The sequence below is a fragment of the Tubulanus polymorphus genome, chromosome 4, assembly GCF_964204645.1.
Source record: "Tubulanus polymorphus chromosome 4, tnTubPoly1.2, whole genome shotgun sequence".
Taxonomy (NCBI): Eukaryota; Metazoa; Nemertea; class Palaeonemertea; order Tubulaniformes; family Tubulanidae; genus Tubulanus; species Tubulanus polymorphus.
Genome location: NC_134028.1, coordinates 20,208,678 through 20,352,856, shown reverse-complemented (window position 1 = coordinate 20,352,856; position 144,179 = coordinate 20,208,678). Strand labels below are relative to the sequence as shown.

The 144,179-nt window shown below is 38.6% G+C and overlaps 5 protein-coding genes across 5 annotated transcripts; 3 read left to right on the top strand and 2 right to left on the bottom strand.

Annotated features, from left to right (window-relative positions):
• The first annotated feature begins 29,597 nt into the window (after positions 1–29,597).
• LOC141904401 (aminopeptidase N-like) lies at positions 29,598–42,733 on the top strand. The gene is made up of 12 exons (XM_074792986.1): positions 29,598–30,088; positions 30,684–30,848; positions 31,786–31,909; positions 32,711–32,834; positions 33,297–33,448; positions 33,527–33,643; positions 33,993–34,058; positions 38,954–39,108; positions 39,569–39,660; positions 39,803–39,942; positions 40,789–40,992; positions 42,671–42,733. Exons 1-12 carry the CDS (start codon positions 29,598–29,600, stop codon positions 42,731–42,733), a joined length of 1,893 nt encoding a protein of 630 aa, XP_074649087.1.
• Positions 42,734–43,733: 1,000 nt separating this feature from the next.
• LOC141904400 (thyrotropin-releasing hormone-degrading ectoenzyme-like) lies at positions 43,734–45,126 on the top strand. The gene is made up of 4 exons (XM_074792984.1): positions 43,734–43,816; positions 44,334–44,477; positions 44,662–44,740; positions 44,974–45,126. The coding sequence occupies exons 1-4, from the start codon at positions 43,734–43,736 to the stop codon at positions 45,124–45,126; spliced, it is 459 nt and encodes a 152-aa protein (XP_074649085.1).
• Positions 45,127–52,274: 7,148 nt separating this feature from the next.
• LOC141904399 (cyclin-F-like) lies at positions 52,275–63,507 on the bottom strand. The gene is made up of 13 exons (XM_074792983.1): positions 63,501–63,507; positions 61,289–61,494; positions 61,013–61,187; positions 60,400–60,590; positions 59,580–59,738; positions 58,298–58,527; positions 57,360–57,524; positions 56,817–56,940; positions 56,550–56,736; positions 54,209–54,296; positions 53,669–53,818; positions 52,943–53,118; positions 52,275–52,857 (listed from the first exon to the last, which is right to left on the bottom strand). Exons 1-13 carry the CDS (start codon positions 63,505–63,507, stop codon positions 52,316–52,318), a joined length of 2,400 nt encoding a protein of 799 aa, XP_074649084.1. The 3' UTR covers positions 52,275–52,315.
• Positions 63,508–63,925: 418 nt separating this feature from the next.
• Positions 63,926–71,055, top strand: LOC141903831 (protoheme IX farnesyltransferase, mitochondrial-like). The gene is made up of 6 exons (XM_074792165.1): positions 63,926–64,110; positions 65,253–65,640; positions 66,154–66,278; positions 66,663–66,733; positions 67,717–67,949; positions 69,505–71,055. Exons 1-6 carry the CDS (start codon positions 63,976–63,978, stop codon positions 69,933–69,935), a joined length of 1,383 nt encoding a protein of 460 aa, XP_074648266.1. The 5' UTR covers positions 63,926–63,975; the 3' UTR covers positions 69,936–71,055.
• A 2,177-nt stretch (positions 71,056–73,232) lies between these two features.
• LOC141904398 (cadherin-23-like) lies at positions 73,233–128,223 on the bottom strand. Its single transcript, XM_074792982.1, has 66 exons — positions 128,041–128,223; positions 126,920–127,009; positions 126,106–126,195; positions 125,644–125,763; positions 125,434–125,556; positions 122,093–122,195; positions 121,822–121,940; positions 120,746–120,922; positions 118,956–119,090; positions 117,923–118,087; positions 116,929–117,134; positions 116,143–116,272; positions 115,748–115,830; positions 115,574–115,658; positions 114,827–115,014; positions 114,495–114,747; positions 113,524–113,763; positions 113,345–113,433; positions 112,841–113,009; positions 112,041–112,152; positions 111,841–111,965; positions 111,454–111,581; positions 110,638–110,816; positions 110,183–110,409; positions 109,452–109,632; positions 108,901–109,040; positions 107,135–108,466; positions 106,367–106,474; positions 105,469–105,609; positions 104,392–104,532; positions 103,902–104,018; positions 103,720–103,810; positions 103,347–103,480; positions 103,131–103,221; positions 102,649–102,785; positions 101,891–102,022; positions 101,339–101,522; positions 100,815–100,933; positions 99,947–100,261; positions 98,782–98,901; positions 98,516–98,692; positions 97,896–98,154; positions 96,911–97,195; positions 95,418–96,011; positions 94,725–94,828; positions 94,272–94,385; positions 92,894–93,071; positions 92,344–92,438; positions 92,110–92,250; positions 91,558–91,657; positions 90,999–91,265; positions 90,004–90,149; positions 89,725–89,896; positions 89,393–89,533; positions 88,995–89,125; positions 88,054–88,260; positions 87,368–87,456; positions 87,124–87,282; positions 86,706–86,894; positions 85,860–86,027; positions 82,721–82,843; positions 80,784–81,103; positions 79,626–79,668; positions 78,764–78,965; positions 78,028–78,041; positions 73,233–73,782 (listed from the first exon to the last, which is right to left on the bottom strand). The coding sequence occupies exons 1-66, from the start codon at positions 128,221–128,223 to the stop codon at positions 73,233–73,235; spliced, it is 11,970 nt and encodes a 3,989-aa protein (XP_074649083.1).
• Between the last annotated feature and the right edge of the window lie 15,956 nt (positions 128,224–144,179).

The window sequence follows — 144,179 nt, the reverse complement described above, 5'->3', positions numbered from 1 at the left end:
GTGAAAAGAAGTTTAGCGTTATCTCCGTATCCTGCCTTGATGGTATTGTAATGAAATTCGTACATTTCAATTACTTTAAAGCCAAGATACACGGGCTTATCAAACTTGATCGAAATCTGTCATTTTTTACCCCCACAACATTTTCCGAAATTATAATGTTCCACGAAATAGCAGATGCTTCGCTATAACTTTTCTCAATTTCCCGGGTTCGTTTATTATTTTGTAGTCGATTCGATTCCTAATGTTCTCCATTGTTTTGCCAAAAACTTGCATTATTCAGTAATTTGTACATATCCATTTCAAAACTAGATTTCGCATTTTTTCGGAATTCGGTATTTTAAGCAATGTACGGTGACATCCAGGCTGATTGTCGAAAACGGAGAACACGATTAATCTTCGTTAATTTCAGGTAGATTATAATGATGACAAGGATCTAATCCTTAGCTCTTGTGAACGAACTTGCGGAATTCCTCGAAAATATCTGAAAGTAGCAAAACGTCGGTTCTAAGATAGAGATCGTGATACTCGCCCATGTTTGCCATGTTAAACTGCGACCAAACATGGGACCAAGTGTAAATCCGATAAACTTTTCAGTGTTCGTCGGGATCACTGAAATTTTATACCCCCTAAATTCAACCAAGCCCAATGATATAATAATTTCATGACTGTCATATAACTTTTCAAGTTATGAAATCACAGGTATGAAATTAGGAACCCTATAACTTAGATTACATGAATTACAAGCTGGGCCTCTGTATTTGCCGGTTATATGATCGTGATCCCGACATTTCTTACCATTTATGGTTTCCTTACATATATGACAAATATCAGTTGATTTGAAGTGTGTTTCATCGACGTCGTTGATAACCAAAGGTTGAGGATTTTTGTATTCCTTTAATATTTCCTCTGCTTTTTCGAGGAGGGATGTCAATTTACACCCTTCAATCGATTCTAAAACATTTCGAAGTCAGCATATATCACATATGGCAGTTTGTGCTGTTTTGTGACATTAACAAATTTCAAGACATTCTCATCTGTCGGTGGCATGATTATCTTTTGTATTCCTTGAATACAGTACCGAGTATGAACGTCAAGATTCTCTTGCGAGACAAAAGAATGCATAACATTTATAACACCAAAAACATTTTGGTCTTCTCTTGTTTAAATGAAATAGAAATTTACTGAGATCGTTGATTAAGCAATAATGCATGTTATCATCATAAACTAATACCAATAGATTTACATGAATTGCTCTTGGATTATCACACACACGACGAACAAACATATTCCCATCTTCATAGGCAAATACGTTAACTGATATATCGTTTTGCCGTGCGAATATGGGTATTTGTTCTACGGTTACTGGATAATTGATATGGTTCATATTCAATTCGTTCCTGTGCCGAAAATACTTGGATACTCGTTGGGGGTTCGTGTCCATTCGGTGGAGGTGGGCAAGAACAGACCAAAGGAAGCACATATTTTATCCTCAAAATTTTGGATATTTATAACCCTTCCTCGTGAAACGATTACACGAGGAGAGGGTATATACGAACCTCCACCTAATGGTTCATATATGCCGACATGTAGATCGAAGACTTCGACATAATCAAACATCCAACCAGTACCCTCAGTATTGTATTGTTCCAATAATTGGATCATTTTATCCTTAGCCTGATCCAAGAGCTCGTCAAATTGTTCACCATTGAAAGCAGTATGGCTAGTAAAATATACAGTCCTTTGTTGATGGACATCATCGATATCTTTTTCTAAAATTATATGAATGCTGATAAACCATTTTATCCGACCCAATCTACCTAAATCATCTTTAAGCAGTCGGATGAGATGCGGTTTGATATCGTTATAGAATTAAACCAGATCAAACTTGTTGTTCTCAGTGCATGGGAACTCGTATTTTCGCATATACCCCTCTAAGGCGCCACCTTGCCGGATCCCGATGAGGGCAAGAGTTTCCTCATCAAGGTCCGGCAATTCTTCCCATTCCCATTCCGCTGCTGGTTTTGGAGGCAGCGGTGTCCCTACTGCTGCTGGTGGTGGTGGTGGTGGCGGTGGTGCTCCTACTGCTGCTGGTGGTGGCGGCTGTGCTCCTACTGCTGCTGGCGGTGTTGGTGGTGGTCTAGTTACTGTTGGTTCAAGGACCGGTCGCTGGGATTGGGAGAGTTCTCGCACAACGTGATTGATGCCTATCCCGGTAGGCCGTCGTGCTAAACCCCTCTCCGCATTTGACACAAAGCGGATTACTTTTTCTGTGCACACGATTAATGTGCCGGGATCTCGAGCTGACGTGTGCGAACACCAGCACGCACATTGTGCACCCATACCGCTTGGGTAGGGCGACTGGTCATAAGCACAGTCTTTCAGTAACTTGTTTCTGCGATAAATACATCTCATTTGCCAACTCATAAAATCCTTCATCCAAATTACCATTTCAACTTGCAGAATAATTGTATCAAACCCCTTTACAATCAGTCATAGCCATTTCACCTTGCAGACTGATAATATCAACCACCTTTACAACGAGTCATCCATTTCACCTTACAGACTGATTGTATCAAACCCCTTTACAATCAGTCATAACCATCTAACCTTGTAGACTGATTGTATCGACCCCTTTTACAGTCAGTCATGGCCACTTCCCCTTGTGGACTGATTGTATCAAGCCCCTTACCAATCAGTCATCAATTTCACCTTGCAGACTGATTTTATCAAACCCCTTTACAATCAGTCATCCATTTCACCTTGCAGACTGATTGTATCAAACCCCTTTACAATCAGTCATATCCATTTCTCCTTGCACACTGACTGTATCAAGCCCCTTTTTAATCGGTTATATCCATTTCACCTTGCAGACTGATTGTATCAAACCCCTTTACAATCAGTCATAACCATTTAAACTTGCAGACTGATTGTATCAAACCCCTTTACAATCAGTCATAAGCATTTCACCTTGCAGACAGATTGTATCAAACCCCTTTACAATCAGTCATAACCATTTCACCTTGCAGACTGATTGCATCACACTCCACAAACCACAGAACACTTTGATGGGGAAAGAATTGGTTTCATCCTTAAATTTGCCTTAAACCCTTTTTTTGTTGTTCGAAAACGAGAAATGACCAATGGGAAAGAATTGGTTTCATACTTGAATTCGGCTAAAACCTTTTTGTCGTTGTTCACATTCCACGAAATCGTAGATGGCCTCGCTAAAGCTTTGCTCAATTTATTGGGGTCGTTTATAGTTTGATAATTTAGCCAATGGCGAATATTTTCCATAGTCTTACCGAAACTGGCATTATTCAAAAGTTTATATAGATCCCTCTCAAAATTGGTTTTCGCCAGTTCGATAATTGGTTTTCTAACGAATGTATAGAGCCATCCATGCAGACTGAGTAAAATACAAAACCCGGTTAATTTTTGTCAATTTCATAAAAGTTTCAGATAAAGTTTAAGATTCCTATAATGAATGATGTAGTTTTTCTTATTGCCAAGATTGGGGATAAGATTGTTTATCTTGGTTTCGCTTAAATTTAGAGATGGAAATAAATCTTTTTGACACAGTGAGGAGAGCATATCCTTACTCACCGGCATGGGTTCCGGGGCAAAGGGAAAGTCATTATGTAAGTAATGTAGCTCAGCACCGTATTCAAGGTCAAACTTGAGGATCATACCAAATTGGACGTCATCGGGTAAATCAATAATACTAGGGATAGTGCGCCAAAGAGGGGCGACTTGTGGTTCCAACCACCTACATTCGCTCACAGAACCTGTGACATTGCCTAACCGTAAAAATTGTTTGCATCCAAATACATGATATAGGAGGATTCTATTGAAGGGTCATTATCGGCGAAATTCTTGTTGTTAGCCTCGAAATACCGATGGATTACGACGGATATCCCGCCTAAGTAGTATAGTCAGAGGGGGGTTCTGGCACAGCTAACTTTTGGGCTAACTGTGCTAATGTGAGCTAACTTTGAGCTAATGTAAGCTAACTTTTGAGCTAATCTGAGCTAACTTTTGAGCTAATCTGAGCTAATGTCGGTTAACATCTGAGCAAACTTTTGAGCTAATCTGAGCTAATGTTGGTTAACATCTGAGCTAATCTGAGCAAACTGTTGAGCTAATCTGAGCTAATATCGGTTAACATCTGAGCTAATTTGAGCTAATGTCGGTTAACATCTGAGCTAATCTGAGCTAACATTGAGCTAATGTGAGTGAATGAATGTTAATACCGAGCTAATGTGAACTAGTTATCGGGCTAATGTCTATGTGTTATATGGAGCTAATGTGGGTTAACTATTGAGTTAGGTATTTAGTTACCGGTTTTTATGGTAATCTATTGAGCTGGTGTGTGTTAAATTTAAAAACGAGATCATTTGAATATGGTTAGATCTGAATGAATATAAACATATGCAAATTATCAATTGTTTCGATGATTACGATCCTCGTTCTGAAAAATATCTGACGTCATGAGGGGTATATAACGTGTGTTCTCCAAAGGTGATTTCATTCGTTGAGTTGATCATGGATACGCACACAACTCCCGTGTTGAAACGAAACATGTCTGAACCTGATGCTCCAAAAAAGAGACCTCGAAGACTGAATTTCAAGAATTTAAAGCTAGATATTAACGCTGCTAAGCCTGGTATGTATGTGTAATTAATTTGTTTGTTTGTAAAACATCCTCTCCTCCTTTGAGTTATTTATTGTTTCACTTGTAATGTAACCATATTATCTTTTCTTTTGTCATAGATACGGTTGTTAAAGAGAATGCTTGTGTACAAACGGATATAAAACTGAGTGAGTCTAAAGAAGAATACGTCTATGCGAAAGCGGATGTGAAACGTCATTATCTGGGCAATTTAGTGTTTGCGTGTGTCAGCGAGTGGCAGGATGTTAAACGTGTTGACATACGAACTTATGAACTCAGTGATGACCTTCGATTATTTCCAACGAAACGCGGCATTAGCCTACACCTGCAAGAATGGGCTAATCTCGACTGGCATAGAGATTCCATAAATTCCGCCATCAATTCGTTTAATGAAAGCAACAATAACAATAATATCATAGAGGATTTTCGATTACACGTCGGTAGGAACCGATACGTGACCGTGTTCAAACGTTTCAATAAGGTTATAATCGACATTAGATATTTTTGTTATATAGCTGCAACGGAACAACGAGTTCATACGAAAACCTGGATAGAACTATCTGAAAAACAGTGGGAGAAACTGATGAATATTTCTTTCGTTGATTTGGAACCTGAACTCGTTGGGATGAAAGCGTGTATGTTCAATGATGATCATCAGAATCAGATGGGTGCTCTCCAGTGTGTTTACTGTAATCCTCATCCTGTATTCCAAATCGATGATTAATGAATATATGTATCTCCTGTATCCTCAATCCGTATATAGATAAATATCAAAAACTAAAGTCATGAATTATGTTAATAATCAAATGCTGGTTTTTTCTTTATTTATTTTAAAAAAGAATTATAGGGAAATTGGCATAAAAAAGTAGAAAAGGAAGAAAAAAAAAACGGGAAAAGGTGCGCTTAGAGGGGGGTACGAGTTAGATCCCATCCCTGAAATAAAAAGAAATATAGAAAACACTTATAACGATATTAAACCAATGGTTTACCAACTTTCATATAATCTTAAATAAATAGATAAATAAATAAATATATATATTAGTTAAATAGTTTAAAGTAAAACTGAAAACATAAACGCATGTATAAGTGAGTGTAAATAAATCAATGTTTATAACTATGAATAAATAAAGATATGCAAATATATATTAAGTATAACGACTTGTTCTTTTAATGATGATTTATCTCCGGAATTTTATGATGACCATAAGCATATGTGCTTACACCATCATCTAGTATATAACGTTTGTCGTCGTATGGTGATAATCCGACTTTGTTTAAATTAACTGAATGTAACTTATGATTGAAGCTCCGGATAGACCGCATGTTAGCCATCATACGTGATTGATTACGCAAGCAATCAACGTAGTTATTATGGGATACGGACTGCTTAACGACGTACTTCGCAACACCTTTTGCAGTTTTCTTTTCCACAAGTGTTCCGTTGTTATCCGGAGAAAGATATGTCATTGAATACATCTTACTCCGTAAACCGCAGAACACTTTAACGGGAAAAGAATTGGTCTCATCCTTAAATTTGCCTAGTACTTTCTTATTTTTGTCCGAGAATAAAGGATGGCCGGTGGGATAGGCTGAAAAGTCGAACTGGTGGGAAATCCCCGCCATATCCGTGTACAAATCGTTGCTGCGAATAGCGTACGTTAAACTATCCGTATCTGTAAAAAGAAGTTTAGCGTTATCCCCGTATCCTGTCTTGATGGTGTTATAATGAAAATCATACATTAACGTTTTGCTTATGTCTAAAATTGAAAAGCCAAGATACACAGGCTTATCCAACTTGATCGAAATCTGCTGTTTTTTTACCCCCACAACATTCTCCGAAATAATGTTCCATGAAATCGTAGATGGCTTCGCTAGAGCTTTTCTCAATTTCCCCGGTTCGTTAATAATTTGGTAGTTGATTCGATTCCTAATGTTCTCCATTGTCTTGCCAAAACTTGCATTATTCAGTAATTTGTACATATCTTTCTCAAAATTGGATTTCGCATTTTTTCGGAATTCGGTATTCAAAGCAATGTACGGTGACATCCAGGCTGATTGTCGAAAATGGAGAACACGATGAATCTTTGTTAATTTCATACCAAGTTTCATGTAAAGCCTCAAATTCCTATAATGAACAATATACCGAGTTTTATTGTAAAGATTAGGGATAAGCTTGTGTATCTTGCTGGACGATAGTTTCAAAGTCTGAAATAGAAGCTTTTGATACGGAGATAACATTAAATCTTCGTTGACTAACATGCGCTCCGGAGCTAACGGTAAATCGTTATGTAGATCGTGTAACTCGGCACCGTATTCAAGGTCCACTTCGAGTATCATGCCGAAATGGGCGTCGTCCGTCATCGTTAAAATATCCTGAGCGTCGGGCCAAAGGGGATCGTTTTCTGTTTCTAACCACCTAAATTCACCAACAGGCAATGCCTGAGACATTGCCCACCCATACAGATTATTAGCATCTAAATACATGATATAAGATGACTCCTTGGCCTCGTCGTAATCGGCGAAATACTTGTTATTAGCCTCGAAATATCGATGGGTAATAACAGATATTCCGCCGCGTATCCCCTGTTCTATGAACAAATACATATCGACTTCAGTGAACAATTGAAGTTCGACTTTTGTCAGTTTCAAGCAGGCATCCCATGAGTAGCCGGGTAGAGTGTAGTAATGACAAGGATCTAATCCGTAGCTCTTATGAGCGAACTTGCGGAATTCCTCGAAAATATCTGAAAGTAGCAATACGTCGGTTCTAAGATAGAGATCGTGATACTCGCCCATGTTTGCCATGTTAAACTGCGACCAAATATTCTGTGCATGTTTGTAGTCATCTACCGAAATTTCAGTGTTCGTCAGGGTGTTGGTAAATGCCTCCTTAGGAGGGAGACTTGTCTCATTAAATTTCTCCGAACCTGTCATGTAGTCGTATGGGTAAACACCTTTACGTAATAAAAGATCAAGTTTATTGGCGGGGAACTCCGAGTTTAAATGAATGAATTTCTCTCTACCCGAATTGACCAAATTTTCCGTAAGAGTACTGACAGAGGTATTGAGAAATGCCAACGAGTCGATGAAGCGTAGGGGACCAAGTGTAAATCCGATAAACTTTTCAGTGTTCGTCGGGATCACTGAAATTCTATACCCCCTAAATTCAACCAAGCCCAATGATCTAATAATTTCATGACTGTCATAACTTTTCAAGTTATGAAATATCACAGGTATGAAATTAGGAACCCTATAACTCAGATTACATGAATTACAAGCTGGGCCTCTGTATTTGCCGGTTATATGATCGTGATCCCGACATTTCTTACCATTTATGGTTTCCTTACATATATGACAAATATCAGTTGATTTGAAGTGTGTTTCATCGACGTCGTTCATAACCAAAGGTTGAGGATTTTTGTATTCCTGTAATATTTCCTCTGCTTTTTCGAGGAGGGATGTTAAGAATTTCTTCATAACATCGTCTCCTCTATAAAGGACTGTCGGATGGGAATGTCTGGTGTCAGGGCCAACGACTTTAAAACAAAATCCACACGGTTCATGAACCTGATAACGATATGTCCAAGATTGATTCTGGTTCAATTTACACCCCTCAATCGGTTCTAAAAACATTTCGAAGTCAGCATATATCACATATGGCAGTTTGTGCTGTTTTGTGACATTAACAAATTTCAAGACATTCTCATCTGTCGGTGGCATGATTGTCTTTTGTATTCCTTGAATACAGTACCGAGTATGAACATCAATATTTTCTTGCGATAAAAAAGAGTGCATGCACTTAAAACACCAAAAACATTTGGCTTTCTTTTTGTTTAAATGGAAAAGGAATTTACTAAGGTCATTTATCAAACAATAATGGGCGTTATCGTTATCAACTAGTAATAATAAATTAACATGATTTGCGCGTGGATTATCACTCAAACGACGAACAAAAATATTTCCATCCTCATAGGCAAATACGTTAACTGATATATCGTTTTGCTGTTCGAAAATGGGTATTTGTTCTACGGTTACTGGATAATTGATATTGTTCATATTCAATTCGTCTCTGTACCGTAAATACTTAGATACTCGTTGGGGGTTCGTGTCCATTCGGTGGAGGTGGGCGAGTATAGACCAAAGAAAGCACATATTGTCGAAATTTTGGATATTTATAACCCCTCCTCGTGAAACGATTACACGAGGAGAGGGTATATACGAACCTCCACCTAATGGTTCATATATGCCGACATGTAGATCGAAAACTTCGACATAATCAAACATCCAACCAGTACCCTCAGTATTGTATTGTTCCAATAATTGGATCATTTTATTCTTAGCCTGATCCAAGAGCTCGTCAAATTGTTCACCATTGAAAGCACTTCGAGTATGGCTAGTAAAATATACAGTCCTTTGTTGATGGACATCATCGATATCATTTTCTAAAATTATATGAATGCTGATAAACCATTTTATCCGACCCAATCTACCTAAATCATCTTTAAGCAGTCGGATGAGATGCGGTTTGATATCGTTATAGAATTAAATTAGATCAAACTTGTTGTTCTCAGTGCATGGGAACTCGTATTTTCGTATATACCCCTCTAAGGCGCCACCTTACCGGATCCCGATGAGGGCAAGAGTTTCCTCATCAAGGTCCGGCAATTCTTCCCATTCCCATTCCGCTGCTGGTTGTGGAGGCAGCGGTGTCCCTACTGCTGCTGGTGGTGGTGGCGGTGGTGCCCCTACTGCTGTGGTGGTGGTCCAGTTACAACGTGATTGATGCCTATCCCGGTAGGTCGTCGTGCTAAACCCCTCTCCGCATTTGACACAAAGCAGATTACTTTTTCTGTGCACACGATTAATGTGCCGGGATCTCGAGCTGGCGTCTGCGAACACCAGCTCGCACATTGTGCACCCATACCGCTTGGGTAGGGCGACTGTGCCTAAGCACAGTCTTTCAGTTACTTGTTTCTGCGATAAATACATCTCATTTGCCAACTCATAAGATCCTTCATCCAAATTACCATTTCAACTTACACAATAATTGTATCAAACCCCTTTACAATCAGTCATAGCCATTTCACCTTGCAGAGATTCTATCAAACCCCTTTACAATCAGTTATAACCATTTCACCTTGCAGACTGATTGTATCAAACCCCTTTACAACGAGTCATCCATTCCACCTTACAGACTGATTGTATCAAACCCCTTTACAATCAGTCATAACCATCTAACCTTGCAGACTGATTGTATCAACCCCCTTTACAATCAGGCATAGCCATTTCCCCTTGTGGACTGATTGTATCAAGCCCCTTTACAATCAGTCATCCATTTCACCTTGCAGACTGATTGTATCAAATCCCTTTACAATCAGTCATAACCATTTAAACTTGCAGACTGATTTTATCAAGCCCCTTTACAATCAGTCATATCCATTTCTCCTTGCAGACTGATTGTATCAAACCCCTTTACAATCAGTCATAACCATTTCACCTTGCAGACTGATTGTATCAAACCCCTTTACAATCAGTCATAAGCATTTCACCTTTGCAGACTGATTGTATCAAACCCCTTTACAATCAGTCATAAGCATTTCACCTTGCAGACTGATTGTATCAAACCCCTTTACAATCAGTCATAACTATTTCTCCTTTCAGACTGATTGTATTAAATCCTGATCAAAATCCGCAAACCACAGAACACTTTGATGGGGAAAGAACTGATTTCATCCTTGAATTTGCCTAAAACCTTTTTGTTGTTGTTCAAAAACGAAGGATGACATATCAAAAATGATGAAATATCAAAAACTAAAGTCGATTATGTTCACAATCAAATACAGGTTTTTTATTAAGTTTTGAAAAATTATAAGGTAATTGACAAAAGGTAGAAAAGGAAAAACCAGAAAAGGTGCGCTTAGAGGGGGTTACGAGTTAAATGGTATAAATAAATGTAAATAAACTAATGTTTATAAATATGAATAAATAAAAATATGCAAATATATATTAAGTATATATAACAAGTTGTTCTCTTAATCATCATTTAATTATCATTTTATGATGACCATAAGCATATGTGCTTACAACATCATCGAGTATATAACGTTTCTCGTCGTATGGTGATAAACCGACTTTATTCAAATTCACCGAATGCAACTTATGATTGTAGCTCCGGATAGACCGCATGTTAGCCATTATTCGTGATTGGTTACGTAAGCAATCAACGTAGTTATCGTGGGATACGGACTGCTTAACGACGTACTTCGCAACGCAACAACTTTTGCAGTTTTCTTTTCCACAAGTGTTCCGTTGTTATACGGAGAAAGATATGTCATCGAATACATCTTACTCCGTAAACCGCAGAACACTTTGACGGGGAACGAATTGGTGTGATCCTTAAATTTGCCTTGTACTTTCTTATTTTTGTCCGAGAATAAAGGATGACCAATGGGATAGGCTGAAAAGTCGAACTGGTCGGAAATCCCCGCCATATCCGCGTACAAATCGTCGCTACGAATAGCGTACGTTAAACTATCCGTATCTGTGAAAAGAAGTTTAGCGTTATCTCCGTATCCTGCCTTGATGGTATTGTAATGAAATTCGTACATTTCAATTACTTTAAAGCCAAGATACACGGGCTTATCAAACTTGATCGAAATCTGTCATTTTTTACCCCCACAACATTTTCCGAAATTATAATGTTCCACGAAATAGCAGATGCTTCGCTATAACTTTTCTCAATTTCCCGGGTTCGTTTAGTATTTTGTAGTCGATTCGATTCCTAATGTTCTCCATTGTTTTGCCAAAAACTTGCATTATTCAGTAATTTGTACATATCCATTTCAAAACTAGATTTCGCATTTTTTCGGAATTCGGTATTTTAAGCAATGTACGGTGACATCCAGGCTGATTGTCGAAAACGGAGAACACGATTAATCTTCGTTAATTTCGGGTAGATTATAATGATGACAAGGATCTAATCCTTAGCTCTTGTGAACGAACTTGCGGAATTCCTCGAAAATATCTGAAAGTAGCAAAACGTCGGTTCTAAGATAGAGATCGTGATACTCGCCCATGTTTGCCATGTTAAACTGCGACCAAACATGGGACCAAGTGTAAATCCGATAAACTTTTCAGTGTTCGTCGGGATCACTGAAATTTTATACCCCCTAAATTCAACCAAGCCCAATGATATAATAATTTCATGACTGTCATATAACTTTTCAAGTTATGAAATCACAGGTATGAAATTAGGAACCCTATAACTTAGATTACATGAATTACAAGCTGGGCCTCTGTATTTGCCGGTTATATGATCGTGATCCCGACATTTCTTACCATTTATGGTTTCCTTACATATATGACAAATATCAGTTGATTTGAAGTGTGTTTCATCGACGTCGTTGATAACCAAAGGTTGAGGATTTTTGTATTCCTTTAATATTTCCTCTGCTTTTTCGAGGAGGGATGTCAATTTACACCCTTCAATCGATTCTAAAACATTTCGAAGTCAGCATATATCACATATGGCAGTTTGTGCTGTTTTGTGACATTAACAAATTTCAAGACATTCTCATCTGTCGGTGGCATGATTATCTTTTGTATTCCTTGAATACAGTACCGAGTATGAACGTCAAGATTCTCTTGCGAGACAAAAGAATGCATAACATTTATAACACCAAAAACATTTTGGTCTTCTCTTGTTTAAATGAAATAGAAATTTACTGAGATCGTTGATTAAGCAATAATGCATGTTATCATCATAAACTAATACCAATAGATTTACATGAATTGCTCTTGGATTATCACACACACGACGAACAAACATATTCCCATCTTCATAGGCAAATACGTTAACTGATATATCGTTTTGCCGTGCGAATATGGGTATTTGTTCTACGGTTACTGGATAATTGATATGGTTCATATTCAATTCGTTCCTGTGCCGAAAATACTTGGATACTCGTTGGGGGTTCGTGTCCATTCGGTGGAGGTGGGCAAGAACAGACCAAAGGAAGCACATATTTTATCCTCAAAATTTTGGATATTTATAACCCTTCCTCGTGAAACGATTACACGAGGAGAGGGTATATACGAACCTCCACCTAATGGTTCATATATGGCGACATGTAGATCGAAGACTTCGACATAATCAAACATCCAACCAGTACCCTCAGTATTGTATTGTTCCAATAATTGGATCATTTTATCCTTAGCCTGATCCAAGAGCTCGTCAAATTGTTCACCATTGAAAGCAGTATGGCTAGTAAAATATACAGTCCTTTGTTGATGGACATCATCGATATCTTTTTCTAAAATTATATGAATGCTGATAAACCATTTTATCCGACCCAATCTACCTAAATCATCTTTAAGCAGTCGGATGAGATGCGGTTTGATATCGTTATAGAATTAAATCAGATCAAACTTGTTGTTCTCAGTGCATGGGAACTCGTATTTTCGCATATACCCCTCTAAGGCGCCACCTTGCCGGATCCCGATGAGGGCAAGAGTTTCCTCATCAAGGTCCGGCAATTCTTCCCATTCCCATTCCGCTGCTGGTTTTGGAGGCAGCGGTGTCCCTACTGCTGCTGGTGGTGGTGGTGGTGGCGGTGGTGCTCCTACTGCTGCTGGTGGTGGCGGCTGTGCTCCTACTGCTGCTGGCGGTGTTGGTGGTGGTCTAGTTACTGTTGGTTCAAGGACCGGTCGCTGGGATTGGGAGAGTTCTCGCACAACGTGATTGATGCCTATCCCGGTAGGCCGTCGTGCTAAACCCCTCTCCGCATTTGACACAAAGCGGATTACTTTTTCTGTGCACACGATTAATGTGCCGGGATCTCGAGCTGACGTGTGCGAACACCAGCACGCACATTGTGCACCCATACCGCTTGGGTAGGGCGACTGGTCATAAGCACAGTCTTTCAGTAACTTGTTTCTGCGATAAATACATCTCATTTGCCAACTCATAAAATCCTTCATCCAAATTACCATTTCAACTTGCAGAATAATTGTATCAAACCCCTTTACAATCAGTCATAGCCATTTCACCTTGCAGACTGATAATATCAACCACCTTTACAACGAGTCATCCATTTCACCTTACAGACTGATTGTATCAAACCCCTTTACAATCAGTCATAACCATCTAACCTTGTAGACTGATTGCATCGACCCCTTTTACAGTCAGTCATGGCCACTTCCCCTTGTGGACTGATTGTATCAAGCCCCTTACCAATCAGTCATCAATTTCACCTTGCAGACTGATTTTATCAAACCCCTTTACAATCAGTCATCCATTTCACCTTGCAGACTGATTGTATCAAACCCCTTCACAATCAGTCATATCCATTTCTCCTTGCACACTGACTGTATCAAGCCCCTTTTTAATCGGTTATATCCATTTCACCTTGCAGACTGATTGTATCAAACCCCTTTACAATCAGTCATAACCATTTAAACTTGCAGACTGATTGTATCAAACCCCTTTACAATCAGTCATAAGCATTTCACCTTGCAGACAGATTGTATCAAACCCCTTTACAATCAGTCATAACCATTTCACCTTGCAGACTGATTGCATCACACTCCACAAACCACAGAACACTTTGATGGGGAAAGAATTGGTTTCATCCTTAAATTTGCCTTAAACCCGTTTTTTGTTGTTCGAAAACGAGAAATGACCAATGGGAAAGAATTGGTTTCATACTTGAATTCGGCTAAAACCTTTTTGTCGTTGTTCACATTCCACGAAATCGTAGATGGCCTCGCTAAAGCTTTGCTCAATTTATTGGGGTCGTTTATAGTTTGATAATTTAGCCTATGGCGAATATTTTCCATAGTCTTACCGAAACTGGCATTATTCAAAAGTTTATATAGATCCCTCTCAAAATTGGTTTTCGCCAGTTCGATAATTGGTTTTCTAACGAATGTATAGAGCCATCCATGCAGACTGAGTAAAATACAAAACCCGGTTAATTTTTGTCAATTTCATAAAAGTTTCAGATAAAGTTTAAGATTCCTATAATGAATGATGTAGTTTTTCTTATTGCCAAGATTGGGGATAAGATTGTTTATCTTGGTTTCGCTTAAATTTAGAGATGGAAATAAATCTTTTTGACACAGTGAGGAGAGCATATCCTTACTCACCGGCATGGGTTCCGGGGCAAAGGGAAAGTCATTATGTAAGTAATGAAGCTCAGCACCGTATTCAAGGTCAAACTTGAGGATCATACCAAATTGGACGTCATCGGGTAAATCAATAATACTAGGGATAGTGCGCCAAAGAGGGGCGACTTGTGGTTCCAACCACCTACATTCGCTCACAGAACCTGTGACATTGCCTAACCGTAAAAATTGTTTGCATCCAAATACATGATATAGGAGGATTCTATTGAAGGGTCATTATCGGCGAAATTCTTGTTGTTAGCCTCGAAATACCGATGGATTACGACGGATATCCCGCCTATTATGCCCAGCTCGATAAATAGATACATGTTAATATCTGTGAACAATTTGAGTTCGACCTTGGTCAATTTTTGACACGCGTCCCACGAATAGCCGGGGAGAGTATAGTAGTGGACGGGGTCTCGTTTATAACTTACGTGGGCGAAGGTTCTTAAGTGTTCAAAAATATTGCCTAATAAAATCGCATCCGTACGCAAATAGATATCACGGTATTCGCCCATGCTGGAAATACCGAATTGCTCCCGGATATTATGCGCATGCTGATGTCGCTATCAGAAATTTTGTCTAAAATGCGTTTTATCTTCATCGCTCATGATCAAAGGTTGGGGATTTTTGTACACATTCAAAATGTCTTCAGCCGTTTCGAAGAGGCTTTGAATGAATGTCTTCATAACATTTCCCCTTGACATCTCGGGAAATGTTCTTTTCTCAGTCATATACGCCTTGGAGGCGAGCTCCCACCCGCACTTCGGGCACCGGCTCCCCATGGTTGTCGCACGCGCGCCCCGGCACGAGGAACATGAATGTCGAAATACTTTCTCGCACTTGAGGGATGGCTGAATCCGGATTGAGGCGGATGTTCTCATTTTGAACCCGCTGTTGTGGTGGCGAGCTCCCGAGCCCCCGCCCGCACACTATTTGACAGTTACTTCTTTACTCAATAATAACCCCGTGCCTGCTCTATAGATGCGAAACCACAAGTCAACAAGTACATATTTCAACATTCAACCACCTACACTCAATTTCAAAGTAATCAGAATTCATATTTACCTCCCCTCCTTGCTCTCTATAACCATAGAGAAGCATCCTTTGCTGCCAGCGAACCTTGCTCGAGGCTTCGGTTCGTTCGTGGTGATGAATGTCATGCAAGCGGGATTTTCCTCTTGGTTGAATGAATTTTTGCTTCCCGCTCGCTTTGATACACTGCTAACACCCCACGCTGCCTCCGTTTGTGACCTTAGGATAGCAAGCTCAGTCTATCTACGCGCAATGGTGACTGGAAAGTTGCCTCTTGACATCAGTCTCATTAAAAACTACCAAAAACATAATCGTGACAATGTAAATAAAACCCGCTCAAGACTGTATATATGTAAGTGTACAAACATGTATTAAATATCCTCGTGTTTGTGCCGCTTTCTTACTGACGGTCTATCAATGCGCATAGCACTCTCAGTTTGATTGCGATACATTCACGGACCTAACTATGCACTGTATATTAGAAACACATAACTGTTCCCAGTGTAAAACTTTTACTTTTAGGCAAATTCAGCACCAGATGTGGAGTACCAACTGCGCACCCCTTGACGGAGAACCCATCCTCATCGGAGCTGCATCGTCGATGTCACACAACTACACTTCGGATAATCCAGGGCCATACTCTCATCTGGAAAATTTGCGTTTCGAAATGTGCTTTCTTCCTATCTAGTCAACACGCGGGATCATCAACTTAGAGGACTTCTACATCAAACCCGAGAAAAAAACACAATAAACTATCGGACTATTTACACGTAGAAAACGAGCAAAAAAATAAAAAAATGGACAAAATGATCTTCAACCTTAGCTATTTCCAGAATCTCATTGTATTAAATTAGGCAGCCAGAAAAAGTCATCCCAATCAGTCGCTTGCCGGTTCAGACTGAATGGAAGATTGTTTGGATGAACCGGAACCGAATTTCCAATTATGTACTTCGATTTAAAAATATTCTGTTAACTCGACCGCCGATCACACATCTATATCTGTACTTCGATTTCCGATTTCAAAATCAAACCCCCTGTTTCGCTCCCGGCAGGAGTGGTGGGTCTGTAAGGGACACTCAATCGAAAAATCAAACAAAATTTACCAGCCAAATAAATAAATAATGGGGACAATCCCTATTTTAAGATCAAACACCATCGATAATATACCGTCTCCTCCACTCCCTCGTGCTCCCCTTCCAATCTTGGCCCATTCTCTTCCATCCCCCTTCTCCCCCTCCTTTATCTGTGCCCTCGGGCTCCTCTTCCAATCCGGGCCCATTCTCTCCCTGACCCCCTCTCCTTTCTCTGTGCCCTCGGGCTCCTCCGACTCTTTCTGCTCTCTCGTTTTGCCCCTGAAATCTGAAATAGTTATACATATTAGTATATTCGAATATACATAATGTTAATACGCAATGACAACAAAAAATTAAAACTAGAATTAGAATCATATTGATAAAAGTAATAAGCCCGGCATTTCCACATCCTCATGTTTGTTCCAAGCAAGCAGCGAAACGAATCCTTGAAAAAATCTACACGAACGACCACATAGCTACATCCAAACTGGGCGTCTTTATTCAAGGCAACAAACAATATCGAAGCTTATGACGTATAACGCCGTATAATGTCGTATAATGCCGGTTTGCTATAAATATGGAAAAATAGAAATTATAAATAATTAATTGAATTCAAGCAGAGAAAAATTAAGCTATAGTATATCTAGAAATTCGTAACTTACAATTACTGTAGCTCCTCCAAGAGCGAGTTTCTATGAAAAATGACCAAAGCTCAACTGCGAGACATTCTATTGTATTGTTCGAATCATTGGATCATGTTGTTCCTAGCCTGATCTAATAGCTCGTCAAATTGATCACTATTGTAAACACTTCGACTGTGGCGAGTAGAATATACAGTTTTATGTTGACGGACGCCTTCAACATTTCCTCGTATTTTCTTGCTTACCCCTCTAAGGCACCGCCTTGCCGGAATCCAAGAGTTTCCGCATCGAGGTCCGACAATTCTTCCCACTCCCTCTCTCATGCAGCTACTGTTGTTACTGATCTTAAGATCAAGGATTCTTCTCTAGGCTGTTGAATAACATCGAAGAAGCAGAGGAAAGTAGGAAGTGGTAGAAGCGGCGGTGGGATCGCGTGAGATCGGAGAGCGAGGGGGGAACTGGGGGGACTGGGGAAGATTGGGACGATCACGTTTCGAGTTGTAAAGATCGGTAAACATCTTTATAACGCCAGAATGAGTGGCATCTCGTCCCTTGTCACGTGAGTTGAATCAGGGCAGTGTAATGATAACTCATTTCACTACCCTGATTAAATGTAGATGATTATGACTATTATTATCATGTAGATAAAATATAATCTCTGTGTACGTTAAAATATATATTAATGTAGTTTAATTGTAATTAAGTTGATTACATAATTAAATGAGTATAATTGGATTCACGTTATGTAATAATAACAATAATGATATTAATAATAATGATAATGATAATGTAATATATTGTAGTTTTCACTCATTGTTGTTTGAGTTTTCTGAAGATAAAGGAACGATAGAGAGATATCGAAACAATAATTGAAAAAATCGAGGATTTTTAGAATCGCTTCGGATCAATTGAGATTTTCGGACAAAAATTCCAAAATTCTCGAGGTTACTTCGTTTCAAATATGAAGAAAATTCCGGAAACATTTTTCTGGTCCCGGGCGATCCGAATTAGGTGGTTCCGCTGTATATCGTGGATGCTTATCACATATAAGAGATAGTAAGATACGAAATATGAATAGAGATGACGTGGATCATGACTGCGCATACACGAGGAGGAAGAGCACCGCCTGATTGCAAAAATGTAAGAGTAAGTTTTAGAAGGTAAAACAATTAGTCTAGAAACGAGGATTTCTTGTTTAAAAAATACAACATAACTGGCTTAGACTTCGAACCGGTTGTATCTAGATTTTTACTTAATACCCACTGAAATTTCCATTCCATTTAGGTTAATACAATCTGCTACCGCAACCGATCCCAGAACAAAATCCGCGAAATCATCGAAAATATGGCTCGACGAAAAATAATTCTGCTAAAAACTGCCGAATATCTCCTGCATCCGGATAACCCGAAATAGAGGCAATGAGGATTGTTCAACTGTGGCAATAATAATACAAATCTTTATTTACATTGAAATTATAACATAATATAACACTCAGTTTTAAAGATACATGATAAAATAGAAATATAAATATGTTACAGAAGCTATAATATCAATGAAGGTGCTCGAGAATCAAGATGCTTGTAAATAGGGTTACCTCAACACACTGCTGCAATTACACAATCACATACACGTTCACATTCATCCAGAGGAAAAATCAGGAGGCAATCGAGGATTCCACTTGCGGCAAGCGAGGATTCACCAGGTACGCTAATGTGCATTCCATCAACAACTCCCGGATTTCTTCTCAGATTCAAATTAAAATCTATGCATTATTTCTAAAATTCTTCGAATGATGATTAATAAGATCCACCCTGTATACGAACCTAACGGTCACCTGAGTTTATCAAGAGGAGTGATTTGCCTTGAGTTGTCGCACTGATACGCACGCCATCTAGCGGGATAGCCGGTGGCACGTAGGCCTGGCTTTCACAAAATTCACAAAGAACGCGAGAAGTGGGCTGTACCCGACAGCATACCACCGGGGAGACCGATCGTCTCCGACTGCGGTTCCGAAACCTCCGAAATTTCGGAATGGATCTACTTGCAACCGACGGACGAGACATTTCACCTACAGTGTGGAACTCCCTTCCGCAACTTCTCCGTGATATTGACTCTCTGCCAGCATTCAAAGCACAGCTCAAGACATTTCTGTTCAAGTCATCATCTTCGTCTGGAGAGCGCCTTTGATAATAGTCCTGCTATTTACAAGGCGCTATAGAAATTTACAATCCTATCCCATCCTAACCGATCGCCCGGAGTCACCCGTCGCACATCTAAGACACCAACCACTTTTTCAGATATTTTGGCCGGTCAACAATTTAGCGCCGATGCGTTATTCGTCACGCTACTAAAACAGTTTCAGCGTTGGACTCGGAAGCCCCGAAATAATGGCAGTTTGTTTACAGTATCTGATGAAACGTTGCGGTCGACAGCTCAATGATTTAGGCAATGGGTAATGTTACACGGTAATAACGCATTCAGAAAATGAAGAAAAGCTGTTGAAAATGAATTGTCACATTTCACCATTTCCCATGTGGGAAATACTCAAATAATGAGAAAATGATCCGTATTTTGTCTGTTCCCTTCCAAATGGAAATCATTCTAAAAACGTCCAATCGACGTAACATTTCACTTCTGAAAAAGTCCCTACCTGAATAAGATAAAAGAATTGTCACGCACCCGAGTCATGTGTAGGAGTGATTACCCCTAGACCTTTTTTTACCATCACCCAGAACATCGATATACGTGGTTATCGATATACGTTTTATTCGAAGGTTTTCTGCAAATTTCATTCAAGTTTCTCTGCGAATACAGTTCACAAACACGGCAGAGACAGTCACAATATGAACTGAAGCTCACTGCGAAACATCGACAACGACAGACTAAACAATGACACGTTCAAATCGTCTACGATTTCTCCTGATTTTCACCTGTCCATGTAAGTAAATCGTTATTTACCATGATAATGAATAGTTTCGAAGAGATTTTTGAAAAACTTGCGAACAAATGCAAACAGATGTCTTTAAGTTAAAAAGATACTTCCAATATTCGATTGGCGCGTAATCTCAAACTCAAGCGAGAAGTATCGTCAACATCGATGTTTGTAGACTTTCCGATTCGATAAAATCTGAAATCGACCGTATTTGCGAATAGAAGCTTTACTTGGCTTTTTTAGAACCATGGTTAAACTAACTAGTAACTAAAGCAATAAATCAAATAATGTGTTTAAGTGACTTTTTTGTGGTTTGCTGACTACAATGGTGGCCCAGGTTGAATTTGCACTACGATTTGGTGACTTAACAATTACCACGTGACTTAATAATTTCCGTGAGTAGACGAGAATTTTAATTAACCAATGAAGTAAAAATGAATAATAAGAGCTGAAGAAAATGGTCGAATGAGATAAATTAGAGTTTAACTTCGTTACAACGAACTTCGTGAGACTAGAAGTATATATTCGTTATAACCGACAGTTCGTTTATATATCTAGTATGAAATTAATTAAATCGTCTTAAGGTTGGAACCAAACTCTATATTTGTTATATCCGATGAATCGGTGTAACCGAGTGCGTTATGAAGAGGTTCCACTGTAATCCTAAGTTACAGGATTGAATTAGCAAATTTAATAATTGAACATGAATTGTAACTTGTAAAAACATTTCTCGAGATTATTTCAAATTTTCAATACTTGATTCTTCAATCAATAGCAATGAGACTCCGTTAACCAAACTTAGATGATGATTTGGCCCGCCGGATTTTACTGGCCCGGGTGGTTCAGTGAGACCGGAGTCGAGTTTGGCCTGCATCTAGTCAGAGCCGCCCGTTCACGCGTAAACCACTCACTCGATACTAAAATGCTATCAAGATGCTGTGGCAAGCGATGTGAGTCACCTACAGAACCAAGCAGCATTTACAGGGGAAATTCAGCCCGTGTCGTACGGGCCAATTTGGTACGGGTCAAACTTGGAACGGGTCAAACAGGCTCGTGTGATCGCGACAGTCCATACATAAACTAGATAGATACCGATGAAGAATATATTGAAAATTTTAGGAAACCAGCGAAAAACATTTGCACATTTCAATCTGCCACGTTACTCTGCAGCCAATCGCTCAGTTCATCGAGGTTTCTACCCACCCACATTTCGTTACTAGTCGCTTTGTTTAACGCTTTCTCGAAGAGGAGCGCGTCATCACCGATATCCTGCTTGCTATCGTCGTAAAACTTTTGCAGCTACAAAGATATCAATGAATGACAAATGATTGCAGCGTTAAGTACCCTGGACCCAGTTCCAATGTTGAGACAAATTATAAATCCCTCTTAATTTGAATGACAGGTTGACTTGTTTTTGTTAAATCGTACCGGGGTAATATGAGAGTTTGGCTGAATACATAAATGTACATAGAACATACTTTATCAACTTCATCCTGTGATCGCAAGTTTTCTGTTATTGTATCTACAGTTATTGACATTAAAAAGCAACTGGCGTATCTAAAAATTAAACCATTCCAATCTTCTTGTGTTTTCAAGACGATACATCTCATTTAATCGGGTCTGAGGATTTAATAAATCAAAAGCTTGTTTTAGAAATCATTCATAGAGATAGCGTGGACTGTCTATACTATTGGTCAGGTGTCTCGGAGATATCTATGTCCTTGCAATTGTTTTGTCTTACCTTTATTTGATTGTGTCAAAATTGTCAACAAAAACGTCCACGCCAGTTCACGTCCTAACTTGCTTCTCCAAACGACGTGTCTGATGACGTCATACGCATTTTGGGAATCGATTATACTTTTATTTAAGGAATACGCCAAATATCTAAAAACTATGTAGATATTGGTTAGAAATATAATAAATAGATACAGTTAATTACAGTGTCTCGGTGACCAGTAAGATTGTTTGAACCTTTTTAGAGATAGGTCGACTTATAATTGTAAGGTCAATACAGCAAAAGCTGACGCATTATTTGGCAAAACAAGACGCAACAAAATGATACTCAGAGTTTAATGGAGGCTCCGTAGATAGTGGAGACCGACATAAGATTAATACAATTAAAACAAAACAAGAGTTGATATTACGTAATCGATTTGAAGTCTTCCAAACTCGCGCAGCAAGTTGGATTTGAATCAAAGGTGATAACTTGCTCATAAAGGTGAAGCCTGCCCGCGCGTGTTCCAATTCCCTACCTGGCTACATCCCTGCCATTCCAAATGACCAGTGTTTCAAGTTAGATAATTAGGACCGAGGTACCAATTTCAATCAAATAATTGAAAGATATTAAAAACATTTGACTAAATTTTACCGAATTTTACCTGGTTAGAATACCCCGATCCTGGCTATGGCACGCCCAAACGTTTCTTTTTCCTCTCCATTGTCCGAAGCTACCATTCGTTCATAAACAAAATTCCAATCGGCTTCCGAGCCGAACCTGATGGCATTGCAGTAAGCTACATCCCTTAAGTCGATGTCAATGCTACAGGTAGAAGAAATGGTGCACCTTTATCCAGTACCGGGTACTGATTATATGAAGAAGGTAACTGAAACTGACTAGACCGTAGGCCTACATACGTGTTAGAGTTTGGATCCTTTTTCCATGTTTCAAACTTTTGCCTCAACACGGACAAACACTTCTGGTGACTATTTGTACAAGTCATTGAAATCATCGACCTCCTCAATTTTCTAAAAGATGAAAGCTTAGATTAAAGAAGCTTTCAAAATTAACTCCCCGGTTTCGGTCACGGCATGTAAAAGAATAAAAGAGGTAGAATAAAATAGAATAAAATAGAATAAAATCAATCAAATCGACAGAGGGAAAGTAAGTCATCCGTGCTTCAAAATAAATAAAAGACCAATAGATAAGGCTGGAGCGGGTATTTAATGGGGTGGGTTGATAAACTAGTTTCAATTTAAATGACTCTAATCAGTCTAAGGAGACTCCTACGCGACGAAAGAGATGTTATATTATTATGATTGAGAGCTATATATATATTATTGGTGTCAAAGAATTCATTCTTATTGCAATTGTCAATGTTGGGACATTGCTTGATATTATCTCACTTGGTAGAAGATGAATCATTTTGCTGCACCTCCCAGCCTAGTAAATTGTAGTTACGCTCTGTTTGCTATTTTTACATTTTCTGTAAGTAGATATCATCTTAAGCCTAAACTCTTTTTAAGGGCATATGCCCCAATGAATTCTACTTTTCGTGATTTACAAACCATATGCTACTTTTGTTTATAAATAAAAACCTGAGATCTGACCTTTCGAAAAAAAGATTATAACAATGAGCAATTCATCTATTCTTCACTTTGTTTAAGCGTCTTCAAAATTATCCTTGAAAGCTTCAAAAATGTGTAAAAAGTGCTGATTTTGGCAAACAACAATGGCTGCCAGTCGGCCGTCTTGAATCGGACCGGGCCAATTTTTAGGTTGAAGGTATGTCTAGGGTATATACACATATAAACCAAATATCAAGACATTACATTGAAGCGTCTTTAAACTTCCCAACATAACTGGATTCCGTCTACGGACGGACGGACGGACGACGGATGAAAAGTGAACGCAATAGCCCTCTCGGGACTAAAGTCCCATGTGGGCTAAAAACTTACTTGCATCCTTCTAGCAGCAACTGACTGAGATATTGAAACAACCTTTCAGTTTCTCAACAGACGTGTTTGAAAAGAATCTGCAAACTGAATCTGATCTATGTGTCCATGCCCGTGGAGGCCTTGTGAGCTTTGATGACCTGTACCCGTGGAGACCAGAAACCGCCGAAGGTTAACAAAATATGTATGCAGCTACACGGGACTCGAACCCCTGACCAATTAGGAGCAATTAGTCTTGTGCTCTGGGTCTGAACTGGGCCAATTCAATTCAATCTTTATGATGCAGTGAGAGTCTATAATTAGAATTCCTGCTTACTGATTGGCTGAAATTTTGTCTGCCTCCATTTGGCCCCTTGTGAATATTTTCACACCCGTTTATACCCGTTGCATTTGTTTATACAATGATTGACTACCACACAACATTTCAAGGCCCGATTCTTCTCCTCGGCGACACTAAGCGAGTTCGGGAGTGATACCCCTGGCAAGCGAGGATGATTAAGTTACGCAGTACACCATTAGTGCGTTTTTATCTAGATGCTGATTTGTCAAATCAATTTACCAAAGTAAATTCTGCGCATTTATCTACTTGATTTATCAAATCGATTCAGCTAATCAATGCATTTATTTAAATGATTACTCAAATCGATTTGACTAATCAAGCAAATTGCTAGTGGTGCGATTTGCTTGATTTGTCAAACTGATTTAGTAGATTTATATGGAGAGTAAAGATGGCGGAAAAGAATCAGCAAGTCTCCCAGCACTGGTTACTAATCCGCGCGTTTATCTAACTGCAAATCGATTTATCAAATCAGCGAGACAGGTGGATTTGCAAATCCAAAGCGATTTGCTTGGATAAAAACGCTTTACTATGAGTCATGTAGTCTAAATAGCGTAATCGGCTAATGCAGAAAATCGAATAAGCCGCATAAATCCTGGGGAAATCCAGCTTATGGCACATAGGCTATACAGTCTAGCTACGCATTGAAGTGGTTTTCGCCCCACAACCTAACTTTTTAAAGAATGAAACTTTTATATATTAGGGGTAACCCAATGCCTATGTTGGATGGCTAAAATTATTCCAAATACAGCTTCATGGACTTACTCGAGAAATGAGCTTCAACGTGATGTTAACCTGCGTTCCTAAAATTGACGTTAGTTCCCCTGTCCTCTCTGGTCGAGGCTGACGGTGGCCATTCCAAATTTGGACACACTTTTTCCATGAAAATGACGCTCGACACAATATGAACTGTGTGATCATTGGAAGGCGCTGTGGCGGTCCACACTTGAAAACGGTATTCAACAGAAAAAATAGAAACGACGAACGACTGAACTCTGTGGTTGATAAATAATAACTGATTATATGTATCACGCGTTAACTTCGTGAGCCTGCTGCTGTTAGTAGATAGGTCGGGGCATGCATGTTTGTAACTATATCATTGGCCAATCTTGAATATGTGGTTTACCAAAGCTGCTTTGGTCCCTCGATAACAACAAATTGACTAAATGTCAGGCCTGTCTAATTTAGACATGCAGGTGCCAGAGATCGATTAGCAAATCGAGGAATACTTTCGCACGTACAGTTCATTTCAGTTCTCAACTAGCATTAGATGAAACGAGTTTCACTTGATTCCATTGCGAAAAACTATAATTCATCTCCTTTCCATCAGTTTGGGAAACCAAAGTAAGTGAATATGTATTTTCTAAACTTGTCAAAGTCGTGTTTCATAAGTTCCAGAATTATGCGGGTTCCACAGTTGTTTGAGGCGTTTAATCTGACTTTTATTTCTTTCCCGAATACGTAATGACATTCTATCCTTTGTTTTATTGCAGTGAGGATTTTATAAATTTCTTTTGTTTTTTTTTCTTCAAAACATTCCATCATTCAGTATCGTACTGTAAAACATTTCTTTTGTCTATGCTGCAGGTTATCTATATCCTGAGATGATTGAGTCTAAACCATTTCTGTTGTTACTATGTGCGGTTTCCACCTTATTGTCGGCAAGTTTTTGTGCAGGCGCAGGTATGTATAAAAATACAAGCAAGTCTCCGAAACTGTTAAAAATGATTATTGTCTGTGGTCGTTAGTGAAATGTTACTGAATCCCTCTAGCAAAAGCATGCTTCTTACTTCTATCCGATGCATACAATAGTAACCGTTGAACTTCATGTTTTAAATCTCGAGTTAAATCGTCTTGATAATATACTCATAGACGGGATTTTCCCAGGTTAAAATTTTGAACATGTTTGGACTAATCGGGACGAAGAATTCCAGCTCTTAGATAGATTCCGAAAAGTTGATTGAATTCCTCTCCAAAAGCACTTTTCTCGTTTAATGCACTTATTTATAAAGGCCCCCGCACACGAGCCGAAAACTGCGTACGCAAGTGGCGCAGCGCTGTTATCGGTTCGTGTGCGGGGGCCTTTTCGAGCGCATTTTGTCGTTTCACGATTCGTAGAACACTATATCCGTGTTGACGCGATGAGGAGAGAATCCCACAATGATAATAAAAAGTCCGAAAATGAAACTTCGAGATAGTAGTTTATTTCAACGTTTCGACTATATCCTAATAGTCATCTTCAGGAATAATGAGATACTACAGAAATTATGAGATATATATACAATCCAGAGACAAAGAGACTAATTCAAGTAATCAGAGATGATACAAACTAAAGGAAAATTAACGTAGAAACAGTTACACGCTAAAATAGATTAAAGGGAAGCAAACTAAGGGGTAATTATAAACAACAATAGTGAGTATAAATATAAATGAAACTTAAAGTCAGTAGTAAAAAGAAAGACAAACTAGGGGGCACTTAAATTAAAACAAAGGTGAATGCAAGTTAAGTCAGAGACGAAATTGATGAGAGAACACATAACAAATAATCAAAGGGGAAATCAAGTGTTGAGTTTAACCAGTTTACAGAGGAATTTTGATATAAGTTTATTATGGGGTGAAAAACCATTGTTAAGGTTTACAACGTTGTTCGAATTTTCAATAATTAATGCAGATTCCAAAATATGTCTTCTAGTTTTATCGCTGCAAGGGTAAATTAATTCAGCATTAGCAAAATCAAAATTGTGTGAAGTCTGAAAAACATGACTAGCAACTCCGCTTTCAGGTTTAAAGTTTTTTACATCTAATTTATGCTCTTTTATGCGTTGATTAAGATTCCGACCTGTTTCTCCTATATATACTTTGTCGCAAACTTTACAAGGTATTTTATAAATTCCACAGTTTAGGGATTCGGTTTTCGGTTTGTTATTAATCAATATGTTACTAAGTTTATTATTGTATTTAAAGATAAGTTGTTTATTTAGTGACCGAAGAGAAACTTTAGAATTCTCGAGGAAAGGTACATACGGTACAATGATAGGCTGTTTATCGGTAGCCAACGTAGGAGTTCTAAGGTTGTTATTTCTAAAATGCGTAGTACGAGCTTTAAGTAGAGCTTTTTTCAATAGGAAATCGGGGTAGGCAAGTTTTTTGAGAGATTGGTTAATATGGTGAATTTCATCGGGTAGAAATGAGGGGTCGCAAATTCTCAAAGCGCGAAGAAATAATCCTTGAGCTAAACCGAGTTTAGCATTTGTCATTTGCCAAATATCTATCATGTTTGATATTTTTTGACGCAGCGCCAACTGCGCTCTCGTGTGCAGGCAACTTAGCGCTATTTACGTTTCATTCGTCGTCAATGTGCATGCGTCATTACTCAAAAACTGATGATAGCGTCTAGTGTATTGATTTCAGATTAGAAAACACTGATTTATGACATGAATATCACTTTCTTTGTGATATGGGATTACTTAAATTATCAAAATCACAAGTTTCCCCTTGCAAAACTTTTAATGCCGATGTAGATGCAATAAGAACAGAAAAATCTCTTTATATTCAAATAGATTTGACAAGGGCAATAAAAAGTCGCGAGTAAATGGTGCAGATATGCAGTAAATATGGTGTATAACGCATACATGCTTGCCACAGCTCCCTTTGCTGAGCGTAATTTTCGGCTAGTGTGCGGGCGCCGTATTTCTGCGCTAAATGCGTACGCAAAATGCGCTCGTGTGCGGGCGCCTTTAGGGTGATAACGAATAACGAATGTAGGAAAAAAATGGCCAAGGTATTTGCCTAGGAAAAAAATGGCCACAGAAAAAAAGGCCAAGGAAAATTCATGTGAACTACTGCCAATGTTAATCAAAACATAAAGCTTTCAATTTAATGATATCATATATTTTTCATGGGGCTTAAAACAATTAGAATCGGTATTAATGAGTTCAGAAATGTGATGAACTTACATGTCATTTCATTACATATAATGAATATATCAAGAACTATCAATGGTCAATGGATAAACTTACTAGTGATGAACTTAAACTTGATAAGATAACTGAATTGATAATTTAAAACATCTAAGTATTGGCACAGACTGTCTTATATCATCAAAGGTAAATGCATCGAAATTGTGTGGTAATTTATATAGTAAACTGGTGCAGTGTCTGATAACATCAAAGTGAGATATGATCGTCGTAAATTTACCTAAACTAATTCAGGAATTGGTCTAATAATCTCAAAAAGTGATATGCCAAATCATCAGAAAACATCAATGCAATGGATTTCGTGTTAAAATGACGGTCAGTTTTCCATTTAATCTTCCTTGGCCTTTTTTCCGTGGCTATTTTTTCCTTGGCCATTGCTTCCCAAATACCTTGGCCATTCTTTCCTTGGCCATTTTTTTCCTTGACCATTTTATCCGTTCACCCATAATAACTGTGTTTTAGGGGCTCACTGTAAAATATAAGTTTCTCTCATGTAAAACATTAGGTTGAGAACGCGCTGGTGGTGCTGCATGCCGACAGGTGTTTCAGTATCAACTCGCGTTTGACGATTTAAAAAAAAGCGACATCTGCTTCGAGATTTTATCCTCCAGGGCCCGGTTTAATAGACTGGTGCTATCTTTTAACCTGGGACGAACGCAATTAGAAATCAATTGAGATAACTTCAGGTGATACCAATTTATACAACCAGCAACTGGTGATGAGAGTTCTGACTAAATCTGTTTGCAGATTTTATACTAGAACGAATTAATATTGAATGATCTACTGGTTGATCGGCGTTGAGCTTCAATGTATATTCAATCCCTTTTAACACTAAATTATTATTATCATCATTTTTAGGACCAAGGACCAAATCTATTTCATCTTGGAATATCCCTATTATTTATTAGAATGATTAGATTTGATTCGATTTGAATTTGATGTCCCTTACAAACCCACGAATCCAGCTGCGAATGAAACTGGGGGTTTGATTTTGAAATCAAAAATCGAAGAACAGAAACTGTACAACACACAACTACATCTGATGTAGTTGTGTGATCGGGAAAACTTAGATTTCGTTTTTTCAAACCAACAACATGATTGGAAATTTGGGTTTCGGTTCATGTAAACCGTCTTCCAACCAATTTAATCCGGCATCGACTGGTAATGGAAGTTTTGCAATTTCAGGTGCTGTACCGCGTCTGCCTAGTCACGTGACACCGCGTATGTATGAGTTGACGATACGACCGATATTTGACGATGGCATGCCGGAGTCTTCGTACAGTTTCAGCGGCGCAGTTAGAATTACCATCGAATGTAATACGGCTACTGACCGCATCACATTGCACAAACACGCCAATCTGACCATGGACGAGAACAGCGCTCTAATCACAACCGAAACTGGAGATTCAGTTCTGAAGATTACTGGTTGGTCATTCGATCCTGAATCGGAATTCTATACGGCCCAATTAAACCGCAGCTTGACACAAAATCATAGATATGTGTTGGATATGAACTTCACTAGTCGAATGCTAAACAAGAGCAACGGGGTTTACTATTCGGTCGATAAACATGACGATATTTCCAAGTGAGTAAAATCGACGGAAGCGTCCGGGGGACATATCGATTAAAAACATTTTTCGAGGTTAATTCCAAGTTTGTAACTCGGAATAAACTAGCGACTTTTGAGGTTAATTCCGAGTTTGTAACTCGGAATAAATAGTTTTTTTTCAGTTAAATATGATTTTTGAGGTTAATTCCGAGTTTGTAACTCGGAATAAATAGTTTTTTTCAGTTAAATATGATTTTTGAGGTTAATTCCGAGTTTGTAACTCGGAATAAACTAGTTTTTTCAGGAATTAACCTCGAAAAATTATTTTTAATAGATATGTCCCCAGGACGCTTCCGTTCGATTAGATTCGTTATAGGCCACTGTTGATTTCAATCTGACTCTGGGCCCAGTTTCAAGTCATGAATTTAATTAACTTTGGACCCAGTTCCTCATTTCAGTGTTTGATTGAACTTTGGGCCACTCCCATGGGGGTACTTTTAAACTCGGTATATACTTAAATACTTGAAGACTCATGATCAGTTCTATAGTAGTTGTGGGTGTAATTTAACTCCCGTGTAATTCAACAGTGAATCCGGTTGAAATTTATGATTTCATTCTTCAATTTCTTCAGTGTCGTCGTGTCGACTCAAATGCAGCCGCTTTACGCCAGGAAAGTATTTCCGTGTTTTGACGAACCAGCATTAAAGGCTGAATTTGCTATTACTGTTGTTCGCAGACCCCAAATGATGAGTCTGAGTAATGGAGGTTTAAAAACCACCAGGGCAACTAGCATCAAGTAAGTAGATAACTGAGATGAAGAGAACATTTTGGGTGATTAAAAAACGCGAACCAAAACTATTCCTAACTAGTCCCAATTTGACATACTTTTCCTTAAATAGCATCCGTAGAATTGGTATCAATTTGATATTCGTTTCACTCTTACTCAGTATCTGACACCAATTCGGGGTAGTATTTTACCGGTCTCAACTTTCCCTCAGTAAGACACAAGGGCCCGGTTGCACAGTCGTGACTTATGTCATAGTCATGTCTTATTTAGGAAATTAGTCTTAAATTTTAAGACTTAGTTTTAAAATTCAAGACAACTATCTATATGGCTTAAATTCGTTAAGACTGGTCTAGGACCAACTTAGTTACCACGCAAAATAACAAATGGCTGAATTATTTCTTGGAATCTATTTACCGGCTCCAAAACAATGGGTCACCCAAAGCTAATTTTTACGGATGAGGAGCTACGAGAATGATTCAGATTTGAATCACAAGGAATCCAATTCGATCATCGTCGAGCATTTGGGAGATCGTTTGAGGAATGATGTCGAAAACCAGAGAGGTTTACCAATTACACCAGTTTGGCAGGTTTTAATTGCATTGAGTTTTTGCGCGACTGGAGCTTTTTACAAACGATTGGCCTTAACTGAGACTAGTGCAAAGACCTGTCTCTCCAACAGGCTGAATAGACCAACTTATAGTTAAGACCAAAAATAAATGGCTAAGACCAACTATTGATTTAAGTTGGTTTTAACTTTAAGTCACGACTGTGCAACCGGGCCCTGAGTCTTCTGTATTGTACAGACTCTTACTCAGTATTTGACACCAACTCGGGGTAGAATCTCACCATTAAGAATAGAGTTTACACTGGTATCAATTCAGAATGTATTCCATTGTGAGCTGTTTTCTGTCCATCTGAGTTGTAATTTTGACATATACGTATACAGGTATGGTGATGGTTGGGTTGATGATGTCTTCGAAACTACGCCAGTCATGTCGTCATATCTCGTGGCTTTCGTGGTTTTTAAAGATTACGCGAAACACAAATCAGCTGAGAATCAACCCGTACCAGTAAGCTACGATTGGTTATATCAGGGAAGTGTGATGACAACCGTTGCCATTTTAATACAGCGGATATCACGATTGATAAAACACTATATCCGTCTGAAGCGATGTAGAGAGAATCCCACAATGATAACGAAAAAGTCCAAAAATGTCAGTAGTTTATTCAACGTTTCGTCTATGTCCTAATAGTCATCTTCAGAAATAATGAATACAACAGAAATTATGAGAGATATACAATCCAGAGACAAAGAGACTAATTCAAGTAATCAGAGATGATACTAACGAAAGGAAAATTAACGTAGAAACAGTTACACGCTAAAACAGATTAAAGAGAAGCAGTTAAGAGACAAACTAGGGGGCATACTTAAATTTAAGACAATTGTGAATACAAGTTGATCGACTAAAATTGATGAGGGGAAATCAGGTGTTGAGTTTAACCAGTTTACAGAGGAATTTTTATATAAGTTTATTATGGGATGAAAAACCGATATTCGGAAACAACTGAATTATTACGGAGATTCCCGATCTCGCTGGTTATCGCTTATCGGTGCGTTACGTAACAAAGCGCTCGGCGACGAACCGTTATCGGCTTTAGGGCAATTACAACGCACATTCGACAAGAGCTGCACAATATTGTCCGTATTCCATCTCATCACACTTCCCTGGTTATATACACGAATGATAATTTCGATTCTCGATGACTTCATCGATTCAGTAGAATTCTTTGATTCTTCCTCATAATTAACAAAAGTTGAATAATGATGACCCGCCCTTTTATTCTCGATAGCTCTTGTTTGCGCTTTGCAGGTGTCAATCTGGGGACCGCAGCGTAAGATTCAATTACAAGGAGAATATGCACAGAAGATCGCAAATAGTGCTTTTCAGTATTTTGGAGACTACTTCAATATTCCATGCGATATGTCTAAATTGGGTAAAACTGTGTCTTGTATCTTTAAACCTTGATTCTTTGATAGCATTAGCGATAGCAATAGCAACAATAATGAATCAATAACTAATCAATTATGATAACGATTGTTAACGCTTGATAATGATAATGCTTAATAATGATAATTGATTATAATGATAAGTGTCGCTTCATCCAACGAAACCGCGCTTTACATTTTTGGTATCATTTACTCCAGCCATTTATACTCTAGCATGTATCGGTCATCTCTCCCCGGGGAGAAGTAACATCCGAGCAGCTAAAAGCGCTCAGGAATCATCTATCAGGCCCGGTACCGATTAACTCCTGGGTGGAGAGAGGCAATGAGGATGCGTGACTTGCGGGGACACTACGCTAATGTACGGGGTTAGGACCGACGACCAGAGCCGAACGCTCTAACCACGCGCCCACACAGCTCGCTCAATTTCAATATGCGACGATATCTTTTAGATTTAGTGGCAGTGCCTAATTCAGATACGGGAGCTATGGAAAACTGGGGTTTGAATCTATACGATGAAACATGGCTGCTACACGCTCCTGATTCCACAACCTATCAGAAAACATGGGTTGCACACAGCATCGCTTGTGTTATCGCCCGCCAGGTAATAAAAGTCCAACAACCGTAAATTATGATGGCAGCCCCTTTACTAATAAATATTTTCGTTGGTTTATATTAAAAGTGGTTTGGTAATCTAGTGACTATGGCCTGGTGGGATGATTTATGGCTGAACGACGGTTTCGCTTGTTTCGTGGCTTATCTCGGTGCAAGTTACGCCGCACCGGAATTGTATGCAGAGGTAAAAGATTTTGAAATTATTCTTCTTATCTCGTCGATTGAAGTTGTCATCTAAATCTGATGCGTCCATGCGTCTTCTTTTATTTATCAATTCTTAGCGTGAGCGAATCATCTTAATATCAACTCTACATATCATGAAACAGGACAGTTACACATCGTCTAAACCTGTCTATAACGCTGATATTAACCCTAGCGATTTAACTGAACTCTTCGGCCAAATTCCCTATTACAAGGTCAGTGACTGGTCAAACATTTGTGAGTTCAGGCCAAAGTTACAGGAAAACCGATAGAAAGAAACAATATATTCAGTCGATCTAAAAGGAATAACCAATTTTTTTCTTTCTTTTCAGTCGATACTTCTGTTAAGAATGTTACATTTCTTCGTCGGAGGTGAAAACTTCAAGAAAGGAGTAAATGTAAGTTTACAGTATTTCCGAATCGCTATTAGATTACAACCTCGTGCAGAAATGACATGTCCCGAATCAGCCACCGCCCTATGACCGCCCAAGTCCGATATACGACATTAAAGTGCAACATGTAGAGTTACTTTTGGAGTAAATCGGGGAATAAATGCGCAAGCTGATATATAAAAGCGTAGTAATGTGGAACTAAAAGAAGTTCCACGAAAATAGATCCTCAATTGGGGATCCATATACACAGCGGATGACACGCGACATCTTTACATATTAGGATGATCTCTACAGGTCGGTTGACAGATGACAGCCTAAACACCAGTTAGGGATGACTCCACGGGATTCTTGTCTTCTGTTTCGATGACATCTCCTACCTAATCAATTATTTCCAACAATCCATTGATACTAATATCTTATAACCATCATATTATTAAATATATACATGTACTAGCAGGAAACTCGTCTTCGACATGTTGGTTGATGTGGAGACATAAACACATCAGCGTCAAATGTCTATAATACTAATGATAGTTCAGAGAGACAATCTCCCAACTACCAATGGCCATAGTCCACTTATTCCCACATACATCCATCTTCAAAAGAATTTGGTACATTTAGTCTTCCGACATTTAGTCTTTGTACATTTAGTTTCCATCCAATTAGTCTTCTGACAATTAGTCTTCCAAATTGGGACATTTAGTCTTCCTTCTAGGGAGGTACAGTTAGTGGAAGCCTGGAACCTGGGGTTTATTACCTTAAAATACTGATAATATGGCTGAATTCCCTTCAAAATTTTCTTGTTACCAAAAATATATCTGAGGACAACAATAGATTAGTTGCTCTTTAGGAACTGCATAATTTGATAAGCTAGCGGGAACTAATGATTTAAGTTCACAATCATGTAGGGTTATTGTTAAATGATGCTAGATTAAAGGGAACTGTTTAATCAATTGATTAGTTATTCTTTAATCTAAGGAAACAATACATATAGCCTAAACAGGCCAATGAGTACTAATGATTTCAGTTCACATGTAGGGTTATTGTTAAAAGAGGCTAGATTGAAGGGAACTAATTAATTAATTAATTAGTTGTTCTTTAATCTAATGAAACAATACATATAGCCTAAGCAGGCCAATGAGTACTAATGATTTCAGTTCACGTGTAGGGTTATTGTTAAAAGAGGCTAGATTAAAGGGAACTAATTAATTAATTAATTAATTAGTTATTCTTTAATCTAAGGAAACAATACATATAGCCTAAACAGGCCAATGAGTACTAATGATTTCAGTTCACATGTAGGGTTATTGTTAAAAGAGGCTAGATTAAAGGGAACTAATTAATTAATTGATTAGTTATTCTTTAATCTAATGAAACAATACATATGAATATCACATTTTTATCAATGTGGAAATTACTGAGAAAAACTTATTTAGATAACTCGAGTATGGATAACTAATCTCAAAAGTCTTTCTCTAGAAAACTATTAGAACTTACCATATATAGATAACTTTATTATTTTAACTAAAATCTAAACCTGAAATGATAGATTATTGATATCAATATTTCAAACTAGTCATGTAATGTAATATGTTTACTTGGCAACCATTCTAACCATTCTTAAGAACATTTAACGCCCATCTTTATGATGGGTAGGTACAAATCAAACTATGGCTACATGAGAAACATTTTTAACCCTGTCACCTAAACTAATATTAATCACCAAACGAGCCAGACACCAATAGGCCTCAACAGGCCTCCATTCGTCCGTGATATTGATGGTGATGATGATGATGATTTAATCTTAAGGAAACATTAATAAATTTATTGATAAATAGATCTTTAATCTAAAGGAAAAGTTAAATAGCTAGCAAATGGAAATCATGTTTAGTAAACATCCCCTTTAGAATATCCATATCCAAAATAACAAAAGCTTGTCTTAAAACTCTATTTTGAAGACTTTGGGATGATACGTACGTGGAGGAACTACAGCAAGGATTTACAAATAAGATTTTAATTCTGGAACCCCCAAAAAATAAACTTAGGAAAACTCAATTAAATTTCTTATGTTTTCCCTTTTGCTCTTTAAAAATTTACTTTACATGTTATTGCTTCGCGGATAATAGCCCAATATGCAAGCGCAAAGACTGTTCATGCATTATAATCAATTGATCGATTAATTAACTATTGGATAGGCTTAAATCAATTAATGTGATAAGATGTTCACGTAACTATTGATAACTAATGAAGTGACGATATAGTCATAACTCAGACAATTTTCTTGCTTTTGATCATCATTCAATCAGTAATTTATCAGCAATTAGGCCCTACTGAATCATATATAAGGGGCTATTTTCAAATTTCATTTAGTCCAATATTAAACCCCATGCTTAAAGGACAGCTCTCAGAAGATGGAAATAATTGAAAGTACCCGAGGTGGCCAGAAGTTGTGTTACAGTGGTTACATGTATACAAAGCAATACACCAAAAAAGAAAGTATTCGCTGGGTGTGTGTAAAAAGAAATGATGGCTGTAAAGGAAGCTTAATGACGAGTAAAGAAATAACTGGACCTAGAGAAACCGCAGAACATAGTCATTGTAGAGATATGACAGAAATTGAAGTAACTAAAGCACGATTTTAAATGAAGAAACGAGCTGAAAATACGAGAGAAATTCCAATTCAAATACATTCAGAAATAATTTCAAGATTTAACAACCTAGATGTACAAAGCCGATTACCTCACGCTGATACATGAAAGAAAGTAATGCAAAGAGTTCGACGCAAGAAATAATATCAAAAAGATCCTGCAACCCATGATGAGCTGTTCATTACAGATACATGGTTTCTAACCCGAGAGGATGGAGAAGAGTTCCTGATGTACGATAACGCGAGCACAACATCAAGAATCATGATTTTTGCAACAGACATATGTAAATGAATATATGTATATGAAAAAACTCTGTGAACCTGATACGTGGTTCATGGACGGAAATTTCCAGATGGCACCAACTTTGTTCGAACAGTTGTATGTAATCCATGTCCCTCTGGCTGATTCTGCTATTTCAACCGTTTATGCATTCCTTCAAAGGAAAACTCAGGAAACTTATGAAGAATTTCTCACCGTATCATGTGAAAAGTGCGACGAGAAGGGACTATTTCTCTCGCCGACTGTTGTGATAGATTTTGAGTTGGCAGTTCTCAATGCAACAAAATCTGTGTTTGGTGATATTGAAATAAGAGGATGCTTCTATCATTTATCCCAGTGTATATATCGTAAGATTCAAAACCTTGGACTTGCTACTATGTACAGGGACGATAACGACTTTCAGTTATTCTGTGGAAAGTTAAATGGACTGGCCTTCTTGCCTGTGGATGATGTTGAATCCGGATACAATCATATACGCGAGACTGCTCCAGAAGAGGCAGTAACTTTGTGTCAACGTACCGTAAAATCCGTGCTCCAGGTGGACTGTTCCGTTTAAAGCGTGTTCCCCCACAGTATCCTCCAAAGACCTGGAACATGCATACTGTTACCATAAATTCTGAGGACAGAACAAACAATTTGTCAGAGGCTTGGAACAATAAACTCCGTATATTGGTCGGAACAAAACATCCATCTATCTGGCGTGCTATCGAATGCTTGCAACAGGAAAATTGCGTTGTTGAAACTGTTCTGGCACAAATGGAAGCTGGGAATCCACCGAAAAAACGTGTCAAACGAAATTACGTTCAGCTACAAAATCGGCTGAAAAACCTCTGTGAGCAACATCGCGATGGTAAATGAAGTATAGTTGACTTTTTGCGTCGTGTTGGACGCTACCTGCGAAATTAATGGACAAATGAATAATGATAACTGTGCTGAAGATTGTGCTTTCTTGTATTATTGTGAATATGTTGCTGCAATATTGTAAATATCTTGTAAATATTGGTTCTTGTAGATATGCAACTAAATAAAAACATTTAAAAGTGAAGTGAATTTAATTTATTGCTTTTCAATCAAAGTTAGTACTATACCATACAACCATATCAACACTTAGTACAATACCATACATTAAACATTCTTAACCCATAGACTGAGTCCTATGAGCAGGTAATTAGTTATATCAGGAAGACTAATTGTCTTGGGTTGGTGATATCAAAGAGGACTAATTGTCAGAAGACCAAGTGGAAAAGACTAAATGTCCTGGAGACTAAATGTCAGAAGACTAAATGGGTGGATTCCTCTTCAAAATGGTAGCAACATGGACGATGGTGTTTTTATTTCATTTTGTTTTGACGTTCTTTAATTAAATAGACGCCTCCTTGTAATCATTTAAAACTATGCTAAAAGTATTATTGTGTCAACTGTCAATGGTCAACTGCTATGAACACTGACCCAATAATGCAGTGTAACTCTACACACGCACTCTAATGCCGTTTACTGGATTAGCGCCAAATTTACATATATGCATAACACAAAAGGCAATTCGACAATGGATGGAATATAAGGTGACGGTAGATTTTACCAGGGAAGTGTGATGAGACATCACACTTCCCTGATTTTACCAAGAATTCTGGTTCGACCTTGATGTTTAGGGGATCTTGGAGGAGCAGCAATCGTGGGCCCTGTATTTCATTGGCGTATTTTCTTTTTTTATTTGATTTTTAGAATTACCTAAATGCTTACTCTTACCGCGCAGCCACACATCAAGATCTATTCAGACGCTTAAGCCAAGTAAGTAGCACGTCAAAGGTTAGCCAGTTGTTTTTGAAATAACTATTCATTCAATCGGGATAAAAATTGATCCCGTCTCTGCATTAGGATTTAACGAATGTGGATTGATTTGAAAATGCTGCATTATAATCTATGTCATTGCCCGTGGCTGACTGTTGATGAAATGTATTTGGTACTCATTTCAAGGAAGCCAATGGATTGAATGTTGGCGAAAAGTTCGAGGCCTGGATAAAACAAAAGGGGTACCCTATAGTGAACATCATTCGAAATTCAACAACTACGGCTCGAGTCACTCAGGAACACTTTCTCATCCAGTCTGGAGATGAATCTAACGAGTCCGAGTAAGTTAATTGATATACTTTCAATGCATGTTATGTGGACTTGACAAATGCATTCAAGTGATTCTCAAAAGGGATAAGGCAAGTTTGAAAGAATATCTAAAAAAAACTTCGATATACTGCTGTATGTCTGGCCCTGACATTTTGTAGTTAAATACTTACTTAAAGACTGTCGACTGTTCTATCAGTGTAAATTGAGAAATACCGATTCTGTATCTTCTTACACGGTGAACTTGGCACTGATGAGCCAAACTTAAAAGCCTTGGAGTAAAAGTTAAAGAATACTGCAACCCGTCAAATTGTAACCGTTGAAAAATCCTACGTTGTTTATTAGATGGTGGATTTTTATCAGATAAACAGTTGTCCCTGATTCGCGTTGAATTACTTAAAGAAATGTCTGAATGTTCCAAAGTTTTAATTATTGTCACGAAATATAGTCGTAGAACATAACATTTTTTTCTAGTCTGAGTTGGCATATACCTTTAACATTCACATCTGAAGTTAATCCTCAATGGGATGTCACCAATAATGACGTCATATGGGTCGATAGTGACAGTACGTACTTTAACACATCAAACACATTTTATCAACCGATATTTGTTATCGATATATTGCTTTATATTTTGATCAATCTTAATCGTCAAAAGTATTTTTGGTAGTAACTTCCGTCGCGTATGATCTCGCTTTATCATTACAGTTACTCTGCGCGAAAATAATAGTTACCCGCCTAATGGTAAATGGGTCGTGGCAAACGTTAAACAAATAGCTTACATCAGAGTTAATTATGACCAAGAGAATTGGAAGTTATTATCGGCGCAGTTATTATCGGATCACCGGGTATTTCAATATCTGTTGTCTGTCGGTCCCATCAAAACAAATCTATATCGAAATCAGATCGAGAAATTTGAGCCATTTGGAGCTGAGTCAAAGCTGCGGAATTGGCCTAACACATTTCATTCTGAAATGGCTAATTTTAGTTGCCTTTCGGTTGCCGAAACATACAACACAATTTCATCGAATCTTAGAAGTCATCGAGAATTTGTTCACCAATTGTATTTCACTGATTCGCTGACGTTAGACATTCAACTAAAACAATTATACAATGTATATACTGAATCCAGGGGCGGATCTAGGATTGAATGAAGGCGACTCCGAACAGGAATCAAGGGACTGTGATAGTGACTTCTACCTCAAACAGCAATTCCGAGCAGGGGAGCTCGAGGTTTCCCCCTCGACTATAGAAATTTTTTGGAAAATCGGGCAAAAAATGGCGCAATCAACAGCATCTAGAACAGGAATGTTAATTCAAATGCTACAAACTGATAAAGATATATTCTGATTGATAATAAAACATTTTGATATGAACTTTACACGACTTTATTATGAAGATTATCCCAAGATTAATTATGTATGAAGCAAACAATTTTCGAATAAACAGACCCGTGATTTTTTACAGCGTTTAAGGGAAATACTATATACTAGTCGAGACCGGACTAAGTCTCTTCTACGTAGCTTGTGAGACAAGCTACGTAGAGAAGGCATATTATCATTCATTATTCAAAGAAACTAGGTAAAAAAAAAAAATTCAACCCCCCCCCCCCCCAGATTCACCCCTGGAATCGTTGAAGGAATTGAGGTCTTCAATAACCAAGATGACTCTAATATGTATTTTTGACTGTTTAGGTAATCCACGTGATCAACAGAGGATCACTGATCGACGATGCGTTTAACTTGAATCGTGCTCATAAACTATCAATATCTGTGGCGTTTGATCTGGTGAAATACATCGGAGAGGACAACGAATATTACCCGTGGACATTTTACGGGCAAAACCTAGGGTACATTACTGCGATGTTAGACGGGGATGATGATTACCACTTATATTCGGTAAGTTGATCAAAGTGTACCATCTCAGTACAGTCAACTATTAAATGCCAGTTTACAGGGCTGATTCGTCACCCAGCAGGGATTCGAGCCTGATAGCATTTTACCTTGCCTCGCTGTGGCAGTTAAAAAGGGTGCTGTCCATCGGACGTTTACAGATTTTAAGCCCACTTGGGACTTTAGTCCCAGCTGGCTATTGCGTACCCTTTTCGTCCGTCGTTCGTCCGTACGACCGTCCGTAGACGGAATCCAATTGTGTTCGGAAGCTTTGAAGACTCTTCAATGTAAGGTCTTTATATTTGGTTTATACATGTATCTACTCTAGACGTATCTACAGCCCAAAAACTGGCCCTGTCAGATTCAAGATGGCCGGCTGGCAGCCATTGTTGTTCGCCAAAATAAGCACTTTTTACACATTTTTGAAGTTTTCGAGGGCCGTTTGGAAGACGCTTTGATCAATCTTCTTGATCTATCGTATATAAATGTATCCCCCAAGGGTTCATCAGCATAAGAAAGATCTGGTCGATCGGACTCAAGGTGGCCGTCCTGATGTGACCTTTTTTGTGCCCAAAAATGTCAATGTTGGCCCAAATTCTCAGTACTGTAGCTTCCTGCTGGTTTGCCATTTTCATTTATATTTGTGGTGGCTATGGAAAGGGATCTTTAGTACCCGAGACAGGTATGTTTGATCAGCCAATTACCACGCGATTATTGGTGTCATCAGTACTCATTCGTATGTGGAAAAATGTTTTACCACATCAAGTTGATACCCAAGCATATTTTGTTACCACAATCGATTGGAAAGTTGAAGCTGATATCATTTCCTATGGTTGTGGTGAGTTTTATGGTCAATGGTTTTTATGTCTGGCCACCAGGGGCGTTGAATAATACAATAACTTTGTATTTCGATATTATGTCCGTACCTATGCATATTTTGTCACCATAATCAATTGCAAAGTTGTAGCTTATGACATTGTCTATGATTGTGATGAGTTTTAAGGTCATTAGTTATTCTATATGGTCACCAAGGGGCGTTGTTAGTATATCGTTATTATAGTGGTACCGAGGCATAAATGTCATCACACGCATAAATGTCATCTTCTGACATGTCCTATGATTGTGGTAGGTTTCAAGGCCAAGTTTCATGGTTTTTGTATATGGTCAGCAGAGGGCGTTGAATATTGAAATTGTTAGTTTGTTGAGCATTTGAAACCAATTTCCGAGTGGGCATGGTGTTCCTGTGCCCCTAGTTTTTAAGCACATTCGATGGGTCATTCAACCATGGTTGACACCGTCTTATGAGTAACTGAAAGGTTGTTTCAACATCTGAAAGAATGAAAATGAAAGGATGCAAATCAGGTTATATTTCAAAGGGCACGCCAAATGAATATTTATTTTATAACTCAGCACTCATCATTGACAGTGGATGCATTAGCAACCCACTTATCACTTAGCGCTGATAGTGGATGCAATAGCATCACGCCTTATCTCACTGAGCTACTGACGCGGCCTCATTTCACTAAATTTCGTAAGGGGTTTCGTTTTTGGAAGATTGTTTGAATTATGAATTATAATCTATTATATACTTTTGCTGCCATGACACGATAAACATATATGATTCGGTAGTGTATAGCCGTGATTTAAGTGAACAAATGATGTTGATTTTATAGATTGTCAATAGGCTAACGCGTCCTCGGTGAACACGCGTCCTTGTGTTTATTCACAGAGATACCGTCATGAATAGCACCGACTGCGGGTTGTAGGTGAACTACGAAGCCTACGAACAATCAAGTTGAGATATTTGCTCGTATCGTAAACAAAGCGAAGAATAGATAACTTGTTAATTCAGGGCTTATCGTTAATCTTTTTATTTCGAAGTCAGATCTCAGTTTTTTATTTATATACAAAAGTAGCGTTTGGTTTGTTAATCACGGAAAGAAGAATTCATTTTGGTATATGCCCTTAAAAATAGTTTAAAGACAATATCTATTTACAGAAAATGTTACGAGAGCAAGCAGAGAGTAACTACGATGTACTAGGCTGGGAGGCGCAGCCAAATGATTCATCTTCTACCAAGTGAGTTAATATCTAGCAATGTCCCAACATTGACAATTGACATAAGAATCAATTCTTCGACACCAATAATATATAAAGCTCTCAAGCATAATTCGTCGCCTAGGAGTCTCATTTTAGAATGATTAGAATCATTTTAATTGAAACTAGTTTATCAACCCACCCCATTAAGTAAGTATCCTCCAGCCTAAGCTATTGTTCCTTTATTTATTTGAAGCACAGATGGCTTACTTTCCCTCTGTCGATGTGATTGATTTTATTTTATTTATTAACCTAGGTATTTGATTTTCCCCTAACAGATACCCACCACACATGCCGTGACCGAAACCGGGGAGTTGATTTTGAAAGCTTCTCCTAATCTAAGCTTTCATCTTTCAGAAAATTGAGGAGGTCGATGATTTCGATGACTTGTGGAAATGGTCACTGGAAATGTTTGTCGGTGTTGAGTCAAAAGTTTGGAACGTGGAAAAAGGATCCAAACTCTAACACGTATGTAGACCTATACAGCCTAGTCAGTTTCAGTTGCCTTCTTCATATTATCAGTACCCGGTACTGGATAAAGGTGCTCCATTTCTTCTACCTGTAGCATTGACACCGACTTAAGGGATATAGCTTACTGCAATGCCATCAGGTTCGGCTCGAAAGCGGATTGGGATTTCGTTTATGAACAAATGGTAGCTTCGGACAATGGAGAGGAAAAAGAAACATACAGACGTGCCTTAACATGTAGCCAGGATCAAGATACTCTAACCAGGTACAATTTGGTCAAATTCAGTCAAATGTTTCAAATATCATTCAATTATTTGATTAAAATTGAAACTACCACGGCCCTAATCATTTAACTTGAAACACTGGAATGGTAGGGAAGTAGCCAGGGCAGGGAACACTGTATGCCTTCACCTTTATAGCCAAGTTATCACCTTTGATTCGAATCCACAAACTTGCTGTGCGAGTTAGAAATCAATTACGTAATATTAACTCCTGTTTTTTAGTTGTCTTAATCTATATCGTTTATATCGGTCTCCATTATCTACGTAGCCTCTATGAAATCCTGAGAATCATTTTGTTGCGTCTAGTCTTGCCAAATAATGCATCTGTTTATTGACCTTACATGAACTCACCTCTCTTTAAACAAAAGTTCATACTATCTTGAAGGTCACTTAGACATTGAAATTAACTGGAATTATATAATCATACTCGGATATTGTGTCTTATCGACTCACTGGATCTATGTTGATGGTATCTCTAACTATTATCTTCATCGTTTTTAGATATTTGAAGTACTCGTTAGATACAAATATAATCGATTCTCAATATGCGTATGACGTCATCAGACACGTCGCTTGGAGAAGCAGGTTAGGACGTGAACTGGCGTGGACGTTTTTTGTTGACAATTTTGACACTATCAAAGAAAGGTAAGGCAAAAAATGGCTTGACAGAAAGACACCTGTCGTGACCAATGGTATAGGCAGTCCATATCTCTATGAATCATTTTTAGACCACGAGAACCTTTTGAAATAGTATATCCTCAGACCCGGATATATGAGATGTATCGTCTTGCAAACACAAGAATCAATGATTGATATCGTTTATTTTTAGAGATGCCGATGGTTTTTTAATGTTAATAATCGTAGATTCAATAACAGAGAATATGCGATCACAAGATGAAGTTGATAAGGTATGTTCTATGTACATTAATGTATTGAGCCCACTAAACTCTCATATATCTTTATACCTAAACAAAGATTCAATCTCAAATTTGGATTTTCGTGTCACTTCTGGACCCGATTTCACAAAAACGAATCAACTAGTCATTCAAATTAAGAGGGAATTAGAATATGTCTCAAAGTCGGAACTGGGTTCAGGATAATTGACGCCGCGATTAATTCTCGTTTATTGATATCTTTGTAGCTGCAAAAGTTTTTCGATGATAACAAGCAGGATATCGGTGATGACGCGCACCTCTTCGACACAGCTTTCAACAAAGCGTATAGTAACAAAATTTGGGTAGATAAAAACCTCGGTGAACTGCGCGATTGGCTGCAGAATAACAGTGCAGATTAAAATGTGGCAAATGATTTTCGCTGGTTTCCTCAAAATTTCAATATACACTTCATCGGTTAATGGTAGGTTCAAGTTTATGAATGGACTGTCGCGATCACACGAGCTTGTTTGACCCGCGCCAAGTTTGACCCGTACCAGATTAGCCCGGGCCAACCGTTCGCACATCCCAAATCGGCCCGTACAGGTTTATAACACGGCCGAATTTCAGCACGGGTCTGATTATCCCTCTGTTAATGCTACTTGGTTCTGGAAATTACTCACCTCGCTTGCCACAGCATCTTGATAGCATTTAAGTATTGAGTGAGTGGTTAACGCGTGAACACGCTAATTAGACACGGGCCAAACTCGACTCTGGTCTCACTGAGAACCGGACCAGTAAATCCCGGGCCAATTCATCTTGGATCGTGGCTTCCAGTTCCCGCATAATGGATACCGCATGCGGATGCCACGAATCGCTTCTCTTTGTACGTTCGATATCGGACAAATCATTCTCGTAACGTTTATCGGAGTCAAGAATTGAAAATTTGAAATAATCTCGAAATATGTTTTAGCAAGTTACGATTCATATTCAATTGTTTACTTTTCTAATTCAATCTTGTAACTTAGGATTACAGTGAAACCTCGTTACAACGAACTCGGATACAACGATTCTTCGGATATAACAATTTTGTCCCAAGACGGACAATTAAACTAGTTTAATACTGGATATAACGAACTATCGGTTACAACGAACAGATTTTCAGGTCCCGTGAAGTTCGATGTAACGAAGTTCTAATGCAATTTCATTCAATCATTTGTTCAGTTCTTACTATTCTTTTTTCATTGGTTAATTCTCTCTTTTACTCATCATAAGGTATTAAGTAACTTAGATTTTATGTTATTTGATTTATTGCTTTAGTTACTAGCTGGTTTATCTCAACACCTTCTTTTTACAAATACGGTAGATTTAAGATTTATCAAACCGGATAGTCAACACATGTAAGCGATAAGTTTGAGATTACGCGCCAATCGAATATTCGACGTATGTTTTCAACTTCAAATTTTTTTTCTGGATATCTAAACTAAAAAAATTTCTTTTATCTCTACTTAACGAAACTAAATATTTACCATCGTAAATAACGATTTACTTATATGTGAAAATCAGGAGAAATGGTAGACGATTTGAACGTGTCATTGTTAGTTATCTGTAGTTGTCGATGTTTCTCGGTGAGCTTCAGTTCATACTGTGACTGTTTTGTTTGTGTTAACTGGATTCTCAGAGAAACTTGAATAAACTTTACAGAGAAACTTTTAAAACTTGAATAAAACATATCTCGATAACCACATGTTTGATGTGATTTTTCTGTTTTGGGTGACGGTAAAAACACAGGTAATCGCTCGCGCGCGTGGCAATCCTTTAATTCTATTGAGTAGTAGGGATTTTTCAGAAGTGAAATGTTTCGTTGAATGGACATCTTTTTAAGTGATTTCCATTTTGGAGGGACCAGAATGAAATACGGATCATTTTTCATGGCCTACCGCCGATTAGAAACGACCGATAAGTCCTTGATTCGTCACCCAGCGAAGGCAGAAGCATACAAACAGACATTCGCGGCTTACCAGTTAATGTTGGAAGGGTTCTCGGTCCTTCACCTGGGGTTTCGGGCTCACTCCACTGACAGTCGATGGGGAGCGAAGGAAACGATTGAGCGAGGAGGACTGTATGAGTTCTCGGACAGAAGCAAAGCAAAGTCGGGCTGAAGCAGAAGCTAGTCGGGTCACCAGGTAAGCAGAAGCCAGGCGGGTCACCAGGCAGAGGCAATTTAGCGAGTCGGACAGAGTCAACCCGGAGAGTTCCCCGGTTGAAGCAGCAAAAGCGAGGCAGAGTCGTCGTCCTGTCCCTTGAAGCTGCAAAGCAAGGCAGAGTCGTCGTCCTGTCACTTGGTCATGAAATTACTACGTAACTGCAAGACTTTCTTCGGAGTATAGACGAGAGCTATTTATTTGGCAGAGACGCGCACCATCGGGCTTACAAAGATGAACTGATTTTACAGAGAAATTGCTACGGCTTTTATACAAAATTGGCTAGAAACTAATTAAGATTGCAATCTGTTAAAAATGTTACAGAACTTTACAGAACTGTCAAAATGTTACTAAATAAAGCACACAAAAAAAAAAACGATCGCGAGAACAGACACAGTCTTAAACTCGTTAAGAAGCAATATTATACATGTGTAAACTATGGTAGCCGATTCGGGCCAAGTTAAAAAAATATTCCGTGCAATATGCCGCGCATGAAATATATTGCTTCGTTTCTGCGTCCGTTTCTGCGCGCCGCAGAAACGAAATTTACCGTGCAGAAACGGGCGCAGAAACGAACCTGCACTTGTGCGCCCGTTTCTGCGCTCACAGAAACGAACCTCGCCCGTTTCGTTTCTGCGCGGTAATATTTCTGTTTTACCACGTGGTGCATGAGTCCCGATGGCACGTGTATTCTCGATAAGTAGATCACAACGTCACGTGACGTTGTAAGGTCATTTCCAAATTTCAATAATTCATTCTAATCGCAGCCTGCTAAAGTGCCCTTTACTTTACCAAGCTGGGCGTATCTGTTCCCGAAATCGAATATTATTGCCGAATGTCTTTAACAATAAATTGAAAGACTAGTAAAGTAAAATTATCTTTAATTTTTCGTAGTTTTTAACTCGAATATTTTGATCTTAAAATAGGGATCATCCCTGTTTTCAATTTTGGATGGTTAATTTCGTTTGATTTTTGGATTGAGCGTCCCTTACAAACCAACTCGAATATTTTAACGTACTAGTAACCAACCGCCTTTTCGTCAATTAGTGAGAATAAAATGAATTTGAATTAAATCATTTGCAAAGGATACATTTAGCTGACTTTAGCGGAGAATAAATAAACCATCGATTAAAGGAAGTTTTATTGAAAAAAAAACCTAAACTCAATCAATGGGATACCGGCATCGCTACAGTTGCGATGATCCACTAGGATCGCCAGTGGCACTGGGTTACCTTGCTTCAATTTCCCGCTTCATTTCAATCAAATTCGAATCAGCTTTTCTCATTAGTTAATCAATTGTTAGTGAGAAAGCTGATCTTAGAAGTATTCGATGATTTTTTGATGATTTTCGTATTTGGCCCCGGAACTGTGTCACGTGGTAAAACAGCAATGTTTCTGCGCAGAAACGAAACGGGCGAAGAAACGAAGTTCGTTTCTGCGGGTCGCCGAAACGAGAAATGACCGCGCAGAAACGGGTGCAAAAACGAAAGTTCGTTTCTGCGCTCGTTTTGGCGCGTTTATGCGCGGTAAAATTCGTCTCTTCGCGGCGAAGAAACGGGCGAAGAAACGAAGTTCGTTTCGGTGGGGCGCCAAAAACGAGAAATCGCCCGTTTCGGCGCGTTTCTGCGGCGCGCAGAAGCGGACGCAGAAACGACGCAATACATTTTTTTGCGCGGCATATTGCACGGAATTTTTTTCTTACTTGGCCCGAATCGAATCAGCCACCGTAGTAAACGATTATATTACGCGGGTTCACATTACGCACGGCATAGATTGCATAGTTGACAAGCAATCTCGGTGGCAACCAGGTCCACGCTAACACGCAATCTCGGTGGCAACCAGGTCCACGTGGACTGTGGCCATCTGGTTTTGAGAACACTGTTGTAACGGTTACCACATCCTCCCGCGCCAAAGTCGGGTATAGTCTAAATGCGGAAAATCAAGAAAATACACGAACACGCGTTATTGTTCGAAAATATTGACAATCGGCGGTTTATCGATGATCGGTCCAATATCGAGAGTTCGCGATAAGTTATCGGAGTGACGAGGCAAGCAGTTCAGGCGTCGAGTCGGTTAACTTTCGTCACTGGTCGCCTGTCGACTCCGCTTGTCGTATTGAGTTCCACACTGACCGGACATGTCCATCGGTTCCAGGGTGGACATTGATGATGCGTCCGAGCGGCCACTGGCCACGTGGCAGGTTGTCATCGGCGAGTAGTACCACATCGTCGATTTGTAGGTCTCGGCTTGCAGTCTTTCATTTTTGGTTCGCTGGACAAGTGTCGGTATATACTCCCGTGTCCGGCGGGCCCAGTACTGATTAGTAAGTGCCTGGGCTTGTCGCCATCGCTTTCTGGCGTTCAAATCATCATTGTCAAACACTTCGGGCGGAAGGTTCAGATTCGTCTTGCCGAGTAGAAAATGGCTCGGTGTTATCGCAGTTAGCCTAATCCTGGGCGGATTAAAAAGGTGGTGACTTAGGGGGGGAAGCACGAATGAACTCGGGCAGATTATCTCTGGTCAGAAAGGGGGTTCTGGGGGACCTTCGCCAGGGGATCTTTTAAGATGAAGCCCACTGGATGCATTTTATAGGCATCTTGATGTCATTATCCTTTAAATACACAACCATCCACTAACGGGCAAAAAACAACAAGATCATAGTATCAATCTTTTTTAGAACAACATATTTACATTTGCACCTAGGTTGGTCCAGATTTTTTAACTGACACTTTTAGGGGAGGAGCACGTGCCCCGGTGCTCCCCTAAATCCGTCCCTGTACCGGTATCTGTCATAATCTTGACTACATTTCTGTCCAGGATTCTGCGACTAAACCATAACGGCTCCTCACCTTCGATACTGTATTATTCAACATTATCGATCTTCTATTTGTGTTAGTGATTCATATCAGGCCCTGTCACTCATTGGACGTAATTTGGTCATAATTTTCATTACGAAAGTGCATCACAAGTGAACCGAAACGGAGGATAGTGTCGTGAAATTTATGAGAACGTAAAACGTCAAGTCTATAAAAGGACTCGTTCGGATGTTGCGCTTTTTCAAACCGTTTATTCGGTAGAATGAAGTCCCAACACTGTACCGGTTTAGGCGGAGTCAACTGAACTAAACTAAACCAAATGCACATTGCGTTGAAACTAAAGCGTAGTACATGTATTATGTACAGAGACAATCACATCTGGTCTGTTTTTAAAACGAAAGCTTAGAAAACATTCATGAGGGAAATCGGGTGCGAACATAGCCCCCTTGGCTTTACTGACGTGGTTTAGGTCCATGTAGTTTATATCTATCTCGCGTACTTTGTTGGTTGTTAATTCATGTAATCACGCTCCACTAAAGCGTGCGTTACCGTTGAACACTATGAATGCGAAGTTTGACACTGATTATTCTCATTTTACTTGTGAAAAGTAGGATACAAAACCTATGTGTATCCTAACCTGGTAAAAATATATGGTTTTTGAAGAAGGCCGATGTCCGAAATTAAGTGATGCCACTTGACCCCCTCGTTAGGATAAAAAAATGCCCTATTCTTATCCATCGATTTTCGCGGTTCTTCAAACCTGTAGCTGCATAGTTCGGTAGAAAAATGAAGGTCCCAAATTTAGGCAGAGCCCACTGTAAAACCCAATCACAATCTGTGAAATCCGACGAAAACAAAATCACTGCAATAGCTTCGAACACATTTTTCATTTTTTTATTCGTAACAAAATAAAGAATGACGAAATCCTAATGTTTTTTTTTTCATGTTTGGCTACAATAATCATATTAATACAAGACTCAAATTCAAAATCAATCGAATTCATAAACATTTAGTAGAAAAAACATACAGCATTGAATAAACTAATGCATCCTGCGCAAACTAATACAATCATACTATCATTGAAAAAAAAATATATCAAAATATGAGTTACAGTCAACTCTCAGTTACTCGCCACGGTTGAGACGAATGATCACTCAGTAGAGCCTCATTAATACGAATTTTATGGGTAAAAGTGAAATTATCGTATTAAATGTCTAATCCAAATTTGGATTGATACGTATACGTTAGCTGGGACATGCTGCAAATCATCATAATATGCGGGTACATATAATATCTATAATCATCATTATTTGTTTTCTGTTTGCATATCTTATTATTATTTCACTTTTTGTAATTGTAAGGGGTCATTCATTTATTACCTACGCATTAGGGGAGGGGGAGGGGTAGGTAAAATTGCGTACTGTAATGCTTAATGTATATGAAAAAATGGCCGATTTAGCATATAGAGGGGGAGGGGGGTTGAAAAATTCAAATTTTATGCGTACGTAATAAATGAATGATCCCTAAACATTGTTTTGTTGACCTCGATTAGAGGTGGATTTTGTATTTTCTTTTTTAGAGCGTTCTCCCTTAACCCTTTCAGTGCTGACTACTATATGACCTTATAGTGCTGGAGATAATTTTAAAATTTTGAAAAATTCCGCCCTAGTGTGTTGAATATCGGGAATACCATTATAGTGCTTCTACACTGCGGTGTGGTGTATCGTTAGTTACTAATATTTCACTATGTTTGACAGGTGCTGCCATTTTTCAAGAGAGATAATTACACCAACACACCACAGTGCAGTGTACTCGCAAAATCCATCACCGATTCATACACCACACTGTGCTGTAGACGCACTGAAATGGTTAAACGCTGCAGCCTTAAGACTCGGGGATGTCCTTCAATTATGCAGAACCGGTGATGTCAAATCAACAATCTTTTAAGATATCGTACATATATTGATGAATAAAATATTAATATTACTACACCTTATTGGCCGATAGTCGAGGGTGGCAGATAAAAAAACATCATTTTAATTCACAACTCTCATTTTTGTATTACAAAGATTTAAAATTTAGGCGAAACTGAGGGTGGCTGATAATCGAGAGTCGACTGTACAAAGATTATAGAAATTTATGATTCAACTCAAAAGCGACATTCATTTTTCAGCATTATCAAAAAAACGCGACGCAAACATTATTCATTCACCATAAACATTTCCCAATATTACACGAATGGACAAGAAGAGGTGCATTCAACATTCATTTCATTATCAAACTACTAATCACATGCAACACAGACATAATCTACTGAGCAGGGGGTTAGCTGGGAGCAAATATGACACGTAGATACAATTTTAAATATCACTATGTCAGTTATCCGCTGGTTAACTTCGATCAACTTTCGACCAACTGCTGCTTGAATAGAACCGGAAACAGACGAAAACATGATTCACTAATACAGTAGACTTCGCTCAAGTGACGTCGGATCGTCCGGAACCGTTAAAAAAAATGTGTCCGAATTCAGCGATATCCGAGTTTCTCGCACAGAGTCTACTGAAGTTCGGTTATTGCAATTTTATTAAATTTCACGGACAGTTTGACGATTCATCGAATGAGACGGAGCATTTGCGTTTTACGGATTGAGTTTGATGATGAGTTGTCCGCTGACTCTCCTCGGCGAGCCTCATCGCCGGTATATTATGTCTACCGGATATGTCGCCGAGGGACGACGCGGTATTGTCACGACGCGCGGGTGAAAACGCTACCGTTGACAACTCGTTCAGAATATCGCGTTCGTCGGCGTCGTCAACCGCCGGATGCGGAGACCAGTTTATGGACGCTCGACTCGTTTCCATCGAAACGGGAGTAGTTACGCACGACGAGGTAGGGGGCGCTGTGATAGATCGCGACAGCTGACGATGTATGTTCAAATACGATTGGTTCGTTTGACGAGGCGACACGGGCGATTGGTCGATTTGAATTGAGCTACTCGCGGCTGATTGGTCGGTTTGAGATCTGTCGAAGGAGGAATGGTGGATGTTGTGGAATGTTGCGTTCTCGCGAGCCTTCGCGTGTGTTTCCGTCGGAGAGTCGTGTTTCTCGCGAATATCGACCAAAGGATCCTCATCTGCAAAATAATCAAGTCACAGATCGTTATGAAATGAGAGATTGTTTATATAGAGATTTTCGGAAGATTGAAATGTTTCATTTACCCTCGTATTCCATGATTGAACACGATTCATCTTCGTAATCAGCATCGTAGCCGGATACCGAGGATTCCCTGCCGGATACCTTACTAGATACACTACCACAGGACACCTTTGATACACCGCTGCTCGATACTTGAGGTGTTACTGACACGTGTCCTTCACTAATGTTACTAGGAGACCTATAATCAAAATTCATATTACTTAATGAAATACTATGATGATGATCATCATGATGAAATGATATTTATATGTCACCAATTTTACTGATTTAATGTTCAAAGGTGCTTTTAAGTAGTGCAGTAAACAGTGTAAACAGGTATGTTTCAGTTTTCTGATATTTCCAAAAGGTGGGTGAAGGATTGTTGACGATCTTGCCCCGACCTCAGCGTACAGGCCCAGGTCGAGGAGGGGGTTCGGGGGTAGAGCGGACGAATCCCCTAAAATTTTCAATGTTCCCCATCAAAAGGTCAGTGTAAAAAAATTTTTGATCAAGATTTTCTAAATTTGGATACCATTATCATGTTTTTTCAAAAGTATCCATTCTCAAATGATTCATTGTACCCGGGCACTTTATATTCAAGATCTGTCTTCTTCAATAGTAAAGTGCCCTCCTTTACTTGAAATAGAGCTGCCCCTCAAAAAAGCTCAACACGGGCCTGGCGAACTACCACTGTATAGGATTTCATCTACTAACTCTCCCAACCACTGTTCACGCACTGGAATACTTACATGTAATTATGTGTGGTGAGCAGATTGCATAAGTCATCGGTTTGAAGTGGTTGAATTTCACTGACGCAGTTCAATGATAGATCCGAATATCGCTGTTTTACTGCCTTCAATTCAACCGATCTGTGATCTAACATTTTACTACTCACAAAACTAAAATGAACATAAATGATCCAGTTTAAATTCAGATACCAGCGCCGAGAAGGGAAGTTTAGAACCGCCTAGTTGCAGAGGGTTCTGGACCGAGAACTCCATGGCATCGGGATTGCTATGGCAAAAACCCTATCCTAATTTGCCCAAGTACCCAGGTTAACCTGTTGTATAATCGCTAAGGAAAAACTACAAATGGAATAACCCAGGCTTAATGTGAATGGCTAATAATGACCGCAAATGCACCTGCACACCTTGTCTTGTGCTGCGCATTCATCATACCTTGATGAGTCTCGATGCCATCAGGTTAGCATTCTTTGCCGAGAGAATATAAGAAATTGGGTGCAGTAATTGGCCTTATTTCATAGAATTTGCTGCTGTTGTAAAACGTACCATTTGTCATGTATGTGTATTACACATTTCACGAGATCATTTATCGAATATCCGGAAAATTCCCGCAGTTTGTTCGACCAGAAACATTCTAAAAAGAAAAAACAAACAAACTTCATATGTCTATACCAAACATACATTGATAAAACATTCTGGGCCCATGTGAAAACGAAGTCCACCTAGAACTAGATTTTAGTGAAAGAGGTGGCTTTGGGTACCCTCATGTGTAAAAACTAAAACATGGCTCAAGTTCTTCCACCAGGCCCATGGATTGGATGCTACTACATGGCTTATTTGTCCGCACTGAAGAAGTCTAGCTTTTATCCATTGATACTTATTAATATTTCTATGATTTTTAAAACACTTTTAGAGAGTTCTATACTTCAAGCAATATCGATCAAACCATTTTAAAGAAACAGTCAAATGCATTTAGAAATCAATATTGATTTGCGTTGAGTGCTTTCGTTGAATGTTGAGATTGATTTCGATTAAAAGATTTTAGAGTATGTTAATTGATAACCGAGAGAGATTCAGAGTGAATTTGAGGAGTTTATCCTAACACCAGCAGCAGATAACTCAGACATGAATTCATCATCCTCTCCTCCCTCATCTATAGCTCACGCCTATATCTCGTCGATCGTATTGAATGGTTTATCTCATCTGCCGGGAGACACTCGAATCTGGACGATCGCGTCGACGACTATATTCGCGTTCGGGGCATTTGGCAACGTCTCCAGTTTTCTAATAATGACCAGAAAACGGTTTCGGCGTTTCTCGTATTCCAATTATCTGGCCGCGCTCGCCGCATGCGATCTCGGCACGTCGATCGGACTGTGTTTGATGCCCGTTTTGCGCTACGTGTTTGAAGTCGCCGGCTTAGCGAAAGTGCATTTGACGAGTTTCGCCCAGTGTTCGTTGTACGAGTTCTCGTTTCGGTTGTCGGTATTCTGCAGCTCGTGGCTGATCGTGGTAATCGGCTTCGAGCGTCTGATGGTCGTTTTATTTCCGCTGTCGACGCGCGTCGTCTGCACGCCCCGGTTCGCCCGCGCAGTCGTCGCTATCGTGCTCGTCGCGAACTGGCTCGTCTGCACTCCGCAGAGTATAATTCTGATGAGGTTTTCGCTGAAAGCCGGGTGTCATTACGACCACCGCCGGCAACAGCAGATCGTATTCACGTTCTCGGTCGTGTATCTATTCATGGTTCCGATATCGCTGACGGCCGCGTTCAACGTACTGATCGTGGCGAGATTATTCAAACAATCCGACCTCGGTTCGGGTGGCGGTAAATCGGCGAAGACTCGACAGACGACGGTGATGCTGGTTACCGTAACGGTAGTGTTTATTGCAGCGACGATGCCCAGCACCGCTACCGTATTCATTACTATGCCGTCGGATATCAGAGACGTTATACTGGGCGGATTCTCCGTGTTACAGAGTTGTAATTACAGCGTGAATTTCTATATTTATCTGCTACTGGGTAAAGAGGTGCGTAACGCATTCATCGAGTCTTTCAAATGTTGGGAGTGACCGCACCGTCCGCGGGGATGAGAACCAGGGATTCTTTGCGCTGCAGCGAAGCCTCGAAAATATGTGAATATGCCATGCGTTGAGGTCGATTTTAGAGTCCTTTACAACAATAAATCAAAATGAAATGTAAGGAGGACGCTGATTGGTCGTTGTTTTGTTTACTCTCAACAGTGTTGATCGAAGTCCCACACGTACGTAGCAAACTAAGAAGATATAACGTATAATGCCTACAAAATGAATACACTCGATTGCCTCAAGTACCAAGTATTGATTTTGTCTTGTCTAGCAGACTGTGTAGTGACTCACTGCACTCAACGCTCATGAAGTTAATTCTTGCCGAACTTCTTAACGAAACAACGTCGACAATCACTCAGCTTAGCTTCCACTAACCACACTAACCTACCCTCATTTTCTCAACGGAGTTGGATGATATGGGAAACACTCATAATTTTTATTTCCTATTGGTATAACCGAAAACGGGAAACCACCAAAAAGCGACAAATTCTCATCCCTGGCTTGGGCGCTCGGCTAGTTACAAAATACCAAACACTCTGGCAGTAGACTCTGCTCGCCCCCGATCTTACAGGATTTCCAGGGCAGTCCAAGCGATGAAAGGTCATCGTCACATGAATTGGAGAAGGGGAATTTCAAGGAATTTTTTTGTCAGGCGAAAAAATCAGCGCAGTCTACTGTATAGATCTGTGGTCCAAAGCTGCCCTCTCAGACTAAGTAGTCTGATACCCCCTCAGTTCGCAACAGCCGCGAGCCACCTCCACAGGTCGCGAATTGCTTAGCTTCGCGCGGTGAAGTCACTTACCGGTTTTGTTGAATATATTAGTGAGTAAAATAGCACCGGCGGCGAGTTGAGATTGTTTATAGCAACCGAGTTGACAGTGTAGCATTATCAATTCGCTGATATATTCGGCGAGATATCGGCATCTATCGGTGAAACTATCGCTGAGCAGATTCTCGAATAACTCTAGATAATCATAAACCGTAAGAACCTGAAATAAAAACACAAATCTTAGAGACATCAGCAATCGATACTGTTATCAGAGTCGCTGCACATCACTGATTATGTCACCTGTATTTTGCCTTTTAAAGTCGCCACAACTTCACCCATCATCCTCACCACATCTTCATATTTATAGGTATTGTCCGTTAACCAAGCAGCTTCCCTTATCGTGATTATGTCCTTGCCTAAATATCTACAAAAAAAAGTTTGCTCAGTGATAAGGCAGTCGGAAGGGGAAGGCCAGGGTTGAAGTTTTTTTTTTTTTCAAAAACATGTTTTTCTGCTCAGAATAGCGAGATGCTGCTTCACACTATAGGTTGCTGGTGTTACGATGGATGAGCATAAAGATATAGCAGACTATTCAGATATGAAGGTCACTGCGCACATTTTCCGTCTCAGACAATGAACTGTCTGAGTTTGTTTGGAAAATTGCGAATAAATTGATGTTTCGCAGCGTGAGAATTCTGGGGCGCCTAAAAACGACATTTCCTGGCATGAAAAATCATCTGGGAGAGACCTTTATTTTTTAGATTTTGGGCCACCCCTCTGCCATTTTGCCACTGGCGGGCCTGGGCGAGGACGGATACCGGTAACTGTAGGATATAGTAATACCTGGAGCAGACGACCATCGCTGAAACACCGAGCAGTTGAAGTTTATCCCGAGATAAATCATGAACGTTTAAAAATCGATCTACGACGTTGATAGCCACATGTAGAGTACGGGTGGAGAACTTCTTCATACTGGCAACTTCTACTAACCAGTCAACCAGAATATACCTACAATATAAACAATCGACCAGATTATACCTACAATATAACCAATCAACCAGATAAACAAGCAGCCAGAATATAAAAGCTGCAATATAAATGATCAATCAGAATTACCTACAATTAAACAATTGAGCAAATTACACCTTTAATATAAACAAACAAACAAAATATGATTCAACATAACATCAACCAGAATAATACCTACAATATAAACAAACTACCAAAATGTACCTACAATATAAACAATTAACAAGAATATACCTACAATATAAAGAATTGACCAAATTATCCCTACAATTCAAACTAGATGCCAGAATATACCTATGAATCAATGATGTAAATACACAGTTGATCAAATTAACAACCAGAATATACCTCTACAATATAAACAATAAACCAAAACATACCTACAATGTTAACAATTTACCAAATTATCCATAAATATTAAACTATCCATAATATAAACAACCAGAATTTTAAACCTAGATTATAAACAAGCAGCCATACGTAACTATATAAATGCTCAACCAGAATATACCTAACCAATACATAATCAATTGATCAAATTATACTTACAATATAAACAAATGACCAAATTATAAATTAAATTCAATATAAGCAAGCAACCAAAATATACCTACAATATAAACAATCAACCAGAATATAACTGCAACACAAATATTCAACCAGAACATTAGCTACAATATCAACGATCAACCAGAACTATCCTATCAGTATCTTCTTCCTTATAGATTATGCTCAGATTTAAAAATATTTACCTCATCGAATGCGTTAAATCTTTATTCAATTTATAACATGAATTAATTCTAGTAGCTGTAGATGATTGTATGAAGTTCTTCACGGTTGAAACGGCTTGATTACGGGGTATTCCGGCGTAGTTACCGCAGACGTAGTTGCGACAGAGAGCTAATTGAGCCGGGGTATAACCCATCGCGGCTATGTCTCTCAACTCGCGCATGATCATCAACTCAGCACCGCGGTCCAGAACCTGTAACGACAACGCAGAACTACAAGTTACGGCGAGAAACCGGCAATAAACTAGTTACCACAGCTGGGTGGCCACTGACTTGACACCCATTTACAAATCCGGATTTTTCCATGTGATTAAGCAAAATGCCCGGAGTCAGTCAGAGAAATTTCTAGGTTTAAAATGCTAAAATTCATTCATTTTTCATTAAATCACATATCGATGTAGTATTAGTTAACAGTAATTCGAATTCCCAGAATTTTTGTTAAAATTTGTCAAATTCTATTCTCTCTGAGTTTTCCCCGATTTTCTTTAAGATTGTTTTGATTCCCCAAGTTTTCCGCATCAGTGCCCCCCCGCCACAGGGTTCAATCGATTTTGTGATATAGGGGTCACGTGTCGAGGCTTTTTGTAGAACTGGTGTGGACGCCATTGTCTGCGTCTGAATAAAGATCTCAAAAAGTATCATATTCCATTATTTGTTCTCTACGGTATAATCAACTCAGTCCTGGGTTCAAAGATATAACAGACAGAAACAAACAAAACAACAGTGACAAAAGAGTGCACCTACCAGTTATAGTGGAGACCATAGTCAGTAACACTGCGCAACACAGGGTAAGATTCTATTGCCCCCCCTCCCCCCGAATAAAATCCTTTTTGATTTGGAATAACACCACCTAAATACTTTATTTAGAAATTCATTTGCATATAATTGAATATAGATTTATAAGATATAGATGTACTGATATGTTGTGTGCAGATCAAAAACTTTAAATCAGCCCTTGAGTAATTACAATTCACTTACAAAATTAAAGGAAATTTAATTAGTCCACTTATTAGTGCATTAGTTAACGTTGGCTAATTTATTGGAATTAGTTTGTGTTACTTCAGCCAATCAAAAACTTTAAATCAGTCCTAGAGTAATTAGCTGCCCTAATTAGCTAGAGTTAGTTCACTTTGTGTAATTAATTAGAAGTAAATATCTGTGTTACTTTAAGATTAAAAAGATTTAACTGGGGGACAATTGTCCTGATACCAATGAGTAACTATGGTAATATGTTGATGGTGCGTACCTTTTTGTGATATTTATTTTTCCAAATTGTAAACAATGCCGACTGCGATCTCTGATTGGCCGCTCGCAGTAAATAACTGTTCATTCGTTTAAAACTGTCTTCATCGGCGAATAAACTGAGAGTTTTACTGACGCACATCGCTACGCCGGCATCATTAGTCTGAAATTGATATAGAATAAGTGTATAGGCTAAGAACATGGACGATACTCCGGCCTGTTGCTTGACTGAGTTGGGCAGTTTGTTTTCAGCTTAAAATGTGCACCTTTTCAAAATGCCTCAAGGTAATAACATTGCGTTTTGACTGCAACGCTTAAAGTTCAAGGCTTCCTTTGTATAGTTCAATGACAGTCTTTAGTATAGGCCTATTGGACTAGAAGAACATAGCAGTGTTCTCCATATACTGGAATTTCGAAGGGGATGCTGAAGTAGCAAGACTTTCGACTCTCCCCCAAAATGCAGAAAATTAAGCTTCATTTCGGGGTAATATTTAAAGAATTTTTCACAGTAGCTCAATATATCTCAAAATCAAGGCAACGTTCAGCAGAACATTGAAATCCACTCTGGTAGGGGCAGGCAGATATCTTATAAAGGGTGGCTGATTTTTAGAGGGGTTGATGTAAAAATGAAAAGGGGTGCCCACCCCTCTAACACCTGTAGTGGAGAGCACTGCATCTTCAGGACAGAAATCCAAGGTTTTATTCGATTTTGGAAAAATTATTTTTTTTTCTTGAATGCAGACATTTTTCGGATGGTTTGTCGTAACCCGCTTAACTGCCCCATGCCTCCCTACGCAGGTGATTCGTCTATCCCATCAGTTTACCTCATGCACGTAGTTGACCATGTTTTTGAAGACGCACTCTTTACAACACGCCCCGGTGTTCGACCACGGCGGACGGATAAATAACCAGGTGAACGCGTCGATATTCGCCGTTAAACTCTCGGCGTGACAGAATAACCTGGCAGCTTGTATCCCATTAGCGAATATCTGCTTCCCTTCCACATCACTCGGTACTGAAATACATCAATATTTACCAGTTAACTATAAACCAGCTTTGGCATAAAACACCAGTGATTTTTATACGATACATCGTTTCTAGTCAGTAACATCATGAATTCAAAATTCTCGAGTTTGTTCCAAATATTTCATGGGTTTCCCAAGTATGGAAATACACCATCATAGCATCATAGAGATGTCAACAGAGGACTGGTGGACTAAGGTTTATTAAAGAAAAAAAATTGCCGAAGAAAGATACCCTTGCGCAAGAACTATGCTAGAAGTCCTAAATGAAGTTTAAAATGAATTTCCACGATTAGAGGAAAATTTGTCAAATTCCAAAATATTTCCAAACTGGGAAACATCATGAATTCGAAAGTCACTAAGTCCCAGTAAACTGTATAGCCAGGAAGTTCCATGATATTAATTCAATACTTACAGCCTTCGTTATACAGATAAGCCACTCCTAATTTAATGAGAGCTTGCAGATTGTTGTGTTTTGCCGCCAATTCGAAGTGTTTTATGTTTGTAGACGACGGCCATTGATCGTAAAAACAAACAGTTTGATAAAGAATCGAATTATTATCTATCAAATCGCGAAACCCGCGATGAACCTACAAAATAAAGTCAATGAATACATCAGCTATTTACCACTCCAAGAGAAATTTCGGCTCTCCCGACCGAGCAGGCCTACCCTGGCGAGGGGGGGACTTACCTGTCTCATATTTAGTAAGTCTTTTATAGGTAAAGATTTGAGAAGTTGAACGACTAATTCTTCGGGTAAATTCCAGATACAAGTCAGTCTCGCAGCGGGGGAGCCACATTCTGGCGTTGATGCTGCAGGGGTCGGAGGGCCGGTGAGAGATTTACGATAACTGCTGCCAGCATTTGTTAGTCTACATTTAACATTTGCCGCAATAACTAAAGAATATCAAAAAGAAAACAAGTAATTACAACAGAATTTTCAATGGCGATTGCCTTCTCTAAAGAGTTATCAAAACTTCAAGCTTGAACTAGAGAGTGGGGAATGTGAAGAAGTGCTATAGGCCTATTTTTAGGGCCTTAAGCCGTTCCTACTAATTATACAGCCTGATTGAGGAAATCTTGTAGCATATCTCAGCGTCCAAAATCTCAGAAGATCCTAAATGACAGCAACACACCTCATCGTAAGCAATTAGAGCAGTTTCAACATTGGGTTTTCTCTGACATAGCTGTCATAACTGCCCTTTACCTTGCAAAGGAACAGCATACCACTACTAGAGTTAAGATTAAGCGTAGAAGAATGAATCGGCTCGGACACACCCTCAGGATGATGAATCAGTCTCGTATCCCAAAAAATGCACTGAGATGGACCCCTCCCTATAGATGTAAGCATGGCTGCCCCAGAAAACGCACCATCACCACTGAACTGTCTTCAGCTGGTCTTATCTGGCACCAGGCTCAACACACAGCTAAGGACTGGTCCAAGTGGAAGAAGTTCGTCACGGCCTTTAGGCCCAGAAGGCCTATGTCCCTGAAGGGGTGAAGAGGATTAAGTAAGTTTGTGAAACGTCTTTAATGTCTTTTATATTACTAAAGACGTTTCACTAATTGATAGTGTCTCACAGTCGGATGGAATTATAGGATATATAACTGTTATATCACAAGTAGGCCTAAGTGTCATATAAAATAAAATTTAATTTTAGATTGAAAAGTGAAGTTTGTTAGTGTTTCGTGATGTGGCCATGCGTGGTGCCAATGGCCATTATCTTTTTAAACGTATCAGTAGCAAGATGTTTTTTCTTTGATTTATTGCAGAATAACCACTGAAAACACAGATCTATACACTATCAAAAACCCAAGGAACTGTATCCCAAGCCCATCGACGAGTGCCTGTGTACTATCATGCATCCTCCCTCGGCTCGGAGTGTATTTGAACCTGATGGCATCACTACACTCAGCCACGGAACAAACCTCTACCGCAGTGAACGGATGCGCCAGTACAAGCGCACGAAAACTTGCGGCACCAATCAGATTACTCATTGTATAAATGTAACAGCAAGAAATATCTGTCCTTTCCGAGATTTGAACTCTCGATGCCTGGCGTCCAAGGCCAACGCTCTTCCGCTGAGCCGTAAGGAATAGCTCAGCTAGCGGGGATGCTGTTATACACCTTGTCACATAAACGCTGAGGTAAATTTCACGGAAGAACTAAAATAAATGAGAAAACCCGCGCTAAAATAAAACGGGATATCTGATTGGCTGATAATGACATCATCTAAGCTGCGCATGTAACAGCCTGCGCACTCGGTCTAGTTAGTGAGGGCAGAAAGGGTTTCGTACTGTGGTGCCAATCTTGATGCCGCCAGGTGCGAATCCCTGCAGGGGGAGGATCATGGTGTACTACTACTACCTACTACTACTACACTAACCCGACCGTAGTCTACTAGCCTAATTACCTCTAGCTAGGCGGCTGTTGTTCCCCAAATTTCTTGAATTTTTACATTGTCACCATGCCTACAAAATGAAGTTTTTTTTCTTGTGGGGTCTCAACAACTAAATCAGGGTGGCGTAGGCATGGTAACAATGTTCAAATCCAAGAAATTTCACAAAATGGAGGATTTTCTCTCTCATTCAACTGGACTTAAGGAGTCTTTTTGCCAATCCATCTAATCGGTACAGAACTGGAATAATATCGGATATTCAGTTGTTGTCCGCGATTTTTGGCATTCTGTTAAGACATAAATGAGGTATGTGCCCCAAAAAGTAAGCAAAATATCCCAGAAAAACAGGTCTCATCAATTAATAAATAGACATTAGTTAGTAGACTACAAAAAAAGTTGAATTAAAATAGAATAGTCATTAATTAATGACTTTCTTCATTCTTAACGTTGTCGTTATAACTAACGACAACGTTGTTAGCGGATAATGAAAGGCATTCATCTTACCTTTCATTGTGAATGAATGCTGCTGTCAGTCGGTCAGTGCTCCAACTATTAGTTTTCAATAAACATTTCAAAATAATTCATGTATCAGTTTCATCTATTTACATCTAGCGGTTACTAGTTGCTGATTCGTTCAAACTAACCGCTAGGTGGGACTGACTGATTAAAAATCGGTTTTGGACTTAAAACTAGTCCTATAATCCTAATCCGCGTTTTACAAATTCAATGAGGTACACTTTATTGACCATCATTGTAGTAAAATAAACACACATGAAATCAAAGCCAGTGAAAATCAAATTGTAGAAATAAAGTTAATTGGCCTGTTAGGGCTGCAGAGTGTTTACCACTTAATAGATAGATGGGTACGGCCCAATGATTCGAACAGGTTCTGAAGAATGACAACGAGTCACACACCACATTGAATTGAATTTACTTTATTGAAAATTGATTCCTATATATATAATCAAATAATGATGAGATGATGTTTAGATTAGTGTTTAATGTTAGCAGGATTAGATACTGTCAATATTTGATACAGCAGTATCAACATCAGAGGCTACTGCTAGGGTTTTCAAGTACGGCATCTATCAGCAGCAGCATTAGCAGTAGGAAGGTAACATTAAAACTGATTGGATTTTGGAATTTGGTTGGTTGGTTTATTAAAGGCTTAAAATGGGACAGAGAAATGCTTAACTTCTCATCAAGTTACAAGTAACATGTTACATTAGGTTGTACTTCATTTTTGGAAAGCCAAAAGGATATTTTCGCGTTGTAACTTCATATAATCTACTTTGCGAAACTGTCAAAGAATGCAAATATCCTAATGGCAATGCAGTAACACTACAGTCTGAAACCCCTGTAAGTCAAAGTGAAATAAGTGTAACGCTATGTAACACCCTGTAACAAGGGTGTAACAGGCTGTAATGCCCTGTAGTGTAACGCTATGTGAAACCCTAGTAACTAAAGTGAAATATCTGTAACAAGCAAGGGTGTAACTAGCCGTAACGCCCTGTAACGCTATATGAAACCCTAGTAAAACTAAAAGTGAAATATGTGTAACGTTATGTAACACCCTGTAACAAGGGTGTAACAGGCTGTAACGCCCTATAAGGCTACGTGAAACCCCTGTAACTCTAAAGCGAAATATGTGTAACGCTATGTAACACCCTGTAACAAGGCTGTAACAGGCAATAATGCCCTGTAACACCATGTGAAACCCTAGTAACTAAAAGTGAAATATGTGTAACGCTATGTAACACCCTGTAACAAGGGTGTAACGGCTGTAACGCCCTGTAACGTGACTTACAGGGGTTTCACAAGGCGTTTCATAGGTACTGTTTTATGTATCAATTAGGTTTTTGTCGTGAAAAATGACTCTCAAATTTGGTGATCATACCCTCAAAAGCCCCTCAAATACCCCTCAAATTTCATATATTAAAAGGTCATATATTAAAGCTTATAACTCAGTCGATAAAACAGTAGTAATGAACCATGCATTTAAGGAATTTATTAAGTTATTCTGGTGTGAGTGAGGACGTTTTGACCGATGAAAGCGAGAACGTTTTGACCTGAAACCTTATCCATAACCGCCCAGGTGGGTTCTTCTTGCTCTGGGGCCCTGTCCTTCCACTTCCCGGGCCCTGAGCTCCCGTTTATATGTACGCTGGTCTGGGACCCAGCTTTCATAGTCTTACTCTTAGTGGCCCCGCTTATGTCTGTACTCGTGGGATCTCAAGGCGTATTTATATATTTCAGTATGGACGAGTCACTGGTAAACCTCGAATAATCAGTGAAAAATGTGATGCCTGCAGCGGCAGCGATGATGTGGATAAAGTGGAAACAGAGGATAGTTGCGGTGTGGATAGCAGTAAACTAGTGGAAGATGTGCACATATCTCTGTATTATAAACAGCGAAACAGTTTAATCACAATGAGTAGAGATGATGCTAGTGACATCATAAATAAATATCAATTAGATCAAACACTGGGTTCGGGGGTGCCCAGTCCCGGGGCACTACCCACTGCGGAATCTGAAGGCATGCCCACCGTGGAATCTATAGAGGACGTCATGTGGAAACAACAGACTATTAATACTAAAGATCTCGCTTCTATTTATTTGGGTTTATCTAAATCTAGATTAACAGGTAACAGTGTAAATCAAGTTTCCACAGTTCTGGATCCAGTTCCACAGTACAGGATCCAGTTCCACAGTTCAAGAACCAGTTCCATAGTTCTGGATCCAATTCTGCATTCTGTATTTAGTTCAACAGTTCTGGATCCAGTTCTACAATTATGGATCTAGTTCCACAGTTCTAGATCCAGTTCCACAGTTTTGGATCTAGTTCTGCAGTTCTGGATCCAGTCCCACAATTATGGATCTAGTTCCACAGTTTTGGATCTAGTACTGCAGTTCTGGATCCAGTTCCACAATTATGGATCTAGGTCCACGGTTCTAGATCCAGTTCCACAGTTCTGGATCCAGTTCCACGGTTTTGGAGCTGGTTCTGCAGTTCTGGACCCGATTCTAGGTTAGTATTTGACATTGGAAATTCACAATCTATTCTTAAGTGTAAATCATTACCGAAAACCGTGCAGCTGGATCCTGGTTTAGTCATCTGTTGGACAAGAGTTTGACTGTTTGATTGGTATGATTTCAGGTCTGGTAGTTTTAACAACAATGGCTGGTTACGGAATGGCACCAGAAACTTTTCATTTAATCGATTTTATATTGTGTTCAGTGGGCACTGGACTTTTATCAGCAGCTGCTAATTCGACCAATCAGGTACGGACAGTAAGACAGGGCACCTCAGGACTTAGTTCCACTCTTCTGGATCCAGTTCTACTTCAGTTCTGGACCCAGTCCCTCAGGTTTGGACCCAGTTCCTCAGTTCTGGACCCAGTTCTACAGTTCTGGATCCAGTTCCTGGGTTCTGGACCGATTTCTACTGTTCAAGATTCAGTTCTACAGTTCTGGATCCAGTTTCACTGTTCTAAACCCAATTCCAAAGTTCTGAACTCAAGTTCTATGTTTAACTTAACTTGAAATTAGTTCATTTCCTACATACGTTTTACCTGTCCTCAGAACTGTGAAAGTAGGTCCTGAATTTTAGAATTGGATCATGTATACTATCAATAAATGATGATTGTGTATCTTGTTTGTTTGTAGTTTTTAGAAGTTCCGTACGATTCACAGATGAACCGAACCAAGAATCGTGTTTTAGTACGAGGTGTTGTCAGGTGAGATCCAGGTCAATCACACTGAATTTTCACGCCACCCCCCGCCGTCAATCCCTGAATTAATATTCACCCCACCCCTGCTGTCAATCACTGAATATTCACCCCACCTCCGCTATCAATCACTGAATATTCACCCACCCCTGCTGTTTATCACTGAATATTCACCCCACCTCCGCTATCAATCACTGAATATTCACCCCACACCCTGCTGTTTATCACTGAATATTCACCCCACCCTTGCTGTTTATCACTGAATATTCACCCCACCTCCGCTATCAATCACTGAATATTCACCCCACCCCTGCTGTTTATCACTGAATATTCACCCCACCCCTGCTGTTTATCACTGAATATTCACCCACCCCGCTGTCAATCACTGAATATTCACCCCCACCTCCGCTATCAATCACTGAATATTCACCCCACCCCTGCTGTTTATCACTGAATATTTACCCCACCCCTGCTGTTTATCACTGAATATTCACCCACCCCCGCTGTCAATCACTGAATATTCACCCCCACCCCCGCTATCAATCACTGAATATTCACCCACCCCCGCTGTCAATCACTGAATATTCACCCCACCCCTCTATCAATCACTGAATATTCACCCCACCCCTGCTGTTCATGACTGAGTATTTACCCCGCCCCCTCTATCAATCACTGAATATTCACCCCACCCTGCTTTCAATCACTGAATATTCACCCCACCCCCGCTGTCAATCACTGAATATTCACCCCACCCTGCTGTCAATCACTGAATATTCACCCCACCCTGCTATCAATCACTGAATATTCACCCCACCCTGCTGTCAATCACTGAATATTCACCCCACCCTGCTATCAATCACTGAATATTCACCCCACCCCTGCTGTCAATCACTGAATATTCACCCCACCCTGCTATCAATCACTGAATATTCACCCCACCCTGCTATCAATCACTGGGTTAGTATTCTATATTTATCTATGTTTATTTTCAGTCCTCTTCACGCTGTTACATTCGCTGGGATTTGCGGTACTCTAGGATTAACTACATTATACCTAGGATTAAACCCATTGACAGCTAGTCTAGGATTATTTAATTACGGTTTATATTCGTTCATTTATACTCCGATGAAGAGGTCACACATAGTGAACACATGGATCGGAGCGTTAGTTGGAGCAGTTCCTCCAATGATCGGCTGGACTGCATGTACCGGATCACTGGATGCAGGTAATGAATACATCCTCCTTACGCTAACACTCCCTCCCTTTTAGTAACACTCACTCCCTACACTAACACTCCCTCCCTTTCAGTAACACCCACTCCCTATTCTAACACCCCTTATACTAACACCCACTCCCTACACTAACACTCCCTCCCTTTCAGTAACACCCACTCCCTACACTAACACTCCCTCCCTTTCAGTAACACCCACTCCCTACACTAACACTCCCTCCCTTTCAGTAACACCCACTCCCTATTCTAACACCCCTTATACTAACACCCACTCCCTACACTAACACTCCCTCCCTTTCAGGAACACCCGCTCCCTACTCTATCACCCCTCATACTAACACCCACTCCCTACACTTACACTCCCTCCCTTTCAGTAACACCCGCTCCCTACTCTAACACCCCTTATACTAACACCCACTCCCTACACTAACACTCCCTCCCTTTCAGTAACACCCACTCCCTATTCTAACACCCTTATACTAACACCCACTCCCTACACTAACACTCCCTCCCTTTCAGTAACACCCACTCCCTATTCTAACACCCTTATACTAACACCCGCTCCCTACACTAACACTCCCTCCCTTTCAGTAACACCCGCTCCCTACTCTAACACTCCCTCCCTTTCAGTAACGCCCCCTCCCAACACTAACACTCCCTCCCTTTCAGCAACACCGACTCCCAACACTAACACTCCCTCCCTTTTCAGTAACACCCCCTCCCAACACTAACACTCCCTCCCTTTCAGCAACACCGACTCCCTACACTTAACACTCCCTCCCTTCCAGTAACACCCACTCCCTACTCTAACACTCCCTCCCTTTCAGCAACATCCCCTCCCTACACTAACACTCCCTCTCTTTCAGTCTTTCAGTAACACCTACTCGACTCCCTACACTAACACTCCCTCCCTTTCAGTCTTTCAGTAACACCTACTCAACTCCCTACACTAACACTCCCTCCCTTTCAGCAGCACCCACTCCCTACACTAACACCCCCTCCCTTTCAGTAACACCCATTCCCTACACTAACACTCCCTCCCTTTCAGTAACACCCACTCCCTACACTAACACCCCTTATACTAACAACCACTCCCTACACTAACACCGCTCCCTTTCAGTAACACCCAATCCCTACACTAACACCCCCTTCCTTTCCGTAACACCCACTCTAACCCCCCTCATACTAACACCCCCTTCCTACACGTGTCTTCCTACGTTTACACCTCCCTTCAATAAACCCCTTCCTACACTAACCCCCATATACTCACCTTCAACCTAAACACACTCTCCCCACTCATACAACTCCTCCACAACCACTCTTTATGTACCTTCCACACATACCAGTGTGACTTCTCTACCCTTGTATCTCCTCACAGCCCCCTAAAGTGAATACCAGGATCTGACGGGTTGGACTGATAAAATGACTAAATACCATAGATTACACCTCTAGTGCAACACCCCATTGTTACCCTTAATCCCCCAATAGACAGTTTCTAATACATCTAGTAAGTATTCTAACTACTGATTTAGCGATTGTTTATTTTCAGGGGCTCTGTTACTCGGTGCTATTCTCTACAGTTGGCAGTTTCCTCATTTCAACGCGTTGAGTTGGAATTTACGCCCGGATTATTCGAGAGCCGGGTATCAGATGATGTCGGTAGTTAATCCCGGATTATGTAAACGCGTCGCGTTGCGACACAGCGTCGGATTAATAGGATTATGTTGCCTGGCGCCGGTATTAGACGTGACGACGTGGACGTTCGCGGTCGACTCTCTACCGCTGAATCTGTATTGCAGTTACCTAGCGTGGAGGTTTTATAAACGAGCGGACAGCGGAACGTCGCGTAAACTTTTCCGATTCAGTCTGATTCATATTCCCGCTCTGCTGCTGCTGATGTTTATTAGTAAGAAAAATAAGAACGATGAAAAAAATACGGAGAAAGAGACACAATTACTGGTACCAGTAGAGAAAACTTGATAGAAATTGCCGTCGTCTTATAACGAATATACTTAACTATAGCTCTAATATGAAATACGATAATAGCTCGTGTGTATTGTCAAATGTTAACTTTCTAATAGGCCTACATTTACGTATAATGACAAAGGTTTCAGAGTTGTAACTCCTATGACAATCTTCCTCTCAGGGGTTAACTTAAAAGACTACCAGCAGTTCCACAGTTGTGAGTTTGAGTTTTCAATGAGTAAACTCTTTGAGCGAAATCTTACGTAACTCAGAACTGTGGAACTGGGTCCTGTGTTATAGTTTTTTAACCAATCGATAAAACCAGGCCCAGTTTACGTCGCAATCACTGCTTTGATTCGAAGACCAGTCCGCGCTCATTTTGATTCCATAGCCAATCTAAGACCAGTCTAATTGATTTTTATTCTATAGCCAGCCTAAGACAGCTTACAACCGATTTTACCCATTAGCACACAAGCTGCCCGTATCTGCCCTGCTTATTACTCCTCAAGCCGCCCGAATCTGCCCCGGCACTTTTTTCGTATGCCGCACGAAAACGGTTATAGTGGGATTCGAACCCAATAGCTTATGATAAACTAGACACCCAAGTCCTCGAAATACCTGATAGAAATCAACTTCCTCCTATTTCAATTTCTCGAGTTTTTCGAGTATGAACATGACACATCTGAGCGCTAACTTCAAATCCAAGTAACTTTTGGTGAATTTCGGGGGCCAAAAGGACACTATTTTGGTGGCCCACCTCATCAAATCTTACATCATATGAAAGCCTTTACTATAACTGCAAAATAACACAAACTTGTAATGCATGTAATATACAGCAAATGAGCTATTCGGTACCGTGATGAACTTGGATTTTACCTTGATTTTACCGTCATTCTATAGCCAATTTTAGGCAGCTTAAGACCAGTGAGTCTAAGCTCATTTTGGTTCTATAGCCAATCTAATAGATAAAGAATGTTAGGACTTATCTCTCGGCTGTGGAACAACATGTATATACTCCAGGGTTAAATAGTGTATATAAATCAATAGTGATTTTCTACATATCTTAAGTGATTTGTTTTATCATATAGAGTTTTGAAACAGGCAGCAACTAGTACTGAAAAATCAGTGAATGTGTGAGAGACTGTTACATTAGATAAAATGTGTTCAAATTTAATCTAATAAAATGAATATCATAATAGATAAAAATTCATTGTCTTAACTAGTTCTTTTCTGATTTGATTCTATTTCGCTTGTATGGAATTATCTGTGTGAATGTTCTGGATAAATCGGGAAGTTGAATAGCAACTCAGAGGAATGGAAATACGGATGTTTTTAATAGTGTCGTGTTTGGCTGGGGTTTCTTTGGCAAATAGGGATCCTCGATGTCCTCGGTCCATTTGTTAGATGTTAGTTGCCTTTCTCGTAATAATACTCCATTCTTAGTAAGATCTATTTCGATATATTTTATACTTGACGATGTAGTATGTATTCTTACAAAAATGTCAAGGCTCTCTTAAATACATATTGCCTCTACAAGATCTCTGGTGCGACCCCCTTTGTCCCTCTCTAGGTGGGTCTTGTCTGGTTTCCATCACTGCCCACTCGAAACACAGGTCCTGTTGATCACAAATTCCTGCGACCAACAGTAATCCCTATTTATAATTTCTGTCTCTCATAAACTATATTACAATAGGTAAAGATGATACTATTGTAGTGTAACTAAGGTAGGGTCCCTACAACTCCTTGATTCCTTAACTGCTTCCCAACGGAAAATGCATTTGTAGAGGCTTAGAACTCCTTTATTTTGAGCAAAATTCAGAAATTCCTTTCAAACTCTGAGAAAACATTGAGAAATGGGCAATTAGATGCTCTTTAAGTTGTAATACAATGCCTAAATCAGTACAGTTAGAACTTGGAGGATGTTTTTGTTATGGTACCCTATCAAGTAACAGTTACTGATAGAACGATAACCACACTGAAACATGGTGAACGGATAATAAGATAAAAACTGGTTTAGATCATTGTCAGGTGTGACACCTGACGATGATCTCTAGGGTGAGATCGAAAAGTCGTGTATTCTTTATATTTTAGATTGAATAAATAAATTCTTGTTTTTAAATTATCGTAATCTGTAGATAGTGAGTTTTTATCTTATTAACAGTTATTGATGTAAACAGGAGTACCGATTTAGAAGTAGTCTACCATATAATATAATTATAAATATATAAACGTGATGCAGTTGATTAAAGATAACTATGTAAAACACAATTTATATTGATCCTCAGATTCTTTAGATAAACCCATACAACAATTTCACTCATGGATTCATTATTTCAATTTTATTTGTAAAATATGTTTTAATAAAACGCATGATTATTATAAAAATGCAGCTTCATATAAAATTTTTACAGATCCATAATTCATTTCTATAACTTTAAACAATTTCAATACTATTTACATCTTTCATCGATAGAATATCATGGTCATTAAATACATATATGAATAAATATAGTTGTAAAGTTAGGAATAAAATCAGATCTTTAATTTGAATATATTCACATTGGACAAATAACTAACAGATTACTGGTATGGGATCATTCATTTATTACGTACGTATAAGATTTGAATTTTTCAACCCCCTCCCCCTCTGTACGCAAAATCGGCCATTTTTTCATATACATTATGCATTACAGGACGCAATTGCACTGACCCCTTCCCCTCCCCTAATGCGTACATAATAAATAATAAAAATAAAATAATAATGACCCCTATTACAAATAAAATGGCTGAATCTACACTCTATGTATATATATATACAAGACGTTAACAATACACTTTTTTTACAAGTTTAAGACACGGAAAAAAGTGAGATCAAAATCTGGAATGTTTCTGTATGTTTAAAATACATCAACTTATAACTTGTAACGAATGACATGCGAAATAATTTAAAAGTGACAAGAAAAAGTATGTAACAAATTGTGATAAATACATTTTATACGCAGAACTGAAAAGAGTAATCATAAATTGTAGATTAGATGAAATCCTTAATATTATGGCATTATGGTTCAGTTGCACCGCCAAGGCTTAAACTGTTTGGACCAGTCTTAGCCCATCTTGGTTGTTCTACAACTTGAGACAAGTCAAAGCCCAATTTGGTTTCATAGTCTATCTAACGACGAAGACCAGTCTCTAAGCTCATCTTGGTTGTATAGCCAAATGTAACAACTTTAAAAGACTTTTTGCATCTGAGCCAACTGAATCAAGGGCATGAATACCTCCATTCACAGGGCGTGGTTTTGAACCCTGAAATATCTAGAGATGGGTAATACCTTCATCTAGTTCAATATTAATACCTGTAGTGCTACTGTGAATAATAGCAGGCTGAAATATACTCTGTGAATTAGGCATATGATTAGGACTTGGTGGGGGCCTGTGGTCCGTAGAACACCCTCCTAAGCCTTGTGATGAGTTCAATGGTGAATCACTCACTGAATTATCATAATCGACAGGTGGTATAGGGGGTGCTGATTGGGTTTTAGGAGTCCCCGAACATCCGGCGGTAATCAAACCCGAATTATCGGTAAAACTAGGATTCTCGTAAGTATAATCTTCCACTACGCCTTGAGCCTCGGCTCGCGTCTGGACCGGGTGCTCAGGGCGCCGCCCGGTGTCGTCTTTAAAAGCTACTTTCGATCGTTTTTTATCCTTCGGTATTTTCGCCTTAGCGATCGCGTACATAGGTGGCGTTGTCGACAGCGGGGCCGGATCGGTGGACGTCTCGTAGTAATCGTGTTCGAGGTCCATTCGAATTTCTTGCGTTTCGAAACTTTGCCGTTTTGCTAACAGTTTATTTCTGGCATAGCTAAAAAAATGATTCATAAAAAATATATCAATTAAAGCAGAATCGAATATTTTCAAGGTGCCAGCTTTTTCACTTTTTACAAAAAACATCTTTTTTTTATTTCCAATATTCTAATATTCTAAAATGCCTCCATTTCGTTCATGCTTGGAATTATAATGTAATCTCACTCGGGTTCAACACTTGAGTAAATCTTAGTTTTGAGGCATGAATTAATGTGGAATTTTGTACGGAATTTACACTTTACTTGGGAATTGAAACAACACGGAAAGAGGCTAAAATTCGTAGATAAGCCACTACTGAGAGAACTATGATAGAGACACGGATTTAAAAACTCAGAGCAGTTTCGATGAATGAATAAATAATATAAACCTAAGTGCCGTTTTATAGACCGTTGTTAACTTTAACCCGGGGATTAACTTAATTCACTTTCAATCGAGTTAAACACCGGGTTAAAGTTGATACCGGTCTATATAACTGGCCCCGAGTTAACATAACAATGAAATACCCATAGACAAATCTTAAAATAAGAATCTAAAATACTTATATATTAGATATTTTGACCCGTATGCAGGCGCGGATCCAGAGGGGTGGAGTTCAGGTCGTGACCCTGCTCAGCTACCAAAAAATTGTTTTCTTGAAGAAACGTACTCAAGACAAAGCGGGCGGACAGTGCCAGGTAATCGGTACCATATCAGCTAATGTTTGGCCAAACAATATGCCATATAGGCCCCCTATCATTAGAGATATTAGTCGGAAGTTTAACATTAATATTTTTTGTGAACCCCCTCCTGGAAAAAATCCTGGATCCGTGCCTGGTATGTAGGGTATATTTTCACATTATTATCAACTCCGTGCGATTTTCAAAAGAAGTTTATCCCGGAATAGCCAATAACTCTTGTTTGGACATTTCGAAAATGATGTAGTCTGCGCTTGCTTCGGGGGCAGTCGGAGCGATGATATGGGTTCTCATGACATGAATTGGAGTAGGAAAATTGTTAGTACTTGGTTACCCTGGCACACGATAAACAGCGACAATCTGCTTCGAGGCAAGCGCGCAGTCTACTGTTTGACTTACCAGAAATTAAGGTGAATTTTGATTTCTTTTAGGAAACTGCTTTGATAAATGTAACCCAAGCAAGCGGTCATTAATAAGCAAACGATTAATTCATAAAATATAAGATATAAAACAGTTAAATTCTAAACTAGAAACATGCAGCAGGTTACGTATCATAGGAGTCTATAGGGAGGCAAACACTAAATCAGGCTTTTTTATTCATTTAGACCCCTCGATCCCTAAATTACGGAAAAGCTAATATTCAAAAAAAATTTTTAATGAATTCGTAATGATTGTTCATTGATTGCAGGATCTATTCAATATAGGAGTTACCTTCTAAACCTTAGTTTCACCTATTTCAAACCATCTATCACTGCCTATACCAAAATATATAATATCTGTAAATACCACCACAGTTTAGGTTCATTAAAACGCCATTCTCTCATTGTAAATCATTTATTATTACTTATTGGATTAATACAGATGTAAAATGCTATTAATCAAGTCAATTTCTTAAAACTTTCGCGGGGTATTCATTCCATCCAATCTCAGTGGAGACTCAGTTTACTAGTGTATCGCACAAACTCTTACTAGCAGGGGCAGACCCAGCATTTTGAAAAAGGGTGCGCAAATGTAAGCATTTAGGCGCTACTTGAATGGCAAGCCATTCCGCACCGAGAGGCACTAAGCCATGGGGGGGGGGGGGGGGGTTCGGCGCAAACTAGCTTTTTGTACACATTGTATATAGTGGCTCTGACAATAGTGAAAAAATTCTTTCCTCACCAAAAAATACAGGGGCACGCTGGGTCCTTCCCTGGCTAGGTTTGGTCCAAATACAAGCAAGAAACATAGTCCACTGTATTTGATTGGGGGGTTTGGCGCCCTCCCCTAGAGAACTTTGGAATAATAGATGCTCAATGGGGTGCATTCTGAGCATAGTCATTCATGCATTAAGAAGGAAAATAATTCATTAGATGAAGAAGATTCGGTCAATCCTCCTTCTTGCAATTCAAATTTGTGGCTACAGCAAACTAGCTTTTTGTACACAGTGTATATAGTGGCTCTGACAATAGTGAAAAAATTCTTTCCTCACCAAAAAATACAGGGGCACGCTGGATCCTTCCCTGGCTAGATTTGGTCCAAATACAAGCAAGAAACATAGTCCACTGTATTTGATTAGATCTGACAAATGATTCTTTGATTTCATGATGTGATAAATAACAAAAATCATAATTACGAATTTACAGGAAGAAATCACTTAAAATTCAGTACGTTCAATTAACTAATAAAATAAATCACGATTAATCAGTATTATTGAAATGATTTGATATTGATTGTTATGAATCGAATGAACGCTCACGCTTCGGGAGATTATCATAAACCTAACCTGATTGGCCGGGAACGTTCATAAACATGAACGTAGTTTCTATTATTTCACCTGGTGAATGATTTCGGATTCTCTGACTAATAGAAATAGGATCAAGAATTAGAATATATTTCTTTCCACTCTTGTTCACTAAAAAAACGTCATTTGTTAATTCTGAACAGGGGAATATGAGTTGAGCTATACAGGCCGGCCACTTTCTGCCCATTCACAAATCCCTTGAGTTTTCCCTGATTTTTTCCATGTGATTACACAAAATTTCAGTGAGTGAATCAGAGAAATTTGAACTTGTCAAATTCCCTGATTTTTTCTTGATTTCTCTTATTCCCTAAGTTTCCAGGTTTTCCGGGTCAGTGGCCACTCTGCCATCAGTTTAGTTTTATTAATCACATCCACTTAATATGTAAATCAATATTTACATAGGTAATTAACATTTTCAAATAACTATACATATGTTTAACTCTTAGTTAAAAAATTTGGGTTTCTCTTTTGGATCTAAGCCAAGATGTTGACTTCTTCAAGAGAGGGTAATTCTAGCAAGTGTGGTCAGGTTGTATCGTGTGATTGATCAAGTTGATTGATGGTCTAATCCTAGGGTTAGTCAGCTAGTGTAACCCTAACTATACCGCCTCCACACTGATGGAATGAGCCTGGGGTTACTCAATAACCCTACGGATGGTAGCAATGGGTCAGCAATGACCAGCAATGGGCTAACCCTAGGGTTAAGTACACTGGCCTGGAACTGATGCAGCTAGGGTTACAATAGCTGACTAAACCCAGGGTTAGTTTGTACGGATACGGACTAACCCTAGGGGTGGATCAGGTGACATAAGACCAATCAAAACCTATACGTAGGTACGTCAGGTGGCCACAGATTCAAAAGTTTGATCACTTTGGGTAACTTACTCAATAAATTAAAAGCGTTAAAGATCTAAATATCCGAGATCTTTTTAGTTGTAGCCTGATGCTGAATAAACTAAACCAATACAGAACAAAAACACATATCACTTGAGCAAAATGAACAGACTCAACCACCAAAATTGTACAAACTGGAATTTGCCCTATACCGGGCAGGAAGACCCTAATTAGACAAATGTACTCCGTTCCCAAAAACTACGAGTTGAAAACTTCGAGCACCACAAGCGACAGTTTATACTCGGTTACATAGCGGTTAAAAGCATCGGTTACTCTAAAGCACCGTTTCAGCAGAATGACATTAAAACCAAAGCGAAGCTTCTAAAAATACTCTTTAAACAGTCAAACTGAAGCCTAAGTTGTCATTGTTAAAGCCTTGGATGGCATCTTATCCAAATTCCGACTAAAATCCGTCTCAAAAATAAACACGACCTCGACAATATGACGTCTCATCTGATGACGATGATAAGATAAAAACCCACTATTTACAAATTAAAAGAAATCTAAAATCGAGAATTTATTTATTGAAACAATCTAAAATATAAGAACACGGCGTATCGATCTCACACTACAGATCATGGTCATCAGATGAGTCACACATCTGACGATGATCTCTAGTGTGAGATCGAAACGTTGTGTTCTTATATTTTAGATTGTTTCAATAAATAATTCTCGATTTTAGATTTCTTTTAATTTGTAAATTGTGGGATTTATCTTATCATCTGTTCACCACGTTTGAGTGTGGTTATCGTACCATTTGATGACGACTTAAGCGAGGTTTGACTGCAAGACAATTCATTTCCGTATCTTGAATCGGAACGATTCGAAACGTAGAAATGAATTGTCGTAATGTGAAGTGGAAGGAGTAACATGGATTTGAATTTTATTTTACCTCACAGAATTGTCCTGTTGAAAACACAGAATAACATGAAAAATTGACATGCAATATCAGTGAATCGTGTTTCCATAGGTGAATTAAATGGGTACATCTCCATACGGTGAATTAAATTATATCAAATTAAAGATGGCGGCAAGGCACCATTTCATCGAATATAAACATCTTACAAATGGAAAATGTTGATTACATATCAGAAAAGAGACAAAATGACGCGAAGAGAATGAAGAGAATGTTCCAAAAATATTTGATATTTGTGAGAAAAACAAACTTGATTAAAGGGAATAAAATGTGACTGTAGTAGAACATTTATGAATATAAAACCAGTTGATTTTGATATTGAATAATGATTTTGGGGGGGGGGTGGCAATCTGTTTAAACTACCGGGGTTGATTCGAATGGACTTTTTAAAGTGACGATATGGTAGTCCAGTTACTGCCTGTAGTGTAACCGCATGTACTAAATGGAATCCTAAAAATGTGATAGAACATTGATTACCATAAGAAATATTTTGATAATGAAGTATAAGATCTAATCATGTTGATGGTGGAACAGCAATGGTTAGGGAAAAACTCGATTATTTCAAAGATTGGGTACAGAATCAGAATCAGAAAAATGCGATTTGAAAATTATGATACGTAAGAATTTGTAAAATATAACGTACAATATAGACAATAGATGGCGTTACTAAACGATCACACGACTGAAAGCGGACGGATATCGTTAAAACTACCTCGTCGTAATCGGGCTCCGGTTCGAAATAACCGGACGCGCTTTCAACGGGCGACGTAACTGTCGCAACCGTATCGGATTTCTCAGATCGTTGTTCCCGACGACAAATGCAGCAGAGAACTAATGGCGGGCATTTAAAATCGCGACGGCGTTTCTCCGAATCGGATGATCGCGCGACGGGATTTAGGGAATTTTTAGCCCGGCTGCAAAAATAAAGAGCCCTAAAGTTGATTAGTAAAAACAGATGAAAACCGGACATCATGGGAGGGATACGTGCATCCAGGTTGGGGGTACATCCATGTTTGAGACACTACAGTAGACTCCGCCTAATCGGGTGAAGTTGGAACCATCATTTTTTACCGAATTAAACGGTTACTGATTTGAAGAACCGCGAAAATCGATCAATGGATAAAAATATGGAATCATTGAACCTAACAGCGGTCCTCAGTATCTCATACGATCAGATATTAGCGAATCGCTGCGGGTTTGCTTCGTTATATTAAATTTCAGACACAAGTCCTTGCTATAAAAGTCTTCGCATTTCATGCATTTCACGAGACTTTCCTTCGCTTTGGTTCACTCCTGACGCGATTGCGTATGAATGAAAACTACAGATCAATGAAGTAGTAACATAGGGCCTAGTATGAATCACCGACAGAGATAGAAGGTCGATAGCGTTGTAATTTTGGTCAAGTGCCCTTACGGTTTACCACTTTAGATGCTGAATAAACGGCCGAAATGAAGTCAACATTTTACCGGATGAGGCGGATTACCGAATAGAGTGATACCGGACAAATGTCTATTTCAATTTGACTTGAGAGCATACTAGGTGGCATCTCAGTCAGTTTTGTGGTGGAACATACCTCATAGAAGTCTTATTAGGACCAGAAAGCACTGGCAGTGGACCTAAAACATGGATTTTCAATCATGGATTTTCAATCCATTCTTCACTTCATTGAAGGATATCCAAAAAGTCATCATTGAAAGGGGTTAAAAAAGAGAAAATTGACTCCATAATTTGAAAGTTTAAAAATATGTTTCCATGCCTACATTACCAAACATTAGGTGATATCTGTATTGAAAAACAGTAGAAAATGGATATATATTAATTTTACCGAATTGAACGTATTACCGGATAGACGGTACCGGTTTAGGTGGAGTCTACTCTATGTAATGTGAATCTTATGCACCTGTTCTAACAAAAATCAAGCCTCTCATTGAAGATATACAGCACGTATCTATCATTCAGTCTGAAATTGAAGTTCCTAATCGCGTAATTTTCCATCACTGACTGTTGTACAAATAAAGAAACTCGCAGTGTCACATCCCTGACCTTAACCTAAAAAGAGTCACTTATTCTACAGCGGCTAAAACAGTTTGTTAAAGAGAAGGAGATAGAGAGACGAAATAGAGATTAGAAAATAGATCAGAATTCTCAAAATTCACTTATTTAGATCAGGACCCAGTTCACAGGCCCGCGCCGAGAGACAGTTTGGGGGTAGCGAACAAACTCCATAAAATTTTCAAAGTGCCCTTCAAAAAATCAGTGTTGAAAAATTTTTGTCAAGATATTTCAAAATTTGTATACAATTTTGATGTTTTTTGGAAAATGAAAAGTAATCCATTCTGAAATGATTCATTCAGGTACTCATATGTAAGATGTCCTTTTTTCAATAGGAAAGTGCCCCTTTCATGGTGACAAAGTGCCCTTAGAAATAGAACAGCCCCTCAAAAAAACTCGGAACAGGCCTGGTTCAGGACCCAAAATGTGTTCATTTCAATAAGGCCCACTGCAATAAGTATAGGTATCTACAATTACAACTGTTGAACTGGATCCAGAATTTTTCAGTATAACTGAAATTGAGAATACTGATGACAATAACTGGTGACCAGTCCGATCCTAGCGCAATGACCGACTGAACCAGTCCAACAATCTATACACAACATTCTGGCAACAATGCATCGTAAATAAAACACTAAATAAAGAAATAAGACATCGAAAAACAAAAAAAAAACGTTACCAATCATAACGTCACGTTGGCGGTATTTAGCCATCGCGGCGGCCATCTTTGTTTTGCCGTTGTTAGCGCGTAATTTTTGGACGACACCTCGGATTATTTTACGTTGCGATTTAACGAGCCCTAAACGTCTCATGTCCCATTCCGTAATCGTATCTAACAACAGGCAACTATCGTAATCGCTCGACAACAATGTATCGATCGTTTCCTCGGTTACGCCCATTTTACGCGCAATCGTCGGCCAATCGTTATCAGCAGTTTTACTGATGATAATAGATGGCAGCACAAGTTTCTGCTCGAATGATTCGGGAATATCTGAGAACCTTTAGAATAACAGCAAATAAATCAATGAATCAATTTATGTGAATTTCGATGGAGAACTGAGATTCATGAGGAGAGGGTGACTTTGGGGGATTTGGGGGACTTACGTAGCTCAAAATTCGGAAAGTCGCATGGGAAAAAGGCTCAAGTCAGAGGAGCTTCGGGGCTGGGGGCTCCAAAATGTATGAGGGGAGGGCTACAGGGCGGGGGCCAGGGTAGGGTGTTCCTGGCTCAAAATGTTTTATGTAATGTATATAACTGGCAAGTGTGAACACATACATATAAATTGAACATGCAGATCAATTTTAGGGAGGGGTGTTGTTTGTAGTGTCCATGCTGAAACTTCGAGGCTTTGGTACTCTTACGCATACCATACCTTCAATTACTCGCAATTCGACGCATTCAAGCAATAGACAGATTAATAATTCAGACAAAAATCTATCTTGGTTTGAACACCTGAACCCAGTATAGCCATTTGAAGGTATGATACACCAGCACAGAGATACCACTGCGCTCAGGACGACAATGGCTGAAAATATAAATCTCGACACGTGATGTGTTTTTACTACAACGAATAATTATCAGAGCAAAGTAAAAATAACCATTGAAAATCTGTCGAAAAATGATTCGAAAAAGGGTGATTTGGGTTGAGTTTGACGACAGAACCCAGTTCCAAAGTTCCGGCTTATAATTTGACTCTAATGTTGAATCATGAACTCGTCTTGACTCTGAGTTAACTCAAAAGCCCCAATAACACCAGCATTTTTGGCCTGGGCCAGATTTGTCCTGTGCCAACTTAGTTCCTGAACAATTGTTCCCGGGGGTGCCAAATGGGCCCGTGCGTGTTTGGCCCAACCAAAAACGTCAGATCACAACCTAATTTTAGTACAGGTCAAATTACTTGAGAATTGCTACTGGTTCCGAAAATGACTCACTACCCTTTGTTTGAGCATCGTTCAGTATTTGACTCGGTCCTGATACGGGCCGCGAATCTGGCACAGGCCAAATCGTCTTTATGCGATCGCGGCGTAAGTCGCAACTATGGAACCGAATCCATAGGTTTAGTTCGATTCAAACGTACTTCATAATCGTGTATTTTCATCACCGGAGCTAGATTCCTGTTCACTGTATCAAGCACAAGCAGCCGTGAAACAATTCATACATTAACAAATCAGTTCATTGATTTACACACACTTGAAACTATTCTTAACGAATTCAGTGAAGGGTTAGAAACCGTCGAAAGTATGCACATACATTATACACATAAATGGCAGAGGGAGAGGCAGTTAACAATTGGCAATCATACGAGTACGTATTGCAATGTTTAAAATCATCCTAACTATTGCGTGTACCAACCGCATAAAGAAATTCTGTATCTAAACAGTAATTTCTAGAATTTACTTATAAAGCGTCGATACTAGAAAAGAACAAATATTTCGGTCTCTCAGTTTGCCGAAAAACACCATGATAACGATAACAAAGCAGTTTTGGCTATATATATCACTATGTCAGTTATCCACTGTCCTGACAAAATTGGGCAAGTCCACACATCGTGGATATAAAGAGTCGTTTAAAACTGGAACTAGAAACTTAAATCAGGTGCGCAGAACTGAACTTACACAGGTGCATGTCCGTTGCGATTGATAGATGTAGCTGCAGCCGCTGAACGTAATGTTTCGATGTCCGAAGTTGTTATGTCCGTGTCACTATTCACTATAATCACTGGATTGCCATCTTCATCGCTAGCGACGGTGAATTTACATAGAAAATGAAATATAAAAACAGAAATCGTGAGAATGTGCGAGAAATTAAATTTGATCTCGGTCCCGACATTCAATCTAAATGCCAACTAATCAACTCTAAGAACCAGGGGCCAGTTGCATAGTCACGGCTTAGACTTAAGACCAGTCTAAGACCAACTTTGTTCTATAGCCAATCTAACAACTTAAGACCAGTCTTAAGATTTAAGACCACTTTAAGACTTAAGTCACGACTGTGCAACTGGCCCCAGGGCCTTATTGCAGTCATGACTTAATATGCAAATGCTTGGTCTTAAATCTTAACTGGTCTTAAATTGTGTGCTAGAGAACCAAAAATGTGCAGACTGGTCTTGTTCGTAGATGGGTTATATATAGAACCGAAATGAGCTTATAGACTGGTTTCAAGTAGTTAGAGATTGGTTATAGAACCAAAATGAGCTTAGACTAGTCGTTAAATTGTTTACATTGGCTTAGAACCGAAATGAGCTTAGACTGGATTAAGCTGTTAGATTGGCCATAGAACAAAAATGAGCTTAGTCTGGTCTTAAGTTGTTAGATTGGTTTTAGAACGAAAATGAGCTTAGACTTCTTTCAAGTTGTTAAAATTGGTTATAGAACGAAAATGAGCTTAGACTGGTCTGCTTATATTGGTCAAAGGACCAAAATTGGCTTAAACTTGGTCTTAAATCTAAATCTAAGCCATGACTGTGAAACTCTTGTTTCAGGATCTAAATTCATATCAACCATAATAAGCTGCAGTATCTATAAACAACCCTATATTCATCAGAGATATAGAAAACTAGGATTTGAGAATGATGAGAAATTTGAATTTCAAAACCACCAGTAATAAGTAAGAATTCTCAAAAAATACAGTTTCTCCTGCTTTCAATATCAAACAATGTTATGAAATGAAATCTAAAATTAAAATCTAAAATTGATGATGATAAAGACCAAGGTAAAAATGAAAGCAAAGTATTGGAAATTGATACGAAAAAATAGCCCATCAATCCCAAAATAACCCAATCAAACCAAAATATAAGTGCCATAAGCAAGTATAATGTTCTGAAAAAGCTAAACTTAACATAAACTAAGATCATATTCTAAAAACACCTAAAATCTAAAATATCAGGAATCGTCTGAAATCCAATCCAGAATGGGGATAATTAACCAGGGCACCTTAGCAAGGGAGTCAGTCACCTGGTATTGTAGGTGGGGGAGCAAGCCACCTCAGTCACCTTAAAACCCATAACAATGTTTTACCTTAAATAATACATCATCTCATCGTATTGATTTAAATAACATCTACGAAAAAATAACAATGTAAAACATACGTCAAATGTTTGCCGATACAAAATTATAGAAGTAGAGCTTTTTAATTATGATCTCAGCACCTCACCTATTCCTCAAACTATCAGGGAAAGCCAATTGATGACTTCTAACGTTCTCTTAAGACTTACCTTTTTAGAACAGGATTTGAAGTGTGATTATCTACTATATCTACTTAATTTCTCATCGTTTTATTGTATCTTAATGATTTAATGATTCTTATGTTTTTATACTCAGTAAAGCGCTGCGATGAAATTCAATTAGTACGCCGCTATATAAGACAATGAATCATAATCATTATGTTATATATAATCGTTATATTATTCATCTTTTACTAAGCTAACTGTTCATTCGAAAACACAGTTTTCATAGTTCTACAATTCATTCCATGTATTCCGTTTGTAATTTTGTATTCTTTTTAAATTGATGATGAAATAGATATCCTTATTATCAAAACTTTAAATGTGTTTTTTTGGACGCGATGTGTGTGTGTTTAGTTTGCAGAAACTCGAAACCAACGGAAAGAAAATCATGAGAAAAAATTGATGAAAATTTTCGATTAAAAGACGTTTATCATTGAATCAATTGAATTCAAGTTTCTCTTACATAGAAGAAGCTTTATCAAAGTCCTCCATATTCAAATCAACTCTGTAAAAATAGGACACAACCATTTACCACTGTGGTTTCTGTGGACAAGTGAATGTCTATTAACCCTTTCAGTGCTGACTATCTGATACCCAAAAGTGCTGGACATAATTTGAAAAGTTAAAAAAGTTTCCCCAATTTTGTTGTATAATGGGCAGACCGCTCTATTGTGTCTACACCCTGGCACGTTGTACCATTAGTTGCGAATATTTCACCATCTTTTACGATGCTGCCATTTTTCAATTGATGTAAGAACTAACTGATTACATGGATACACTGCAATGCAGTGTACTAGCAAAATCCATCACCAATTTATACACTGCAATGCGGTGTAGACGCACTGAAAGAGTTGATAAAATGAAGAAAAACTCGCAATTATGAAGAAAAACTAAAACCGTAGCGATGTTTCGACTCAATTCTACGAGCCATTTTCAGACAACCATCACCACTTTCACCACCGCAAATTCCAAATAAATTCTGTTTTCTTTGTGCTCTGATATAACTCATACGTAGTGTTTACACACACACAACATACCCACTGACACTCTCTAAAACATGCTTAGAAATTACAGATTAAACACAAACCTGTTTGATTGAAATGTCCTAAAAATTATAAACCCATCTTCATTAGAGCTGAATCATTGCAGTGTTTGAAATAAGAATTTTGATGATGATGGGGGATTTATGGAGGTGGTCATCCGTTCTGTACATGTTTACATCAACACTGTATCAATTTGATGATGATGTCATTGGGAGATTTACGGACATGATCATCTTTTCTTTACATGTCTATATTTGATGATGTCCATTGGGGGATTTATGGTGGCGGTCTTTTTTTCTGTACATGTTTATATCAACACTTAATCAATTTGATGATGTCATTGGGGGATTTATGGACACGGTCATCTTTTCTGTACATGTCTATATCAACTATTAAAAAGAAGTGAATTCAAGTCAGTCTTCGTTAAGTCCGCCATTTGTTAAGTCGGTTTTTATATCAAATCAGTGTTTAGGGAGACATACTTACATGGGTAAAGGTTCCCCGGTTTCTTCTTCTATGTTACTCTCAGCGTACAGCGGATTGGTTAAATATAAACCGCTGCCCGTACTGGAGCTACCCCGATGATGATGTTCAGGATTCTTTTTCGACATCGGCGTTGCGAATATACTTAATCTTCGACGAGCTTGTTCCCGTCTGAAACAAACATTCAGACAAAATAAGCGGAAATTCTGTACAGGTTTTACGATTAATTGATTCAAATTAAGAAATCATTATCTTGACATGAAAATGAAAATTAGTGTAGACTCGGCTTAAGTCACATCTGATCAACTAAAGAGACAACTGCTTAACTCAGAGATAATCAAAGAGATAACCGTGCAACTCAGCGATAACCTTTTAACTCATAACTGTTAACTGAAAATAGCTGTTAACTCAGAGATAACCTTTTCACTCAAGAGATAACTGTTTAGCCCTTTCAGTGCATCTACACCACAGTGCGGTGTATAAATCGGTTACGAACTGCTAGTACACTACACTGCACTGTGGTGTAATAAAAGATGGCAACACCTGTCAAACAGTCATACATCAATAACTAACGATACTCCACACCGCGGTGTAGATGCATTATAGCAACATGCCTGTTATTCAACACAATGGGATGGAATTTTTCCAAATTTCTCCAATTATCTCCAGCACTTTAGAGTATTAATTAGTCAGAACTAAAAGGGTTGACTCAGAGATAACTGTTTAACTCTGATGTTTGCTAAGATGTTAGCACCATCCAGCGAAGATGTCACTCTCAAGTCTGACAAATTTTCACAGTCCATCGAGTTCACACTTGAGTGCAATCTGTCATGTAAAAATTATACTTACTTTCTCCACGAGATGAATACTATTATAATTCCTAGAATGCAGCCTATGATGATAATTATCGCTAACAGCAATAATCCGATTTCCGACCCGATTCTATATTCGCTGTTCAAAACAGGAATCGCTTTCACTCCTGCTAAATTATAACGTTTGAAAAATGCGTCGATTTCTTTCTGTTTCAGCTTTATAGCTCTGAAAGTATAGTCAATAATTCAATACTTGAGAGTGAGGAGAAAGAACAATCCATCTAGATCCAGTAACATAGTTCTGTAACTAGTTCCTCATATCTACACTTAGTTTCACAGTTCTAGGGTAAAATTTGAATCGAGCAAATTCTCAAATATTTTCGGACATAAGTTCTAACACTCGGCTCCATGTTTTCTTCGTCTATGTTTGAACACTTAGTAAAATCAAAACTTACTCAAGTAGATATTCTTTATCAACCACTCGTCCGTCTGCTGGGTTTATAGCATAGAAATACATATCACTCCGCGATGGATCTACTTTCTTCTGAGCTTTCTCGATATGAGGTTCGACTTTCAACGGCATCACATTAAACCCTAGTATTTTACTCAAATTCCTACAAATATATCGGAGGGTGAAATTATAACAGGTCTTTCTCTCTCTAAGTTAAACTCACACGAAACAATCGAACCCTAGCTTACCCAACTATATCATTCTGATTGCTCTGAAATGTTGCTTTGTCAACGTTTGCGATGAGAATCGCCCTCTGATTGACCGTTAATTTATAAACCTGAAACAAACGAGAAAATATTCAGGTTTCCATTCGTGGAAATCATTGCTTTGAACTTCCGTGAAATATATAACACATGTATATAACATATTTAACATATAAGCATTTCTTAACTTAAAATACTTCTATGGACTAATTGACATACATGTATATAACATATTTAACATACAAGCATTTCTTAACTAAAAATACTTCTACACACTAATTATTATTTAGGTCGAGTGTATAGGCCTACAGAAAGCTTCATAAAGATATGTAGATTCCAGGGTTGGATCCAGCAGTGTTTTCCTAGACAGTATTATACCCAATCATGCAGCTCAATCACGGCTGCGACAGATGATTGAAAAGGGCATCATTTGTATCTCCGACAAGATGGGTACCAACGGTTGGGGGTGCTGCACGAGGTGATCTAACATTTGTTGCATCATGTGTTGAAGCGTTTGCTGATTTGTGCAGTTCATAGTTCTGTATCTTTCAAAGGGTGCAAAAAATCAAGACTCCATTGAGGCCCAATTATGACCTGGATCCAATGCTGGTGATTCGATTATACTGAATTGGAAGCATCTCTTCGCGGATCCTATTTTTCGCCGAGCCTACCTTAACTTGAGCAGTATCGCTAAGACCTTTCCCCGCGTCGTCAGTAGCTTTAGCCGTAAACTGTAAAGTTGTAGCCGTCAAATAACTGAAGTCTACCCTTGATAAAACTTTCCCAGTTTTCTCTTCGACGAGGAAATCAGCTTTATTCGGCCCACCGGTGATTTTATAATGGATAACAGCATTGATTCCTGTATCTCGATCTGTAGCCTGACAAATAGTATACGTACAACCACAACTTACAACAATGAAATAAAGCAGAAGGCGGCAGCTGCTCAAAAATTGGTTGAAGTAAGCCAGTGGATAACTGGCATAGTGACAATCAAAACTGTATTCTTATCATGGTACTTATCTTTTATTACTTATCTTATTACTTATCTTATTAGGCCTATACTTTTGAGCAACCAGCCCCTGATGGTTAACTTTAACCAACTTTTGAGCAACTGACCCCTGACAAATAATTGAGCACTGAATAATTAGGTACATAGTTTCAGCAGCAAGGGCAAACTTTGGTTTTCTTAGTTAGTCGACTAGTGATTGTAACCAAACACACTAGTTCAGTCTTAACGCATTTCACAGTGTCAGCCATCTAGGCCTGGTCTAGTGCATCAGCGACTGAGCTTGCGTTGTTCACTATTTCCAGACTAAAGTTTCAACTAACTGACAATCGCTTTCAATTAGTTCGCATCTAGTTGACAAACTCTGATAACCGAAGTTGGCCCTGTATGCATTATCTTGCGATCAGGACTCAGTTCAATTCTACAGCATTGAGTTACGCGACTATAGAGATGGACTTATTGAATATGAAATGAAAATCAATTTTAAATGAAGAACTGTAAAACTGGGTCCAGGTTTTTAGGGCTGTCCCTGGGGCCAGATATAACTTATAGCCATGAACGGTCGAACAGGGTTTCAATTGAACCATGCTAAGATTATATATTCACCTTTAGAGTAGTAACAAGATAGTTATACGAAGCATCAGCAGGCACACCGACAGTGATATCATTGAATATTGGAGGATTATCATTCTTATCACCTACATTTATCGTAACGATCGCTTCATTCGCTTTCAATGCTGCAAAAATATTCAAACATTTCGTTACATAACATACAAAAATAGGCCTACTAGAAATTCATGACCTCATAATCTCAGCTCGAACATCGATATGAGGTCATAGGTCAAACTCGGATAAAGTTTCTTACATAAAACCCAGGATCAGAGACAAACTCAGAAACTGCTATTTCACTCATCCTCCCCTGGCAGGAATTCGAACCTGATGGCATCGAAACTCGGCACTTAAATGAAACTGAGATAAGAGATCTCCCTGAGAATGGTACTTACCCCGACGTTTGCGTCCGGTCGGTTGTACCGTATTGTTAACTCTCTCCACGGCAACGATGATCTCATATTTACTGACGGATTCCCGATCGAGAGCTCTGTGACAAATCAACATCCCGTTCGAACTGTTTACCGTGAATAAACCTACAAATAGATTGCTAACAGATGAGGGTTAGGGAAAGAATTAAACGTTGTGTGGGATAGGGCAATGAGATGCAGTTCAGCGAACAGAAAAGTGACCGCCATTTATCAAGTCAAGTCAAAATAGTTAGTTTTGTAAACTTATAAGCAAGAGAACTCATAAAATACTTCGGACATTCGTAGCGTTATCCTACCTGCTTCTCCTCCCGTTACGATGGTATAAACCACGGGACGCGCTAGAATTTCATCAGTAGAGTTGAGGTCTATTACGACATGAGGGGGAGCGACATTCTCATTATAGACGGCTGTATAAGATGCCTGAGTGAATTTAGGTATAGGACTGCTGTCTATTATCGATATCTTCACCTGTAAAATAACATCCAAAACCGCGTTAGCATCCTGAAAACAGTGAAGAATCAGAAACTGGATCCTGTTCTGAGATTAGCAAGTGGACGGAACAGATTGCTACTTACTTTGGTCGTATCAAATGCCGGAGGTTGATGAAAATCTGAAGCGGTCACTTCTATTTCGTACAAGTTTTTCTTTCGACTGTCGAGTTGTTTCAGTAGATAGATTTGTCCGTTTGGATGTACAGCAAATACATCGACACCGTCTCCACCTGAAACATCAACCATCATTTTACACAGAAATTGAAGAGTAAATTACATTGGAACATAAGATATTGGCCTTTGAAAGAACTTCTTAGATTAGTTTTTTCAATTATTACACATCTGACCACAGATCACTTTACACTGCATTTGGATCTGTATAGAGTAGCGTTGGAAGAATGCTGCGGCAATAATTTACTGAATGATGTTTTTCTTTCATTGAATACCATATTCTGAGGCAATTGAAGTAAATTTGCTGCGGCAATATATATTAGAACCTGTCAAAATCGGCAATTGGCCGTGGCAATCAAAAATTGCTTCCAACACGCATGCGATATAGTGATAAATCCGAGTTATTTCGGATATGAATCATGGATGAGTCACTGTAATATTAGGCCTAATTAACCCTCTCAGTACTCTTAAATGTGGAAAGTGATTTTGAATTTTGAAAAATTTCACCCCAGTACATTCTACACTGTAGTGCGGTGTATCTTAAATACTAATATTTCACAAAATTTGATACGCGCTGCCATCTTTCAATAGATAACAACTAATTACATCAATACACTGCAATGCAGGGTACAAAAGCATAGTCCATTACCCATTTATACACTGCATTGCAATGTAGGTCATGCACTGAAAAGATTAAACTTTCTTTGCAGATCCTAAAGATCTGTGTCCTTCACTCTCTCTGCAGATCCTTAAGATCTGTGTCCTTCACTCCCTTTCCCCTTCCCTCTGTATTTCTACTAAAAGAAACATCTCCAGTCTACACCATGTACAGTTCAAATCAGTCAATATTATTGATAAACAAAATAATTTCCTAAACATGTGTGAATCATAAGGTTTTTCATCATTACCTGACACATTGTAGGTATAATTGCCGAGCCCTGCTGGAATGGGAGTACCGACACTGCCACCTATTGGTGTATCATCTCTAACTGACAATTCGAATAATCGTTGTAGAAATCGCGGCATGTTATCGTTCATATTGATAACTGTGACGATTATCGAAGCGATTGTTGTTTTTTGGGGTGTGCCGAGGTCATAGGCGGCTACTTTGATGTCGTATGTAGGATGAGTCTCGTAATCTAACGGACCTAGAGTCTTCACTAAGGCACTTCCATCTGAAAGAGTCAAGATATTATTTCACAAATAATGTCACCTGAGGTGAATAACATAACGTCTGACTTGTCTCAAATCTAAGCCATGATTATGCAACTGCCTAGGAGTTAGTTTAGTAAGTCAATATCTCATAGTCAAAACTGTTTGTGGCTTCACCTGACTACCTGACAATTAATTGCAAATATTGTTGAACTTAGATCAATCATATCTGAATCTTGAATAATGTAATATCTCATATGTTCATTCGAAAGCAATTAACTTCTAGTCCTAATATCGGAATATTTTCATACAAACCTTTTCGTTGAATGAAGAATGAACTCAGAAAGTTTTTCAGTTCATATCCAATCAGACCGTTGAGTTCTGAATCAGTGTCATTAGCTAGAACTGTAGCTACCTATTGTGGAATAAAAATCAGCCAATAATAGTCATCAAATAAAGCCACACAGGTCATTCACTGAATGCATCCATGGAATGAGGGGTCAGAAATTGGAAATTTCTCCCTACTTTTGAAAGGATGGATACTTTGCCAACGCAGTATTATTTTAGTAAACACCATCTTTCTGACATCTATATATAATAAGATATATTAACAAAGATAGGGTAGGATCTAGAGGGTCCAGAGGGTTAGGGTAAGGCTGAGTGCTATTTGAAACATTCAGATGGATTCAACAAGCTAAGTGGTCCGGTGGAAAGATGCTGCTCTGGCAGTATACTGATATTGCTCAATCCGCTCTACTTTCTCTAACTCTGTTCTCACTTTCCCAGAATTTTCTAAGTCCCGCACATCAGGACACATACGAGGTGTAAATAAGCCATTAGATTGTACTTATTTTTTTAGATATTTACCAATATTCCAGGGTTGCCGTTCTCCTGCACTGTAGCAGTATAAGGTATTCCATAAAACACGGGGGAATTATCATTGATATCTATTATAGATATTGTCACAGATACAGTACTGTTTCTGGCTGGACTTCCGCTATCTTTACCCTGAAACGTTAAATCTCATATTGTTTCATACTGTTTTTTTGGGATAAATTTGAAGTTTCCAAACAAATTTTCTGAAATCTGTGAAATGCTTACCATTACAATCAAGTCATATTTAGTTTTCTGTTCATAGTCCAAATTAACTAATGATACAATATTGCCAGTGGTTGAATTTATGCTAAATATTCCAGCTGAAAGTATACAAATAATACCTGAAATAATTACCAATAATACTAGCTAGATTTAAGAAATTCTAATGAACTTTCAAATTAAACCATAAGACTAGCCTAATAAACTGGGATCTAACAACTTAAGACCAGTCTAAAGTTTTTGGTTCTACACTGTATGTAGAACTTATCTAACCAACTTTATACCAGTCATTTTGGTTCTATAACCAATCTATCAACTTTTAATACCAGTCTAAGTGTAAGTGGGTTTTATAGCCAATCTAACAACTTAATACCAGTTTTATGATTTAAGACCATTGATTTTTTGAATCAATGGTCAATTTCTGGTCTGATTAATACCAGTCTAAGTGTAAGTGGGCTTTCTAGCCAATCTAACAACTTAATACCAGTTTTATGATTTAAGACCATTGATTTTCGGAATCAATGGTCAATTTCTGGACTGAATTCATGGATCTCACCGATATTTGGTGTCACAAATGAATAGAGAATTTCAGCATTTTTTCCAGCATCACTGTCCGTAGCGTGGACCACTCCGATTGCTTTGTCGATAGTAGCGCCCTCTTTAATCGTGAATTCATAACTAGACAACTGAAATACTGGCGCGTGATCGTTAATATCTGTTAGAGTGACCGTAACCTGAAAATTATGTAAAGACATTTAAGATATATCTAAGAAATTATTCAAGAATTCTTCAGGCTGACAAGTTACAGGCGTGGATTCAGATGGTAGCACCGTAGGCATGTGCTACCGTTGCGAAAGTCTTGTGCCCTTTTTACTCATTTTTTTTTCATGCCCAAAGTAGAAAAAAGCACTTTTTTAACGAGACGAGGTAGATAATTTTAAAACAAAAGCACAAAATTCTTCAAGATTTTGTCTTTATTACCTGGAAACTACATCTCAATGCAGTTAAAATGCTAGAAATCACTTCGCACCAGGGCTTTAATTGCCTGGAATTTGCAACAAAGAGCAGATTTTCAAAATTTCAGAATGCCCTTTTTAATTTCAAAATGCCCTTTTTATAAGTTGTGCTACCCTCGACAGTGGTCCCTGGATCCACCCCTGAATTATTAGTGCAAACAGCAACAGTGTATATCTATACACTGTTGCTGGCCAGGCTCCAGTTCCACAGTTCATGATTTATGTTGACTCTTATAATCAAATTATTTCATTTTCAATTAGTTCGAAGTAGAGTCAAATTTCAACTCTCAACTGTTGAACCAGGGCCAGTCTAACATCAGAACTAAAATCAGAAATGTACAACTTCCGAGTCTCACGGATACAAATTATGAAGGCTTCATCATCCTTCGATAAAGATTTACAATTCAAAATTTTTGAAAATAGCTGTATTTGTGTGACTGAGAGTGCCGTGAGAAAGTGATCTCTTGATCTTATTAAAGTGCGAGTTTCTGCTAGTAGGAAACAGTGCGTCAAGGCAATAGGGATTCAGTGTGGCCCGAAACTAGCAATGAAATTCTAACAAACCATTCATAAGATATAAATATAGCTCACCAAGCACTGAAAATTAAAGCAAAATGCACCATGCTGTTAAATATTGTTTTGATTAAGTAAATATTTAGTTTGCGTGGGGGCCCGAAAAAGGACCTAATTGTCTTATCGAAGCAAAAGCGTGAAAAGTATAATAATAATAATAATAATGATAATAATAATAATAACAATGATAATAATAATAATAATAATAATAATCCATATGAAAAGTACAATATTCATTCTATAAAGAAACATGCATAAAATGGGGGGCTCGGGTTATTGAGGACTGATCTGATTGAAAATTCCCGTATCGTCTAAATACGGATTAGAATATTGAAATAGACTTACAACAGAAAATGAGGCTCTTTCTGGTATTCTATTGGCCGTTCCAACGCGAACAGTAAATGAATACACATCCTGTATTTCACGATTCAATCGTTTTCCGGTAGTTGTAATGTTACCCTATAAAATACAAAACCAGGAAATCAAACGAGTAGAATTATATAACACAATTTCTGATCGCAGTGACGTTAGAACCGCAGCGGCGAAATCTGCAGCAATAATTTACTGAATGACGATTCTTTTTTTTTAATACACCATGTTTCTGAAGAAATTGAAGTAAGTTCGCCGCAGCAATATATCAGAACCTGTAAAAAATTGGCAATTAGCCGCGGCAATCAAAAATTGCTTCCAATGCTCCTGTATTGAAAGTTATTTCAAAATAAGCATGCAATTTGTTTTAGAAAATAGCTTCATAAAAAAATAAAATTATCACTATCATTATTATCAACAAATACTTACAGAGTTTGGATCCAACTGGAAGTATTGATTAGGTTGAGTCAATGTGTATTGTAAAGATATAGTTTTATCTTTAGTTCGAGCAGTTACAGTCGTCACATGGGTACCTTCAAATAAGAATCAATTATACATGTACTACATGTACATATGTATATACCAATGTACATTTTGTACATTATACATGTAGTACGTATGCAAACGAAACAAAATTTATGCGTGTACATCAGTTTTTTGGAGTTACCGGCTACAGTAATATATGAATGTGCCAACGAGTAAAATCTGTTACATCTAAGTCTAATATGTCTAAGTGATGTACATGTATAGTGTACATACGAAAATGTTTGAGGACGAACTATAGGAGTCTTATAAATGTATAGAATTAATTAATGTACAAAACCACAGGGTAAGGCCTTTTTTTTCAATTACTTGGATCGTTTCAAGAAAAAAATTTTGGGGTCAAAAAGAAAAACTTTCTTTTCATCACAGATATTTCAAAACTGGAACAGGAAAAATTTCTTTTTATTAAATATTCTTATCTTTTTTTACATCGAAAAATTGTGCTGAAAAAACAATGGACTAAAGATATATGTATTTTCAATTTTACGGGTTTTTTTGTGGAATTCCCGGAGGCGGATCCGTACTCCAAGTAATTAAAAGAAAAGCCCCATGAATGATGATATCCCAAACTGTTTTTACCTTTAGGAAGTTCCTCCGGTATTCGAACGTGATAAGTAGTGTTAGTAAACACCGGAGTATCGTCGCTGATCTCGTCCACTTTCACGAACAATGTCGCATTACCGGTAAGAGCAGCCGGTAATCCGTGATCAGTCGCGCTTAGAGTTAATCTCAGAGTAGAATTATCCGTCGCGTTAGCGCTAATCTGCACCGGTCGGCCGATCAGATTCTGCTGGATCAGTTTGCTCCGGTCTATAACGCGTTTAATCCGGATTAATCCCGTATTAGTATCCATGGAGAACAAATCACTGCCCGCACCCGACAACGAGTACGTTATTCGAGCATTGTTGCCCGTATCCAGGTCGGTTACTTGCGGCCACAGTATCACCGAATTAACGGGAGATTTCTCTAAAATGCTGACGTAATAAACCGGATCCAAGAACTTCGGAATGTGATCGTTTATATCGGAAAGTTTCACGGTAACCACGGCCACCGATGATTGTTGAGGGCTACCGTGGTCGGTCGCGTAGATACGGAATATGTATTGCGCCGTAGTTTCGCGGTCCAGTTTCTTGTTCGTCGTGATGTTGCCCTGTTGATTTATACTGAATGGAACTACGTAAAAGAATAATAGAGTTGAAGAAAATGAATAAGCGACCTTCAATTACAGTAGACTCATATCTAACCAGCTCAGAGATTCAACCATCTAACTCAGAGAAAACCGAACTCAGAGATAACTTATTACCTCAGGTATAACTCATTTTTTTAGAGATCCAATTAACTCAATAGATAACCATTTAACTTAAGAGTTAAGCATTCAACTCAGAGAAACTGTTTAGCGCAGAGATAACCGTTTAACTCTGGGATAACCGTTTGACTAAAGAGATAACTGTGTAACTCAGAGAAAACCATTTAACTTTGAGTCAGACATAACTATGTAACTCAGAGATAACCATTTAACTTGGAGATAACCGTTTAACTCAGAGATAGTTCCGTTTAACTCATATATAACTATGTAACTCAGAGATAACGGCTTAACTTGAAGATAACCGTTTAACTCAGAGATTGTGCCGTTTAACTCAGATATAACTATGTAACTCAGAAATAACGGCTTAACTTGGAGATAACCGTTTAACTCAGATATAACTTTGTAACTCAGAGATAACGGCTTAACTTGAAGATAACCGTTTAACCCAGATATAACCTTGTAACTCACAAATAACGGCTAAACTTGAGGATAACCGTTTAACTCAGAGATTGTTCCGTTTAACTCAGATATAACTATGTAACTCAGAGATAACGGCTTAACTTGAAGATAACCATTTAACTCAGATATAACTTTGTAACTCAGAAATAACGGCTTAACTTGGAGATAACCGTTTAACTCAGATATTTACATCAGAGAAATCATGATGAATGTTAATTCAAAATGGAATGAATTTTCATTGATACGCTGCCCTCCAGGAAGAGCTGGTGGCATTAAGTCCTCATCATCGATATTGCAACAAACTCACCTGAATCATTCATTGAATACGTGATCCTAGAATTCTCCCCGGAATCGGGGTCCGTAGCGTTGACATTCGTCACAAACAACGGGGGGGATTCCTCTTCCGGAATTGTCACAGTAATTACGGATTGTTTAAATACCGGGGGATTATCGTTATAATCCAATAGATTAATCCTAACACCGACGAACTGCTCGAGAGATGACGGATTAACGCCGCGATCTTGAGCAGAAATATTCAAATCGTAAGCGGGTTTAGTTTCTCGGTCTAATCCACCGGTCACATACAGTTTACCTGTAACAGAGAACATTGACTGTTTCCAACTGGTTCGACTTATATGGAAATTTAATCTAGATCAGGATGATCAGGATAGGTTATCTTTACGGTTATTGAAACAAGCCACAGATGCAGTAGCCCTACACTGACAATTCGTTAAAACTATTTTCGAAATTTCCAGCTGGCCTCGCATCATCCATCCTCCCCCACCAGGGATTCGAACCTGATGGCATCACCCTGGCAGTAAACCCTGCCATACTAGAAAGGGTGCCAGGTACATACGTACAATCAGATTGCCCGTTGTATAACAATCGCTGAGGCAAATTTCCCGGTTAAGCTACATGGAAAAACCCAGGTTTAAATAAAACAGGATATCTGATAAATCTCTGGTTAATAATCATATCGTCTAAGCTACGCACTTGGACTAGTGTGAGAGGGTTTGTACCGTGCCGAGTCTCAATGCCACTGGGTTTGAATCCCTGCCAGGGGAGGATGCGCTACATCATTGTCAAACAAAGTTTGGACAATCATTACGTTGATGGGTTGTCTAAATGACGACTTATAAGCTTACTTAGTAAATCGAATTGGAAATATAAAATGGCATTCAAAAAAAGAAGCAATTTTTGTGATTTTTGTAATGTACCGTAGTGACATATTGAATCAGCCAAAGGTTTTGAATTTGCTTATGTATGAAACTGAAATTCTAATCAAATCCTACCAGAGAGTCTATCGATGTAAAATTTCCCGTCGTGTCCGGACAAGATTGAATATTGAATCACTGCATTCGATCCTCTGTCTTTATCGGTAGCGGACACTTCTCCGACGAAACTATTTGAAGGTGAATTCTCGGAAATGTTGAATTGATAAGAAGTTCGTTTGAATATCGGAAACTGATCGTTGATATCCGTCAGTTGTATTCGTAGATTCGCTGAACTGGACAAAAAGCCGCTAGTTCCATTCCTATCCATAGCAATGACCTGAGAAAATACAACATTACATTATTACAGTTTCGTTAACTTGATATTGGCTAAATGGATATTTCTTTCCTTGTTCTGGGCTAGGTTGCATAGTGAAGGCTTACATTGAGGCCAGTCTAAGACCATCTCAGTTCTATAGCCAACCTAGCAACTTTTGACCAGCACTCACTTGCACTAAGTCCAAAATTGGTCTTAGATTTTAGGGCTGGTCTTATGTGATTAGATTAGCTATGTATCTAATCTGGTCTTAGACCGATCTTAACTCTATGCCATGACTGTACAACTAACCCGTCTCAAGATAACTATCGGACTTGATTAGCACTACTGTACAGGTGGGCTCCAGACATTTGATATCTCTTACCTGAATGTTATAGAATTCTTGAACTTCAAGATCTAACTTGGTTTTATCGGTCGTAGCCACAGTAACCGTTCCCGTCGTTGCATCAATAGTAAACGATGAACTATCTACACCCGATAGACTGTATCTGATCGCTTTATTCAAACCATCATCAGCATCGGTGACACCGATTACCGGTTTCTACACAAAAAACAAGACATGCACAAATATAGAACACTCGTTTCTCGAAGAAAGACGGATAGGACGCAGCTAAGAGAAATATAACATACCACGATGACGGTTGTTCCGAGTACAGAATGTTCCGGTACAGTTCCTGTATATGAGTTTGCCGTGAATACAGGCGCGTTATCATTTACATCAGTTAAACTGATCTCAACTTCACTTGTTCCCTGGAAAATAATTACGAAACAAATTACGGTGGTTAACCCTTTTAGTGCTGACTAATCAATACCCTATAGTGCTGGGGATAATTTGAACATTTTGAAAAATTCCACCATAGTGTGTTGAATAACTGGAATACCACTATAGTGCGTCTACACCGCAGCCCATGAATCCCACAATAATTCAGCCAACGATGAAAAGTTTTTAGTAAAAGAATACATATTTAGAACTTTTCATCTTTGTCTGATATATTGTGGGATTATATTGTATATTCATCTTACACGGATAATGTGTGTCATCGCGATTCATCAGTTAAGTCAATAAGTGGGATTTTATGTCTTATTACAATACTTTGTTGAGATAATGGATTTTGATTTAGTACATGTATAAGTAATATTTCGAGTGGTTATTACCACCCTTAACCACCGTAATTGATCGGCCGTAACCACCCAAAATATTTCTAATAATTTTTCAATAAACTTTTTAGTTAATATACAATTGGGCAATGACGTTACGTCTTATTACTGCATCACTGATATTGTGATTTTAAGTGATTTGAAGTATGGTAATAATCATCTATCATCTTTCATTCCCTCCCAGTAGACACGTAATATTTACCAGGCTGGCCACTTGCCACCCATTTACGAATCCCCAGAGTTTTCGTAGATTTGTCAATGTGATTACACAAATCCCCTCTCCCCCCAAGTGAATCAGAGAAATTCCTTTAAAATGTTGCTGTATCTGTAGAAGAAGTTGCGAGTTTGTCCTGATGAGGTACTTGGCAATGGTGAGGAGAGCGTTGGGTTTCAATTCATTCATTTTTCATTGAATCATGCACACATTAAAAAAACACGTGGCCACTAGCATTATCCAAATTCCCACTTTAAGTTTTTAAGGTTTTAGGTAAAATCTGTCAAATTTCCCAAGTTTTCCCCGATTTTTCTAGATCTTTCTGTTTCCTCGGGTTTTCCAAGTTCTAGGTCAGTAGCCACGCTGTTTACGTTTTCCAAATATTCTAGTAATTAATCGAAAAATGTTCGTATCAAAACTTACCCGCCGACTTGGTTTTCCTTTATCGGTTGCCGTGACGATAATCAAATATCGATCCTGTTTCTCGCGATCTAGAGTGGCGTTCGTCGTGATATTTCCCGTATCGTCGATAGCGAATAGTCCCAGCGCGTTCCGCGAAGTTATACTGTAATTAATCTGTCCGTTTAGGCCGGAATCTCGATCGGTAGCGGTTACCGTGCCGACGAACTGACCCGTCTGTTGCGACGCGTCGTTCTCTGCGACCGAATAACGATAAACTTGTTTCGTAAAAACGGGATCGTTGTTATTCACATCAACCACTTGGATTCTCATCTGAGCCTGAAATTTCACAAATATTTCTCGTGTAAAATTTTTCTATTTATATCATCAATCTATTTGATTTATAATAATAATAACAAATTGTCACTTATATAGCGCAATGCTCCTTATGAAAATTCAAATGCGCTCCTCTAGAAACTATGTGCAGCTAGCAGGGAATAAAACTGTTTTGAGTGTCTGCTTGAATGAATCACAAGATTTAGATGTGCATTGTTTTTCATGCCGTAAAAACCAATGCAGTAATATTTATTGGTAGGCCTAATTACTATGCATTATTTAAGGGGGTATTGTGTAAGTAGATGTCAACTACGTCATCAATATGGGAATTTTCAAAATAAAATCACAACAATTGCGAATTATGGCATCTATTTTGTAATTAAACATATTTCATGACTCTATTTGATAAGTCTTTTTTATAATTCATTTTGTTGTAACTGGTAATTTTCATATTCATGTGAAGCTCTAGACCAATCAGAAGGATTGGGCTCAATTCGGCACAGTGAAAGGGAATTTGCTCCCCCTACCCTGTCCTTCTCCCCGAATTATAACTTACTGTAGCCTTGTGCATAGAGTCCGTTACAACTAACTGTAAGTTATAGAAGCTCTGTTTTGATATATCCAAATTTCCAATCAATTTTATCTCACCAGTAACATTGTTGATTGCAAACATATCTGAAAATACATTTGAATGTAATCATTAATTTAGTAGAGAAGCCACTTCAACTTCAAGAAACAATAATAATTATCATTATTATTAGGTTATTTCCAATTCATCACAAGTATTTGTCGTTTTAGGGTAGGGTAGTGTAAATAAGGTTTCAGGGCCTACAAGCCTCAAGCTTCAAGCTTTGTTGCGAAACCTTGCTGGTCTATTACAGTTCTTCATAGAACCGTAATTTTTATGAAATTCATGTATCTCATAAAGCTTATTACTATTCCATAATTATTTGTAATCTATTCAGGAATGAAATTAATATCTTTTTTAGGGTTGGAAAATACAGAGGGCAAAATACAGAAATACACAGATGACTGTGGGTTTTTATCTTTTATCTCCGAGCACTGAAATGTGAAACTCACTATCAGTATTAGATCTGGGTTCAATGGTGTATGTGAGTTGAGTATTAAGCGCTAAATCTGGATCCGTGGCTGAAACAGTCGTTATTATAAATCCAATCGGTGAACCTTCGGATACTGATTTCACATATTGCTGTTTATCAAATTTAGGCGGTTGATCATTGATATCTTTTACATAGACTGTAACCTGAAATGAAATAAAACAATTTTCACTAGTGAAATATGAATTATTAAAATACAGTAGACTCGCAATTAGCCTAGAAATTTGTACTTGGTTAGAAATTTCAATGCCCATTGATGAAACAAGGTTTTCCAATATCATTCGATGGAATTCAGTGGTATCCAATTTTAGTCTTCACATCTTTTTAATCTTTGATAGCACTTTTGAGAGTTCGAAGTAATTGTTTATATTTAATCCCGATACTTGTAGATTATTAGACTATTTCTTAGAATAGACGAATCTGAAAATATCTAGCCCAACAAAACCTTTCTCTCACAAAACAATAAAACGCTATTTTTTGAATGAACTGTTTAAGTGTGAAATGTAGTACTCACAGTTGCTGAGGCCGATAGCTGTGGAATTCCATTGTCTTTAGCTTCGATTTTAAGTTTATAGATTGCACGACCATTTCTCAGCTCGACTCCTGGTTTCTCTCGATCTAACATTTTCACAACACTTATCACACCCTGAAAATACAGATCGAACAATATGGGGTACATTAAATGGTAGCTTCTATACTCAGAGTTAACTGCATAAAATTCCTGAAGAGTAAAATTCTGGGAGCCCTTCACGGGCTGAAAAGTTGGTAAAAGTTAACCATCTAGACCCAGCTTTACACTTCTGATTGGGTATGACTATATTAGCGAGTTAAAATCAGTTTTAATTGGCACTATGTTTGAATTAAATCAATGTTACTGGCTCCAATACACCTGCAGGGGTCAGGTTCAGAAACTCAAGAATTTTCACAAATTTTCACATCTTCCAGTTTTCATGTTCGAGTTTTTTTTTCTAATGTCAGGACACTAGAACATAAGTTATTAGGCCTACTGAACACAATCTGGACAGATCAAAATAGAAATTGTAGACTACTGAATTTGATGTAAATTCTATTTTTCTTTTACTTTTCTATTTCTTTGAGAACGTAAACGATCCTTTGCAAATAAAGATGTATATATTCTAAACTCCATGGCATAAAAGGGGAACAAAATGTTACGACTGACATTTTTCTTGAATCTTTCACACAATTTCATGGATATTTCACAGATTTTTCACATCAATCTGACTACTGCACCTGGTATTTTAAAACACACACCTGCGAGTTCACTGTTTGTATTTTGAATTCCTGATCTTTATTTCCTTCAGTAATACTATAAACGATCTTAGAATTATTGCCAACAGCATCGGCGTCGGTCGCGGAAACTGTTATCACCAGCGATAGACTGTCTGTACCTAAAACATTGAAAAGAAGTCAGACATTTTAATTCCTAATGTGGTTCAGAATTTGTGGTCAGGATATTCTAAAACGTTGAGGTTGCATATCTTATTTCTTGAGATGGTGCAAGAGTCATGGTCAACATTTGATAGGAGTTCGTTAACACATTTATTTGAAATTTCATCTTTGAAAGAGTCAAATTTAGCACCCGAAACCAAGAGAATTATGAGCATTAGTTGAATACCAGATGATGTCCAGGTTCCCCTACAACAAAATTGTTTGGGAATCATGGCTCTACTAGACTAGAGCAGCCAAAGCAAGATGATAGGTTCCATTAACAGTTCAACTACTATGTTACAAACCTTCTTTAGTGGTTGCGTTGTAAGGCAAGTTTTTAAATGTCGGTTTCTCGTCATTGATATCGGATAAACTGATTATAACTGTAGCAGTCGCCTAAAATTAAGCATTTACAGATGTTTATATTTTTGATGTCAGTTCAGTTGAATCTGTTCATTTTAATTCAATCAATTCCGGTCTCATCTCAAAGGATTGAAATCTGTCGAACGAGTAAAACTTACATTATTATTACCGGAGTCTTCAGCTAATATCGTCAGTTCATAAGATGATTTCGCTTCACGATCTAAACTGATAGTATTTGATCGAGAAATCATTCCTGTTGTTTTACTAATCTCAAAACTACCAGCATCATTACCTAAAAGATAATCAGAGCAAACCATTGATTGATTGCTTTAAAATTATTTTATTCATCTTCATCCTGCCATTCATTTTTCATTTTTCTAATTGTTAAAATTAATTTATTTTATGTTGTTCCTTAGCGGGGTGCATGGTTCCCTCATTGGGTCTACAGCTGATAAAGTTTTTCCGTTAATCCCTATTATGTATTTGATATCAAATATGTGTGTACGTTATGAAAATGGTTTTTGTACTAACCTTGAATGATTTTATACCGTATTTTATTCTTATCAACTTTATCGGCATCCGTAGCTTTAACTTGTATAATCTCGAAACCAGCACCAATATTCTATAATGGAGTAATGATAACATCCAGAATTTAACGCCTCAAAATCCCCTCGAATAAACCAGGGAAGCAGTTTTCAACCGACCATACGAACCTCAGGAACTGTTTTAGTATATTGGGATTCGGTAAAAACAGGTGCGTTATCATTGACGTCTTCAACTAGAATCCGTACGACGGTTTTAGCAGTATATTTCCCATCATTAACGCTAACCTACAATCAATCATTTAATAACCACATAAAAAATAACCACAAACACACAGAAAATACAGCCTCGCTTAAGTCATCAATGGCAAGTCATCTCTGTTTTTAAGTTCCAAGTTGTATTTCCAATTCAATTTAGTAAGTGTAAGTTGTCATTTTGAAGTTCGACTTATTATGTCAAATTTCGACTTATTATCTCGATATTTGACTTAATAATTCAACATAATAAGTCGAAATAAGAAGTCGAAGTTCAATTTATTAAGTCGACTTTCGACATCATCAGTCGAAATTGTCAAAAGATTATCTCGTATGTCACCAAGGGGCTTCAGTACTCAAGCCTGATTTTTCACTGCAATATCTTAATCCTGACACCACATTTTACCTCTAGTGTGAATATCCCAGAATGATTTGAGTTCAGTTGGTCTCGATCTAGACGTTTGTTAACTTCAACAATACAATGATTGTTGCTAGTTGTAACGCGGAATAGTTCTCCGGAATCACCACTTATTTTACTGTAGGTCAACTATAAACAATGTAAGAATATTAGTTAAAATTTTTACATAACGCAGATTATTGTAACAATAGTGTCACTTTTTCATCATTTGTAACTTTACAATGGACACTAAGTCTTTTCAAGTTGTAAATATTTTACATCTAAGTCAAAATCAGGTATTCAGTTGCTTAGTCGACCATAGAAAATATTATAAGGGTCGACAAACTGAAAACCAGGAGAGCAGTTACTGGTAATTCAAAATATGGATGGAAAACAAGAGAACTGTAACTGGTAATTCAGAATACAGAAGGACAACAAGAGAAAGGTGAGTGGCAAATCAGAATCCAGAGGGAAACCAAGAGAATGGTTACTGGTAATGCAGAATACAGAGGGAAAACAAGAGAAATGTTACTGGTAATTCAGAATACAGAAGGACAACAAGAGAAAGGTGAGTGGTAATTCAGAATACAGAAGGAAAGCAAGAGAAAGGTTACTGGTAATTCAGAATACAGAAGGAAAACAAGAGAATGGTTACTGGTAATTCAGGATACAGAAGGAAAACAAGAGAAAGGTTACTGGTAATTCAGAATACAGAAGGAAAACAAGAGAATGGTTACTGGTAATGCAGAATACAGAAGGAAAAAAAGAGAAAGGTTACTGGTAGCCTAATTCAGAATACAGAAGGAAAACAAGAGAATGGTTACTGGTAATGCAGAATACAGAGGGAAACTAGAGCATGGTTACAGGTCAAACAGAATACAGAAGGAAACCAAGAGCATGTTACTGGTAATACAGAATACAGAAGGAAAACAAGAGAAATGTTACTGGTAATACAAAATACAGAAGGAACCAAGAGAAGGGTTACTGGTAATACAGAATACAGGGGGAAAACAAGAGCATGGTTACAGGTAATTCACAATACAAAATGAAAACAAGAGAAAGGTGACCAGAATTGCTCGTAAGTACCTTTGGATTATGATCAGTATCAATTGCTTCTATAGCTATGACCTGATCACCGATTTTAGCATTTTCAGGAACTGTCACGTCGTACAAATGAAACGGGAATTTAGGCGGAGAATCAGACGTATCGGCAACTTGTATCGAAATCTAAAAACAACACATGTAACAATACAATATGAGAGGCCTCGATACAGGCGTATGTTTGCCCTGTTAATCACTACAAGTCTTTTACGTAATTTGTCATATTAATACAGAACATCATCATAATAGATGCATCAATACAGGACTTCATTGTATCAATACATAACTTCTTTGTATTCATCTAATTTAGCACAGAACTTTACCTTATCAATACAGAACTTGACCACATCAATTAATACTCAACTTTATCAAAACAATTCAAGATTCCAGTTATAGTGTTATGGAATTTCATTGCATCGAGTACAGAAATACAGCACTAGCTTACTTCAGGTAGGGGCACACGAGCTTATTTTTTCGCCGGACCGCGATGATTGAATTCAGCAGCAAATTAGGCCTACGTATTTGCCTGATTACGAACACGCACACACAATATTGATATCTTATGCCAGCCATTTTAACCAATCACATGATATAAATAGTGCATCCTATTTGCATCCTATTGGTGTACTCTGAGTATGGACAGACATGGGAATGAACCAATCACCAATGTGAATAATCGGCCAAAAATGTCAAAATGTTTGATGCGGGTGACTGAGTCCATCAGAAAAAATCGTTGCACAGACATCCCCATGACAGGCATACAGGTAGCCTTTTCAGGCAATTTCTTAAATCGTCTCAATCAGGCAAAAGATGTGTGCCCTAGCTTGAAGTTGTATTGATACGGCAGCACTATAGTTGTGTATTGAATGTATTTTTTACTTACCCCGGCCTGAGTGGAATACCGTGTATCTTTTATATTAGTAGCAGTTGCGATCATCAGATAATAATGTCTCCTTTCCCGATCTGGTTGTTTAACCATCGTCAAAATACCCTAAACATTCACAGAGAATGGGATACAGAACAGGCATACAGGAATACAGAAATACAAGCAAACAGGGGATGAAATGAATTACAAATTACGTAAACTGCGGTTACAAATCACTGGTCTGGAGTATGTATAAAAATAGGGGATGAATTTCAAATTTCTGCAGAGTTACTTTGTCATGTATTTGATTTTCCGTTGATTTTAGGACCTTGAATAAAGAACACAATGGAGAATCGGCAAAGGTACATTGGCGAGCGAGGATCCAGTGATGATCTGCCAGGATCGCTTAGAAGCACTGAGGTACCGCGTTACAATTTCCTATTACACTTAAATTCCAATTGATTTTTTTTATCAGCAAACCGATTTTCAGTGAAATCCATAGGCCTACATCATACACTGAATGAGAAAGTCGATCTTATATCTATTTGATGACTCAAATTTTAACTAATAAATTTCATATTTGGAAGCCTAAAAAATCGAGTCCGAATTTCAACAAAAATGAACTGATTTCCACTACCAATAACTCGTTTGTGTTTCGTTGCACCATCTAGTGAGTGACGATATTTCATTCATCAAGAATGAGTAGGCCAACCTTGTTTCGACCAGGAAGTCACCCACATGCCTCTTGACCTGACTTATGAATTCGAAGTAGAAGTCAATTCTTACCGTGTTTTGATTAAGAGTAAAATCCGTTGAACCATCTCCCGTTAAACTATAATTAATCCCCGAATCCTTTAATCCATTATTAACGCCTCCGATCCACGCATCGATGTCCAATAATTCCACTGGGGGTGCTGTGCTCTCATTGACTAATCTCTTATAATACTGAGTTGTCGAGAATATCGGATATAACGAGAAATCTCCAACGACCTCGACCTGTACGCGCGCGGGCTGACTCGTGCGACTGGGTTTTCCCCGATCGTGCGCGCGTATCAGTACCGTATACGTCTGCACGGCGAGCGCATCGGTGTTCACGTACAACGTTCCCGTATTGTTAACGGCGAACTGCGGAGCCCCCGTTTCCAACGAGTAATTCACGAGGTTATTGCCGTCGTGGTAACTGTCTTTATCGTTGGCGGTGAACGTGTAAATGACGCTGTCTCGAGGCGTAGTTTGTAAAACGCGTAAAACCGACGGGTGATCCTCGAAACGCGGACTTTCGTCGTTTATATCCAACACCGTTATGCGCACGGTCGTCACCGACGACAACGGTTCCTCCCCTTTGTCGCGCGCTGTCACGTTCAACTCGTAATAACGAATATTCTCGTAATCCAGCGGTTTATTCAAAAACAAATCTCCGTTCGACGTCAAACGGAACGTATCGTCTACGTTGCCGCCGGTGATCGACAGCGTAAATTCGCCGGCGCTCCCTTCGTCTTCGTCCGTCGCGTTGATCGTCAACAGCAGCGAGTTCGCGGTCGCGTTTTCCGGTATCGCCGTCGTGTAGCCGAACGACGAGAACCGCGGGCCGCGCGCGTTTGTGTTGTTGATGTAAACGGTTAACGGCACGAACATCGTCAACGACGGTCGTCCGTGGTCCTCGACGTACACTCGCATGTCGTAGACGCTTTTCACCGAGCGATCGACCGCCCCTGCCAGACGCACTTCGCCCGTATTGTACCCGATACTGAACTTACCGTCGGTCCGCGTAATCCAATACGTCAACTCTTTGTTATTATCGATATCGTCGTCGGTCGCTACGACGCGCGTTACCAAACGTCCGAGTTTAGCGTTTTGTTGAACGTACGCCTTGTAATGAGTTCGATTGAACACGGGCGGGTTATCGTTGACGTCGAGGACGGTCACGCGGACCGTCGTGTAATCGCAGTATTTCGCGTCGCACGCCGAGATATTCAAACCGTAAGAATCGGTTTGTTCGCGGTTTAGCGGCCGCTGAGTCACAACTTCACCGGTTTTACTGTTCACGCTAAATAATGAATTCAGATTCAGAAGTCGATAAGATACGGAATCGACGGTGTCTTTATCAGTCGCAGTTACCTACAAAACATCAGCACATTTAAGGCATGTATTTCTTATTCCAGCCATGTCTGAGGAGTTTCCTATGAAGTTTCAATGAATTGACAGCAAATGGAGAGAATACATGTACAAGAACAGAACCTCGCTAATGTACATGTATATGAATGTTAGATTGTATCAAATAAATGATGAATTAAAGTCTGTACATCTATTGGAATCCACATGTTAAGATGTATGAATTTGTGGAACTGGATCCAGATATATACTAATGTACATTTTCATGTACAGGATTAATCGCTTGCGTTTATTGCTATCTAGAGCAATCTGTGATACATATGTACGTAACATCAATATGATAATGTGCATTAGACAAAATGTATATCAGACTGGCCATGTGCATTAAAGTGTACATCTCACTGACCATGCAAATTAGATGAAATGTATATCTTACTGACCTGTGTAACCGGAGAATCTTTAGGTAAATTCTCGCTGATTGAAGCAGTATACGATTCAGGCTTAAAAACTGGTGCGTTATTGTTTATATCTAAAACTTGAATTTTAACTGTACAAAACGCTGATAAAGTCGGGTCTCCACCTGAAATAAAAATATCAAAACCAGCAATGTTATAATCTGGGTTCTTCTTGTTCGGCGGGTTGGATAGTTCTATTCCTACCATTCATAGACTGAAGAAGAGTGGTAGGAACCACCCAAATATTCCTAGTATTTCAAATATCCTTATAATATTTCAACAATTCTGCACTTTTACATTCATTCTTATTCCTTAAATCATATCTTTGTTATCGTGTCCAATAATGTAACATCTTAATGAAAATAAACTTCAATTCTATTCTATTGTCGATAGGCCCTAATGAATATTGAAATTTGAGATATCCAGTGGAGATTAGGTCTGTGGTCAAGTTGGGATACATTACATTTAGTTGGTTAATTCATACATTGTAAACTTTTTATCAGCTATGCACATTCATTAGATTTCCAAATACTTACCATCTTTAGCTTGGATTATTAAATAATGTAAAGGTTTGACATTGAAATTAAGAGCTGATCCTTTCACAACTGAAATCTCTCCATTCGATGAATTGATGCTGAAAATCCCATCCTGATTGCCACTAATGATAATGTATCGTAAAACAGCATTGATACCGCTGTCACTGTCAGTAGCTGTCACCTGAAATAAACATCAAAAAAGAAGCTTGAAGAAAGAGACAAACAGAAAGAATCTTAGGGCCCAGCCAATGAGTAGAAAATTTCCCCCAAGCTAAATAAGAAGTTTTATTTTAACTCAGTAAATTTTGATTCTTGTAGAAAACTTCTACACTAAATTATGACGACATTACAATGCAAACATTTTAATCACTGAAACTTAATACAGTAGATCGCTTCAAATCAATTGGGACCAGTGATTATTGTTCAAGGAAGACGATTATTCGACATATCGAAATTGGAATTCATTTCACATTCTGTTGCAATGGTTCTAATGAGTCAAGAGATAATTCGACTTGAAAGCATTCAAGTTAAGAGGAGTCTACCACTGTAATACATGCATCTGCTTTATACATTGCTTAAATCTTAATTTTCTGGCCCCAGTTCCAGTTATGAGTTAGCGTTAACTCTGAGTTTAAGTTAATTCATTTTCAATGAGTTAATTCTAAGAGTCAAATCTTAACTCAGATGTCCTTTCAAATTGGGTCCTAAAACCATAGGAGTCCAATAGTTACCTGAATGATGACTTTATTTGCCGAGTCCTCTGAGACATTCGCTTTGAATTCCGCTTTCTGAAATCTGGGAGGATTATCGTTTATATCTTGAACGTCGATTTTAACCGGTGAATTCACAATAGTCGTTCCATCTGTCGTGCTCACGGCGAATGTCAAGGTCGTATTTTTCTCGTAGTCTAATGACATTAAAGTTCTCAGTTCCCCGGCATCATTTACTGTAATCATGTCTGGAATAAAACCATAAATAAAGAAAAGATTTTACAAGAATTCCGAGAATATGAATCTATGAATCAGGACCCCCCATGGTTAATCCAGTTCCACAGTTCTCGGTTCTTGGATATAGGGATAAAACAATGGAAATTTAACTCTAAGTAAAACTTAACCAACAACTGTCGAACTGGGTCTAGATATACAAATATCCACACAAATTCATAAAGACTAGTCTTTCAGGGTACCTTTCACCGATGAATCCACAGCATAAGTTAACTTATCGCCATCGAGATCGGTAGCTTGAGTTCGACCAATCAGAGTGCCTGGTGGTAACTGTTCATTCAGTTTGAATTCAAACGGGGTGCCGATGAATATCGGCGCGTTGTCATTTTTATTTTCGATATTTACAATGACAGAAGTCGACCTGAAACGGAAGAAAAAACTCGAACTTTATAAACATTGAGGAATAGATTTTCTTGCGCCCTTACAAACACAACTTTAAATTGTGCAAACATTTTTCACTCAATCTGCAAATATAGCAAAGCCTATACAACCCTCATATGTAAATTCACAGCAGTGAAGTTTATCACTTGTTCCTTATTCCGTTACTCATTGAGAATTCATCTCCCAATAAGGAACAAGTAACTTGTTCCTTGTTCCTTATTGGGAGATGAATTCTCAATAAGTAACGGAATAAAGAATAAGGAACAAGTAATGAACTTCTAGTGCCCTTGAAAATACCCGATCCAGTTCCACTGTGCTACAGTAAAGTTTAATCCAAGTCAAATTCTAACCGAAAACTGAATTCAGTCCAGAGCTATAAACTGCACAAACACTTTCAACTCAAACGATAAAATCAGTAAAGCCTGATGTCTTAATGCAACAAATATCATTGATTTACAAGATTTTCTGAGGCAAGACCTCTCTTACCCTCCCAAGTCTTTAGTACTCAGCATGCCAGGTATACGAATGGTGCCCGTCCTCATTAATTGCGCCTGACATTGTCTAAAATCGTATCTAATAATAACCATGTTTCTGCCTTCATGTTTTATCTCACTTACCCTGTTTGAGATGGAGATCCTTGGTCTATTCCTAATACAACCAATTCATATTTCTTTATCCCTTCGTCAAAATCTAGTTTCCCGCTAACACTCAGATCACCGGTTGTTTGTTGAACGCTGAATGGCACCTGCAAAACAAACACCAGGTTTTTTAATAGCCTTGGACAGAAAACTGTGTTCATGATGCACAGAAAAATGGTAGACTGGGACCGATAAATCGTTGATAGTAAGATGAAGAAGGGCATGGGAATTTTTTCAGGTTTTTGACTGGGAGGATGGTCCTATGGGGATGGTTTCTTTATGGCCTAATGGAGGAAAATTCAAACATTATATCAATCAGCTCCGTGACAAGTGAAGTTTACTGTAGAATGAGAGTTTTATACTTACATTAGAGGTTTGAAGATAGTATTGAACGATAGCTGAATTGCCTTCGTCAATATCAGTAGCTCTGATATCAGTTGATATGACAGTTCCAGGTGCAGCTAATTCACTTACATTTACGCTGTAAACACCTACAATAAAACAACGACATAAAATATTTCCAACCTAAATTTCAATCTATGTTGAAAAGTTAAAATGATTTTTACTTTTTCCAAATTTGGGTTTGTTGTCGTTGACGTCCAGAACTGTGATTTTTACGGTTGCGGTGCTGTTTATAACAGTACCGTTTTGTAGCGGCACGAAATCACTGGCTGAGACCTGCAAAACAGAGACAAACTCATGAATGTATCGCATTTTCCACAGAGCTTATCTAAAGATTTTTAAGAGATGTCCGCTTGCACATGTGGATATCCAGTTCGGTGTTCCACTGTTGTCAGCTAATATTTGATTTTTCGGAGATGAAATTAGTTCATTTTCAATTACCGTACTCAACTCTTAAAGAGTCTCTCACCAGTTCAACAGTTTCTTGTTGAATTCGACCCTGATATTCGTTCATCATCAATTATGTAAGATCAATTTTAACTAAAAACATGGAACTGGCAGGACGACTTCACATTCGGGTTTCCCCGGTAAAGGCAGAGAGCTCTATCTGTGTTCTTTAATGAACATCAGTAGTTAAGACCAGGGGCCAGATGCATAGTCATGACTTAGACTTAAGACCGGTCTAAGACCAAATTAGTTCTATAGCCAATCTAACAACTTAAGACCACAATTGGACTTAAGTCACGACTGTGCAACTCGCCCCAGAGTTGTTATCTTGACAGACCCAAGTAGTAAGCTAGCCAAGTAAATAACTTTCTGCCGATAGATTTTGATAGGAATCTTAGAATTAAATGTGAAGTTGTTTAGATGATAGAGTTTTATCAAATTTAATCAAGTTTTCCAGAACCGTGGTCACCCTGACTGAGTGTCAATCATTTTTTTTCAAACTGAAAATTTAACTCACTTGTAAAACGAATGCTGTGTTATTATTAGGTGAATCCCGGTCAATTGGTTGCCACAGTTTTATTTCACCGGACGTCTGATCAATTTGAAACTGATTTCGACCGTCACCTCCGCTGATCCAATATTTCACTTCGTGTTTGTTAGTTGAATCAGCGTCTAACGCTAAAACTCTTCAGACAAGAAAGAAACATAGTTTAAATGAAGACAGAATCAAAAGGCAGATGCAGAATTTAGGTAGAGGGTGTCATTGTTCCCTTGGCAAAGTCCAGTATCTAAACACAAGTGCGGAAAGAAATGCAGAACAAACACAGCTAGGTAATAAACATGATATCTACTCATGTTCAGAAATCTTTTGAACTTTTAATATATCCTAACGTGCAATTTCAGAGCCACTGATCACCCCCCTTCCAAAATTTGATAAATGGGCCAGATAAAAGAAAACATAGGCTGAAACCAGATTACAATGTAAAAAGAGCTGAAGTGTTGCTAAAACTCCTTAACTTACTTTCCGACCAGTTTTCCGAGCGTCTCATTTTCATAAACTGGAAATTCGTAGATAGGTTTTGTGAATAAAGGAGCGTTGTCGTTGACATCCTGCAAAATAATCGAATCTCATCCGCATAACATTCAAATATTCAGAAAAATGATGAATTCCAATCCGTAATATCAATTATTCAATCTTACCTGAATTTTGATGACCACATCCGCCGTGTTATTGGGCTGATTTAGAGCTGCACCTACAGGTGGCTCTGTATTATAGACCATCATTGTTACGGTATATTGTGTAGGTTTCCCAGCAGCGAGGGAAATCGGGGATTTTAATGATAAACTGCCGCTGCTTGTGTCAATAGTAAATAGATTCATGTCCCCGGACGTGATTGAGAATCTGACAGCCATATTGATACCAATATCTTTATCAGAAATCTACATATACAAAAATACAATTTGAATTGTCTTAAGTGACATATCTAAAATTCAAGCAATGTTTGTATGATCTAATCTGTTGTAGGCTACTGCGCAAATCTGAAACCACCTTACTCAGATATCGCTCTCAAGTCAATAGGTCTGACTCAAATGGAATATTCTGTAATACCCGACTCAGATATCACAGTCAAAAAATCTGACTTGAGCGGGGTCCACTGTTACATCCAACTCAGATATCACTCTCAAGTCAAAAGATCCGACTTGAAAACAGTCAACCGTACTATCCAACTCAGATATCATACTCAAGTTAAACAATCTGACTTAAGCAGAGCGTACTGTATCATCCAACTCAGATATCATTATTAAGTCAAAATATCTGACTTGTGCGGAGTCTACTGTACCATCAAGCTCAGATATCACTCTCAAGTCAAAAGATTTGACTTGAGCGGAGTCTACTGTATCATCAAACTCGGATATCACTCTCAAGTCAAAAGATCCGACTTGAAAACTGTCCACCGTACTATCCAACTCAGATATCACTCTCAAGTCAAAAGATCTCACTTGAGCAGAGTTTACTGTATCATCCAACTCAGATATCATTCTCAAGTCAATTTGACTTGAGTGGGGTCTACTGTACCATCTAACTCGGATATCATTCCGAAGTAAAACGATCTGGCTTGGGCATTGTCTACTCTAACTAATAGGTATAAAAGGTATAAAATGTAAGTTACCTGCGGAGTGAAGAATTTTGAAGCGAGTAGATTCTCTGGAATCGTTACTGCGTATGGCAATCCAACAAATACCGGTAAATTATCATTAATATCAAGTAAAAACACTGATACACTAGCTGAACTCGACAGCCTAGGATTGCCATTATCTATAGCTTGAACGCTGAACTCATAAACTGATCGTGCTTCCAAATCTAACTTCTTAGTCGAAGTTATTTGTCCATCAATTGCATTGATTGAAAAGAAATCTTTTGCCCTGAAAATGAATATAATTGCGTATAAACTCAGATTGATCTTTCGAATATAATTTCAAGCCAGCCATCTTCGACTCTTACCAGGTCCCGACAAAAGAATAAGTAATTTCGCCATTCCCGCCAACATCAGCGTCCGTTGCCTTGACTACTCCGATCAGAGCTCCGATCGGCTGCTCTTCCGTCACGTTAAACTGGTAAGTATTGTTACCGAAAACAGGCGCGTTATCATTGACATCAATCAGTTCAATGCCGAGACTGGTCAACGCTTTCTGGAAGAGAATATCAACAGGAATATCAAACATCTACCCATGGACGCTACAGTTGTTTTTAAGAACTTCAAACTTCAAACTACATGTATCCGATTCAGTGGCGCTGAATTTTAGTTGGAGCATTTTAAAATATATCCCCCATTGCCAGTAGATCATGTGGGATCTCGGGAAATTGGATATCCTGTGTCCACGAATACATGCTGTGCTTGTGAAGGCCATAATGAGTATAATGAGAAAATATATTCCCCCGATGTTTCAAACCTACTGATCTACTGTGTGTTTTAGTCAAGTGCTGTATTAACTGTGACTGCAATCGCACTCATTTGTGATGTCATAAGGCGCTATCGCAGCAGATGTGGTGAAATATGTTTTTGGGGTTTATTGGGGGGTACTTATTTGTTTCGACCTGAAGAACCATAGCACCAGATCATGCAGATAGAATGAACATACACACAGTGACCTGTTTGTTAAATCGGCTTGTTACCGCTTTTGATAGTATAAATTCTCCTTAGCATTCAGCTGTAGGGAGACAGACATTTCATTCTATTTTCAAACTTACATATTTGCCATCGGTGACTTCAATTGTTAAATTGTACGACGGTTTAACTTCTCGGTCTAAACTTTTAGCAGTTTTTACCATTCCCCTGTAACAAATAGATTTCAACTTTCTACACATCCATCTTCCAGACGAATTGTCAGAAAATATTAGGGTTTCAAAAGAGGTCTTACGTACATTGACGAGATTGAGAACTGTTTGTTCAAGTCACCGGCCGTGATACTGTAAGACAGCACTGACGTTTTATCAGCATCCGTTGCCTACAATACAAAACTTACAACCATTATCAGAGAAATTCCCTCCGACCTCCCTCTCACTCATCTCTCCCCTCCTTTGCCCTCCTTTCCTCTCACTCATCTTTCCCCTCACTCTCACTCACTTTCTCCCTCTCTCACTTATCCATCTCTGTCCCACTTCCCTACCTCATCCAATATCTCTCCCTCTTTCTCTATTCTCTCTTCTTTCTCCTCTCCCTCCTCACTCCTTTCCATCGCGTTTTATCCCCCCCTCCACTCACACTCCATTCTTATTCTTCTTGCATCAAGACACAATGATAGACTTAGTATACTTACCGATATTTGAAAGACGATTGATCTCGGTGGAATTAATTCTCCTATTTTAGTTGAGTAAGGTGCATTATTGAAAACAGGTGCATTATTATTTATATCTGTTACATCTATCGTTACTGCAGCTGTCGATGACCTGAAATTAATAGGACCACAGACCGATTAAAACTGGGTTTACGCTGAATCTTGTTTAGGACCCATGAACTGAAAAGAAGTGAGGGGGGAATTTTGTGAAATGATCCGAAAAATTGCTTTGCGTTAATTGTCTGATTGAGGACAATATTGGGTCTCAATATGGTCTTGATTTTCTATGATTGTGCTATGAATTCCTTAGATTTTGTGTCTTAACCCTTTCAGTGCTGGCTTATTAATACCCTATAGTGCTGAAGATAATTTGAAAATTCTGAAAAATTCCACCCTAGTGTGTTGAATAACGGGAATAGCACTATAGTGCGTCTACACCCTGGCGCGGTATATCGTTAGTTACTAATATTTCACTATGTTTGACACTGCCATTTTTCTGCTGCCATTTTTCAAGAGATAATTAGTAATTACTAATTAAATCAATACACCGCAGTGCGGTGTACTAGCAAAATCCATCACTGATTCGTACACCGCACTGCGGTGTAGACGCACTGAAAGGGTTAAAGACTTTCAGGTGTATGGCCAAAGCACTCTTGGGTTTCCAGGACTTGATTTGTCAGGTACGTATACTAATTTATCCTGGATCTACCATTAGGTAGTAAAAGTACTTGAATTACTATAATACGTATATAGTTTTTGAAAACCTACCTCCTTTGGAATAAGCTGGCAGCTTTATCAGTAGCTTGTACTGTTAACCGGTATTTATCGAAATAAGGTGAACTCAATAGAGCTTTGTTCGTAATGACTCCAGCGGCCGAATCAATTTGAAATTTGTTCAATCCGTCATTCGTCGCGTAGATAATACTATAGACTACTTCACCGTTTAAACCGAGATCAGAATCATTCGCCCAAACCTACGTACATAAAAAGCAACATCGGAATCATTCGCAGATATCATTCATTTGAAAATAGGTCAAAATAGCTGTAAACAAGTTGACTTTGAAATAAACCATCAGTAGTGAAACGACATCCTAGTAGTGACGACATTTTATCCAAATGACAACATACACTTAGTAAATTGAACTGGAAATACAAATTTGGACTTAAAAATATAGACGGCTTCAGAAATGTGACGACTCATCCCGATGACTATTTATAGTAACTTCAGCCTAATATATATGTACTGTCGAAGTCCATTATAATGCAGTCCTTTTTATTGCCACTGCTCACATAACGCCAACACATTTTTGAGTAAATAAATTTGGTCAATCTTGTCTTAACTCAAATCTAATGGAAATACGTTTCGGAGGACTGATTCTCAGATGATTGGAGGGGTTGAGTTTGCTTTTTTCACTGAACTTAAGATGGATTTTTCTCATTTTTCACATAAAGAAATTTTTCAAAATATGCATATTCTTCAAACAGAGTATTGCGAGAAACAGCAGAAAACTGACACATTGGCCCATATAAAGGCAAAACAGTGCTCAGTTGCCATGATGATGACAAGAAGCAAAGGAGCTATAAAATTGACTGACCGATTTCATAACTTTATGAAAATTTTCACAGAAATATCAACTTAAAGAATTTTTCATATCCAACCCCTGCTTCTGTCAATCTTGTTAATTTCAGAACATCAAACTGCCGTAAATGACCGTAATATCAATCTAATATAGGGCCCACTTGATATACATTTAACACTAACCTGTCCGATTTTGGAGTTTAACGTTACTGTTTCGTTGGTTCGGAAGTTATACACTTCGGACGGATAAAACACCGGTTTATTATCGTTAGCATCGCTGAGCGTTACAATTAGATCTGACGGAACACTTTTTAATTTCTCAGCAGTTTGCGTTTCTACAGCGAATACCTGCGAAAACATAAAACATAGAACTATTACCAACTGACCGGCGAGAACTGTTAACTGATACCCACACTATCATGTGAATCACATGCATGAATGAATGAATGAATGAATGAATGAATTTGCAAAATAAATTGTTACAAAAAATATCGACACAATATACATTATATTCAGAGTAACAATATAGATTGCGAGGAGTAAGGAGAAGTCAAAAGTTGACTTATACGAGTCCTTACCCCTCGGTCAACAATCACACTCACATGCACTCATCACTAACGCACACGCACATTCGTTACAAGGATCACCCTTTACATATATAAACAGATAAAATGGCGGCCACGTTGTGGGCATTAGTATTTTGCGACCAAGTAATTGGTAAAGCATTTTTAAAGTAAGGGCGTGATTTCGAAGATTTGAGTGATAAGTGATCAGTCCGTTAACATAGTTTATATCTTCTAGAACAGCATATACCTATGAGTTTAGTAACGGAAAGGCGCCTTAAAAGTGTGATGATGATAATTATTTGAAATAACATGGTTTTTCTTGATTAAAGCGATAAATAAATCTTAAACAGTTTACAGGAAGGCAAGTTTTTATCGTTACACCTTAAAAAGACCAGATTACAATATGTCTTCCAAATTATTTGAAAGATTTGAAGACACAAGTTATATCATATTCAATATAATATCATATTATCTGTCTTCATTATCATTGCATGTAACTTCTAAATCTTGAACTATTTTCTAGATTTTAAAACAAAGGTACTGGTATAATTATGCTCTACTGTTTTACACTTAAGGCCAATCAAGACACGCATAAAGAAATAGCTTACGAAATACCCATTCATCATGCATTTACGTATCAAAACACTGACCTTCGCTTGGACGAATGAGTTCAATTCTCTATCGAGTTTAGTCGAGTTGAGTACGGTAACTATACCAGTAGTACTGTTTATGCTGAACGTCGAACTCGGGTCGACTAGATCGAAATCAAACTCAGCATTCAAACCCTGAAAAAGATAGTATACATTTTACAGTTTCATAAGTCAGAATTTTGAAATATGTACTGGTAAATGTCTATTTCTATGATAAGTTCCGGTAGGATATGGCATGTTAGTTTGCGTTAATTGGATCAACAAAAGTTCATAGAACAGATCCCAATGCCAGATCCCAGTTGCACAGTCATGACTTAAAGTCCAAAAGTGGGCTTAGATCTTAAGACCGGGCTTAAGTAGTTATATTGATTTAGTTCTATAGACCTAAGTTATAGACCAGTCTTAAATCTAAGCCATGACTGTGCAACTGGCCCCAGGATACTATAACCGCGATTCATTTTTGGCACATGCCAAATTTGGTCGGGATGACTGTTCACACACTACCAAATGGGCCATTGCCTGTTTGGCCTGGCTGAAAATGTAGGACCAGACCCGAGCCAAATTTTTAGCACAGGACAAATGATTGCGTTTGAATTGCAACTGGTTCCGGAAATGACTCACTTCACTTTGTTTAAGCATTGTTCAGTGAGCACGCGCTCTAATTAGGCACGGGTCGAATTTGACTCGGGCTTGATCCGTGCCAATTTGGCCCCGGCCAAATCGACTCCAGGTCATCCCCCAGAAAATTTTGAAAAATCAGTCTAATTTTCATGCATTCTGAGCATTTTCGGGCATTCCTTTATCGTCTCATACCGTAAATATAAAATGTACTTTGAAATGTAGCGTTGAAAAACTGAAAATGAATAGTACGAAGGAAATTTTCCAAAGGGGAGGTAGTTTTAGCACCCAAAGCACCCCCTGCAAGAACAGCTGTAACAGATTGATCGAAATGAACTGAAAATATCAAATTCCAGTGTCACGGCGCTCATCTTTTATATTTTTTTCGTATGTAATTCATACTGTTTTAAGTGGCTGATTATCATACATGCATTAATAAATGCTACGTATTCATTGATATTAGAACCTCAAACCAGCTGCAATTATTATTGATCTATCTACAATTACTATGATCATAATTCTTTTTTTTCAACATTTAAACATATCTTTAAACGCCACCATCACTAATGTCATTAGATATCTTCACAAATACTGGTATACAAAGTATTTACGCATACGGTAATAATGAAAATCTGAACGTAGAATTTCAGGGATGGATATAGTGAAATAAGAAGGCGGGGGTCCAGAAATGCAAAAGGCATTTCTCGAAAATCAGCTGCATCAAAAGGCTACCACCAGCGGAGGGCATCTCCGGCATTAGACATTTTTTAAGAAATGAAATCGAAAAGAAGCAATTTCTGAGAAGATGAAGTCAAATTTTCATGTTTTAACCTTCTCACTCTTGACGATAGGGGCAACTTCTATGGGAAGGCAGGGGTTCGTACCCCTGAAACCACCCCCTAAATTCAGCCCGCATTTCAAATACTGAATAAGAAATAATCTGAATCACTGATAAGTATAAATGAACAATGTCAAAATATGAACATTTTTTTTAATCGTCTGTATTTTCAGACTTAAATGGCCCAGTTCCACCAGTTTTTAGTTAAAATTTGACTCAAGGTTCAAATGACCTTATTTCAATTGAAGAGTCAAACTGAATTGGCAACTGTAGAACTGGAGGGCCGTTGGTACTTGGCAGGAAAGTGAGTGAGCCTAATTCTGTTCTTACATACCAGATCTTTATCCGAAGCAGCCACTTGTAGAACGGTAGTTCCTACAGCAGAGTTTTCAGGAATCGTTGCCAGATATGGAGAGAGTGACATCACTGGCGGATTATCATTAATATCAGTAACTGTAACAGTAACATCAGTCAGCGTAGACCGCGCTTCTGGACGATCTATTTGATACGCCTACAATCAAAAGTAAATATTTTCATAACATCCCGAAGAATCCCTGGGAATTTCTCGCTTGAAAAACAGTTAAATCAAAGTTTTGACTCATACGATACGCAGTTTAAAATAACATTGAACTTCATCTATGAATTTCAGAATCTATGGACAAGGAATTCTGAAGCTTTAGTTTCATAGTTTACGACCTAGTTCCACAAGAACCCAGTTCCATAAATCAGACTCAGGTTTAAAACATCGGATATGTAAATTATTTCTCAGATTCAAGTTTAACTGACAGTGGAACTGGATATTGAACAGTAGACCCCGAACATTGGAAATGGACCTTTTAAAACGCTCTTTGTTACTGGATTCAGTTTCAACAATGAACCACTCATACCTGGATTAGTTAGGCATCAAAAAAGCCTGAGCACTAAATGCATTGAACCAATGAGGGTCTGTGAGATAAGGACCTATGACAGTGTCCTGGGGATTCATCTTTTATTTTCATTTTTCCAGCCATATTTATCCGCGCATTACAAATGGCACAGAAATATTTTCCAGTAAGTTTTTGCGCCCACAAACAAAGCAATTTCCTGTGCCTTTCTAAACATCGAAGACATTTAACTTTTCTGCATTAACACATAGATACGTCAGACTCTTCTTTAAACAGAGTTAATTATGGTGCGTACGTATCTCCCAGGGGCGGGTTCCATAGTGGGGGCTTAGACTTAAGACCAGTCTAAAACCAACTTAGTTCTATAGCCAATCTAACAACTTAAAATTTTAAGGCCAGTCCTAAGATTTAAGATCAATCTTGGACTTAAGTCTTGACTATAAAACCAGCCCCCGAGCCATATTAAGAACCCAATCAGTTACTGTAATCACAAAGCCCAGATACGAGAGAGGCTGTGAATACATACCTTGACCTGTATAGTAAACGGATTAGGGATTAAATTTTCTCTGTCAAGTGATTTCAGCAGGTATAAGGCACCGGTTTGATTGTCCATACGAAAATGTACTTCATTATTAATAATCGTTCCTGAAATATGAAAAATATCTGCACAAATCTCGAACAATTACTGCACTTTCACTTTCACTTTCGCGTAAAATCGACATTGTCAGTAGGTTCTAGTATGCACACGTGTTTCTACTAAATAACTCACATAAATGCTATATTGTCAGAAAACCAACCTTTTTCTATGCTGTAATTAATGGTCATATTGATGCCTGTATCTTGATCAAACGCGTGAAGCGGAGGAACAGTCAGCAGTGGTTGATTCACTATGGACGGAGTCTATGAATGAATAGTGAGAGATTAGCGGAGAAGCGACCCGTGATGTGGTCTAGTACCTAGTTGTTGTTCCTCAAACAAGGGAACCGCTAGCAACGACTTGGTATTCAGACTACCCGTGATGAGGATAGTAGTGGTTGCTGTGAATCCAGGTCAAACTGTCCATGATGAGGTCTGGTTTTGTTTTTTAAATTCGGGTCTTCATAACCATTCATATTTAACCTGACGGGAAGGGCAGTTTTCCTTGTTTTTGGCGTTCTAGCGTTTTGATTTGGTACACCTACATCAGCAGGACTCGAACCCGCTTATCAGCGAAGTTGCGCAGTACATCTTGAGGCGAATTTATCTTTGATTCAAATCAGATTTGATTTTCCTAATTTTAATTTGCTAGTCACGTGTAATCTAATCAAATAAGATTTGCACAACTGTATGAATTTGACGGCTTGTTCAAAACGGCTGACAAGAAAATACTGCCCTGGTTTTTGAAATATCATTTCCTATGAATGAGTTTTCAGTTTGTTTTTAGTTTGGCATCTGCAAATCGTACCAAATCACCACTCGAGGTGATTTGATCATTTGATAAATCGCTTTGAATTTGATACCGTGCTAAATTCAAAAATTAGACCAAACCAAATTTGATTATGCCAGGATAAATACGATTTTACTTAAAATCAAATTTAATTTGATGTGATAGATTCGCCTTTGGTTTGGGACAGTACGGCACGCAGTGGCTCGTATCAGAGTGGTAACTAGATTTAACCTTGGAGTAATCATTTGAAATGATTAATCATTCCAAGATTTAACCTTCGAGCAATCGAGATGATTGCTCGTACGTAGATTTAACCATGGACTCTAAAGCTAAGCATACATCGACAAAGCGACTGGAGACAACTAGTTGCTAGTGAGCGAGTACCCCGCGCACATCGAAAATTTAGTAAACCCCAGCAACTGCGCGGCTCATGCCGGTCGCTAGGTTATGGTGGCTGATAAGGGCCATAGCGTAAAATTCCTGGTATGTAAATGAGGGCACCAGAACGCCAGAACGCCAAAACGAAAAAAAACGTCCAATTTTCTCTAAAAGTTCGTTTTGGCGCGCCAAAACAAAGAAAATTCCGTTTTGGCGCCCCCGCCAAAACGAACTTTCATTTTGGTGCCCCAGCCAAAACGAACTATCGTTTTGGCGCCCCCGCCAAAACAACGAAAAACGTCCAATTTTCTCTAAAAGTTCGTTTTGGCGCGCCAAAACAAAGAAAATTCCGTTTTGGCGCCCCCGCCAAAACGAACTTTCATTTTGGCGCCCCCGCCAAAACGAACTTTCGTTTTGGCGCCCCCGCCAAAACAACGAAAAACGTCGAAATTTCTCTAAAAGTTCGTTTTGGCGCGCCAAAACGGAGAATATTCCGTTTTGGCGCCCCGCCAAAACGAACTTTCATTTTGGCGCCCCCGCCAAAACAACGAAAAACGTCCAATTTTCTCTAAAAGTTCGTTTTGGCGCGCCAAAACAAAGAAAATTCCGTTTTGGCGCCCCCGCCAAAACGAACTTTCATTTTGGCGCCCCCGCCAAAACGAACTTTCGTTTTGGCGCCCCCGCCAAAACAACGAAAAACGTCGAAATTTCTCTAAAAGTTCGTTTTGGCGCGCCAAAACGGAGAATATTCCGTTTTGGCGCCCCCGCCAAAACGAACTTTCATTTTGGCGCCCCCACCAAAACAACGAAAAACGTCGAAATTTCTCTGAAAGTTCGTTTTGGCGCGCCAAAACAAAGAAAAGTTCGTTTTGGCGCGGTTATTTCCGTTTTGGCGCCCCCGCCAAAACAAGCATTCAACCACAGTAAAATTATTTTTCAAATTGGCGCGTTGATCTTGTGTGTAATTTGCATAAATTTGCATAAATGAAAATATTTTACGTATATATAGAATTATTTTACGTGGTTTAAAGTTCGTATTGGCGGGGGCGCCAAAACGAAAGTTCGTTTTGGCGGGGGCGCCAAAACGAAATATTCGTTGTTTTGGCGCGCCAAAACGAACTTTCAGAGAAAATTTCGTTTTGGCGGGGGCGCCAAAATGAAAGTTCGTTTTGGCGGGGGCGCCAAAACGAAAGTTCGTTTTGGCGGGGGCGCCAAAATGAAAGTTCGTTTTGGCGGGGGCGCCAAAACGGAATATTCTCCGTTTTGGCGCGCCAAAACGAACTTTTAGAGAAAATTGGACGTTTTTTTTCGTTTTGGCGTTCTGGCGTTCTGGCGCCCTCATTTACATACCAGGAATTTTACGCTATGGCCCTTATCAGCCACCATACTAGGTCCATAGCGCACACATCGACAGCAACTGAGATGTGGTTTAGCAAATATTCTTGAGGGCATCACAAGTCACGTGACAAATAGCTTTGTTTTAGTCAGTTACAACCATGTGTTGTTGATTATGGAGCGCTCACATCGACGGATATGAGAGCAACTGAGTACAACTAGTTGCTCAAAAGTAGAACATGAGCAACTGGGTGGAACTGGATATAGATGGACGCTAACCAGTCGTAAGCTCGCTCACATCGACAAATTCGAGCAACTGATTGTATCCAGCCAATTGCTCTCATGCGCCGAAAACTGCCTGGCAACTAAGTTGTCTCCAATCGCAGTGTCGATGTGCGCTAGGCTTAAAGTTTCGTTTTAGAGTCCATGATAAAACATGTTATCGATTTTGCATCCAAACCAACAAATCTGATACGAGCCATCCTATGTGCAACAGTGCTTTCTCTACATTTTTGTATTCCAAATTGACTAAGAAATCGAATTTTGATTTAAATACGAACATTTCTGAATTTATGTCAGATGATCTCGCGACATAAATTCAGCAAAGCTTTTTATTAATCGTAAACGTATTTACGTCGAGATAATAAATCGACATAAAATTGGCAAAACTATGTATTAATCGAAAATGATTTTATGCTGAGATATATCTCAACTAAAAATGAAATATTTATTTCTCGTAAATGATGTCCCCACGACGCTTCCGTAACAAACACATTATAGTTTATCGGTGCACTTAAAAAAATGATATTCACACAATTCGAGCTGTGTTTAGAACTTCACCGAAGATATTTTTGATTGGAAATGTATCACCAAATCTAGCAATTTTATCAAAATTAATCTCAGAAACCGATAATCAAGAGGTGGATGGGGTGATGGGAAGGCGTATAGTCTGGTTCCGCAGTGCTCAGATAGATAGGCCGCGTAAAATTCATGTTTTACCTGTTCTGGTATCGATAATGTGTAAGCTTCATTTGAGAATTTCGGATTCTGATCGTCACCATCGGTAACATTAATTATCAACAACCCATAACTTGTCAATTTTTTTCCATAAAACTCATTATCCTAAAATTAAAAGAAAAAAAAGAAACTGAATTTCCATTCTATCGAACAATTAATTCTTAGAAAAATCTTTCGTCTTATTTTACTTACGGTAACAGAAATATTAATGTTATAGATTCTTTTTCCGCGATCGTAATCTAAAGTTTCGGCTACGGCGACCATTCCATCAGAGGTAGGTCCAATTAGTTTAAATTTACCATCGCTACCACCCTACAAAATAACCAATTATCGATCAATAACTGAAAATTGTCTAATTAATTTTTACGGTATTTTTGAATACATTTTATTTTATTTCGTGCTTTGCAAATTTTATTGTAATATCAATGTACATAATAAAATGTACATACAAATTTTACAAATTTAAATTTGACTCCAAAACTGAAATCGTTAAAATTGATCTTATTTCAACCGAGTTAACAGCGGATCGAGCTGGATCATCTGTAGTCTATGATCGAATCGAGTTATCTCTGACTTGGAACATATGTAAGTGGAACGGACACGCGCGGTCGAATGGTCTGAAATGTTGATTCCGGCAGTAATCAGTGGACTTACGGCTATTGCATAATTAGTTACAGATCCCCCGCTGTCGTCGTCTTCAGCGCGGCCTTTTAGTATAAATACTGTAGTAGTTATTGGAGTCAACTACAAAACAAAGCACACATACGTTTCATCATCGGGACGTACAGTCATAACATAAGTCAGAAAGAAGACTGCACTAAGATGTCTTAAGCCGCGATCACACGAGCATTTTTGACCCGGAACAACTGTTCGCACACGGGTGCTAAATGGGCCCGGCCAAAATTTCCCCGACAAAAGATGCCGGACCTGGCCCAAGTCAAATTTTAGTAGGCCCTATGAGTCAAATAATTGCTTGTGAATCGCAATCTAACTTCGGATTTTTTAGTATCGAAGTGGTTTAGTAACGAGTGAACGGGCAATTTACACGGGCCCGATTTTGACTCGCGCAAGGTCCCTGCCAATTTGGCCCGAGCCAAATCGTCGCCGTGTAATCGCAGCGTTAGACTATGGTCTTAAATCTAACACACAAAAAGTGCCGAGTTTCGTGAAATAGGCATATAGGCATATTTTATACATTCTTAAGGTTTATATACCTAATCGGTAATCATTTTTCATGTAGTGAATAATCATCGACGCCGTTTAAAAACTATGCCTACAATTCATTAATCTTCAATCAGAATTGTTTTCAAAAAAGTAAAAAGGCTTTAGTGTATCCCCTGGTGGCTGATTCGGGCTATATAGAAATATTTCTGCACGGCTAGACGCACGATAAAAATGATCATGAACACAATTTTTTTGTCAGAAAGTTTGGTTTTCCTGAATCGGCCAACATACTCGCCCATCTTACCTCGTTGACTTCTTTATAATACGGTGAATTTTCGAAATGCGGATAAACATCGTTTAGATTATTCACAATTATAGTTACTTTATACGGCACCTAAAAAGAATTAGTAAAGAATCGCATATAATAAATAGGTTGGCATCAAAATGTTTTGCGCTGAAAATATAATGAAACCACTGCGTGAAGAGCGTATGGTTTTTCAATGGATTTTTTGATAGATCAACTGCAGGGTGACCACAATTCATCCAATTCCAAATTGTCTGTGTTTCCAGGTAGTGTATAACGAACTCAGATACAACGTTTTATCGTATATGATAAATATAGAATTTCGTCCCAAGTAAGAAAATTTAGACAATTTCATACTGGATATAACGAACTATCGGTTATAAGGAACATATTTTCTGGTCCTGTGGAGTTCGCTGTAACGAGGTTCCACTGTATTTTGATTTGCCTTTCGAAAAGAAGCAGAACTGTCCCTTTTTCTGATAACGGTAGGATGAGGGACCCGGCCGAGATTTGTAATCGCGACAGATTCAAGCAGGAAGTCATAACCCAGTTAGATATTCCGACTCTCTGCGAATATATACGAATTTCGACTTTTTTTACCATATGAAACGAAGTTTGTTAAGTTGCAAAGTTCCGATGACATAAAACGGAGACCGAACCAACGGGAAATATAGCATGGGCAACATAAACACCACGAAACACCATTACCCTGTTATCCAGAGTTTTGTCAAATCTGATCGAATTCCCTGTCATACCGAGATGGAATAGTTCCCTGTCTTTCCCCTGTTTCCAGAATCGCGGTCACCCCGTTTATATACCTCGAAACCGTATAATTCGATACTTACCGCTCGCTGTAAAGGCCCACTTCCTGTTGATACCGTGTAGCTGCACGTCAATATATATCGCAACTCGGAAACATAAATCTAGAAATGGGACAGACGATGAAGACAATTTCGGATAAGAAAATTTAAAATATCAAGAAAGAAAAGATTCTTATCACATAATCTGATAGCTTACGACTAAGAACCGTCCGTAAATATCTTTTTACTTAGATAGATAATCATCAAACGAAATAGTTTTGATAGATAGCAGTTAGAAACGTATCAAAAACTGTGACTAACCTTAGATTGTGGTGAGTATCTAGGATCGAGTCGTTCGGCGTTGATCGAATGGTTCAATACGACCGTCCCGTTGTTAGAATTGAGAATCAGTTTCAGATACCCGTCCGAAACGCCCTGTTCCGAGGGGTCCGGTACAAACGTATAATTGTCAGTGGTTGCTCGATCGAATGTGAATACAGTCATCCCGACCGGCGAGTTTTCTTTTACGAAATGGAACTGAGTGATTTTCGATTTACATTGACCTGGAAATGGAAATTACAGTTTATATCGATTGTTAAAATTCGTTTATAAACCCACTGTCGTCATCCTTCTCGATGTCACCGCTCGCTTAATTAACGCCAACATTTTTCAGAGAACAAATTAGCTCGATCTAACTTAAATTCAATAAAAACATCAGTCATGTTTTGTGGACATTTAGGTAAAAGTGCAGATCTGCACCTCTCGGCGTAAATGGTTCAATCAATTACATTAAATATCATTGTTTTCAGATTCAAAATGTCATCAGCATTTCAGTACATTGCCATTGCCATTGGTTAAGTTTAAAGATATCTTCACTATAAAGATTTTAGCCTGGATTCTGTCATTCATTAGATTGCGTTAATCACGAGAGGCGCAGATCTGCACTTTTACCGACTTTGATCCTGTATATATGGTGGCTGATAAGGACCATAGCGTAAAATTCCTGGTATGTAAATGAGGGCGCCAGAACGCCAGAACGCCAAAACGAAAGCAACGTCCAATTTTCTCCAAAAGAAAATTCCGTTTTTGTGCCCCCGCCAAAACAACGAAAAACGTCGAAATTTCTCTGAAAGTTCGTTTTGGCGCGCCAAAACGGAGAATATTCCGTTTTGGCGCCCCCGCCAAAACGAACTTTAAACCACGTAAAATAATTCTATATATACGTAAAATAATTTTATATATGCAAATTTATGCAAATTACACACAAGATCAACGCGCCAAATTGAAAATAATTTTACTGTGGTTGAATGCTTGTTTTGGCGGGGACGCCAAAACGGAAATAACCGCGCCAAAACGAAATTTTAGAGAAATTTTTACGTTTTTCGTTGTTTTGGCGGGGGGGCCAAAATGAAAGTTCGTTTTGGCGGGGGCGCCAAAACGGAATATTCTCCGTTTTGGTGCGCCAAAACGAACTTTCAGAGAAAATTGGACGTTTTTTTTCGTTTTGGCGTTCTGGCGTTCTGGCGCCCTCATTTACATACCAGGAATTTTACACTATGGCCCTTATCAGCCACCATATTTATATGCAAATCTATTTAAAATCTATATAAAACCTATAGAAAAATTCAAAAGAGAAGATTAAAAAGAAGGAAGGATATTTCTCTAATAAAACAGCCACGCGGAAGTTCATACGCATGGCACCTCGTTGCCACTTGGTGTCCGTTGATTGATGTTTTTTTTTCGTCAAAATAATTGTTCAAATTGCTGACAGGTTCTAACGACCACCGTCGTTACAGAAAGAGCGGCCGACGGCAAGGCAGGTGGGTTCGGACCCCAGAAACCACAAGCTCATATCCGACGGTGCGAGGCGTTAACCGCGGGAGGAATAAGCCTTTTTACAGTTTCCAGGCGCCATTTTTTGGTACCCGCCGGGTCCGCATTGTTTAATTTTCTATTTCGTTCATATCTCTGGATTGGATTAAGAAAGAAACAAAGTTAAAATATCGATGAACTCAGCTGGTAAGTAACTTCTTTATGATATATCACTCATTTCTAAAGTTAATGCAACGATGCGCGCTGGTGAAGTTATAAACATCAATATCGTCTTCCCGATAATTCGACTTGAATTATTGCTCATCCCATTCAAAAGTTCGTAATTCTTACAAATTTTAATCGCCTATCTTTTAAGGGGTTCGGGGGTGTTTCCCGGAGAAATTTCTTTTAACGGTTGCGTTTCGATGACTCTGGTCGTATATGAGACCCCGATATCATGATTCAGGTCGATTGAGTCATTTTGCTGTTTATGAATGTCGCGGGTCATAATGTTTTAGACGCAGCTGTTTCATATTATAGTCGATGACTTAAAATACGTACGTTTTCAAAACAATCATCATTGGCAAAATTATTATAGATCCGGCCAAAGTTCGTTTTTATCTTTATCCGAAATCAGCTCCGTAAGTCTGGTTAGATCGATGGTTAAGAAGAGTATTCAATGGTATTCAATGTTTAATGGGTTAAGGATGGGATTATCGTCGATAAAACTCAGTTAACTCTTCGAGTGTATGCCTACGAGTACTGTTCTTTACGTTGTATAATACATGACAATGTCACAGATGTTTCTGTTCTATTGGATCCCAAACATTGTTTTTATTCCGTCAATGATTTTTTAAATTATAGCCTATATTTCGTCATAAGCCGCGCATAGTGCTGCTGTTAGCCCAGACACCTGAACACTGGTAGTATCGGAACACAGCTGACACACCTGCGAGTTATTCTAAATAGACAAACACGCCCGCATTCAAACTACACTCGTTAAAGAAAAATCCTATAGATAAGATATGTATCTGAGACCTGAAGCTAGCATTGCTTTTTGGGGGGGTCAATTTATATGCATATATGTCGGGAAATGAAGCTTGACAGAAATTTCAGTGAGAATCCCATATTTCATCTGCTTTTCTGCGTTTAGGGTTTAAAGTCTAGGGTTTAGAGATTTTATAGGGTTTATAGGCTTAGGATTGAGTTAACCTATCAAACAGACAGCAGAAAATTCTGGAAAACAGAAACGTCGGCAGAAAATTCTGAACAGAAATTTCTGGAAATATATTTCCGGAATTCTGTGAAATGTCGATATTCTGGACGTGCACGTATCTGTTTTGATTAAGTGGAACTGTGAGGTGCGTAGTTTTAGTGGCGGGGTCCTGTAAGTGCTCCCTAGAAGACTTTTGGTAATTATCAGATGCAAAGATCAGCAGTTTCGCAGCTTCTAACATATTGGGGCGAAATGGACGAAGTTCTTTCAGTTCATCAAATCACCGAATCAAATCATTCATTTAACTGCAATTTAGCGTCGAATCAAGTTAGACTAGAAGCATATTTCGAGAACGAGAACTAAATAATTAAGTTTCACCACTAACAATAGATTGAAGTAACATCAAAAATACATTTTCTTTATGTATTTTTGGTAACATGGATAGTCATAATGGGGCTGCTGACCTTAAACCTTATAGTCAGGGATGGATCTAAAAAGGGTCTTAAAACAAGATTTCGTTTAATTCGTCTGTTATATGGACAAATTATACATCGATGAAAAGGTAAAAACAACCAGCCATCACTGTGTATTTTGTCACCCTTGACAACTGGTGCAATTTTGTACAATGCTGTTACCAAGGTTACAGCGTTACTAAAATCACGATGATTTCATCACTTTTTCCGGAAATTTATTTTCTTCATAAACTCAAAACCGGATTAAGATTTTATTTCAATTCAAACGGTTTGAGACAGCTCACCTTTTGTTCTTTCGTTTGATGACCAAAGATAAATTACCTAACACGCTTGGATGCCTTTATATCTAAGATATAAATTTTGAGATCTATTGTAAGGGGCATGAATAAGGGAAACATTTCACCCTATGACACCGGCTTTAGGGTGGACTTTCATCTAAACGAACCCCCCCCCCCCCCATTTAATACGAGTCTCTGAAATTCTGAATCAAGCTTATAATATCTTTTTTTTCAAACATCTATCGCTAACAAGGCCATCGATTCTACGCCCTGTTATAAACAATAGATTTCTGAGTCAACCGTGTTCGATGAATTATGGTGTGACAGCTTTCAGCCCCCCGCGGAGTATTTCTCTAGACTCTGCCTTTTACTACACACGCCCTATATACTCTTTGGGTACAGTAATTCAATAATTATAGGTCGAGTTGTAAAATGACGTATACATCAGGTTCGGACCAAATATTTAACAGCTCTGGAATTCAAAAGAGATACGAGAAAAAGATTATGAATTCAAACTTTGTGTATATTAGTTTAAAATTCCCGTAAAATCTCAGGGAAACTTGACATTTTAAGGAGGGTGGCGGTTAGCGCACCCCCTCCTTAAAATGTCAAGTTTTTACGGGAATATTTTAAACTAATAAACGCAAAGTTTGAATTCATAATCTTGTTCTCGTATTTCTAAAAATCAGTTAATGTTTCCTTTTGGGGTGCCCTTTTAATCATATGTGTCCTATTTCGGGGTGCACCCCTCCGCGAATAAAACACTGGATCCGCCCCTGATAATGACGAGGTTCATGAACTGTCCGTTCAGAATTGATACGTATAATACTCCGTTTAGTTTCGGACTGGTAGGGGGGTATCACCCCAGTAAGGGGTACTTCCCTTACCTTCCCTTTGCTATGAATACTAACTTACTTTCCCTGTTTCCTGCTTCCCAACATTGACTAGATAGAGCTTGTATTAATCGTTGATTAATTTAGCCGTTGAAATATCTTTATTGAATCATTACCAACACCTGGGTTTTAGTTCATTAATACATAACGACTAACAGTATAGAATTGAATGCCTGTCATATGTTCCATTGAACGTTCATCAATAAATCTGTGTAAAATACATTTTCAGTCGAGTGCGTACAGAAAAGCGATGAGATTAATTCTGACGCACGCAGTTTACACTACGCGAGAAAGAGAAGAAATAGGATCCAGTCAGAGAAAATAAAACATACAAAATGCAGTCTCACTCTCATCTGATGAGGTATAAAGTGCTCACATTGCCGTTTTGAACTCAGGTGGCACTAAGATCCGATTCGTTCGTCTGCGATGAAAACTCATGTAAAATAGGACAATAATGAAATGGGCACCCCGAAAAAAAAACTCATCAAAATTTTTTTTGGAAATACAGAGTACAAGCATATGAATTTCACAGTTTTTAGGTATCAGTTTAATATTTTTCATTTTCCCGTGAAATTTCAGGGCAACTTGACAGTTTTGGGGCTGAGCACCCCCTATGCACATCCCATTGGATCCGCCCCCGACATCGTAAGGTCGAGTTGTCGATTCGGCGAACAGTTCACCTGAGATCGACTATTTTGAGTCCAACGCTTAAAGCCCAACGCACACGGCAAAACATTTGTTTCGCCGAAACAGAAAACACGTTTCATAAAACGTTTTTCAGTTCGGCGTTTTTTGTTTTGCCTCCCCCGCACACGGTATAACAAAAAACATCGAACACGTGTTTTCGGTGCCGTGTGCGTTGGGCTATAGTCATGTGATGTGTACATCGCTGTTCATTGGCCACTATACGACCTTACGATCGGTCGAACGAACACTCGGGTCGCAGAAGATCCGTTTCGATCCGATCAACATATTCGATCCTTACGATTATTAATGTTTATACAGTTGAACATCGTCAATATACGATTCTGTTTAAGACGAAACCCTTTTATTATGATGATTTCCAGCATGTCGAAGCTAAAATATCTATATCAATCCATATGTGGATAACACGAAACCCGATGGTTTCACTTTTGCCCGTACGAGATTCGTGTTAACGAGGTTCCACTGTATAATATGACCGGTTTGCGTTGAACAAAAGACAATAAACAGTATAGTACGATAACCACACTCAAACGTGGTGAACGGATAGAAAGATTAAAACCCACTATCTACAGATTAAAAGAATTTAAAATCAAGAATTTATTTATACGAACAATCTAAAATATATAATAAACACGACGTTTCACACCTGACGATGATCTCTAGGGTGAGATCGAAACGTCGTGTTTATTATATATTTTAGATTGTTCGAATAGATAAATTCTTGATTTTAAATTCTTTTAATCTGTAGATAGTGTGTTTTAATCTTTTTACAATAATCAGTTATGTGGCCACTTGACTGAGTTTGACTAAAGAAAAAAAACCATTATTCTCTTTCTCAGAGAAAAATGAAAACATAAGAAATTGTGACTCACCTGCGACTGGATGAGTAAAGATGACCACATTGACAGTAATCAGCAATAGCACGATGAGGAAGCTCATATTAGATATTGCGTGGACGGAATATTTTTACGGTCAGTAGTTATCGGTGGCTACCCCTTCTTTAATCGCGATATGTCCTGTAGCAATAAGGCAACGAAAAATAGACTTGAATACCTTATTTCTTAATCATTTTCAAAAAGTACCGTACCCCCTCAAAATATGAGGAGTACCAGGCACATTCAACAGAACCGCACCCCTGACACAGCCATCGCTGTCAGGAGAGTAGTCCCTTGGAGCCCAATGTAAAAAACAGAAATATAGACAGAAACATGTTTCCGAGCATTTCCCTGCGTTTTGAATGCGTATGACTTTTCCGTGAGGGTATAAATCCCAACAACATAGTGTATCATGGGAGGGTATTATCAGTTGTAAATATACCCCCGTATCTCAGCCGCCAATGTAGGCCCATCGTGTAACATAATCTACAGAAATTCCATCCAAACATTGAAAAATTGGTCTGATCGATGACTCAGTCGATCATAAAAGAACAAAAGAAAGGAGAAAATATTAATAACGATATTTTTTACGATGTTCATAATATGGGGTTCGAACCGCGGACCTGCCGGGTACAGGGGTGACTGCGCAGAAACGTTGAACAACAGTCACTGTGGAGAACCGGCGCTTGATGATAGATTGTGTAATAACTATTGCTGATGAATAATTCATAAATAACGAGTATCATTATTCACTTAAACATTCTAATATTGACGACAGAATTCTAATAAATCGCACTCGCATTGACGCAACATAACGAACATGTATATTATTGTCATAAGAGAATTAAGACTGACGACAGAAAAACACACCGCGCGTATCTACATAATCTCAAGAGAGAGTCTATTAATTTCACCCGTTTATTGAAGGTCCAGTTTTAATTTCGACGGGATCAGTAACTCAGTCATGTGTTTTTTTTAAATTAGAGATCAGTCTAAAACTAGTTCTTTATAGTCGATCTTCTTAACAGATTAACATCGGTCTCAAGATTTGAGACAACTTTTGGACTTACTTACGCATGTCACGACTGTCTTAGAAATTGAAGTTCTATTTATACATATTCGTCCATCGACAAATGAAGTACGATAATTCTTTCTTTTTTAGGATGATATAAGTAAGATTTAGAAGAGTTTACATATTGTATTTACCTATGAACTCAAATTAGCAATTTCATCAGCGCAGTAGTGTTCTAGTAATCCTGTGTGAGTGTGACAGTGGTTAGTGTTATAAGATTCCGAGGACGCCGTATTCAGAGTTATTTACTAGTTGATAGAAAGCGTGAAAAACATGTCTCTCACACGTTGTGTCAATGGTGGCTCCAGTCACGCAAGTTCTATTAATCTATTCGTCTGGTCAGAGAACTGTTTCTATCCTTGTCCTTAGAGATGTAAATGTTGCTATCCGATTTTAGTACCGCATCATCAGCCCTGTTCGTCCCAATTTTCCAATATTCTATAGTTCTACGTGTCCCCTGTCCGGGTCTCCTTTGCTATCACCCGGTTTGCCTATCTTAGTGGTTAGCCTTGCCGCGGTTTACCTACCCCAGTGATTCTACATATGCCATGGTTCTCCTATAATATCCGTGGTTCTCCTGTCTCCAGGGCGTCCAATCCCTTCGAGGTTCTTCTCGTTCTCGTGCGCCTATATCTTACAGGCTTTACTGGTGCCCGCTCCTGCCTGGTTCTCTTTCGTTTTCTATCCTTGTCTCCCCCAGGAGGCTCCACACCAAAACGTTAACAGGTTAACAGTCCTATAAATATGGAGGCCTCGGGATAGGGATGTATACACGATTGAACGTAAGCTCAGGTTTCTTCCACGGGAAGGAAGTGGTAGCGCCGGACAATTTAAGTCCATTTGTTCGATTCACAGATTGTAAAAAAATACTTTCTTTACTTCCTGTGATAAACGTGTTGAGACAAAGGTTACGAGAGACGCTTTCTTTTCTATGTCCGTATTTGCAGTGTATTTTGCCGAAAGTCTGAGTGTATATATCATTCCATTATTTGGTCAACTATGTTACAAGTACCTACGGAGCGGAATCCGCGCTGCAATTACTGGTAGCAATTTCAATTCAAAACTGGTATCTTATTAATGTCTACTACGCTGCGATGTGGAGAGAGATTTAGGAGATGGAGGGGGCGTGACGGGTTTTCTATCGTGACTAAGATTTTCCGTAATTCGTTACAAGCAAGGTTATACTAAACAATAGCGGTTCACATCATGATAAATAATTCACGCCAGAGACCGGTAACTATACCGGTAGCCATTGCGTATATATAGAGGCCTACGTTTATATGCGGGTTGTTCATGTTATACTACGTCACCTTGTCACCAAATTAGGGAGGCTCTCTTTATTAAAGCGCAACGAAACTCTTTTAATCAACAATTTTTCCAAAACGGCTCATCCTTCGTCTTAAATGTATTCAAATAACTAGCTTGTAATTAAATACCTGGTTTGTATCAATTGTATTAATTGTATAAATTAGCTTAGAATTTAGCACCTGTAATTTTGTATATAAACATGTAGTCTAATCATTTGATTCACTTGTATTTCACCTGATGAGGGGATATGATCCCGAAAACGTTCGTGTTTAACAAACTGTCTGTACTCAAAAGAAAATGAGGTTTTTAGTGTTATCGCTTGTCGTTAGGTAGAAAACAATAGCCCGGCCCATATTGACACGGATCAGGCCCGAGTCAAATCTGACCCGTGCCCACCGATTTGGAGAGCGCGCTTACACGCAATCCACTCAGTCGATACTGGTCGAATGGTTAACCGGTAAAAACAAAGAGGAAGTGAGTCATTTTCGCAACGCAATCAGTTGTCACGTGTAAAAGTTTGGATCGGGCCTGGAACGACGTTTTTGGTCGGCTGAATCTGACGCGGGCCAAACAGGCACTGGCCAAAAAACGCTCGTGTGATGGCAGCTTAGCAGATATTTTAGTAAAATATGAGCCACAACAAGGAGGATATGGAGTTGAATGTTTTGCCGAATCCGAAAGAGTCAAAATTAGTTAGGATAGATTTTTAATCACCTTATCCACATGTCTTCAAGTTTATTATCATCTATTTTATTGTGAATGGTTGAATGTTTTATTTTACCTGGTTTGAACGATGCGGTAGTTTCCTTTTCCGATGCGGATAAAACATTGTGAAGTCTATCAGAAATCGGTACCCGGTCTGTTATCGGCCTCGTAGCGACAACAGCATCATCTGCAATAACATGTATAACACAGAAAAAATTAGGAAATTCAGGGATATGCGAATAATTTGGACTCTGAATCTGGCTCTGCAAACCTTTGTCATTGGTCTATCTTGAAATAAAGAAAGATTTTTATTGCGGCGATTTCCCATAACAAAAATACAGGGCCCGGTTTCATAGAATGGGAATTAACCGTTAACCCAGGGGTTAACTCAATTGAAAATGGTTGAGTTAGCCCCCCCCCCCCCCCGGTTAAAGGTTATACCAGTCTATAAAACAGGGCCCAGATTATCTTGCTTTTGTGGCGTCAATGTGTTTGAATATGCGTATCAAATTCTTTTCTGTGAATGTTTGACACTGACTTCGAGAATATAGTTCTAGAATATCAATAGAATCGTCCGTCAGCAGTAAAAACCGGAGCTGTATTTCATTCCTAATCGGAATTCATGAATTCGATTCGTCTGAATGAAAAGTAATGAATTTTCTATATTTGTCGGAACAAACGCCTTCTCATGAATCGATGCATGATCCCGAGAACGGATATTTAACTTCCCGGTAAATGACTAATCGGGTCGGGTCTGTCACCAGGCGATGGGTCACCTACGGGATACGCCCATAATACCTCCGCCCTAAATCCCACACCCAGAATCCCTCCACCCAGAATACCCTCATATGTGTCCAAAATACCTCCACCCAGAATTTAAAAAAAATACTATAATTCTATTATTTAGATGTCTAAAGTACCACCAATATTGACTATTATACATGTATAGGATCATATATTATGTGTTACGGTATACATAAACCTATACTGAATAATAATTGAATAACAATCAATGACAATGTTTACTTGCAATTAGTTATGGCTGGGAATATTAATTAGTTTATCTCATGTCTTTAATCTAATACTAGATTTCTCTGGAAACAATTCAATATTTAGATTATAGAATATTAATTAGTCCTATAATCTAAGAAAACAATGTACTACATTTCGGTATACACTGTATTCAGTTCATTTCCATTTAACTGCAACAATGATCTTCGAACAATATACTGAAATTAACATAATACTTTGTTTTGCTCAATTAACTACTTTTAAACTATAGAACTTTGGTTTATTTGAGTATGGCCTGTAAATTCAAACTTGGGGAGGGGGGGGGGGGCAAAATATTCATTCTAAACAATTATATTTCTAATAGGTAATAGGTTCTAATTTTTGTCCTTCAGGCATAAACCCATTAGATCTAGGGCCTGGAGGTATTTTGGACACATATGAGTGTATTCTGGGTGGAGGGATTCTGGGTGTGGGATATTTGGGTAGAGGTATTTTGGGCGGAGGTATTATGACCCGGATTCGTCACCTACCGCCCCCTCCCCAACCAGGGGGCTGTGAGCTAGGTGTTTATTTATAAACAGTAAGCATACTCATTAATATATATTGATTTACAGGAGACATTTGTTATTTATAAATCAGGTTCTAGTTTATTATGTATATAGCTGGTACCACGGGAATTCACGAGAGTGAAATTAAATATGTCTGGTGCATACCTAACTCAGACCCCGAGGCGTAAAATCATTTTGTGTATAAATTACCGCAACGCAGAATAGAATTAGGTCCCATACCCTGAATTTTAGACGTTCATTCTGTATTTAAACGGCAAAATATATCTTACAAAAAGTTGTTCTTTTTTAAATGGCGGGCAACGTGATAATATGCCTGTACGTATAAAAATACTTGATTCGCAATTCACAGATTTCTAATCGACCAGAATAGATTGTTTTGGGGTTTGCAGTCCCTCTCCAGACAGGTTCTATACCCTACGAGTCGAGTCAGAACATCCACACTCATGCCAGTCATTCGATGTCTTGCATTGTCAATACGATCGCGATATAAAATCGAATTTTTGTGTGTTTTCATTGAATATTTGACAGCAGCTGTTTAAAACTGAAATGAAAACTAAGCTCCTTGCTATGTCACACTTAAGTAGATGTTAGATATTAAAACTGAACACAAATGGCTTTCTATGGTTATCCATTCGGGGGTCACATTAACATCGATCCAGCGGAATTCAGAATTCAAATTTGACTCTGAATTTATCAAATCTTGTACCTCCTAGTACTGCAGTTAGTTAGATTATACCGTTTGACAAATTTTAATGATATAAATTCAAATTTAAATAGGCCTTAACATAACGGATTTAATCGCCAGCTGCATCTCCTATGGTTCAATGCACTATTAGATTTGTGGTTGGACAGAATTTTGATTTCTGAATTTTCGTACCTAACCTTACAAATCCCATTAGCGCGAGATTTCATGGCCACTTTATCTGAGAATCCGAACAGTTTTACAGAAGGATTCGGCTTTGTAATTTAGACAGTAAGTATTGAATATTTAAAGGGGTAGGCATCTCTTTACCCAATCCTGGAAGTGAAACGGAAGACGCTCGATACGATCCTGTCCAACTATATTATAAAACTATATACACTGGCAATGGTATGATTACATCATCAGTACACTATAAAAGCTTAAGGTTCTTGGTGAAAAAGGCCTAAGCCTACTTGGAGGACAGCAATAAACTCAGAATATTTTGATTTAGTTTTTGGTCTTTGTGTCGGTTGTAAAGCAGGCATAATTCCTACACTCTTAACTCAAAAAGGGCATATAAGCCTACGTAGGTCTTGGAATCAAAATTAAAGCTAATTTCAGATGCAAAATTTTAGACTAACCTCAAAAAATGTAAATCAAATCCCTCCTCAGTGTAAAACTATCAATAGAAATATAAGATCCGTTTGTATATATATATTTGAGTAATCAAGTGTTTTCAATGACACTGACTGACAGACGATGGCTGTCAGGATAAGAGACAAGTGATCGTTGATAACATTAGATCCTACTAGTTGTGTGTATGTGTTTAATTATACTCAATGCGATCCACAGCTGACACACAAACCAGCACCGTATTCCACTATACTGGCTGAAACACCTGTCTCTCCCGAGCTGTGCGTGTCAGCCCCCCAGTCCCCCTGGTGGGTCGCGTTACAACCAAACCAATCGTAAAACCTTACTGATTCATCAAAATGACTACGGAAGTTTGCCTGATGATGGCTAACCGTTGTATCTAACCGAAACGTTGATATATCATTTTACTAAAGAGCTTTTAATTTTTGGCCGAATCTATTGTGGGATTTCGAACTGGACCAGATATTGTGTATCTTCTCGACTCATCGCGACTATACGGAATTCGTAGCCCAGATCTACCAAACGCGGCGATCAGGAGAAAATAGATAATTCCGCTTCCGGAAGAGCACCAATCGAAAAAGAAACTGAATTGTTTTGAAGTTTTGTTGTGGGACGATGCAAACGCTATAATATATTAGTCCTCTTCGTCGTAGGCTTTTTTAATGCAGCCGTCAAAATGTGTTGGACCCCGACCATCATCCCCTCGGGAGCGCACTAGACACGACCGGTATGTAAGCGGCGGGCCTGCGATTGTTGCCAAAACAAATGTACCACTTATTTATTGGGCACCCTGAGGTTATTGTAAAATAAGGGAGTATAAGGTGAAGTAGGCCTAGGGAAAAGGTAATGCAAAAAAAATTGGGGCTGTCCCGATATGGGCCCTGAAGCATGGCTGAGTGCAGGAACATTGAAAGCAGCTCGCGATACCCGGTCTAAATCAAATCACGCCCCGTTAAGGAGTTGAGGTATTAAACCTCAAATTTTCAGTGCCTTTTTAATTAAGTGCCAAATATATCCTAACGCATCCAATCGATTACAATGGTGAGATTTCATATTTCAAATTCAAATCACCTGGCAATCTATTGGAATTTTCATATTCTATACCGGGTATTGAGGTTTTTTATGTAAGGCCTTTTTTAGATAATTGTAGCACGGAATTTTCAAGAAAAAGAATTGGGAAACGAAAAAAAATCGAATTTTATTTTTTACAGGCGTTTTAGAATGGAAGGAGGCCGAAGAAAAGTAGAAAATTATTTATCACTCGAGTATTTTCCACATCAAATATCGGGAGGACTCCCTTCCCCCCCCCCAAAAAAAAAACTAAAAAATGAGTGCACATTCTGATGAAATTGAATTCGAATAATGGAAGAAATGAAGAAAGCTGACTTTTTTGCCAATGACCAGATCGAAAATTACGACGGGAATAACACATATTTTTTTCTCTTTTTTCTTTTTTGAAAAATGGTGATGGTCTGAAATCAAGTCTTTTTGAAGTCAACGTTTTTGGTGGGATTCGGGAGGGCGGATCCGTATTCCAAGTAACTGAAAAGGCCTAAGTGATGAAATGTCAGATGCGCAGTAGGGCTATCAAAGCTTTACTCTGAAATGATGCCGACTTCTGATTGAAATCGAAGGATATTTTCATTTTCAGTTCAAACCTTTTATCTCATATTGGGTCGGTAGGCTAGTTGTTTCTTTTCGAAATTTGTGTCTTCAAAATAAGGTCTGCATACACACCGATCTATATAGGCCTAATCTATATAGGCCTATAGTCTAATATTATTATACCAGATTGCTAAGGACGCGATTGATGGCCATGCAGCTGGCTAAGTAACGGTGAACTTATGGCATCGTCAGGTTTTGGATATGCCGCACGCTATCACCAGCTAGGGTATTTTGAAGGCCTCTCTATTCTACAATAGCCCAGCCAATATTAGGCTGATTTTACCAGGTTTCATAATTAGTAAATCTGGTGAGGAGATTTAAACATTTACTAGTAAAATTTAATACGTGACCACATAGATATATGCCATGTATGTATGTCATAAATCTATGAGGAAGGTCTTTCTCAATTACCTTAGGTACATTATGTATTTAATGTATTTATAAACTTGAATTATCTTCATGTACCCGCCATTGTGTTGTATCATAAAAATTAGTTTTTTGATACAATAAACTAATAATAATAATAGTAGTAAATTTTAGTGTCCCTTAAACGATATGAGAATTCTATTGTATTTTCAGTTTGATTACAGAACACTCTTACCTGTAGCGATGACAAAAGTCAGTATTACTGATAGTCCCGGTAAACATATTCTTCATGTCTGACTCTGACTCAGTATCGGCCGCTGCTGCTGCTGCTTCTGGCTGATGATGTTTTAGTGTTACCTTGGATACGCATCCCGATCACCACCGCCACTCGCTTGGTTCTCGTTTGAAAGACATTTTTGCGCGCCGCCCTGCCAGACCGATTCTGATTAGAGAAATTCACAGCGAATGAAATAGTGTTTTATTGCTGGTTGTTGAAGTGGCAATCTATGTTTTATAAGTATTGGTATTGAGAGACCCCGGCGGTGCAGTGTATATAGAGCTATGTGCTGTATAGGGTATGCGTATCGAACATAAGCTCTTGCTGATGTAAAGCCACTTAATTATTCATATAGTTAGTTATTGATTACTGTGTACAGGTAGAATAACTCGACAACTAAGGCAGTCACTCAGATATTTACAATACGATCTCTAATTAGTAAAGTACACCCGTTAAATGGGTAAAATTATTCGCCAAACATCATGATGAAAAAGATCACACTTATCGAGGTTTATTTCAATTGATTGCATCTCGGGGGCTCGTTAGAAATCTATTCGACTTAAAAACCCACAGATCGATCAATAGGAAAAGGGCACGCTTTTCCATTCCAGGGCCCCATCACTTTCGGATTTCGAAAAAAAGAATTGGAAAATGTATGTAATTTTTGTGTATTTCAATAAATTCATGCTGAAGACATGAAGCTGATTTCAGCTCAATTCTACTTCTATGTCCCGAGAACGACTTTTTTGTCCTAAAAACAACTTAAATTCATATACGTATAATGAATAGTAGGCGCAGATCAAGGGGGTATTGATAGTCTTGTACAAGACCCTCAAATTCTGAGTTTTGTTTTCTGAAATTCTGAAATTGGAATTATTTCGATGTTGAGAGGCACTATATCAGTGAAATGCAATACCGAATACCGGGCAACACAACTGATAAGGGCCGAACTAAAAGGCGAACAGGAAGTTGGAGCAATTTGAAAAAAAACGAAAATAAGGCTTAAAATTCGACGACAAGCACGGTCATGTGCAAAATGTTTTGAAAAAGGCATAACTGGTTGAAAAAAGGCATCTACAAAAGATTTATGCATTTTGGTTTTTCAGAAAGGCACGTGGGCTTTTTCGTTCAAAACGTTGAAAAAGGCACTCTACAAATAGAATTCTATGCGTTGTGAATTTGAATTTGTTTTTTTTTTGTGTTCGTTGTGAATGAATTTGAAAAGGGTGCAACTCTAATTCTAATTCGCTCAATGGACTACGTCATCGCGACTGGGAGATGAAGACAAGTCGATATTCTATCAAATTATTGTATCTGCGACATTGGATTCTCAAATCGAATGGTTTTTATGATATTGCCTTGGTTAATCGAGTGATTTTGTGTGGTCACTTGTAAATGCAGTAAAATATCACCTATAACGTATCAAGCCTTTGTGAGAAATGCCAGTTTTCTCAGTAAATTGCCCTTTCTTCTGTCACGACGCCCTGCTAGGCTCTTGATCCGCCCCTGATTCTTGGAGTATAATGTCATCTATAAATGTGGTACCCTCGACTTCATTCAGGCCAAATTATTTAGGTGAAATATGAGATTTCAGGACCTTAAGTTATTGATTTCAGTGGGTCCAGAAATGATCGGGCCTGAAAAGTTGTTTCTAGAGCCTAGAATTTGATTTCAAAACGACCTTTGTGTAAATCAATCTTTCTTTTGTGGCCAAATACAGGGTATTCTCCGTGTATAGAAACGACCGTAAGACTGTGCTGTTGACTTAATCTTGTAGCACATGGCGGGCACGGTCGTTCCAGTGTCAACAAGGGTTCTGGTGCACTAAGACAGATGGTGCACTCGTCTCTCCTCGTCGAGCGAACATTCGTAATTTTCATTAAACATTTTCCGAAGTCC

What these genes read in the sequence shown, in the direction of transcription:
- LOC141904401 (XM_074792986.1), top strand. Translation starts at nt 29,598, where the DNA reads ATGATTGGAAATTTGGGTTTCGGTTCATGTAAACCGTCTTCCAACCAA. An exon ending in CACCGGAATTGTATGCAGAG is followed by an intron (nt 33,644 to 33,992) that starts GTAAAAGATTTT and finishes CTTTCTTTTCAG; the next exon opens with TCGATACTTCTGTTAAGAAT. An exon ending in AGTTATTATCGGATCACCGG is followed by an intron (nt 39,943 to 40,788) that starts GTATTTCAATAT and finishes TTGACTGTTTAG; the next exon opens with GTAATCCACGTGATCAACAG.
- LOC141904400 (XM_074792984.1), top strand. Translation starts at nt 43,734, where the DNA reads ATGGTAGCTTCGGACAATGGAGAGGAAAAAGAAACATACAGACGTGCC. An exon ending in GATCAAGATACTCTAACCAG is followed by an intron (nt 43,817 to 44,333) that starts GTACAATTTGGT and finishes CATCGTTTTTAG; the next exon opens with ATATTTGAAGTACTCGTTAG. An exon ending in CACAAGATGAAGTTGATAAG is followed by an intron (nt 44,741 to 44,973) that starts GTATGTTCTATG and finishes ATATCTTTGTAG; the next exon opens with CTGCAAAAGTTTTTCGATGA.
- LOC141904399 (XM_074792983.1), bottom strand. An exon ending in ACTTACTAAATATGAGACAG is followed by an intron (nt 61,188 to 61,288) that starts GTAAGTCCCCCC and finishes TTTATTTTGTAG; the next exon opens with GTTCATCGCGGGTTTCGCGA. An exon ending in GATTTAACGCATTCGATGAG is followed by an intron (nt 57,525 to 58,297) that starts GTAAATATTTTT and finishes TTTATATTGTAG; the next exon opens with GTATATTCTGGTTGACTGGT.
- LOC141903831 (XM_074792165.1), top strand. Translation starts at nt 63,976, where the DNA reads ATGATGTTTAGATTAGTGTTTAATGTTAGCAGGATTAGATACTGTCAA. An exon ending in ATCTAAATCTAGATTAACAG is followed by an intron (nt 65,641 to 66,153) that starts GTAACAGTGTAA and finishes GTATGATTTCAG; the next exon opens with GTCTGGTAGTTTTAACAACA. An exon ending in TTAGTACGAGGTGTTGTCAG is followed by an intron (nt 66,734 to 67,716) that starts GTGAGATCCAGG and finishes GTTTATTTTCAG; the next exon opens with TCCTCTTCACGCTGTTACAT.
- LOC141904398 (XM_074792982.1), bottom strand. Translation starts at nt 128,223, where the DNA reads ATGACTGTATTCACATTCGATCGAGCAACCACTGACAATTATACGTTT. An exon ending in ACTCTATGCACAAGGCTACA is followed by an intron (nt 100,262 to 100,814) that starts GTAAGTTATAAT and finishes GTGAAATTTCAG; the next exon opens with GCTCAGATGAGAATCCAAGT. An exon ending in TTACATCGATAGACTCTCTG is followed by an intron (nt 97,196 to 97,895) that starts GTAGGATTTGAT and finishes TCTCTGTTACAG; the next exon opens with GTAAACTGTATGTGACCGGT.